Source organism: Notolepis coatsorum, assembly GCF_963971535.1.
Source record: "Notolepis coatsorum genome assembly, chromosome: 3".
NCBI classification, from domain to species: Eukaryota; Metazoa; Chordata; class Actinopteri; order Aulopiformes; family Paralepididae; genus Notolepis; species Notolepis coatsorum.
In genome coordinates, this window is record NC_140167.1 from 34,417,052 (window position 1) to 34,530,412 (window position 113,361).

Sequence of the window (113,361 nt, forward strand, 5' to 3'; positions counted from 1 at the left end):
CACACACACACACACACACACACACACACACACACACACACACACACACACACACACACACACACACACACACACACACACACACACACACACACACACACACACACACACACACACACACACACACACACACACACACACACACACACACACACACACACACACACACACACACACACACACACACACACACACACACACACACACACACACACACACACACACACACACACACACACACACACACACACACACACACACACACACACACACACACACACACACACACACACACACACACACACACACACACACACACACACACACACACACACACACACACAACTCACTGTCAGTTCAGTCTAACTACATGAGACTCCAGACTCAGATTGTAATAATATTCCTCAAAGTAGTTTTAGTTTGACAAGCAAACTAGTTTTTGAGAATAGTTCAGATTTAGTTGAACCTCTTCTCATTGTAAAGTAGCTAGTAGTTTGGTAAACTAGTTTCAGGTTCCCCAACACTATAGTTTATGAAGTCAATTGTGCTAATGATTCACTCCCAACAATTAGTTCTCGCAATCTTTAAAAAATAGAAATTTGTTTTGCACTGCGATGTCTATAACTAATAACATTCTGTGAACTTTGTGATTTTATCTGTAATATGCAACATGTAACATATTGATCTACAAATTAATTTGTAATGTCACAAACGTGTCTGGCTGTTTTTAGATTGATCCTAAGTAGCCTATTGTTTATTTAGGTCTGAAGGGGACAGAGGTAACAAAGAGGCAGCCAGAGGACAAAATTTAATTATTCACACCTAGAAACACGAGCCAAGCAAGGATGGATTAATTTACACAATGGAGCTATCGATGCGAGGACAACACTGTCGTACTCAAACAAGCTGAAGGTATTCAATGCAATGTATGTATATTTATTGTTTACCTTCACGAAAGTATGTGTACCTTGTGTTTTATGAATCTACTTGTCATTGCCAATTGTAGTACAGTGTGTACAGATTAGCAATGTTCAAGCTTACACTGTTGAGCCTGTTCAGGTGACACTAATGGTGTAATTTTTAAAGAATGTTTGATTGCAAACTTGATTTACTTGTTTGAAATTACATATAAATAATTTTTAATATAATGATTTTATATTTTGGAGGAAAATAAACAATGAAATAAAAAACAATATTTCACATCATACTTTAGTTGATAGTTCATATCTACAAGAGTGGATCACTAGGGAGTTGCAGAGTCATTCCTTTCCTTCCTCCACAGTGGGATTGAGAGTGAATTCTAGGTTCATTGGGCAGAAGACTCATTAATATTTTACCACATGTTGAGAAAGACGGGTAATGACTTGTTAAATGTTTGATGACCAAGAAACTGATATAGGTCATATAATTACCATAAAGCTAAAACTAATATATCATCCATTTTCTACTTTACACTCTATAACAAGTATGTGTACTCGTATGATCAAATAACTTAGTCTAAATTTGTGTCCAAAGAAAAGATTTATCAGAAATGTTAAGTTTGTAAATGTTACTTTTAATCTGATATGATATAAAGCCACATGCTAGATTTTCCACAATATTCTTGCATATTATATAGAAACATTTGTATAGCACATTGTTAAAAAATTGGTTTACAGTTTTACAGATAATAAAACAAACAACGCAACAGTAGTAGCCAACAAACGACATACCAGACCAAATGAACAAAACAATAATAAAAAAAGAAAAGTCATTATTATTGTATATGGTCACATTGATTTATATGGCTCTTTTCGCATTGATGTGTGTTGGTTCATGGTCTGTAATGTGAATCTCCTCAAATTGTATCAGTGAGAGTATTCCATGTCGGGTGTATATCGATTTCCTGCAGAGCCATTTGATACCCATCTCAGGGAGCCGTCTGGCCTGAAGTCAGTCAGGTGGCCCGTGGCTGGATACAGTCACACTGCGAGATCCTGTCTACTGTCACTGTTGGGACGGCAGAGGAGACACCATGACATTCATTGCCAAGACCTTCTATGACCTGAGAGCCACCACTCTGGAGGGGGACTCTGTGGATTTCAATGTGTTCCGGGGGCGGGTGGTCCTGATCGAGAACGTGGCCTCACTCTGAGGCACGACCACCCGGGACTACAGCGAGCTCAACCAGCTTCAGAGCAAATACCCCCATCGGCTGGTGGTCCTGGGTTTCCCCTGTAATCAGTTTGGCTACCAGGTTTGTAGATCATGTCTTTTGCAGTAGGCTACATGTCACTGACGATCACAGGTGCATGTATGTATGTAGCACCAGATTTATACTGAAGATTGTCTTGATGAATTGAAAATGGAGGACCCTTATGTAAACAAGACGCAAGTCTTTCTGGTCTTCATCCTCTTAGCAGTTGTTAGTATTGAGCTGTACTGTATTGTACCCATTCTGCAATCTGTTAATAAAGTTATCAATCAATCAATCAATTGTGTATTTATGTGTTTTGCAGGAGAACTGCAATAATGGAGAGATCCTGAACTCTTTGAAGTATGTGCGTCCAGGGGGTGGCTATCAGCCTGGCTTCACCGTCTTTGAGAAGTGTGAAGTGAATGGAACCAACACCCATCCAGTCTTTGCCTATCTGAAGGACAAGCTGCCCTACCCCGATGACGACCCAATTTCCCTCATTCAGGATCCCAAATTCCTGGTCTGGAGTCCCATCAGCAGGACGGACATCTCCTGGAACTTTGAGAAGTTCCTTGTCGGCCCAGAAGGAGAGCCCTTTAAAAGATACAGCAAGAAGTTCCCCACCATCGGCATAGAACCCGATGTTCAAAGACTCCTGAGACTAACCAAGGCTTATTCACCGCCCACCCAATGACTTCTCATTCATAATAATCTAGCTGGAATGCTGTTATCGAAACCTTGAGCCTCACTGAATGAGGGTGATATTCTGAAAAGCTATACGGGAGTATTATCTGATGCCTTGTAAGAGCTCAAGAGTAGTGGATAATGGTATTCAATAACCTACAGGCACGTGCACAGATGGGGCCCATGGGGGGGCCTGGTGGTTTTTTCCCCCAACCATTTCACTACCACTCTACAGACGGTTATTAACCGTCTTGTGTGGTAGTGAAAGGGTTAACCTTTTGTAGTGTGGTTGTGAAAGGGTTAACACTTTGACGTGTGGCAGTGAAATGGTTAACCTTCTGTATTGTCACAGTGAAAGGGTTAACCCTTTGGTAGTGTGGTAGTGAAAGGGTTCATTTAAATTCTATCAAATATAAATAGGGAAATCTATAGTAGTGTAAACTACTATGAGTCGGTCGCAGTCAACCAGCACCTCCTGCTAAACAGGTCTGACCCTTTAGGTCAGCTGGTTAGTGCGGCCACCTGTGGACTATTGGTCCCGGGTTCAAATCCACTTGGTTACAGTAGTATCCACAAAAAACACACCTTATCAAATTAAAACATAGTGAGTGGTTATGGATGACATCGGAGTGGGAATAGTGCATGTCAGGTGGAAACATAGTGAGTGGTTATGGATGACATCGGAGTGGGAATAGTGCATGTCAGGTGGGTGAGTGCCCTTTTTGTTTAGCTTGAACCCCCCCCCCCCCTCAAAATGTCTGTGCACAGCCCTGATAAACTTCAGCATTCAAAGAAACGTCAATATGTTGATGAAAAGAGTTGACGTGACCTAGTGGAGAATTTCAATGCAGTGTACATGCTATATTTTTGTATGCCAGATCTCCTTCCCAATAACTTGACAGCTCTGTACACTATACTGATGCAGTCTAGTCCCATGCTGGACTGGCCAGCAGATGGTGCTACTGATTTGCGTATTCATACCAACTAGTTGGATTCTTAATGCATTCATTCACATGACACAAAACATGTTCTCGTTGGAATAAAACTCTTCCGCTTCTATTGTGTCTCTCATTAATGTCTCTTTTATATATATATATATATATATATATATATATATATATATATATATATATATATATATTACACCATATTCTTTGAGACACTTATTATTATTTTTGCCTATGAGGAAAAAAGGAGTATGTTTGAAGTAGCTCTGTGTTGCCTTTATGGATACAAGTAGCACAGAATCTGGTGTTAAAAGGCATGATGTTAAAAGGCTTTATCTTGTGAAAACGTTCAGGTCATTCCCCTCCACAACCTGCATCCAACACCATTATCGTATTACCTAGACCTACCTGGTTACTACATACAAGACACTGAGCTGTCGACATTCTCAGCATGGTCTGCCTCTAGTCTAGACCAACAGTCCAACTTCTAAAAACAGCCCCATTATGTTGACACAATTTCCACATTTATTTTGTTACAGCAGTAATGCTTGGAAGTCAAATCCTGCTGCACGCATACATAGGAAAAATCGTTATATCACGTCCAAGTCCAGGGCAAGGCATTGTATCGAGTCCTGTTAAAGGGAGAACCGATTCACAGGTGGCATGGAGCATACCACATTATTACCATATGCTGTGTGTATGAATCTGTCTCTTTGTAGTTGCACCTACACACATCTGCATCTTGAGCTTACGGTTGCCCCCCCCCCACGATAATCATATTATGGGGAAGCTCTTGGTGATTTTCATGTGCCAATCTTCCCCGGCCCAAGCAAACCTGATTTGTCTTGATTTGTTTACAGCCTTGAGAGGCTACCTGGTTTTATCATCTGGTAGAACTGATTATGCCAATGTTGAAGTCAGAGGTTCTAGGTAGGATTGTTATTAACTGTCTAACTGCATATATAACTGTTTCCACTAGAGGGCGCTCTATGCGGAGCCACTCGGGACACCACCAGGTGGCGAGTATAAATAGTGATGTCTCCTCCTACTCGATCTCTCTCCCCCACCTACCTCTCACAGAGAAGGACTCATGTTATTCTCAGTCCTTGCCCCACAATGGTGGAATGAACTACCCACCCCAGTTAGGACAGCCGAAACACGTCCAATCTTTCGCCGTCGACTAAAGACGCACTTCTTCAACCATTATCTGAATTAAAAAAAGAAAAAAAGAAAAAAAAATCTAACCCTAACTAACCATACTGTCATGCACTTGTCCTAATAAACTAACCTACACTGTAGCACTCAACACTTTGATGAACATTGTTACTCAGCTGATAGAGTTGTGCCCTTCCTGATGGCTTGTCGTACAGAACTTGTAAGTCGCTTTGGATAAAAGCGTCAGCTAAATGACTAAATGTAAATGTAAATGTCATGTGTTACTGCTCGTACTATGTGAATAAATAAACCACGCCAGTTAAAGGCTGAAGATAGAAACCATGCCTCTTGACCGCATTATTGTCGCCCTATAGCCTGATTCTGTCAACAGGTTATGGGCCCAGATCACGGCGGGGGCGAAATAATAAGGGTAGCAAGTTTAGCTAAAGTATAGGCTAGGTTAGCACCGGGAGTACCGCATGGCTAGACGCTAGGCCAACAGGAGCTAAAACTACGCCCACCATCAAAGAGCAACATGAATGAATGAATGAATGAATGAATGAAAACTTTATTTAACAGATTGCAGAATGGGTACAATACAGTACGGCTCAATACATACAATTGTTAAGGGGATGCAGACCTAAGAAAGACGTTTGTCTTGTTTCCATCAGGGTCCCCCGATGGTATTCTAAGGCGAGATATGATTCAAAGAAGCTCCCCCTGATTGACTTGACATAATGTCCATACAAAACACATACAGGCATGGCCAACTCTCGAATACCCAAATTGAAGCTGCTATGTTACGTCAAGTGCCCCAAGCAGTGGGAGATATCCTTCAAGGGAACACAAACCCCCAAAGTATCTGACAGACTATGCCCGGAAAGGGAGTGACGAGGAGGACAGTACACCCACTACCGTTGATTACTGCTACAGGGTAGTTAGTGGGGTACCTCAGACCTTTAAAGAGGCCATAGTGTCCCCTGAATCAAGTAAATGGGAGAGAGCAATGGATGAGGAAAAATGAGGTTCCTAGAGGACAACCACACCTTCACTCTAACCAAGTTACCAGAGGGCAGACAGACAGTGGGAGGGAAATGGGTGTATTCAATCAAGGAGGGTATTGAAGGACACGACAAATACAAAGCGAGGTTTGTAGCTAAGGGTTACAGTCAGAGGGAGGGGATAGACTATGGTGAAACATTCTCCCCCACAGCCAATCTGACCAGTATAAGGGTAGTGATGCAGAAAGCAGCTGAGGACAATTCAAAGGAGTTATCTAGTATGCTAATACAAACCCTAAGTGGGAGTGTTGAAGTCAGAGGCTCTGTGTAGGATTGTTAGTAACTGTCTAACTGCATATATAACTGTTTCCACTAGAGGGCACTCTAGGCAGAGCCACTCAGGAACACCACCAGGTGGCGAGTATAAATATAGATGTCTCCTCCCACTCTTTCTCTTTCCCCCCAGCCTCTCAGTGAGAGGAGAACTATAGAACTGCTGCTCTGCCATGTGAATAAATAAACCATGCCAGTTAAAGGCTAAAGATAGAAACCATGCCTCTTGACCACATTATTGTCGCCCTATAGGCCTGAAACAGTCTGGGCGAAATTGGAACGAGATGCTTCATACATGTCTTATCGAAGATCACTTCCTACAGAACCCAGTAGACCCCTGTGTTTACTCGAGGGAGTCAAAGGAGTCAGGAAAAGTGATCATTGTCATTTGGGTGGATGATTTGATCATAGCAGCAGACAACACTAGAAGCCTATAGCACAGGTGAAAGAGATGCTCTCCACCAGATTCAAAATGAAAGACCTTGGGAGGTTAAAGCATTTTCTAGGTATGGACTTTGAACAGTCTGCCAATTGTGTAAAAATATCCCAGAAAAGATATGTGGAAAAGATCCTGAAAAGTTTTGACATGCAAGATCCGCAGGTGGTGGCTCCTCGAAGCCATCTGCCTCCACCATCGTCTTGGTATGGCTGCCACTCTCAGACATCTTGATTTAATGCCAGGATGTTCAATGTTCTATAATGTTCCGCTATGACTTCATCCAGAACGTTCCAGAATGTTGTGGCAGCGGTAATGTTCTAGCATCACTGTACCGCTATGACTTCATCCAGAACGTTCCAGAATGTTGTGGCAGCGGTAATGTTCTAGAATCACTGTAGTGCTGCTACTGAAGAGCCATCGGGGTGCATCAAGTTTCACTGTAACTCCCTCTACTGCAATGATGACGCAACACGTTCTTGATATTTACTGATTGGATTTATTTCCGTTCGAACAGAACATCTTTAATCCGAACCGTGAAACTGAAAACATACAGGAAATACAATAAATCACAGATCAAACCATAACAACATACATATTATCTCTACTTGTCTCGGAGTGGCGTAGCAAGCCTTTAGCTAGCGCCCGAGATACATGGCCGGCCTATACCTAAGACACCCCTTTAAGACCCCAAACGTACCTTGTTAGCTGCATGCAATACGAGAGGAAATTAGGGACTGGCTGGTGTCTGTAGCTCCATGTGCGTGTGGTCGCGAGGTGAAGGAAATAACCCTTTGTCTACTACCCTATATATAGAGAACAGCAAGCAGTTCTAGAAGGTTTGGCTATGACATCACTGTGACATCATCAGCGTTCCAGAACGGTCTAGCCTGTTCTAGCCGGTTCTACTATGACATCATACTTAAGCTTAACTTGAATTAACTGTGACAGGGAGGCAGTACAGTGTAGATCAAGGGAAACACCATGTGATCAAAAACTAGACTATCATTTCATCAGATCTGTCATCAGAAGAAAGGATGACACTGACTTATTGTCCAACGGACGACATGGTAGCAGACGCTATGACGAAACCTGCTTCCAAATTGAAATTGAAGAGATTTGCAGAGGTCATGTTTGGTATGTAGATATTGACTGCCATATTCTTTTGATGTTTTTGGATTATATTATTTCCTTTGTAAAATGTTTTTCGATGAAGTTACCCAGTATGCTAATACAAGCCTAAGTGGGAGTGTTGAAGTCAGAGGTAGGTAGGATTGTTATTAACGGTCTAACTGCATATATAACTGTTTCCACTAGAGGGCGCTCTAGGCGGCGAGTATAAATAGTGATGTCTCCTCCTACTCGATCTCTCTCCCCCACCTCTCACAGAGAAGGACTCATGTGTTACTGCTCGTACCATGTGCATAAATAAACCACGCCAGTTAAAGGCTGAAGATAGAAACCATGCCTCTTGACCACATTATTGTCGCCCTATAGCCTGATTCTGTCAACAGCCAACCTTACTATATGGATCTGTTACTTAGCCTACTTAGCCAAGTCAACATGGCACCCTATTTAATGCCTATGTTATGGTCTTCCATTTACGCCACACGATTCTACCAGACTACCAGAGTGGATGTTAAAATAGGCCTAACTTTTTTTTTTATGGGAAGGTACCCCATATAGTCAGAGGGAACAGGCCCTCCATTTGCTGGTTTGATGATTTGGAATTTAAAATGTAAACATTTCACAACAAATCATTTTGAATATAAATGTATCATATTTCCTTTTCACAAAAGAGACTGTTTCTAGGCCTACCTGTTACTACATACAAGACACTGAGCTGTCGACATTCTCAGCATGGTCTGCCTCTAGACCAACAGTCCAACTTCTAAAAACAGCCCCATTATATTGACACAATTTCCACATTTATTTTGTTACAGCAGTAATGCTTGGAAGTCAAATCCTGCTGCACGCATGTAGGAAAACCTGCCCCGTCTTTGAGCAATGAGAGTTGTTGGTGAACCCAACCGAATAGGAGAGTGGGTTCTGCATGTCAATCACAATCAACTCACAATGACAGGGCCACGGGCCACTGGTGAGCAATGTCCTGATGGCCTTTGTCTGCCCCAGGCAGGGACATTTGAGAACAATAACAGTAATAGGTTCGGCCACTTGACACTCATAAGGAGTAAGCCAAAACGTTGTACATTCTGCGAAATGAAACATGATTTTGGAACAGAATACTATGTGCCATATAACCTGTCAAAGAAATATTGAAACAGGCCGTTGGGTGGGGTCCTAGTGAGGAGGACACAGACTTTGTTACTTATGTGATCTCAATGAAATTGAAAGTGAAATCCATTTTGTTTTGTACTGTCCATATTATCATGATTTAAGCAAAATCCTCCTTATGCAGGATACATATATGCTAGCATGGTTGTTCGAACATAAAAGGTGTTTCATTGCTGACTTCATAGAAAAAGCTTGGGCTAAAAGAAAGAGGACATTGCGCCTCTGCCTGGATATTCTGTGATATTTACTATACATTTGTTTTATTTTTTCATTATTATTTGTGTGGGTGTTTACTGGTACTTGTCTTATATGGAGTAAGAGGATATGTAGGGTACAGTACCGGATTTAATCTATCATAATGTGTTTATTGTAAATCTACAGAATGGAGTTCTATGGTAGCCTACAGGAAGTTGAAAACGATATTGTGTAGATTGTCTTGTAATCCTGTGTGGGCTGGGCCACTTCACTTGTGTGTTGTGTGGCATGACACATAAATACAATAATTAATAAATTCATAAGGCTCAATTTCCTCAGTGGTTTTCCGGATTCTCTCGTTGCATGCCCAGTTTAAATGTGCATATCACGAGGTAGATTTGCCATATTGTGTCATGATGATCGGACACAATCTTAGATTCTCGTTTTGTTTGCGTTGGATCGCTTGTCTACGTTGTAGGTTTTTCAACACAGACTAGTACATACCAAGCATATAGAATCGACTGTGTCTGCATGCATTCCAGGGGCCTCTCTCTGCACTGCCGAGATGCTGGATACTATTGGCACTGCCCCCTCAAATAGCTTGCAGAAAAACACCACCACAGGTGAACACTGTTACCACAGTAACGTTTGCTTTCTTTCGTGACGCCTTCTTCTCGCGAGACTCCGGTGCAGAGGGGAGGGTGGCTGGAATCACGTTTTATATCCATGGCTGGGAATGATCTCATCCCTCCAGCGACTGCATAGCGCAGCGAGGCAAACCCGTAACTTTGTATCAAACTTCTAAGTTGCATCTCTGATGACGAAGTCGCCAGGGCAATCTTGATTCTAACCGGGCGAATACACCTCCCTCGACGAAAAGAAGAAGCGATGTGCGTGTGTGTTGTGGACTTAGGACTCTACGAGTTAAACAAAAGGGGGGAATCGCTGTGTATTGTGTGACATGCATCCAATGGTTGAGGGAGAAAGGAGAAAAACTGAAAAGGTGAGTCGGAAACATCATCATATGTGCTGCTGTATGCATGTGCGCTGTGTTTCGGATATACGAGGTGGCCAAACACAACATCTGCCCTCCGCTGTCTTTGATGGGGACGAAACAGAACATTGTGTGTTATTTCAATGCGCAATCGTTGCCAGTGCGTCTTAATTGGGAGGAAGAGTCGGTGTTGGTGAAATGGGTTTCAGGAAAACGTGACTCCAGCTGTCATTGTATTCATAATGTATCCAGTACAGTAGCCTACATCGTTATATCACGTCCAAGTCAAGGGCAATGCATTGTTCCGAGTCCTGTTAAAGGGAGAACCGACTCACAGGTGGCATGGAGCATACCACATTATTACCATAATGCTGTGTGTATGAATCTGTCTCTTTGTAGTTGCACCTACACACATCTGCATCAATCTGTCTCTTTGTAGTTGCACCTACACACATCTGCATTTTGAGCTTATGGTTGCCCCCCCCCCCACCGATAATCATATTATGAGGAAGCTCTTGGTGATTTTCATGTGCCAATCTTCCCCGGCCCAAGCAAACCTGATTTGTTTTTACAGCCTTGAGAGAGGCTACCTGGTTTTATCATCTGGCAGAACTGATTATTAGGCCAACCTTACTACATGGATCTGTTACTTAGCCTACTTAGCCAAGTCAACATGGCACCCTATTTGATGCGCCTATACATGTTATGGTCTGCCATTTACACCACACGATTCTACCAGACTACACTAACAGAGTTGATGTTAAAAATAGGCCTAACTTTTTTTTGTATATGGGAAGATACCCCATATAGTTAGAGGGAACAGGCCCTGGTTTGATGATTTGGAATTTAAAATGTAAACATTTGACAACAAATAATTTTTATTATAAATCATTATCATATTTCCTTTTCACAAAAGAGACCGCTTCGAATGACCCAGACTTAACACAGTTTAGTGGAACTTTACTTGATAACAGAGAAATATTTGGCAACGCAGGGGCCTGCGGTGGCAAAATCTGGATTTGCTTATAGAGACAATACTGTAAAAAGAAGCCTGGCTACTGTGGCAAGCTCTCATAGTTCCAACAGCTGTCATGAGGTATCCAGGAGCAGCATATCTGTTTTATAGCAACAGCGGCAAGTTACAGCCACCGCTGGATGCCGATAAGAACTTGGAATTCGGCACATTCCCCCCTACCTGTGCTGTTTCGTTGGGTCAAATAATTGAGGAGATTGAGGTTAGATACCTTGGCATGAATCGGGTGAAGAAGGGAAGCTTTGGAGATTAGCTTTGGGCAAGGATCAAGGATTCTTGGCATTCTGGACGCGGCTTATACTGACCGCAGGCATGACTGATCATATAGCAGCGCTGCCATTTTTATTATTCAGTATAATCTCAAGCTTTGCCCCCTTTTTTCAATGTCCATGTAGCTTGTTCTGAAGCATATCCATCACTTAAACTGGACCAGTTTGTGCCTTTTCCAATGGGATTTCCTCCATAATGTAGTGCAGAGACACACAGCAGCTTCACAGCCCTGCTGGGGAAAGCATTGCTAGCTCTATATTCTATTTTAATTTCCCACCATGGGCCCAACCAGTCAACTGCTGATTAAAAATACCACTCAAGGTTAAAGGGGCATGCCAACATTATGGAATGTTGAAATGCACTTAATACTGTCTTCTCTGGAGTCAGACAAGAAGATGGATAGGATACCAATTTCCTCTCTGTGCGTTCAGTAGAAAGCTATCCACCTGCAAGCTAGCCTAGCTTAGCACAAATTAATAGAAGTGGATATTGACCAACTAGCCTAGCTGTTGGCCAAAAACACCTCTCCCAGAGTTTTAAGCTAGGTTAGTGGTCCGTATCCGCTTCCATTAATTTGTGCTAAGCTAGGCTAGCCTATAGCCGGATAGCTTTCTACTGAATGCACAGAGAGGAAATTGGTATCTTATCTTTTTGTCTGACTCTATGAGAAATGTGCTAACCGTCTTATCCAATGTTGGCATGTTCCTTTTTAAGATCAGACATTACATTGTGTGTCATACAGCTAATTTCCTTCAACCATAGCACTACTAGTGATGACTTGGTGACAGGAGCAGGCTCCACAGGTGGATGTGTTTTCATGCGGCTGACCACCCTTTTCTCACCAGGATTCGCGAAGACATCCAGTCCTGTGGTACTTGTGTACCTTAGCCTGAGCATGATTCTACCTCTGAGGCTGAGGTTAGACTAGTGTATTCCTGGCGTTTTTTTATACGTTTTTGACGACGTTTGATGTCCTATCTACACAGAAACGCGTTTTTTGGCGTTTTTTTGTGGATACGGCTGAAACGCAAAATTGTGTTTGCGTTTGGAGATACGCAAAAAAACGAGTCGACAAACAGCGTGTAGTCAGCACGCTAGCCGTTGTTGCGAAAACGCCCATGCGCAGTAGATACCATCTGCGTGCCCTTCCGGTGACAGCAGAGTGTGTGTGTGTGTGTGTTTGGGACAGAGCTCCGTGTCCCAAATAGCTTCAGCTACCATGTACCATGAGAGTGAGAGGTTAGGGGGGGGGGGAGCCCACTCCTCAGCCGCAATCTGCTAGTGGTAGACAGGCTAGACTAGGCTTATTTCCCTAGTTACAAGGGTACATGGTGCTCCCTTTCCCCCTCTCTGCTCTCCTGGCTATAGAGCAGTTATTAAACCTCTCGCCCTGTAGTATTTGCTGTCTTCCCTCTTGATTCATAGTAGAGTCTTCCGTAGAGCGCCTACGCATTCACAGAGGGCAGCTTCCTGTTGCTAAGTTAAACTTGCTTTCTATTGTCTCCTGTGCATTGGCTGGGAGGGAATACCCTGAGCAGAGATGGGAGACGAAACAACAAGGGGAGCATTGTGCCACTTTATAATGTGCCTCTGTGTGGAATGTGTATGCTGCAATTATACTAAGTGGCCATCGTGAAATACTTAACTAACTATTTACTTTGTTGATGAATCGTGAGACATTCATTTAGTGCCCCAGTCTAGAGTGAAGTGCGCCATGCCTTATTAGTGTAATGATCCTTAACCCTTTCACTACCACACTACCAAAGGGTTAACTCTTCCACTGCGACAATACAGAAGGTTAACCCATTCACTGCCACACAGCAAAGGGTTAATCCTTTCACAACCACACTACAGAATGTTAACCCTTTCACTACCGTCTGTAGTGTGGTTAGTGAAAGGGTTAACCTTCTGTAGTGTGGTAGTGAAAGGGTTAAAGGGATGGTTCAGTTTTGGAACCCTAGCCCTACTTAGCCCACTTGCCAATGATGTTGTTGATTGGTAGAGTGAGTCCTTTCTCAGCACAACCCATGCTGACCTTCATACTGGACACCCAGAACTCAGCTTAGTTAGCCACAAACTAATGCAAAGTTAACCGGGGCAAGCTCCTGTCTGTACAAGCTGACTGAAACTAACTGAAACCTACTCCACACAGTTAGTTTCAGTCGTCTTGTACATTTCAGGTGCTTGTCCCATTGACTTTGCATTATACTTTGTGACTAACTACGCGGAGCTGCAGGTTTCCAGTATGAAGAACAGCATGGACTATGCTTAGAAAGGACTATTCCGATCGTCAACGTCATCGGTAAGTAGGGAATAGGGCTAGGGTTCCAAAATTGGGAACTATCCCTTTGATGTTTACATTCATCATTGCTTAGGATAATCCACTCGACTTCAGAACACGCTGAGAAAGTTGGAGATTCTCTCGACCCGTCTGGCGTAAACTTTTGACACCGGCGTTGACTTCTTGACCTCAGGTTTTTGGATATGTATCGTGTGCCCACCCTTGGAGCCTGTCTCCCTGCCCGCCTTCCCTCGTAGCTGGCGATGCCTGAGGGCAGACTAAACAGACCTTGAGACGTACCCACTGGATCGTCTGGTACACCGACATGTCTGGTGTCGACTAAAAGGCCAATTAGCTTGTGCAGTTTTCTTTTTCTTGTGTTATTGTGAAGGCTGAAGTGAATCGTTCATTCCCTAGGTTTTGACATGATTGGACGATAGTTTGGAAATTGGAATATGTACCACTACATGAAGAAGTGGAAGATAATGGATATAAAATGATGAGGGAAGCCACTGTATTATTTACATTTACATTTCGTCATTTAGCTGACGCTTTTATCCAAAGCGACTTACAAGTTCTGTACGACAAGTCATCAGGAAGGGTACAACTCTATCAGCTGAGTAACAATGCTCATCAAAGTGTTGAGTGCTACAGTGTAGGTTCGTTTATTAGGACAAGTGCATGACAGTAAGGTTAGTTAGGTTTTTTTTTCTCTTTTTTTTTTCATTATTTCAGATAATGGTTGAAGAAGTGCGTCTTTAGTCGAAGGCGAAAGATTGGACGGGATTCGGCTGTCCTAACTGGGGTGGGTAGTTCATTCCACCATTGTGGGGCAAGGACTGAGAATAGGCGGCTTCTCTTTGATGACCCTCCCGGAGCTTGGATAGGAGTAGGTCTGAGGCGGCCAGAAGATGCAGAGCGTAGGGGTCTTGAGGGTGTGTAGTTAGAGACCATTGACCGGAGGTAGGCGGGAGCGGTTCCCTTTGCCGCACGGTATGCTAGGTCGAGGGCCTTGAAGCGGATACGTGCAGCAATGGGGAGCCAGTGCAGGTCCCTAAGAAGTGGGGTGACATGGGCCGACTTCGGTAGGTTTGAGATCAGGCGGGCCGCTGCGTTTTGAACGAGTTGAAGAGGCTTGGTGGCGGTGGCCGGGAGGCCAGCTAGCAGTGCGTTGCAGTAGTCGAGGCGGGAGATGACTGTTGATTGGACGAGGAGTTGGGTGGCTTCTTTTGTCAGGAAGGGGCGGATCCTTCTGACGTTGCTCAGGAGGAATCTGCAGGTTCTGGTTGTTGCTGCGATGTGAGCAGAGAAGTTCAACTGGTCGTCGAGGACGACACCAAGGTTCTTGGCGGTCGGGGACGCGGTCACAGCTGCATTCTCGACTGTGATGGAAAGGTCGGTCAGGGGGGAGGATTTGGCCGGCAGGTGGAGCAATTCTGTTTAGCTTAGGTTCAGTTTGAGGTGGTTGGTCGTCATCCAGGCGGAGATGTTGGACAGACAGGCCGAGATCCGCTCAGAGACGTGGATATCTGAGGGAGGGAAGGAGAGGAAGAGTTGAGTATCATCGGCATAACAATGATACGAGAAGCCATGAGACGTGATAATGTTACCCAGTGATTTAGTGTAGAGAGAGAAGAGAAGGGGTCCTAGGGCTAGAGGAAAGAAATCACTACAGCGTAGTAGTATCACAACATTTTGCGTGGTGATATTGTATCGATACACGCCAAGTATTGTAAAAAAGATAAAACTGCTTTACAATCTCATTTTGCGGCAAAAAAAAATGATTGAAGTGAGATGACCAGATTGAAAACTGTTTAGAAAAAACATTATGTCCTTTGGGGACATAATTTATAGTTGAACAAAGGTAATATATATATATATATATATATATATATATATATATGGCATTGTATGTTATCGATTCGTGATACTCTCGTATTGTGATAAAATCGTATCGTGGGGCCTCTTTTTAACGGCTTGAAATAATGTCCTCTCCACTCTGGTGAGGAGGAAGGCTCGGCTAGTTATTTTTTTATTTTTTGTATCTACTTTTTCTCCCATTTTCTATTTTTCTCCCATCCCAATTTCGTATCGTCCAATTCTACCCTCCCCTGTCTCGAACGCTGTTAGGCCATGCCTCCCACAAGCCGGCTGCAATGTGGACGAAGCCTTACATCACGAGTCCCCAGCGTCGCCCGCATTGGTGGCGAGCGCCTTGCCCACTACACCACCTAGCCGCAAGGCTCGGCTAGTTTTCATATGACTGACAGGGGCCCGGGCTTTATTAGTCAGGTGACAGTCATTGACTTGGTGATGATATACTGTAGACTCTGGAGTGAGTGTGTGTCAGTGTGTGTCATCATTCTGTAGACTGTGAGGGTGTTGAAGTGGGGGGCGGCGGGGTTGATGAGTTTGACTGTGATATGAGGTGTGTGTGTGTGTGTGTGTGTGTGTGTGTGTGTGTGTGACTATGGGTCTGTCCGCTTCCTGCTAAACTGTAGGAATGCTCCGTCTTTGTCCACCTCGCCCGGGCCACCGTACACCAGCCAATGGAAGAGACCATGGGGCTCGGGAGCCACAATAGCAGTGATGTAATCTCTTTCAGCTCGCTGTCAGAGTAAATGCAGACAGACAAAGGAAATTGCTCCTCTCTGCTCTGTTCTCCACCCTCTCCCACCACCACCACCTTTCGGGGAATTTTGACCCAGCGAAAAAAAGTCCCCGGTAATTCTGACTGTACAATTTATCTATGTGGGCCTGCCTGTGTGCCTGCCTGTGTGCCTGCCTGATGCTTGTTTGTTTGTTTGACTGAGGCGGTTCTGTAGTGTCACGGGACCGGTGCAAAGTGTTCCGCTCATTCGGGATGGACTTTTGATCCGGCCCCTCACCTGACTCGACTGACGGGTGGGTCTCGGCCCCCTGCGGAGTGATCCCCGGTGCGCGAGCTCGCCAGTCTTGCCGCTAATGTCCGTGAATTGGAGTAACTTAACCTCCGCGGCGGATGAATGGGATGATGGCCTTGGCTCAACCCCCTCCTCAACCCCAGTCCACACAGTCACCCAGCGGCACACAGACAGACGCGCAGACAGACACCCAGCGGCACGCAGACAGACGGGGTGTAATTCCCCTCTGCCTGCTGCTCCCAGCCTCCCCTCAAGCCCAACTTGTGCTGAAAATGTGGAAACGCCAGAGAAGATGATGGAGGGGGGTAGAAAAACACACCTCTTTTGACAAACAACCACTTTAGATGAAATAAAAACAAAACGGTATGGGGGGGAAGAAAGCTTTCCGTGATGAAATCCGGGATCTTGACGACGATGATGATGATGATGATTTGTTGTTGCAGAGTATTTCTGCTGACAGTGGGGACATGCATGGTGTTGCCTCAACATGTCCCGTCAGTTGCTACACTAGTGTCTCACCGTTGGGGCCTACAAGCTCTCTCTCTCTCTCTCTCTCTCTCTCAGATTACAGGACTCTGCTCCCAATGAAATCAAAACACCAGTCGGGATAGAGGCCCGTGCCCCATGCAGAGTCTATGCGGGGCAGTAGTGGAAATACCCCTCCCCACCTCCTTCCACACAACCCACTGAGGTTTACTGTTGTCCCTCCCGTGGACAGAAATCTGAGAGGCAGGCAGGAATGCGCGAGGGCTTGGCCACGGCGAAGTGCAATACCGATCTCAATATGCAGACAGGTCTGTTCAGCTCGTCCTCATTCCTCTCCACACGATTACAACCGTTTATGTTGCTTTGGGTAGCAAAAATAAAAAAACGACATTCGGAGGCAACGAAGCACTGCATGATACATGCATGTACGTGTAACATGCTAAACAAGCGTGCCGAACATTCTCTGAAACGTCTTCTCGCACGCTCGTTCCCCCCCCCCCCCCCCTCCCCCGGCGCCTGCCGTTTTTGTTCCCTCACATTCCCAGTCGAGTCAGAAATCCCTCTACATTTCTGCTCCAAGATTCCACGTTCACATCCTCCGCTGGGGGACCTGGGAATCCATTCCCCCACCCTGCGAGTTCCTGCTTCTGCCGCTTTGGCCGAAGCTGGGAGGGTGGAAGGAGACTGCAGGGAACCAACTCCAGTTGTAATGCCAGTACCTTGGTCAAGGGCAATGGCAGGAAACTTATGCAAACACCGGGAGATCATGCAAACTCCACACAGAAAGGCCCCCCGCTGGGGTTCGAAAACCCAGGACCTTTTTTGCTGTGAGGCAACAGTACTGACCACCGTGCCTCTGTGCAAGGTGGACCGGCTTCATACAGAAACGTCCGCTATTTCACTCCCGCGAAAGATCTATGAAATTGAACTAATTTAACTGTCGGTGTTGTCATCACAGTCTCATTACAACGGCATAAGTAAAGCTCAATATTGAGTTTCGACAAAGAATGATCATTGGTTCCTCCGGTGGGAGAACGAGACGGTGGCGTTAACATGCATGACCGTAAGAGACTGGGACGTTTCCATCGCGTTCCAGGTGCACAGGGCAGATAGGGCCGACCGATAACAAACATGGCTGCTCTCTCCCCCAGCCTTTCCTCTCTCTCCCGGCCTGTTTCCTGTGTATTTCATTGATGTATTCCTGGATACCCTGGCTACGCCGTCGCTGTGGGAGACATGCATATCAACTGCCTAAAGCTGCCCAACGATTGGACATGCCTGAGAAATTAAGTTAGCAGTGCGCTCGCTCACTCGCCAACTGCCCGTGCAACGGGCAGGAGGTGCTATTGAAGCCTGTGTTCTGCCGAATGTCCTGTGAACTCGCATTGTTATAATAAAAACAAGACTTTTGTTCGGATCTCTTTTAAACGGCCTCTTTTATTACATTGCTCAATAGGTGTAATACATCTAAATCATTTAGATAGCTACTTTTGACGGCGGCAGAGCTACTGCTGAGTTCAGAATGGTCATGATTATAGCTCTGGGAGGGAGAGGGGGCCATGTGCTGGGATGTTGGCAGTGTTTATGGGGCGTTCTTCACTGTCTTGAATGCTAATTAGGAAGAGGTCATCGGGGGCCGGTTGCTTCTGGAGAGAAAACGCCAGCACCTGTGTGCCCTGGACCCTCACCCCTCGGCTCCCCGTGGGGCATGCATTGTAAACAACACGGAGAAATCTACCATGGTAATAATATCAGATTAGGAGTTTTCGCTTTTTCTGACATTTGTTGTCTGTGCGCGCACACATGCACTGTTCCTGTGCGTGTGTGTGTGGCTGAGTATGTGTTTTCTGTTCATGGAGAAGTGTGTGTGCCCCGTTGGCGTTATATACACACACATACACATGAATGAGATGCAAATGAAGGGATCACACAAAGCAGTTCAAACTCAGCATGTTTCCTCCTCTGTGACTTGTGGGGATGCAAAGCCTTGATTATTACCAGGCAGGGGGTGGGCCGGTGGGGGTGGGGGGTGTAATTGCCTTCCGCTTCACTCCGCATCTGTGAATCGAGGCTAAAACAGAAGGAGTTATTGGAACAACTGTCTGATGTTGTCTGCCTAATAAAGTGCATGTTTTAATATGCACAGCCCTTTGGTGTGTCTCCACTGCCACTGAGGTTTCTCTCTGTGTTTTAGATTTGGACCTTTCATGGGGAATAGGGGAATGGAAGGCATTCTACCCCCGGCCTCTGGTTTAAATGAGCTGCGGTTTGTATGGAAACGCTTTGCAACGATGATATGCCACAGTTGCAGAGCTTTCTGGAGTGCGTGCGTGTGTGAGCGTCGGTGTGTGTTTGTAACTCCGCAGTGCAGGCTGGCAGCAGTGCACCATGCAGGTTTTGGACATTGGCTTTCTGGCGGGGCTGGTGATTTAGCAGGGCCCCCCCCCTGTTATGCAACACTGGCTGAATTATTGCAGCCCAAACGACTCTGTATGAATTGATTAACTGTGTGGCCTGACTGTATATAATTGCAGTGGAAGCGCAGTAGGCTGTATACTGGACACGTGCCAGAATCAATGACCGGGAATGGTTTATAGGTTTACCTTCGCTACCCTGTCGTGGAGTTTGTTTCCGCATCTTAAGTCTTGTTCACTGCGTCCTCTGGATTAGATACGGCATGTTCTCACACCGCGGCTCCCATGTGATGAGAACTGAATTGTGGAGCCGTATGCAGCATACATATATATATATATATATATATATATATACTCAAAATGTGACCCAGTGCAAAATGTTGTAAGATGGTGATTGACGAGGTGCACCTATGCTTTCCGTGGGAGAGACAGAAGTCCCCCCTGCCTCCCTCCTGGGGGGAGAGACAGAGAGAAGTCCCCCCTGCCTCCCTCCTGGGGGAGTCGGCCTGGTCCTCTCCATGCTGCACAGCCAGCCGGGGCACATTCAGCCGGGCTCCTCCAGAATCCTCCAGGGTTTCCTCACCTGGATAATGGGTCCTTCCTGTGTTGACTCCCCCTTCATCACAGCCCCGGTCCTCTTGACAACTGGCACCCAGGTACCCAAGCGTTTCCCCCACAGTCAACACATGCAGCCCAGGGGCCTAATCACGTCAAGATGCTTAGCTGGCCCTTAAAAGCGTTTTAGAAAATCTTTCCTTTAAGGATTTTCTCCACTTAAACCCCCATCCTTCTCTTGATCCGCACATGTTTGAAGGGGTTAATTAAAGCAGCCATCTTTTCCCCGAGTACATCTTGTGTGGCAGGCGAGCAATTAGTGTCTCTGGGCAGCAAGAGCAGCTATTTGTTCAGCGTGGGGGGATATTAATGAAGCATTCACCTTGACACTGCCCTCGCAGGGGGGCGTGATCCTTACTACACTTCCTCACTCTGCCCTAAGGATTCCATTGATTCACACACACACACGCACACGCACACACACACACTTTCTCTTTCTCCCTCTCTTCCATTGATATTCATTCAGGAGGACAAGTTGTCCATTTGAAATATGTCCTGTTTGGGCCACATTAACTTGCATGGTTAATGCTGTACAATGCAGGGGTAGGAATGCACAACATGGTACTGTCCTCTGCGTGTTAGTGCTGGCCCCTTACCTATTACAGGAAGATGGATGTGAAACATTTCAAAAATCAAAGTGAAGCAACTCTCTGCGACATTCTCTGCATTCTTGGCACAATGAAGCACGTTAGCTCTAATGAAGAAGAATGGATTATATCCACCTAATCATTTCTGCCCAGTGACCCCAAACTAATGGTCCAATTCTACACAGTTCAGTGAAACTAATGGATCACATCAGCACTCGGGATCCACTAACACTTAATGTTCAGGACTCGGGATCCACTAATTAATGTTCAGGACTCGGGATGAGGCTGTATGTGTATGCAGGGCACGAAATTAACTTTTTGACTCACAGACCAGTGGCGGGTAGATGGGAAGAATCTACCCGCCAAGCATATTTCTTACCTGCCAACTTTTTTTTAATTAAAAAAATAATAATAATAATTTTATATTTTTTTTAATAAAATATATATATTATATAATCATACTTGTAGTTGTATTATCTGCGAGACATCGCCACAATCGCCACCTCGCTGTCTGCAAACAGCTCCACTGTCTGTGTGTATACTCGAATGGCCTCCAGCTCCAGCAAGGATTCTCCGGCGCTACAGCTGGACCCTAAACTCTACATTCAGCATGAAAGGATTCTCCTGCGCTGCAGCTGGACCCTATTCAGCAGCCCTCATGCGATGTAAGCCAGGGGCTCGAATACGCATGTTGTAGGACATTGATGTCAGGAGCTATCTGTAGCTACTGCTGGATGGCGTTGGGACAACGCCTCTGAACTATTTACTGGGACATTTCGTAGTGACTAGTGAGCTAACGTGGGCTAACATGAGCTACCTAGCCAACGGAGGTATTATGCACTGGACACTTGCTGGAGCAGTTGTTGATGTCGGGAGCTATCAGTAGCTAGCCGGCTGGATAACGTTACACAATGCCTCATGTATTAAACTAAAAGTGAATAGTTGACTGGGTCATTTTGTAACAGTAGCTAACATTAGCTCACGGAGGTCCCTCTGACTAGACTAACGTCACAGTGACTGTCCGAGGCAATAGCCTCTGTTTACATGCAGCATACAGAAACAGGTGCGGGAGGGGTAGGAGCAGCAGTGCGCGGTGCGCTGCATGTCTGTGCTGAGACAGCGAGTGAGAACTGCGCTAAGAATTGGATCATGATTTTCGGTTTTCACATGACTATTATTGCCCGCCACACGGCGGGCAGACCTCTCAGTGGGAGGCGCCAAACGTAAAAACTGCCCACCAATGGCGGGCGGCAGGCTTTAATTTAACATTTTGTGTGTATGTCACCGAATTTCCCCAAGGGGATTAATAAAGTACTCTCTATCTCTATATATTAATATTAAAGGACTCGGGATCCACTAATTCATGTTTATGACTCGGGATGAGGCTGTATGTGTATCAGTGTATGTCACCGAAATCTATCTATCTATCCACTAATTAATGTTCAGCACTCAGGATCCACTAATTAATGTTCAGGACTCGACTCGGGATCCACTAATTAATGTTCAGAACACGGGACTGATATTGGTGGGTAGAAAGTGGTGTTCAATACATCCCAAAGTGTATAATAAAAGAGTGGACGGTTTATCTGCAGCCCCTGTGTGTCGTCCCAGGTGGAGCAGTACTGTCCCCGAGCCGCCAGTGGCCCCCTTCCCCCGAGCCCGCAGGCAACAAGCCCTCCAGCTATATTGGGTGCTCTTCAACATCAGGGAGCTCATGGTAGCTTATCATATGTTTACTCAGTGGGTTCCTGACCCTTCCCCGTACCGGCTGCTCAAACTGTCACATCAGCTCGTCTCACCATCACGCCGCCTCGCCGCAAACCTGCCCCGACAGCCTGCCTCAAAACCAGGAGGAATAGAGCTGACATGTCACTCTCCTGAGCAACGGCATTCTTGTCTGGGACATTGTGTGTATATATATATATATATATTTTTTTTTTATTGCCAGATCCGTGATCCAAACGTTTCACCCAAAGCTCTGGCACCAGATTGAAATAAAAACTGAACGGGACGTGTGTTTTTTTTTATTCTCTAGTTGGATCGACTTTACCTCTTCATGCAAGAGGACTGAACACCGTTGTGTTTTGTGGCTCTAAAAAGGTTTTATTTATTTTCACTGTGGTACTGTTTACTTTGGTAATGTTGGTAAACAATAGAGTAAACAGGTTATTGCAATGGATTAAGAAAGTTCCATCTATATCAAACTCTTCTTCAACAATGTCTGTGAATGTGAACCCCCCCCCCGTACTTGTGGACAAAAATAAATCTCCGATTGGGCTTTTTAAACGATGACCTCATGGCAACACAGTGAGCCAGGAATCGGGATCGTGGTGGTGATTCAAAAGAATTCCACGAGTCCTGTGATGTTTGCCGGCACTATATTTGAGATAGACACGGGTGTTTAAAAGGAGGTGGGAAAAAGTCTGTCCCCTCCCCCCTCTCCGAGTCGATCTGTTATCTGATCTGAGCATTGTGTTATTCCATCTGTGTTTTGGCAACAGAGGCGGCGGTGTTTAAACACACAGGAGACCACAACATGACTGATGGCGTGTCCTCGGAGCGCTCTAGTTTCACTCGAGTTTCAGTCACGTCATGGACCGAGATTGCGTTCGACGGTGGCGTTGTTTTACAGTAGGACAGAGAAGAAGGATTTATAATTCTCTTTTTTCCCCGGGGCTGTGTGTGTGATCGCTGCTTGTACGATGGTACCGGTGTCGGTGGACGGGAGGATGCGAGAGGACGGGACAAAGGGAATGACTTCCAAAACCTCACACAGCTCTGCCATATTGACACCTCTGCGGGGAGAATCTGTCGGGTCACTGTCAAGTGACCTTGCTGCTAGTGCACACTTTGTCACTGAGGCCACACACACACACACACGCACGCACACACACACACACACACCGAGTCTCTCTCTGGTGGCTCAATATGCCCGCCCCCCTCCTCCCCATGGTTACAATTGACCTGATCTCAAACCTGCCCTCTTTTCTTGATCCTCCAATCGCAACAGTCTCTTCCCCTCTGAGGGAGTTGGAGTGATTGTAGGGTCGGTCGAGCAGCTTTTAGCCTTCTACCCTCCTCACGGCACCTACGGTGGACATGGAGCTACTGTACCGTTGAATACTGAATCTTGATGATGGCCATGTGGCGTGAAACCTGTACGTGTCGGGCATGGAACACAACACGCTGATTTTCAGAAATCTCATGTCCCCATGTTGTGTTTCCATTGCTGGTAGCTGTGGGCTATAGGGGCAAGTGGGCGTGTGGACCAAACAACCACTAATGGCCATGTGTGTGTGTTTGTTTGTGTGTGTGTGTAGGAGGAGTGGGGGGGGGGAGATTCCAGGCCCTGACACGCGGTATGGTGTGTGACCTAGCTGCCCCAGCCCCAGGCGGCAGGGCGTGTGTGTGTGTGTGTGTGTGTGTGTGTGTGTCTTGTCAGTGCGGTGAGCAGGCCATGCTAGTAGTGACGCTACCCACCAAATCAGCTCATCTCCAACTCTCAGCCGTACCAGAAATCGAAATACCTTGACTTAATTGATGCTTGACAATTGATATAGACCAGGGGTCGGGAACCTTTTTGACTGGGAGAGCCATAAAAGCCAAATATTTCTAAATATATTTCATTGAGAGCCATATAGTATTTTTAACGTATAATAAATTAAATATGTCTTACTTTTAATGCGACTTCTGGTGCTGCATGGTTTTGCTGATGGCCTTGTAATCTGGTTCATACGTGGTGAGGTTGAGCTTCATGCAGGCGTTGAGGCTTCCATCAGTTAAACGTTAGCGTAGGTTGGTCTTAATGTTCCTCATATGCGAGAATGACTGCCCACATGCATATGTAGAGCCAAACATGGTCAATACGGCAATACTCACGCTTCATTGTGTGGTATGTCACAGGAAGCTCGTTCCAAGTTTTAAGAATCAGCTGGTCTTCAGGTTGAAGATTTTTAATTTCTGTCCACTTGTGTTCCCTCGCCAGCTCTGCTCGCTATATCTTCAGCTACAGATACTATTAGCTGTATCTTCAAAACTAATTTCTGTTTACTTTAAAATGACACAGTATTATTAAGAAATATCACAAGTATTATTAAAAAAAAATCTTTTTTTTTAATTTCTTTTACTCAATTTCTGGGAGCCATATGCTGTCACCAGAAGAGCCATATATGGCTCGCGAGCCATAGGTTCCCGACCCCTGATATAGACCTACTCCTTTGCTTGAACCAGTGCGGTCCAAGGTTCCAACCTTCCCTTTTTCGCAAACTATTGCTAGCGTCACACTGACTCTATGTGGCAGCCATATTGAGAGCCCCGCAACTACATAAAACGTGCTAGCGGCGCCGCAAGGCTCCCCTCTGCTTTGCTGCTGTGATACGAGAGCGGGCCCGGTGTTTGGCCGGCCCCCAGCCCCCCAGCCCCATGGATGTGGAGAGGCTGAATTATAGGATGCAGAGACACAAAACTATTCCCTCTCACCCTCCTCCTCACGTCTACATGGTGTTAATTATACTGCTACTACGCTCTCTCATCTCCTCTATTTCTGTCCACCATTGATGGAGACTGCTTCACCCAGTCCACTGCACGAATGCACACACACACAAACACAGTAAGTAGAGCTGTCCCCGAAGCCTGTTTTTGGGATTCGAACTTCGCCAGGGTTTTTCGAATGGCCGTGTGCTCCTATTCCTAAATACATTTTCTGGTTCAGTACTGTCGAGTCTTGACTTTAGGCACATAGCGCACATTTACGCCTATAACGTAGCGCATATGCGCATATTTCTGCGGTTATTAAGAGTAGTAGTACGGTACCTACTTACTGGTCACGGGAGGCTTCAATAACGTTTGGTAATTCATTTTGTGAATCCATTTGTTGAAAGAACATCTTTGTTGGTCGACGGCTCCTGCTATCTTAACGTTAGCCAGCTAAACATGCATAGCTTAATTAACGTGCATAATATATATATATATATAACATACCTGTGTAACGTTAAGTAACTTGTGTTCTGCTGGGAAAGTTCAGCATCACTGCATACACTTGGTTTAATCCAAAGTCCATTAGGAAACGTTGTATTATGAAATAAGACGAGTGTGAGTCACTCAACTCTCTTTTATGCATGATTGATTCATTTCTAGTGTTGTCACGATACTTGAATTTCGAACTTCGATACGATACCTTGAAAAGTATCGATATTCTATACCATTTTCGATACCACAGGGAAAAAGGTTCAATCTTAAAATGTAAAAAAAAAGAAGAAGAAAAAAGATAAATACCGGTATATATTTTTAAAAGAAACTTTGCTTTTGTTGCTGGTTGATTCTCCTCAGCTTCTCTCTGGTACTATAAGAGAAGATAAATATAACACCTTTAAAACCCTTTGTTTATCTTTAGATCATACATATAAAAATAACTAAATGATATAATCTTAGAAATTAAGTAAAGTTAATAGTACTGCGTGTTAAGCATAACAGATTGATTGATTGCAAATTGTATTAACAGATTGCAGAATGGGTACACAATACAGTACAGCTCAATACACACAATTGTTAAGGGGATGCAGACCTGAGAAATGCTTTTGTCTTGTTTACATCAGGGTCCCCCATTTTCAATTCATCATAACATATGATTTTTTTCTTTTTTCTTTGATCAAATTAAATGTATTACCTTTTTTTCAACAAGTAAAACGTTGTCAACATGTTTTATCTAATAAAATAAAGTTCAGTCTGTTCATCTCACTTCAATAATTGTATTGCAGAACATGGTATTTTCTCAAGCAGACAGATGTAAACACTGTAATCTGTGTTGCATGTACCTGACAAACTGAACTGTTTGTATTACAGTCATATTCCAGTCATATTCCAACTTGAATGCACATGTGTGTGTGTGTGGACTACTGTACTATTACAGGTATTGAAATGAACAATGCAACTTCCTTATACAAAATTAATTTAATTTTTTTTATGAATAATTAAATATCGATATTGCGGGAAATTAGTATTGAAACCGTTTTAAATATTCAGAATCGGTATGTATCGAAAAATCGATATTTTTGACAACACTATTCATTTCCTGATAATGTATGACAGTGACCCCTCCTTATCTCGACTAGACTGTGTGTTGTTGTCTGTGTTCTCGCGTGTCTTTCGAATGATTGTAAACGCAACATAGTACTGTGATATTCTGATATATATATATCACATTCTGATATATTTTTAGTGTAAAATAAATTAAAAAGATTAAAGCGGAGGTTCGAACCCATTCATTAAGATTCGAATGACAACATAATGAACGAAGGTCCGAACGTTTGGGCTCAGCTCTCTAACACACAGACACACATATACATACACACACTCTGATTCACAGATGGATGCCAACCCTAAGCTGAGATGGGGATATTTGTTTGGTAACAAAATGGGTTCATTGGCTTCTTTCTCGCTTCAGATCTTTTGTAGAAAAGGATTGTTTACTTTTGGCAGGGGAGCATGGAGGAAGGTGACTGTCACTAGTATGTTTCTCTCTCTCTCTCTCTCTCTCTCTCTCTCTCTCTCTCTCTCTCTCTCTCTCTCTCTCTCAGCCACCAGCCCACATCGCCCCATTTAACACGGCCCGCTGCTCGGAAGTGTCTCTCATTGCACAGGGGCCAGAGAAAGCAGGGGGCCCCCGGTTGCGCAATCCACCAAGTCCAGACTTCAGTCGCAGCCAGGGGTTGTGTGAACATTCGGCGCATTGTTATTCCTGATGGAAAGGAGGCGGAAAATGTTTCAAAGTAACAGAAACAGCTCGACAGTCTTGATACTTAATACAAATTTTTTATTATCCCAGACCGGTGGGAGAGTTACGTCACGTGCCTCTGGTATAAAGAGAGAGAGAGACTTCCTGAGAGAAGAGAGTCAGTCAGACACTAATGAGCACACAACTGGAAAAGCCTGTGGCATTGCCACTCCGGATTCAAAGCTTCCTCTCTGTCATAATGTCATAAATTCCAAACATTAAATCATGATGGATCTATTTTCCTCTCCCACCTGACTCGTATTTACCTGGGAGGGAATGGCAGGCTGCAGTGGAGAGGTAGAGCTTGTTTGGCAGCTGTGTGTGTGTGTGTGTGTGTGTGTGTGTGTGTGTGTGTGTGTTTTCAGTGTGGAGGAGGATTTGGGACAGACTTGTCATATTTAATACCTCCAGATGCTACGGTGCGAGTTCGGTCGCCTCTCATCCTGTAGTGTGGATTGTTGAGGTGTCTTAAGAGTCTTTTCAGCCAACCCCCCCCAGCAGGACCACCTCCTCCTTGATTCGGCTGAGGCTCATCCCCACGCAGCCGGTTACAGTGACACAGGTGGTTGTTATGAAACGTAATGGAGTCGCACTGTGACAAAAGAGCTCCAAAGCAATGTCACCAGGAGAGGAAGTTCAGAATGGGAAACGACTGAGGGCGAGGCCAAGTTTTCTTAAATGAAGTCGGGTTGTTTTGCTGAAGTGAAGTCAGTGGGCTGACTCATGACACATTTAACATCAGTCAATCTTTGTTATGTTTCTTTGATAATAATGCACTTTATTTGTATAGTACCTTTCATACAAGAATTGCAGCCCAAGTGATGTGGACACAAAATAGACATAGGCATAAAATTGGCATAATTGTAGACGTTCATAAAATGAGCAGATAATAATTGATATTAAAACCTCCTGGACAATTTGTCCTTAAAATCTATAAAAATAAATATTGTAATAGATTTCTTATTGATTATGATAGACATTCAAATCTACAAAAGACTATTAGCAGGTTTCTGACAAAATAAAAGCAATGCATAAAGTGCAGACATAGAAATAGACACAATAAGAGCAGTGCCATATATGAATACCTTTTCCACTTGTTCTTTTTGGACTTACTGTGTCGTGATGAGAATTACATGTATAGTTTGTGTACGTGCCACTTTATGACGTGTATGTGTGTGTGTGTGCATGTGTCAGCAGCAGCATCACCGTTTTGTTTTTATAACCCAGTAAAAGGGGGCCACTTCAAGTCGGGCCAGGCCAGGACAGGAAGAAACTAGACGGAGGTAAAGTGCTAGTTTGAGAGGGAGAGACGGCAGGAGGTGAGTGCAGGCAGAGGGGAAAGTGCAGCCCGGGGCAGGGCAGGCCTCCACTCCCAGCCCCAGCCCCAGCTCTGCTGCTGCGGCCAGGCAGGCAGGCAGGCAGGCAGGCAGGCAGGCAGGGCAGGCCTCCACTCCCAGGCCCAGCTCTGCTGCTGCGGCCGGGCAAACAGGCAGCCACCTCATTCGAATGTTTCACATTCCTCTCCAGGCACTGGCGACCCGCTTCCTCTCTGCCCTTCTCTGTGCACCGAGCAGCGCCACAGGGCCTAAAAGTTGACGGGGGCCCAGAGTCTGAGTGAGGCTCGGTGAAGACAAGTCATCTATAACCTCCAGTGTCGAAATACGAGGCACTAAAAGTGTCTCACGCTCGTGGGCTTATGGGGCCGTAAAGTTGTGGAATTACTTAGCACAACACTGACGACGGGTTCTCATTGTGTGAATTAATGACGTGTACGCTTATTGCCATCGGTGGTCTGTTGTCTGCTTCGTTGGTTGATGATGGGGGGTGCTTTCGGCTGTTGGATCACAGTGACTGACTAGTAGGGGGGGTGGGGTTTGGAAAAGATTGAGATTATAAAAAAGAATAATATTCATTAAGAGGATCACCTGGAAATATGAGGCTCAATGATTTCTTATTTTGAGCCCTGCCTGATAACTCTTAGTGCCCATGTGCGAACACACCATTGTGGGTAGCTTAAAGATGTTAGGTTAGATTGTAAATTGTTGGCAACAATCTAACCTACAATTTGCAATGCATTGAATTTGTAGGTTAGATTGTTGCCAACAATTTTTATAATCGGTTAGTTGTTGCAGCCCGGTTGTCGGCTGGATCAAATGAAGCATGTCAACTCTAGCTGCTGGTGTATCTAGTTATCTTTGAAGGAATAACAACACAAGTAACATATTCCCTGACTATCCAAACCCACAGGGAAGCAACAGTTGGATTGGAGGATCAAGAAAAGTGGTTTGAGATTCAGAGCAATTTGGTTGGACGTATACACTGACACTTACTGTGTTTTTTCTTCTTGACTTGTTTAAAGAAGACTTGTCTCTGTTAAGCACTTTGAGTTGCACTCAGTGTATGAAAGGTGCTATATAAATGAAGATTATTATTATTATTATTAAATAGAAAATGTAAGTATTATTATTATTAACGTTATCATATGTATATATTTGTTCTGTCTTTTTATATATATTGCAGATTTTTATTGGACAAACGAGGGAGGAAAAGAGACGATATACATGCTTGTCCCATTGACATGTAGGTCTAAATGCCACCTGACTCCCAAATAAAGATATATATATATATAGTTAAGATGGAGAGATTCTTAACTCATTGGACGCCATCGCTTAAGTGCGCGAGAGGGCGCTAGAGCGCCACCGCTTTAATCAATGGGAGGATTGGGAGATTTGCGAGTGCTTAAAATATATTTTAAATTATGGCTATGGGTCTAATACACCCGTCGATTATCAGTGAGTTGCTTGCAGTCAACATGTACAAAACGAATTGTTGTAACATTTCCATTTTATACCGTTTTGAATACGAGTATAGTTTTGGTGATTTCTAGTAATTCCAGAGAAAGACGCGATAATAGCCCTTTAGTGGAATACACAAAACACATTGTCATTTTTCGGCTGATTATCGAATCTTCCTGAAATCAACGCTAGATCATCATTATTATCCTTCCTCGTGACGTGCATAGTGCATACATGAAATGGCCCTCGTAGTGTTCTTGCATATGTTAGCTGCTTCCCACACCCTACATTCTTCCCAACATTTAACATAACATTTAACACGTATTGGGCGGCTACGTGGCTCAGTGGGCAAGGCGCTCGCAACGAATGCTGGAGACTGGGCTCGAACAGGATGCCTGCGCAGTAGAATCAAGAAGCGACGGGGGCGGGGCCCCTCCAAAGCCCAGACCCTCGACGCTGAAAGATCGAGCCGCGCAGGTGAAAAGATGCAACGGCTGTTACCTCGAGTATCGGAGGGGACTCGTGCTATGTATGACTTAGTCCACATTGCAGCCGGCTTGTGGGAGGCAAGAAACAACGTTCGAAGACAGGGGAGGGTTGAATTGGACGATATGAAAATTGGGATGGGAGAAAAATAGAAAAAATGGGAGAAAAAGTGAGGGGGGAAACACCTGCTCCTCTTGGCATAAACCCCGTTGGTGTGCGACTCCGAGGGAGAGCCCCTCGTTAGGGGGGGGGGGGCCCTGCGCTAAGGGTGCGAGACGAGGCGTCTATCCGAAACCCTCCATCCCTTGGTCCAACGTTGGCTGCTAAAGTAAACCTACGCTAATAAAATTACCTTACCCCTCCCGGGCACTTAGTAAACATCGCCATGATCACAGAAACAAAAGGGTCCGATGGTTTCTTTCTCATTGTTTTTTAAGGATGTGTGTACTCGGTCAGGTGGCGTAGCGGAGATTGCCCTCGTCACCAATGCAAGAGGCTGCGGTCTCGACTCCCGGAGTCAGCATTGCTTGCGACTTGGGCTGATCATCATACTAACTCGTTTGGCGACGCCTACAGGTCAGGTCTGGGCGCTTGCTCAGCGGAGGCAGGACTTGTTGAAGGCAGCGTGGCCTCCCACGCGTTACACTTCACCAATGAGAGTCCTCGCTGCCAGGTGAAAAAAGAGTCACTGGCTGTCGCCGCACGTGTCGGAGGAAGCGTGCGGATGACTTCATGGTTCCCTTGTACCGACCAGTAGGAGAACATGCGCACAACAACCAGGTAGGGGAGGGGGGGAATTGGCACAACGACTACAAATTGGGACGGGGAGAAAACAGAAAAATCGGAGAAAGAGAGGATAAAAAAAAAGAAAAGAAAAGGATGCGTGTACTCGCTGTCGCTGAGCCTCTCTCTCGCTCTCAGTGCAGCTACGCGGCCCCTCTGTCTGCCTGCTGCTGGTGCTGTCGGCTCGTCCCGTCTCTCGCGTTCTGAACCAAGCTCCTGTGCCCCCGATTCCCTCCTCGTCTCCTTCCAGTACTTCTTTGAATCTTCATGTTGGAGTATGGAGTCTGGAAGCGGGTTCCTTTTATCTTCAGTGCTTTTTTAATGCATGCTTCTCTCTGCACCAGCTCTTTGGTTGTATATTCGTGTTCCGTGCTCTTCTTGTGACTTGTCGGCACCTTGTCAGCTTGCCACACTTCATTTAAGCTAGCGACCACGTTAGCTTCGATGTTGGACTCCTCTGTGGTCTAGTTTTTCGAGTTATTAAACGTTTTTCCCCTTTTTCGGTCCTTCCCTTTCCTTCTTCCACTCATCTACCTTTTGACTTAGATATATGTGTTCATTGAATTCTTAAAGTGGAAGAATTATATTTAGCCCGGGAGAGCGGTCTTCTATGCGTCTGTGCCCTCTAACGGCATACCGGAAGTCCCCCATGTGGGTTTTATATTAGTTTATTCTAAGGTGCTTTGGTTTTATTTCGTCTTTCTGTGAGGGATAGCTGTCCATTTCGTCTTTCTGTGAGGGACAGCTGTCGATCACTGGCCTCTGCAGTTAATTGCCATGCTGCATGACAGGTGTGTGATTGCCACCTGATTGGTGTCAGGCGTGCAGTACCTTTAAGTAGGCTTGGTTGACGGTGTTCGGTTGCTTGTCCATTTCATGTTTTTCCCTCAATAGTAGGAGTGTCCCAAGCTCATGCTTCTAGGGTTTTCTCTGTTATTGTTTTTCTTGTTGTTTTCAACTGCTAGGCAGTAACCCCTACAATAAATAAAACTAATAAATATAGTTACAATATCTAATCTAAATCCAATCTAATATATAATCTAAAAAAACGAAATGTTAAAATGCTAAATATATGCAATATATAATCTAATAATCCAATAATCTAAATCTAATCTAATATATAATCTAAAAATTTGAAAGCACTTGTGATATGCTTGACTTGACTGCACTTTTATGACTGTCGAGATTAGCCAAGCAGACTTGCACAATATCCAAGCTTTGTGACACGACAGTTAATGGCAATCTATAATTTGATCTGTAGAATTGCCTAGGTAACTGTGATGAATTGAGAATACAATTTTTAATCTGAATCATGACCCCAAGAATAGATATCAAATAGAAACCCAAAGGCTCCCAGCCTTACTACAGGGCTCTAGACTACCACTTACTGAAGCACCAGCACAACATTTAGTACCACCACTTAAATCAACATTTCATATTTGTGGTGTTCTGAGCCATTTTCAGAACAGATCTGCTCACCATCCATTTGCCAAAAAAAGCAATTCTTACTGAGATCTCCAGATGTCGAAAAGCTTTTGATACCAAATCAAAGCATGGCTCTTTCTATGGTGTTCTTCAAGGTCTTGGTGTCTTAATGGGATATTTTGCAGGGATTCTTGACCAAATCTGAGTAACAAATGGTACTATGAGTATGAACCCTTAAAATTGCTGCAACATTTTACGAGTCATATCGAGCATAGCAATAAATGTAATGATATAAAGCCTCTATACACTCAGAATTGTAATTGATTAACCTTTTATAAACTGAATGTTTATTGCATATAAATAGACATAAAATATTGACATACAGAGCTGCATCTCAAATTATTCTATAGGGTCCCATATTTCCAATGGTGTATGCAAGGGGCGTAGGTTTGATTTGGAAAGTGGTGGAGACGCAGGTCGGGGGGTTGGGTTCATTTTTGTACATAGCAATGGCATGAATTACCAGAGAAAAAAGTGGTTGAAAGCAAAGCTTCAATCATAAGATGTTTTATAGGAATTGTTGTATCCCTATGATGACCAATAGCCTATGTCCATGTCTATAGCATGAAGAAACAGAATATTGCGAGAATTCCCTGTGGAAAGGGAATTCATAGTCAGAAAAACCCAACAATAAACAAATTGATAACATGCATCATTATCCAGACTAGGGCTGTCTTAAATACTTCGAAGCTTCGTTCGATGGGCATTAGGGATGGGTACCTTTCACATTTGAACCGGTACCTGTGAATCGATACCGGTACCCAACGGTACCTTTTTTCTGTACTTTAGTCTCAAGAAATTTAATTTACCTACCTCAGTCGTAAAAAAAAAAAATCCAAACTTCAAATAACTACAATTTCGACAGTTTTCGGCTTGTCATTGCTCCGACTGCTTTGTTGTTGAATCAAGTCAAATCCTAGGTAAGCATATATCGTGCGTGTGAACGTTGACATGAAAAGAAAAAAGTAAAAAAAAAAAAAAAAAAGTAAAAAAAAAAATAATAAAAAAAGAAAAAAAAATCGGTTTCTCACTTGATTCGATACTCGGTAGTACCGACGTGTTTCGGTTCGGTACCTCAAAAGTACCGAATTCGGTACCCATCCCTAATGGGCATGGGATTCGAATATGAAAAAAAAAGATTTTTTTGTTTGTTTTTGTTTTACAATTTTTGTTGTTGTGCATAAACAACTCTGCCTCTCTTTGTTAACACTTCCGGCGCCAACAGCAGAGGGCGCTGATGGCCCTTCAGCACCAGTGCTTTATCCAATGTAGGATAGGACTTATTTGCGAGTGCTTAAAATATATCAAATATAATAGCAATATATCTAAATAACACGGTGATCGTCAGTGAGTTGCTTCCAGTCAACATGCACGAAACCGATAATTTTTTCATACATACATTTCCGTTTTATACCGTGATGAATATGAATATATTTCTAGAGCGTTCTGTCTCATCTCAATAAACTCCAGCAAATCGAGCTTCAATGTATTTCCTTAGAAATCGTGCCATTTGTCGCTTGATTTATGAATAGTTTTCAAATAAACGCTAGATTATCGATATTATGTGTCATCATGGGCGAACAGAAGCGGGGTCTGAGAAATCGCTTCTCCGTACTTTGGTCGGCGCGAACCTCACACACAGGGAGCGAAATTAACTTTTTATTAAAAAAAAAAAATGTATTTTATATAATTTTTTTTTTAATAAAATATATATATTATATAATCATACTTGTAGTTGTATTATCTGCAAAACATCGCCACCACGCAACAAGTCAAAATGCTCGCTATCTGCAAACAGCTCCACTGTCTGTGTGTATACTCGAGTAGCCTCCAGCTCCAGCAAGGATTCTCCGGCGCTGCAGCTGGACCTTAAACTCTACATTCAGCATGCAAGGATTTTCCGGCGCTGCAGCTGGGCCCTATTCAGCATGCCCTCATGCGAGAGCAGAGACAGAGCAGAAGAAGAGCGTGTCGCGGATGTCACGTTGGTAAACAAGCCAACGAGATGACGCGCCGTGAGAGACGGGGTTGCCAAACACTGCGACTGTCGTTTTTTTTTTTACATGACTATAAGGTACCCGTCACACGGCGGGCAGACCTCTCAGTGGCACATGCCAAATGTAAAAACTGCCCGCAAATGGCGGGTGGCGGGGTCCAATTTCGCTCCCTGCTCACACACACACACACACACACACGCTCCAATGGCGGTGAAAGGAACATCTGATTAACCCAAGATTGGTAACATAGATTCCTTACCTCACATCTGATGTAGTGCAAAAAGATTAATCCAATTCCTGATCGCCATTCCAAATATTGATCGCGTTTATTGATCCAACTGAACATTATATATCCAAAACACATAATCCACGCTGCTCAGAGTGTCCCCAGTCAATGTGTTATAACGATACTGCATGCCCGAGAAGGAAAACCTGGACCGGACTTCTTAGATTGATGCACAGCCCCAGCCAGAGGAATTCCAATGATGTGCAATACCATCCGGGAGACGTTAGGCGGCGGTATTTGCCCTTTGCGAGCTCAGACCCATTCCCAATGATAACGTCAGGCTGGATGGATGAAAAATGAATGGATATAGTGAATAAAAGAAATATCGATTAAAACCCGGGATTTCTCGGGTTTGGCGCCCAGAGCATGGCGAGTTAACCCGACTTATCTCGGGTTTGGCCTCCAAAGGGTTACTACAAGCAATGCTGTTTGTTATTTAAGATGAGGTCGGACTCGGCACTGACAGATTTGTGTTCATTGTGCTGCTTTTATAAAGCCTCAAATGACTGCTTACACTATTTCATGAAGGCAAAGTTTTTGTCTAAGATTTAAAAAGGTTTCAACTTTACAGCACTGACAAAGTTGAACAAAGTGCTGTACAAGTCCCACAACATAAAAAAAATATATATATATTTTTTTAATATCAAAACTTCGAATTAAAATCGAATCTCTGCCCCTAATCCAGACTAATATGAATATTATATGATCCCAGCTAATCAGATATATTGGAATCTCGGGATATAAATTTACCCCAGCAATTGTAAAAGGGACATATCATTTACATGCACAAACTCATAGATGGAATCTCACAAATTATTTATGTGAACCTGACTCGAATCAATGAGCTCAATGCCCCATGGCACTCCAATACAAACCTGTTGTGACACAGAGATACCAATATTCAAAGATGCATTTAATTTACCGTACTAAACAGACCAAGCCAATAAAATCACTAAATGGTAAATGGCTGCATTTAATATAGCGCTTTTATCCAAAGCGCTTTACAATTTGTTCCTCACATTTTACCCATTCACTCACACATTTTCACACACCGATGGCGGAGGCGACCATGCAAGGTGCGAACCTGCACATCGGGAGCAGTTAGGGGTTAAGTGTCTTGCTCAAGGACACTTCGACACGCTGCCCGGGAGAAGCGGGACTCGAACTGGGAACCTCCAGATTACCAGACGACTGCTCTACCTCCTCAGCCACTGTCGCCCCTAAATTATAGCCCTAACATGAATTATAGCCCTAGCTTTTCCCAGGCACCCCCACAAAGTCAAAGCAAACAAAAAGAATACCCTATGTGTCAATATATTATAGGCCCTACCTGTATTTTGCCTAAATGTACTATCCCACTTTCTCTTCAATATTTCACACACAAAGACATAAGTAGACCTAAAGCTAATGGCAATATATGGTATTATGTGATCGACTATGAACACAGGGGCTGAATGGACCGCTCTTCAATAGTTAACATTAGCCCATTACGCATCATGCATAACATAAAGTAGAGCACACAGACAAGCAAGTTTGCACCATCTCTAACTGAACTTCATACAAAACTGTAGGCTAGGCTAAGGGACATTTACTGGTTTTCAACACTAAAGGCCCCATGCAATCAAAATAGATGCTTGTTATTTCCTGGAAAACAGAAAAAAAAAATTGAGTCATCCAGCACACCCCCATATGCTAATTTAGAATCCAATGAAATGCAATTTACAGCTCATTGTAACTGAGCTAGCATTCTGCCTCTTTAACTAAATTGAACAATGTTCTAACCTATGTTGCAAACATTAGCTTGCTAGCTAATGGGTTGACTGCAACATTCAGCACTATTGGCTACAATAATGCCAATCAATATCCACGACAAGTCCCTCCCTAGCTTCCTGTTTTTGCTGGAAACACATACATATCTTTTTACAGCTGTCGTATATAGATGGCCATTATTTAACATTACAGTGACAGTTTTGCAGTTGGAACGCCCCTTGATGCAGCCTGTCCAGTTACTAATCCTCCTCAAAACGGAGACATTTCGCGCTGAAGACAGAGTCAATGCTGGCAGGAATTGTTGGGGAAACCTTGAGCAGAGTTCCTAGCTAAGTTAACGTCACCATGATATTTCATTTACATTTACATTTAGCTGATGCTTTTATACAAAGCGACATACATGTTCTGCACAACAAGTCAGCAGGAAGGGTAACGGAACAGAGTTTTTAGTTTTTTTGTTGCAAAGATACCATTTTCTCCATTTAGCAAGTCCAAAACAAAAACCAAAAGTCCTTGCTGAGGCACGGACAGGATGCCTGTCTGTTCTGTTTGACTCATCACAAGCTCCGCCTTTTCGCATGCTGCCACTCTCACAGCTGCATGTAAGGCAGGCGGCAGCAATAGGAACTATTTCTTATCCAGTGGGAACATGGAGGGAGTTAACCATTTGTGGAGCAGATGGATATGACATTTGATATAAATGCATAATGCAAAATATGAAATGAGTGGCGGGGGACAATTCTAAGGTCCTCAGAAAAGTGGGAGGGCCATATGCTCACCATCCCTACCATAGATTACGCGGGGTAGGGACATATCCCCACCGTCCCTAGAGACATACCCCTGCCATATATTACCCCTATGGGTGTATGTGACTTGTATGTGGCACTTACTGCAGACTTTGACCTTGACCTTGTACCTTGGGAAAGTAATTTAATGAGCTTTTGTTTCGAATCGTTTTAGCAAAACTGGAGAAATCTGTCCATGCAGATTTCATGCTTAATAGTGTTATTGTGCTTTCTGATTGAGTGATTCATGATTAAACATTGTGGTTGAATCTGCAAGATTGAATTTTGCGAGCCAACAGCAGAAAGATGGTTTATTAAACGGTTATGCATTTCACGTAATTTGCTGGACATCTATTGTGTTTCTGTGGCATGAATGAGATTTGTATATTTTATAGAGCTTTGAAGATGGTCAAATTTGCTGGGCTCCTTGGGTGCTGAGTAAGGCTTGATTAGCCTACTTACTCCTGGAAGCATTACATCAGTATAAAACGTCTTATCTAAAAAAGATAAAACCTCTACACTCTATATTCTCTGCATTTATTGCACTTTTTTTTTATAAATTTATTCTTTTTCCCCCTCCTTTTTCCTCCGATTTTCTCCCATCCCAATGTTAGTCGTTATGCCAATTCCCAATCCCCTTCCTGGTCGCTGCGCACTTACCCCCCACAGTCGGTCTGGGAGAGTGGAGGCTATCACGTGCTTCCTCCGACACACGTCTAGCTAATCAACCGCTTCTTTTCACCTGGCAGCGCGGACTCTCACTGAGAGCGTGTAACGTGTGGAAGGATCACACTACCGCCCTTAGATCCTATCCGCGCTTAGCAGGCGCCCCGACCGAACTGTAGGAGTCGCTGTTTACAACGACCCGGACCCACCCCGCCAGCTTCTCCCACCCTCTGATACAGCCAATTGTATTAGTGTGAACGGCCAGCCAAGCTGGTGACAACCCCGGAGCTGTGAGCTGGATTCTAACAGGCGAATCCAGCGTCTCCGGGGTTGGTGACGAACGCAATCTCCGTTACGCCACCTGACCGCCTCATTTATTGCACTTTTATACTTTTTTGTTCAGAGTTTTTGACTTGAGGACCTTTATTTTTAAAATGCTTGACTGGAAGTCCAATCGTTCTGCTGCTTGCTTTGCTTGACACTCCCACTGAGCCACCAGCCATTTCTATGGAGAGCTCTCTCTCACTCACTCACTCACTCACTCACTCACTCACTCACTCACTCACTCACTCACTCACTCACTCACTCACTCACTCACTCACTCACTTTCTCACACACACACACACACTATCTCTCCCTCCTTCCTGGTAATGAATGAGAAATGGACGTGATATACAATATGAAAAATACGGCGAGTCGCACTGGTGCTACCAGTTAGTTATAATCTTTAGTAGGACTGTCTCCTAACCATGGTCGCAAAATGCTACTATCAACACTGTCTTGACTACTAGTTCCATTTTGTTTTTGTTTTTGCTCTGGACAGGGAGACCACCTACTAAGCTGTTTGCAGTGCAATTAGCTCTTCGGTAGGAGATGGAGCGGCCCTCCAGGAGTATGACACAGGCTTTCATTGTCAAAACCCCCAGCCCACCCACACGTTACCATCACGCTGAAATGGCAGCGGGGAGGGATACCATTACTAACTTTAAACAAAGCGAAGGGGTTCAAGTGCTTGTGCTTCTCGTAGGGCTGGGCGATATGGCCTAAAAATAAAATCTCAGATTCTTTCACACATCCGATTTACGATTTTAATCGATTTATTTCTCTTAAACTAGAAACGCCAAGGAAATCATTCAAATAAGCTTTGTTTTTATTTGACACAAAAAACCAAGATGAATTTCCCTATTGGGATTGAAGTGCAAACCTAACTTTCACCAATCTTTACTTTTTGTAAAATAAAAGGTGACACATTTTTTTTATAAAAAATAAGATTTTCATTTTTTAAAATAGTCTTAAATCATTGATTCGAATTAATCGCCCAGCCCTAGCTTCTTGCCACCTCTCCCACGCAAATGCGAAACCCCATCGAGGACGGGAAGAAGAGGAGAGACTGAGGACACTGGTGTAAAGCGGTACACTGTGAATCTCGTCCGCCAGGCCTGTCTTGTTGTGTAGGGCTCTTGAGTGAGACGCACTGTGCCACTGGTTAGCAATGCTCACTGTTCACTGAACTGTGTTCCGCAGATAGTGAAGGGGGCGAGAGGGAATAGCAGAGCACCACCAGAGCACAGTGCTGATGATGAGATTGAGATATACACTGCCACTGCTTTTCATTCTTTATTTTTTATAACGTGCTCCTCCAACTATACACCGCGGTTGCATCGCATGTGTGGTCAGTTGAGCATGTCATCGCTCCAATTACTGTTTATTGTTGGCGGACTAGTTCATCCGAAAGCTAGCGTTCCCCCGGATCAAAGCTCATGGCGTCGGCGGGCGGTTTGCAAAACAAGATGGGCTATACTTATATAACGTTATGACAGATTTAGGCACTTAAAAACAAAACGGAATGGTTATTTCCCTTTTTTAGTTTGAACAAACAAACCCGTCTCTTCGTCAGTCACGGCCTCACGCTTGCCTCTCCGGATTTGTCTGAACACGTCTTTCTATCCCCTCCCCCCCCCTCTTACTCTGCCGCTCACCACTTCCTCCATTGATGAAATTGGTGAAATTCCAGAACCTTCCGCTCGCAGTTAGATGATGCGGGTATCGTTTGCCTGCCAGCAGGCATGTGTGTGTTTTTCTCTGGAGGTGTCAGGTTCTCAAGGTTTGCTCAAAGTTTGCTCAATCAAGACAGGTTTCTGCCTGGTTCCCAGACAGCTGCACATACACAGGAGGGAGTAGACTGGGAGAGAGGGGAGGGGGCGGGGGAGAGGCGATGGTTCCCTGTAAATACTTTGTCACTTCCTGTGAGCCGGCTGTGTCTGTGGGCAAGCGAGGGGGATCTCTCTACAGCAGTGGTGGTGCGGAGTCCTCTCTTCACCTCCCATTCCTCAGTCCCTCCCGCCATTACAGGGAAGGAAGTGGTGTAGGAGTCGGTGGATTTACTATATATTGCTGCGGAATCGCTCTCTCGCTCCCCAAGCTATAATTCTGTGTCCGACCGGGGCACGACCTCTTGCTGGCTGCGGGATAGATTGTGGTTTTGGATGAAGACTGGCTTTTGGGCTTTCAGTTGCTGCTTTAGCCCACGTCGGATACAAGGCTACCCAGAAATAACAGGTCGCTCATTCCCCTGTGTGTGTCACTCCTCCCTCGGATCTCATTTCGGGTTGCCACGGTTATGTCATGTTGTTTGGCAGGTGCTTGTCACATCTGAGATAGCTGGAGATTAGGACTGGTGAATCACCGGATTACAGGGCGACTTGCATGGCCCTGATATGATTCACATACGCACACACACACTGCGGGGCACAGATAATTTTCTGTCTTTTTGTTGTAAGCCCTCGCGTCAGCCCGGCCTATTACACGCTGCCTCGTCTTCGCCTCGCTCCAACTGGGCCATTCTTCTGACTCCTTTCATCCTCGCAGTCCTTTAACTCTCTTCCTCTTCATCTTCATTTTCATGTTCCATCTATTTCTGTCTCTCCCTCTCTCCTTCATCTCTCTCCCTCTACCTCCCTGTGTGTCTTCTCTCTGAGTCATTAGCCTTCCTTGGCAGGTCTTACATGCGTGGGGCCTAGTAGCGCGACGTTCGCCCCGGCCAAGCAATTATCAAAGGCTTCTCTGTGCCGGAGAGGGGGGGCCCCCGGCCCACCCCCGGGCCAGGACAGAGGGAACTTTGTGCCCATTGCCCAACAGCCCAGTCAGCCATCGCAGCGGGGAGAGACTAGGATACAGGGGGAGCCACTGGGAGCGATGGAGTGATGTGTCTTTAAAAGCCATTGGTGTCGGCCAAACAGCCCCTCGGCTCCACTCAAACCAGCAGTAATTACAAGCTTGTAGGCCGATCTCTCTGCTCCTTTGGTAACACTTGCCCAGGCTACTGGGAAAACGACAGCCCCTTTCTTGTGTGTGGAACCAGGCAGGGGTGTCTGACAACCTTCAGCGTGTTGCCCTCTCTCGCCGGGCCGGGGACTAGCCAAGTCGGCACAGTCCCTCGTACTTACTGCCTTCTGTTTGATGCCAAGAAACCCAGGATGTTGAGTACCACTACCACTAGTAACCCTGCTGTGCCTTTTTTAAGAGGGCAATTCAGGAATAATTTGTTCTCCTGTGGGTGGACTTGCCAGACTTTAGGACTGATCAGAATAATTCGAAGCTTCAATCACTGCCACGGTAACAATGTCATAATCGTTATACTAATGCTTAGATTTATTTTGGTTGTGATCTTGTTTTTTAACTCCTCCAAAAATTTGCCTACATCAGCATAAGAAATAGCATTTTATAGAAATGATAATCCAACACTCATTTTGAGAATCGGTTCTTCTCGGACAACACCACCATATGAACTTTAAGTAAAACCTGCTACCCTAGTCGTAGTCACCCTCCCCATTGAAACTTTTGTGTGAGAAGAATGAGACTTCGATGATGATTGCTACTCAATCTTTGAAGCTCGGGACAGCCCTACCAGACCTGCTCTGGTCTTGAGTCAGATTTTAGAACACTTGTTCAGAGGAGCCCAGGGTCAGATTAGTGGTAATCTTGCAAGCCAGACGGAATGGTGTGATGAATCAGAACTGCTGTGACTGTAATATCGGGAGTGTGTCTCATAATAAGGCCTCCTCTCTCTGACTCACACACCTAGGAGTCAGTGCCCTTATAGGGGCGTCTGTTACTCAAGCGTGACACAGAGCCTTGTGGCTAGACTTAACCCCTCCCTCACCCCTCCCACCACAACAACAACCTCCCCCTGTCCTCTGTCTGTGTCTGTAGTCAGTGCCTTGCTCATCTCTCCTCCTCGGGCCTTTAGTGGCCAAGGAGGTCACGGGTCCAATTACAGGAAGTTAACCTCGCTTAGTCAACAGGCGGGAGCTGCCTTAACATGTCCCACAGACCTGTGAAAATCTCTCTTTCTCCTCTCTCTCTCCTCTCTTGTCTATATCTCTTCTCTCTCTCTTCTTTCTCTCTCTCTTTCTCATCTCTCTCCTCTCTCTCTTTCTCCTCTCCTCTCCTCTCTTCTCTCTCTCTCTTCTCTATCTTTTCTCTCTCTCTTCTTTCTCTCTCTCTCCTCTCCTCTCTTCTCTCTTCTCTCTCTCTTCTGGGGGGGGGGGGGGGGGGGGCAGCTAATATTAAGATATGTCACTCAGACTATCCTCTTAATTTCCCTGTTTTCCTCCTTAGCGTTCCATATAGTGATGCACGATATATCGTCTGCTGATATAATATCGGCCGATATGGCAGTTTTTTTTTACACATCGGTATCGGTCTGATATCAAGATAGGGCCGATATAAACATTTTTATTCAAAACATAGACGTGTTTTTACTTAAACCCTCCCCCCCCCCCCCCCCCCCCCACACACACACACACACACACACCATCTCCCTCGCTTGCACACACCCCTCTAATCTGACAGCTCCATGAATCCGGTCCTCTCTCTCCTCTGTCTGTCAGCGGGGAGATTAAAGGGGACGGGGTTGTCTTTCTGCAGAGCCTGTGTGTTGTGGCCCTATTAATCTGTCCCTGTGGGCGCTCTGCGGCACGCGGCCCGTCGCTCAGGGGGGGACTCTGGACTGCAGACAGCAGACGTCACCGCTAAGGCTTTGCCCTCCACTCCTCTCCTTCTCAGGCCACCAGGGCTAACTAGGTGCCCGCTTAGTAGAATAGTATACACTCAGGATGGAACCCACGGCACAGGAGAAATATATGGTAGAACACGGAATACCACCCAGTTGAGAATCGATGTTTTCATAATAGAGTCTAGGACATGGATGTTTGTGAACACAAGCGACTCCATCTTAAAGTGTGAATCCGCAAGATCCTCCGCTTTGTTTACATTTACATTTAGTCATTTAGCTGACCCGCTTCACTGTGTCTAGGGGACATTTGACCCACGTCTCTGTGGTCCGTGCCTTAGTGTTGTTGTTGTTGTTGTTGTTGTTGTTGTTGTTGTTTGCCTGAGTGGTAACGTACTGCCTCCTCAGATGGAACATGCCTTTTCTCCCCTCCTCTGATGTTGGCAACTGTTTACATCCCTTTTGATTTGATTTTAATGCAGCTTGTAATTGCTTTTGGCACGAGATAAGGACTTCCTATAACACCCTCCAAATTTGTTTGTATAGCCTCCTTATGGTTGCAGGTAAATCAAATCACTATTCATGCCGATGTTTCTGTTTTCCCCTTCTGAGTTGTGGCTGTGTTAAGATGAGATCACATGGACCTTTATTCATCCCTGTGGGGAAAGTCGGGTGTCATAACGGGTACAAGTAGAATAATAGGAATAAAACATAACAATAAAATAGAAGAATACAAATAAGATAATAACAATAATAATAATCTACTTTATTTTCATACAAGGATTGCAGCCCAAAGTGCTTCACAGCAGTGATGTTGTGGACACAAAATAGACACAGGCATAACATGAGCATAAAATTGGCATAATTATAGACGGGCATAAAATTAGTATAGAAATAGACCGAATAAGAGCAGTGCAATAAAATAGCTATAATTTACATAAATTAGCATAAAACAGCGAGTAAAATAGTACAATAGTGCGGTGCAATAAAATGTTTCTCATCTACAGTACATCACAATCACAGTCTGGATGTAATGAGTCCAAGCAGCAGAGTGTATTAAAAGGCTACGGTGAAGAAAGATATAAGAAACATTTTAATGTGTTGTTGATGTAAAGTGGACGACGTTGGCGTGGAGACGGCGGCTGACGTGAGGCAGCACTGCAGGCCCATCACATCACTGACGGGGATGGTGAAAGACGAGCCGTAATATCCTCCAGTGTCTTCCTGCCAAATTGGCCCCATCTGCCAGGCAGAAGAGCATCACCCACTTCTCAGATGACACTCAAAGGGCCTCCTTTGTGATGTGCAGCTCGGGATCCAGGGTTTCTTTTATGTGCAACTCGGGATGTTTGATCCATCAAACTGCACCTCTGCCTTAGGGATGTGAAAATGTGTCTACTAACTAAACGACCGGCGGGTTCTCCATATTGACGGTAATAAAACTAGTAATTGGAAATCTTTTTATATAATATTTTAAAAAAAATATTATGGAGGTTGCTGTTACACCTCTTACTGCCATTTGCTCCCCTATAATAGGGAATGGAAAAGCCCTGTATCTTGTGCATTGAAGATGGCGCTGAGTCTCAGTCTAAACTGCCCCCTGGGACGGTATGCAACTAGGCTGTGGCTACATTGATCCATCAAAAGATTTGACTGAAAGTATTACTGCATGAACTTAATTTAATTGTGCGTTTGCAAAAACAACAGCTTTGCGGATGGTAACATATCTGTCGGCTCCAAAAGTTCACCCTCTCCAAAAATGTCTGTCCATCAAAATCGACGCAAATCTGGAGCAGACGGGACACAACATCAACCCTGTCCAACAACCGGAAACTCTTAAAAATCTACGTAGACAGACAGAGACGGAACAATGTAGCCGTGATCTCCACTCTGCGCAATTGTGGTAGTGAAAGGTCAGCGCAGACGCAATCTTTTGGAATGGCTGTAATAAGTGTGGAAAAGGCTGATATGGGAAAATATATCTGTGGAAAATAACCTTACATTAAGATACATTTTGTGGTGAATTAAGCCATGAGGTTTCTTTTAAACCGATAGGTCTACATCAGATACAGAATCAGAAATGCACACACAAAGAAACTACTTGTCAGTAGATGCCTCTGACGCGTCGACTAGCGAAAAACTGTCGTTCACATCCCTGCTCTGCCTTTTGATTCAACGTGACTGACTATCTGCATCGCACGGGAGATGACATCAAAGCAGCCCGTCACCAGCCCAGAGTCTGAGACGGGAGGAAACGTAGAACGCTGCCAGCGGAAGAGAGTGAGATTAATTTATTGATAAATCCAAACTTTGTGATCTCCCTCCCCCTCCCATAGGCCAGGTTATTATAAATCTCAAAAGGATTTATTAAATTACCAGCACAAATTCACGTTGACGATTTACATTGGAGAATTGAACTGATTAGCAAAAGGCGTAGCGTTTTGAAGGCAAAAAGTCACTCATCTTTGAATTTGTCTGAGCATTCATGTTTTCCCTAGATGCTTATGCTGACATTGGTTTGAAATGTAGGCCTCCTTATCTGAAATTAAACATGTTAGTGACTTCTCTCTGACTCAGAGAAAGCCATGAGGGAGAAAAAATTAAACTCCTATCCAAAGGCTGTGTTGTAGGCAGGTTTTGAGGAATCCAGATATCTCCTTTCACTTCCCACAGAAAGGAAATGCCGGCATGTCTGAGTGAACACATCCAGGATGTTCTGAAATTAGCTGATATCTGAATGCTAGGAGTCTGAAAAAATGGACATGTACCAAAAGCAAAGATGCCCTGCCATGTGTAGGAGACAAGACACATGGGTTGAATCTCATTTACCAAATGCGCTTAAGATAAAAACACACACACTCTATTTTTTCTGAGTCCTGAGCTAACCCCCGTTCCCCCCATCCCCCATATGCCTCACAGTGGTCCTCGCTACGAGGGAGTCTGGAGATGGGTGTAGCTTGCGTAGCTAGACTAGCTAAACTGAACTGAGAGCCATCAGGTTATTTGCTGTTGGTTCCTTTATTATATAAAAAAAAACCTACAGAAACAATTTCTTGGCAAAACCTACAGAAACTATTTCTTGGCAATGTATTGTTTAATGGAACCCTGTAAGTGCACCTGTTTCTGGGGTACCGACTTCTCTGGTGCTCACCCTATAAGTTATTGATTGCTTTAAGCAACTTGTATGTGGTCTGTTGTTGTCTCTCTCCACTCTCTAGCTGTAAACAATTAAGGCATCTTATGTCTTGCTTTTTACCATCATTTAGACATCAAGGACTCAAAACTGCAAGTTGCAAAGGAGAATAAGGGGGAGAGAGAGAGGCTGGCTGATTACTAAGGTAAAGTGCCAGACAGGCTAGACAGCACAGCAAAACCCACCCTAAAATAATTTTGGCGCTCTTTTCCACTAGTGGCACTGGTGCGTCCAACTTACTATGGGCCATCTAGTGCAGTGGTTCTCAACTGGTCTAGCCTCGGGACCCAACATTTTCCTTAGTCATTAAGTCGCGACCCAACATTTTTAACCACTATGATTTATGTAAAAAAAAGAAAATTGCAGTAATACGCAATCTTTCAAAATATGAAATAAACACAAAAAAGTGCAACAAAAGTGCAACTATTGCTAAAAACCCAATGAAATTAAATAATATATGCTTCTTAGCAGATTTCTTAGCTTAACATAACAGACCTAAGTTTGGGGGAACTAATGGGATAACTGGGGTTGCAACAAAAATGCAACTAGGGCTAAAAACCCAATGAAATTAAATAATATTATTACATGGCGTGTTCACATTCGCCGAAATGCTTGCTTGTGATTGGTCAATAGCGCGCGTCAGAGGTCAGTTATCAGACAATAATGACCGCTGTGGGACAATAATGACCGCTGTGCGCAGCTGTTCGCAATCAAGCCCACAATAATGACCGCTGTGCGCAGCTGTTCGCAATCAAGCCCACTGACATCAGTGCAAACTGCCGGCTGCCGGGGAAGCTGCTGGGGGGCGGAGCGACGAGCACTCAGCGGAGCCATAACCAGTGTTACTGTTGCGAGTCGATGTAAAATGAATTAGGTATATTGTTAGTAAGTTAGCCATGTAATAAGCGGGATAATGTATAGCTATACTCGATCATTGTCGCAAAATAATTGACCTTCACTGACGTTTAAAACACCTCGCCGAGGCGGCTCGGTATTTTAAACTCCGTGTCGGTCAATTATTTTGCGACAATGACCTCGTAGCTATACATTATCCCTTACATAATAATAATAATAATAATAATAATAATAATAATAATAATAATAATAATAATAATAACAAATAATTATGCTTCTTAGCAGACTTCTTAGCTTAACATAACGTTTGGGGGAACTAATGGGATAACTGGGGTTGCAACAAAAGTGCAACTGAGGGCTAAAAACACAATGAAATAAAATAATAATAATAATAAATAATATATCCTTCTTAGCAGACTTCTTAGCTTAACATGCAGGGAACTAATGGGATAACTGGGGATGTTGTTTGCTGGGGTGATGGTAGACAAAGGAACTCTGAGGTCATGCTCAATGTCCAATCTGTTCCTCTGCTCTGTCTTCAGCTAGACCAGAGCTGAGAAGCCACTTTCACAAAGATAGGTAGTGAGAAAAAAAAAAAAAAAAAAAAAACGTTTAACGTTTAACTTTTTTTTTTTTTTTTTTTTTTTTTTTTTTTACGCACACATCCGCGACCCACTCAAAATGGCTCCGCGACCCACTTTTGGGTCGCGACCCACCAGTTGAGAAACACTGATCTAGTGAATAATTGCAACAAGAACTGTACACAGCAAAGTGATTGAGCTATTCGCATGATCACACAGAGAACATTGGCAACACTGAATGCTAAATGCTACATCCAGGGCTTGGCTTGCATGATCACATTAATTACCAGAGCTTCACATACATTGTATTCTACAAATCATTCTATTCTACAGAAAGGGTCAAATATAAACTGACACAGAACGGGACTTTATATTTAAAAAGTTGGAGCGAGACACAGACTTACACTGTTAAAAGTAGAAAGGTGCAACGACCTACACTGTAAAAAGAAGGGAAACGGACACACTGTGAAAAGTCAGAAGCGTTTTCAGCAGTATACTCTAGACCAGGGGTCAGCAACCTTTACTATCAAAAGAGCCACTTTTCCCCCCTCCCACAAAATAAAATGCTCAGGGAGCCGCACAACCTATTTACTCTTAAAATGAAGATAACACAGTATATAACGTTTTATATATCCCCAAGCATACCCCACATTTAGCATAAAACGCCTGACAATTGCATACCCAAAGTAATTTGCGATTTATTATACTTTATACTTATAGCACACAGTTTGTTGCATTAATGGAATTATAAAGCAACAAAAAGATAAATTGTGACTTTTTATTGCTGTTTTTACCTGTTATAACAAAGGAAAACCTCAAACTCTTATGAAGAGGAGAAAAAATACTGGCTGTGTAGACCTATTTTTAAATAAAACACAGAAGAGGAGACAAAACACTGGTGTCTGTAGACCGACTTTGAAATAAAACCCTGAACTAGTCAGGTATATTTGAGTCCTTCCCTTATTTGTGGAACATTTATAAAATAAAAAATAGTCCACTTTGAAAAAAGACTACCATGTGTAGACCTACTTTGAAATAAAACACAGAAAAGGAGAAAAAACACTGGCATCTGTAGACCTACTTTGAAATAAAACCCTGAACTATGCAGCTCTATTAGGTCCTTCCCTTATTTGTGGAAAATCTATAAAATAAAAAGTAAATTTTTCGTTGTTCACAAATTTCACACCACATATCAGGCATACAGGTAAGCCTGCATCGTTAGTCGTGAAAGCAAATGAATCTGTCCACGCTGAATTAAACCCTCTATTTTCCTCAGACTTTCCTTTTTTTGGATTTATCCATAGTTAGTTTACTGGGGGGTCGGAAACTCAAGATTAGCCACTTGCAGACCACAGGGAGAGGCGCGGGGTGTGACGTACTGTATATTTTAGTTGATGAAATATTTTTGTTGACTAAATATCTTAGTTGATGACTTTTTTTTCATTTCAGCATGACATCGATCTCCAAAATAAGAGAAAAAAAAATAATAATAAAAAGAAAAAGGGAGCCGCAGCTGATTGGCTAAAGAGCCGCAGGTTGCCGACCCCTGCTCTAGACTAAACTTTCCACTAGTGGCACTGGTGCGTCCAACTTTCTCAGTAGGTAGCACCAACACAAGATTTGGTAACTTTTTTAATTTGCCGTGAAGTCGCTTATTCAGGACCTTAATTCAGAGCTTTAGACTAGTGCGAATGGGGGAGAAATCACATGGTGACACTGACACACCTGTAACCTGACAACATTGAGTCTAGTTTTTGGTTTGGTGTTCTGCAGGGGATTAGCAGTGCAGAGAATATAAGAGGGAGTAGGACGAGGCTGCAGCACTGTCAAGATGATCACATCTAGAGAGGAACATTTTGATTGCTTACCTCGCAACATGAAAGAGGGAGTTAATTAGACTGAACCCTGTGCTCTCCACCGTGGCTGAGGAGACTGAAGAAGGCACCGGGGAGACTGAAGAAGGCACCGGGGAGACTGAAGAAGGCACCGGGGAACTGATCACAGCCAATTAGGAGCCAGGTAGCCGAGTCTGTGCTTGTTGAACCGGGGTTCTCATTTCAGCGGCTTCATTATTGAAGACCTGCTGTGCGATGTTAGGTTCTTCTCTCTCTATTTCTACCGTTGTTCTTGTCAGGGGAAAGTTGTGTCACTAGAGCATTTCTGTTCGCCCTCTCTAACCTCCTCTGTGTTTGTTTTCGTCAGGGTTTTAATGGGACTGAAGAGAATGGAGAAGGAGTGGAGCAGCAGAGCGACAGCATGCAGGCTTGAGTGCTGCTGAGGAGGCCTGTCCTGCTGTCCCCTCTCTTACCAGTTGATCCAGAGAGTCGAGCTGCTCATGTAGTCGAGACCCCGGAGGCAGTCATGCCAACCTGCTGAGTGCCCCTTGCCTTTTGGCACTGGTGCCATGACCAGCCTGACGCGCCCGCCCATGGAGCGCGCCGTCGGGGGTTCGATCCCCGCCACCGACGAGTTCTACACCCGCCACCTCCGCATGGCCAATGGAGGGGTTGTGCCGACCCGCACAGACAATGCCGCACCCCCTGGGGGCCCAGGTGTGCCCAAAATGGGGGTTCAGGCACGGGTGGCCAACTGGCCCCCAAGGAAGGACCTTGGAGGGGCTCTGTGGCTCCCGACCATGGAGCCTGAGAGCTCCTTAGCACCTTTAGCAGGGCTAAAACTAGGCCACCTGATGAGCCCCCAGGACTCATCCATGCTGCGCAATATTCACAACACTTTGAAGAGCAAAACCCAGGCTCAGGCCAACAACTACAGCCCTGACAGCCGGTATCTGGCCCCTGGAGAGTACCGAGGCCCCGCACACCGGAACCCCCGCCAGTATCGCATCCGCCAGCGCAGCAACAGTGACATGACCATCAGCGAGATGGAAGGAAGCGGGGACAGTGGTGAGGATTGGGGCCCCTCGTCGGGGGCCAAGTGGTCCCCCATCCACCGTGAATACGGGAGCACCTCCTCCATTGACCAGCACGGGGCATCCGGAGAGAGCTTCTTTGAGATGGTGAAGGGCTACCACGGGGAGAAGGCTGACCAACGCAGCCCCGCTCCCGAGGGACTAGAGGGCCTGCTGAATGTGGGGACCAAGCAGGCCACCATCGATCTGCAGGAGGACAGCGCAGACAGCTCCTGTAAGGCCAAGGACCGAGATAAGCCCAAGAGACGCTCCAAATCCGAGACCGGAGGTGAATCCATATTCCGGAAACTGCGAAACGTCCGCGGGGAGTCTGACTCCCCCAGGGCGGGGTCTGACGCGGAGGACTGCCGGTCGGAGGAGGGGGGCGCCCCTCTCAAGCCCTGGGTGTGCCAGAAGGGTTTTGCCCACTACGATGTTCAGAGCATGCTGTTTGACCTCAACGAGGTCCTCCAGTCGCGGCAGACGGCGGGCAGGAGGAAGAACATGACCACGGGGGCGTCCGCCGCCGCCGCGGCCTCCGCCACCTCCACGCTCTCCTCCACCCACAGTCTGACCTACAGCTCCCCCGGTGGCAGCCAGGAGGAGCTGAACGCCAGGGACAGCCCCGGCCTGGATGCGGGGGAGGAGCAGAGCAACGAGATGCTGCTCAGCTGCCCCTGCTTTCGCAACGAGATCGGGGCCGACGGCTGCAGCAGGCGCAAGGTCGGGGGAGCCGGGGCCGGCCCCCCCAGGATGCTGATTGGTGGAGCCTGTAGTGGGGGCTCAGGGATTCAGGGTGGGGAGGGAGGCCTGTACGAGACCTCCGTTAGCCCCCACTGCACAAACGCCGGGGTGGCGGTGTTAGAGGGGCCAAAAGAGGGCCCCAGTACACTGGGTGAGAAGGGTAAGCACTACATCGTGGAGCATGTGGACCTGGGAGCCTACTACTACCGGAAGTTCTTCTACCTGAGAGGTGAGATGGGACTACATCACTCTAAACATCATACTACTGTATTTGTACATGATTTGCTTATCTGTAGGCCCGGGCTATTATGGTCAAAGATCGTACCTCTTCTCATAATAGCAATAGCTAATACATTGGATATTTCTTCAAGGTTAATTTTAGTTTCTGACTAAAGGAAGATAAAAAAAATCTAAACTTTCAGAATATGTCAAATGTGAGGAATATAATCATCACTACAAAGCAGCAAAGTTTTATTATTTGTACCAAAAATAGAATCATTCCATCATAGTTAGAGTGATTGATATTGATTTATTACCCAGTCCTACCTATATCAGAGTATAAATGTGAATTGTTTAAAAATGGCAAACTACTTTTTAACAGTGTCCTCTCCTCCTCCTCTCTTTCTCAGAACACTGGAACTACTTTGGGATGGACGAGGCGCTGGGCCCCGTGGCGGTGAGCCTGCGCAGGGAGAAGCTGGAGGAGGACAAGGACCATGGCCAGCAGTACAACTACCGCCTCATCTTCAGGACCAGCGAGGTTAGCCCAGGTCCCTGCCCACACCACGGGCCACAGACACCAGTTCAGCCCAGGTCCCTGCCCACACCACGGGCCACAGACACCAGTTCAGCCCAGGTCCCTGCCCACACCACGGGCCACAGACACCAGTTCAGCCCAGGTCCCTGCCCACACCACGGGCCACAGACACCAGTTCAGCCCAGGTCCCTGCCCACACCACGGGCCACAGACACCAGTTCAGCCCAGGTCCCTGCCCACACCACGGGCCACAGACACCAGTTCAGCCCAGGTCCCTGCCCACACCACGGGCCACAGACACCAGTTCAGCCCAGGTCCCTGCCCACACCACGGGCCACAGACACCAGTTCAGCCCAGGTCCCTGCCCACACCACGGGCCACAGACACCAGTTCAGCCCAGGTCCCTGCCCACACCACGGGCCACAGACACCAGTTCAGCCCAGGTCCCTGCCCACACCACGGGCCACAGACACCAGTTCAGCCCAGGTCCCTGCCCACACCACGGGCCACAGACACCAGTTCAGCCCAGGTCCCTGCCCACACCACGGGCCACAGACACCAGTTCAGCCCAGGTCCCTGCCCACACCACGGGCCACAGACACCAGTTCACATCACTGCGGGGTGGATTTTGCCCACAGTCTGAAAAGAAGCAGTGTGTGATTATTGTTGCCACCCACAAATCATGTGAAACCATGATTGTTTTTATTTTTTTTTTACGTCAAAGAGTTAAGAAAATAATTGTCTGCTATGAGAGCAGATGTGTTTCGAAATGTTGTTATTGTAATGTCTCAAATGGCCACTGGGGGACATGGAAGAATGACTTGCTTTTGTATCTTCCTGTCCCTGCTGGACCGTCGGGTTGTGTGTGTGTGTGTGTGTGTGTTTGCGTGCACGCGCGGAGCCAAGCGGTTGCCTCTCAGCCTGCCCCAGATTAGTAGGGATGCTATCGGGAGGTGGAACCAGTCTCCCATCCCTGTTCTTCATTATGCAAGCGCCCACCCCCGGGCCCTTTCAGTTGTCTCACTGCATCAGCAGTGTGTGAAGAAACGTTCAGGGAAACTGAACCCATCCTACCGCCTCAAAGGCCCATCAAGACCATGCAAACCTCAAACTAACTATGGAGAACTCAACTCCTCGCTTTCATTCGTATTGTCATATTATGTTGGACTTTTTTATTTTTTTTAAGGTTTTAAAGGATTTCACCCTTTTCATTCAGGGCGGGGGATAATGACAGGACCCATCGTGCATTCCCAGACAACCTGCCTGAGGGCTGTTTGTTGTATATGAATTTTCCACTTGGGTGAATGTCAAACAGGTGTGTGTGATTATTTGACTCTCGTGGTCACGGCTAATCCGTGAGACTGTTGGCTCCTCCTCCCCCGAAGACCTGGAGAACACAGTCCCATTGTCGCGACCCCGCCCTCTGCACGGGAGAAAGCCCCCCATTCCTTCCAGCTGCGTACGATAGGGCCAGTGGTTGAGTTCAGCTCCTGGAGTCCAGCACAATGCAGACACTGTATGTTACACAGCAGGCCTGGTCGAGTCTCTTCTATCTACACCCCCCCCCCCCCCTTTCCTCAGGTCCACTTTCTATTTACCCAGGGCCAAGGTTTGAATCATAACCGTCAGTTTCTTTTAGGACAGGAGATGGAATTACTCTGTGGAGGAAATTCTCCTATTTTCCCCGCTTGGTTTGGGTTGCCTGGGCACTGGCAGGCATGTTTCTCGCTATATCAACGTGTTCCATCTCCCAGAGGAGGTTCAAAGGACAGCAGGAGATTCCTGAGGCACATTCCTTCTCTCCTCACACGCCTTTTTTATTTTGTCTCCTCCTCCATCCCTCCCTCCCTCCCTCCCTCCCTTCCTCTCTCCCTCCCCTCAGCTGACTACTCTTCGGGGCTCCGTCCTGGAGGATGCGGTGCCCTCCACCTCCAAGCATGGCACCGCCCGCGGGCTGCCCACTAAGGAGGTGCTGGAGTATCTGCTGCCCGAGCTGGACGTGCCCTGTCTCCGGCTGGCCCTCAACACGCCCAAGGTCACAGAGCAGCTGATGAAGCTGGACGAGCAAGGGGTGAGAGAGAGGATGTGGCGTAAACGGAAGTCTTAAGAGCGCTCGAAGTGACGAGAGGATGGTTTTTGTCTTCTTACCTTGTGTTCCCGGTGGTATTGTCTCATCTTCTCCTCCTGAACGGGAAAACTGATGGAATGACGACCTTTAACACTCGGACCACTAAATAATATGCTTATTCCACGTTCATTCATTCAATCTTTATTTAATCTCGAAGCATCATCGAGACACATAATAAATACACAAAAAGAAAACAATGTAGAAACATAAAGTCAATCAATTAAACATATTCAAATAATGAAAAGCAACCGCAGACTGTGGTGAAGTGGTTTGCTATTAACGATTTCAACTGACCAATAGATACTAATGCATTGAGTTTTAAAACATTCCATGTTTCTGGGGCACAGAAGCTAAAAGCAGATTTTCCTAATTCAGTGCAAACTCTAGGAACCTTAAGTGTAAGCCAATCACCAGAGAGAGTATAACAAGGTCCTGGCCGTAATTGTAAGTCTACACACGCCCTGCATTTTACACGATGGACCCAGTGTATCGGTCCTGCCGGTTTTGTTACATCTTTTAGTCCTGCCTGTTTCATACCATGTCAAACCACGGAAGCCAAAACTTGTTCTGAACGGCACTTCCTGTGGCCTTCAAGTTCAATAATTCCCCCTAATTAATACCTACGTAACAGATGAATATCTGTGGTATTTTCCTATTTGATTAGTCAGGTATGCGAGAGTCAGAATATCTTCTTGCACAGCTGTGACTTGTCTGAACATGTTTCTGGCTTTTGGACTTTTTTGGCATTTATTATTATCTGATATCTGTGTGTGTGTGTGTGTGTCTGCATCCATCCCTAGTTGAGTTTCCAGGTCAAGGTGGGGGTGATGTACTGCCGGGCCGGTCAGAGCACTGAGGAGGAGATGTACAACAATGAGACGGCGGGACCGGCCCTGGAGGAGTTCCTCAATCTGCTGGGGGAGAAGGTCCGCCTCAAGGGCTTCACCAAGTACCGCGCCCAGCTGGATACCAAAAGTAATGGCTCCTCATACACACACACACACACACACGCACACGCGTTTACTCCAAAATTGGGGACAGTTGTGTTGATTCATTCCTTAAACTTAGCCTTCGCAATGTATGCCTAACCTTAACCTAACCCTAACCACATCTAATCCCAAAAGCAGCTTGTTTTTCCCTCATTGGGGACAGTGTTCTTAATCACCTATTGGAAACGCTATCCCCAACCAACTGATTTGTAGTCTAGATGTGTCCTCAATTTTGTCAGGAACACACTCCCTGTCACCCTTCCCTCATCTGTCTTGTGTCTGTCTTACACATGCTGACATGAATGACAGTGGCCGACATTCTTCAGTCACATAGCGGGGATGACGAACGAATGTCTTTTGGATTCCACACCTTTACTGCGTAGCCTGTGGCCACAGCCTGCAGCCTTGAGGCACATACACACACACAATGTGGCAGACCATGGACTCTAAACCATAAGGCACATGCATTTGTATTATATTGAAATGGGGGACCTTGATGTAAACAAGACAAACGTCTTTCTCAGGTCTGCATCCCCTTAACAATTGTGTGTATTGAGCCGTACTGTATTGTACCCATTCTGCAATCTGTTAAAATAAAGTTTTCATTAATTCATTCATGTTAGCACAATGGCACCCTTGCATACAGTATTACATGTCAGTATGGGGGTTCTTGACATGAAAACGTTTGAGAACCAATGCCTTAAGGCTCACGCAACACTCTCAACAAAGCACAGACTGTACTGGGTACAGTGCTATAAAATACCAGCGGTCGTCAGGAACGCTTCAGATGGGTGGTGGACGATTCTTGTCGGAAAGCACTTCTTCCTCCCAATCGTTTTGGTTTCCGTCTTCATAAATGGCCGATGCCTTAAAAAATGTAAAATAAAAAATAAACAGGTATTTCGAGACGAGGAAAATAAGATCCTACGTTTTCCGAAACTCATGGCTTGATGGATCGCATTGCCCACACGCAACCTGACCTGTTCTTGGCTGGCCGGCTGGCCGCAAATGGTGAACTCTGCTCAACTTGGGGCGGCTAGGGGAAAGAAGACGTGCGCTCCTGCATGCGGCGAGGTCCGTGCCACAGCTGCCAGGTTTGGTGGTACGGTTGCCATTGGGATTTGCAGCATTTAAAATAATAGAGGAGGTGGCATCGTGGTGTTAGGGCTGCTCGTTTGTGGCAAGAAATCGTTAAAAACTATAATTTTGATTGATATAGAAATCACGATTATTAAACACGATTACTCATTGATTTGAGAACATCATATGACGACGACTGAATCTGTCTTACTTTTCTTCTCGACCAAAGGCTGCCTTTCTGTCATCTTCTTCCAGTTATCAAAGACATTTAAAAAAAAAATAACTGGAGAAACGTAGCTCCTCCCTCTCAACACAAAATTACTGTTTGGGCCGAGCGCACTGCTGTGAAGGAAGAGTGCACTGCATTTACAACACAAGACAAAATGAGAGCAACACGGCACAATAATATCGATTTTTATCTTATTTTCATGATCGATGGAGGCCAAAATCATAATTGAAACACGATTAATCGTCCAGTGTTTTTGTTTTGTCCCCAGCTAGCCTGAGGTCAATTCAGTTAGATCCTAGAAAGAGCTTGACCGTACAGATCCGGTCCCTCCTGCCTGGCTTTCAGTTGGGGTTTCCCCTCTCGGTGTTTCCTCCTGTGCTCTTTAGTACTTTGTTCCCTCATCCTGTGTTTTGTTAAACATTCCCTCTCTCTCTCGCTCTCTCTCTCTCTGCTGCTGCTCTATCCTTATGACACTGAATCATATTTATCTTTCACTTTGATTCTCTCTCGTTTCTGTCTTGCTTTCTCCTTCACTCCTCGTGCATCTTTCTTTCTTTCTTTCACCCCCTCTCTCCCCTTCTCTGGTCTGCCTGCTCCGCCATCTCCTCAGTGCTTCTAATGAGAAGGGGAGAAAATTGCGGCCCATCCAATCACGGGTGTAATTACTTTAGGCTATTTTGGGCTGTTCTATTGTCTGTACAGCCCGACCCCTTGTACAAACCAATAGCAGATCAGATGATTGAACGCTGGACGGATGTTGGGATGTCATTTCAGGTTTAGTGCGTTACTGTCCGCCCACACGTGGAAACTTAAAAGAGCGAGCGGAGCCTTTTGGCACAAGCGGAAGCCTGCTGCGTTTTCATTACTTCCCATGTCCTGAGAATGAAGAATCTGAACCAGGAACGCACGATTCGCCAGATAGAAGGAGTCTTTAATTGTCATGCAGATTTACACACACACACGCACACACGCACACACGCACGCACGCACGCACGCACACACGCACACACTCACACACACACACACCTACACACCTACACACCTATACACACACACACACATACAGAAGAAGAAGAAGAACTCTTTAATTGTCATGCAGATTTACACACACACACACACACACACACACGCACACACACACACGCACACACACACGCACACACTCACACACACACACACACACACACACACACACACCTACACACCTATACACACACACACACATACAGAAGAAGAAGAAGAACTCTTTAATTGTCATGCAGATTAACACACACACACACACACACACCTACACACCTACACACCTACACACACACACATACAGAAGAAGAAGAACTCTTTAATTGTCATGCAGATTAACACACACACCCACACACGCACACATGTGAGATGGGCGACACACAGGAACACACACACACACACATGCACTGAGTGAGTCGCAGATGAAATGTCTCTCTGCACTTGACCCATCCTGTCATCCTTCCCCCTCAAGGGCAGCCGGGAGCAGACATGGGCTGTGGCGTGGGCCGCACCCGGGGACCCATCCAAGTGCTCCTGTCCGTCTTCGTCAGCCTGTTTTTCCATTGGGTTTATCTTATTGGGAGGGGAGACCCTTGTTGTGAGCACCGGGGGGAGAACACATGCAGACTGCACAACCAGGTCCCCGAGTGGTGTTAACCACCACACCACCGCGCCGTGGTACAGTGTTAACCACCACACCACCGCGCCGTGGTACAGTGTTAACCACCACACCACCGCGCCGTGGTACAGTGTTAACCACCACACCACCGCGCCGTGGTACAGTGTTAACCACCACACCACCGCGCCGTGGTACAGTGTTAACCACCACACCACCGCGCCGTGGTACAGTGTTAACCACCACACCACCGCGCCGTGGTACAGTGTTAACCACCACACCACACCACCGTGGTACAGTGTTAACCACCACACCACCGCGCCGTGGTACAGTGTTAACCACCACACCACCGCGCCCTGGTACAGTGATCGTACCGGAAGTTGTCTTGGTGACCATGACGTGACGACAACTTAGTTCCACAGTACATACACAAGTGATACAATGACAACAAGACCTTACTTCCAGTGAGCAACGAATGGCAGCTGTTGACTATACCTTTCACTCCCCACAGGGTGTAGACCGCTCCCCTCACAGTTCTCAACCTTTAGGCTGTGGATCCCCATTTTTAAGATACGTTTTTTGTTGTGAGATATATGATGTATAATTCCATAACTGTCTATACTGTAGTCGAGGAGATGACCGTGAAACACAATTCAAGAGTCTGGGGACCCCCTGAAACCTCCTCAAGGACCCCTGGGGGTCCTCAGACCCCATGTTGGGGGGGGGGGGGGGGGCGACAGTGGCTCGGGAGGTAGAGCAGTCGTCTGGTAATCCGGAGGTTCCCGGTTCGATTCCCGGGCAGTGTGTTGAAGTGTCCTTGAGCAAGACACTTAACCCCTAACTGCTCCTGATGAGCAGGTTGGCACCTTGCATGGTTGCCTCCGCCATCGGTGTGTGAATGAATGGGTAAAATGTGAGGAACAAATTGTAAAGTGCTTTGGATAAAAAGCGCTATATAAATGCAGCCATTTACCATGTTGATAACCACTGCCTTAAATGTTAGATGACTAAAATAATTTGTCATGTTCATTATAGACATTGGCGTTTTACATTTGTGTTTTCCCAGTCTGACACTGTTCCAGACTACACACACTATCGTGTGGTTGTTTGGGATGTTGTGGTGTGGGCATGGCTGGTTTAAAGGGGAACTCCACTATTTTGGGAAATTAGCTTATTTAACATCTTCCCTGGAGTTAGACAAGAAGATACATACCTTTTTTGTCTCTGTGCGTGCATTTTAGCTTTGGGAATAGACGCTCCGTTAGCATAGCTTAGCTTCATCACTGGAAGTGAGGCAGGACAGTAGCCTTACAGTGCCTTACAGTGTATTGCAAGGTCTGACATTGACCAAATTTGATATGCATGACCTTGGTGGGCTCTAGGTCAACTCCTGAAAAGGGGGTCAATGTCAGACCTTGCAATCAAAAGTTAGGGGGCGCACTGAAATTATGGCAAGGGTTATTAGCCCCCTAACTTTTGATTGCAAAGTCTGACATTGACCCCCTTTGCAGGAGTTGACCTAGAGCCCACCAAGGTCATGCATATCAAGTTTGGTCAATGTCAGACCTTGCAATACACTGTAAGGCACTGTAAGGCTACTGTCCTGCCTCACTTCCAGTGATGAAGCTAAGCTATGCTAACGGAGCGTCTATTCCCAAAGCTAAAATGCACGCACAGAGACAAAAAATGTATGTATCTTCTTGTCTAACTCCAGGGAAGATGTTAAATAAGCTAATTTCCCAAAATAGTGGAGTTATCCTTTAAGCAGTCACACCTGCCCTGGATCAAGCTAAATAGACCTGCGCACCTGTTGAAATCTGTCATCCCCACGAATACACATGAGAGAGAGCCTTTGTCATGACAACGTTCCATCTGCTCCTGGCTCGTAGCATCTTGCCACCTCTCTTCAATAAACTGTCTTCACCATCTTTCACCTGTGTCCCTGTGCCGGAGAGAGCCCTGTAAAAAGCAACTCCGGTGGCGTGTAGCAAGCAGTACTGCCTCAGATGTGATGATGAAATTGCATCCTGAGGTGTCACCCTTAAAGCACTGAGCAGAGAGAGAGTAATAGTAATACAATGGATCCTCACATTGTGTTGTTGTTGTTCCTCCCCCCCAGCGGATTCCACGGGCACCCATTCCCTGTACACGGCCTACAAGGACTATGAGCTCATGTTTCACGTGTCGACGCTGCTGCCCTACACGCCCAACAACAAACAACAGGTATGTACGTTACGGTCCCAGCCGGGGGCCCGACGACCGCTGGGGGAATACCGCACATTTAGCACAACAGGAAATGCAGCAAAAAATTATTAATCTGGATGACATCATTGGTTTTGGCTGTGTGAGCCGAAGATAGCGCTATCTGATGAGTTTGTGAAGAGCTTTGTGTCCTGCTGCTACTAGAGTTGTAGCTTTTCCTTTCTTTAGGGATGACGCACCGATAGCCCCAATCCCATCCATTGATTTTACTCAACAGTATAGACCTTTAGTACGAAAATTATCGAGATTTAATACATCTTTTTACGTGTAAAAAAAAAATTAAGTCTGATCACGCTCTTGGTATCGAGTTTCCGCGTTGGATATATTCTCCCAATAGCCTGTTTTGGTATGGGCCTGGTATCCTGTATCAACGCGGGTCCCTAGTGGGTCTCTGTCCCTAGCATCCTGGTCTCTGTCCTTAGCTAGCGGGTATCTGTCCCTAGTGCGTGAATATTTTAGGCAACCAACTTGTGTTCAGCGTTTCTCTGATTGGCCACTACGCCCATGTGACCGCGGCAGCGTGAGAGAGCTGCAGTGCGGAAATAGGCTGCATTCTATTGCCATTCTCTGCGACAAACTCTAACCTTAACCAACTCCGAAACAGCGCCTAAACTTAACCCTTCTAACCTTAACCAACTCCGAAACAATGCCTAACCTTAACCCTAACCTTAACCAACTCCGAAACAATGCCTAAACTTAACCATAACCTTAACCAACTCCGAAATAATATTGCCATGCTCTAAGACAAACTCTAACCTTAACCAACTCCGAAACCGCGCCTAAACTTAACCCTTCTAACCTTAACCAACTCTGAAACAATGCCTAACCTTAACCCTAACCTTAACCAACTCCGAAACAATGCCTAACCTTAACCCTAACCTTAACCAACTCCGAAACAATGCCTAAACTTAACCGGCGAAAGAATGCACGTTAAAAAAAATAAAAATAGAAAGAAATTGAAGGGAATCGAACTTGTCACCAACGCACCGCAGGATCCACAGCAAGGCGGCGAACCAGTTGAGCTAGTCGTCGATGTTAAAAGAGGGGGAATTACGGCTGCATAATGCTGCCGCGGCAGAGCTCCGCTCTACCGCTCCGCTCTGCCGCTGCCGCGGGGGCGTGGCTAGACGCAAGTTGGTTGCCTAAAATATTCACGCCTCCCTAGTGGGTCTCTGTCCATAGCCGGTCTCTGTCCCTAGCTAGCAGGTCTCTGTCCCTAGCTAGCAGGTCTCTGTCCCTAGCTAGCAGGTCTCTGTCCCTAGCTAGCAGGTCTCTGTCACTAGCTAGCAGGTCTCTGTCACTAGCTAGCAGGTCTCTGTCCCTAGCTAGCAGGTCTCTGTCACTAGCTAGCGGGTCTCTGTCACTAGCTAGCAGGTCTCTGTCCCTAGCTAGCAGGTCTCTGTCACTAGCTAGCAGGTCTCTGTCACTAGCTAGCAGGTCTCTATCACTAGCTAGCAGGTCTCTGTCACTAGCTAGCAGGTCTCTGTCACTAGCTAGCGGGTCTCTGTCACTAGCTAGCAGGTCTCTGTCACTAGCTAGCGGGTCTCTGTCACTAGCTAGCAGGTCTCTGTCCCTAGCTAGCAGGTCTCTGTCACTAGCTAGCAGGTCTCTGTCACTAGCTAGCAGGTCTCTGTCACTAGCTAGCAGGTCTCTGTCCCTAGCTAGCAGGTCTCTGTCACTAGCTAGCGGGTCTCTGTCACTAGCTAGCAGGTCTCTGTCACTAGCTAGCGGGTCTCTGTCACTAGCTAGCAGGTCTCTGTCCCTAGCTAGCAGGTCTCTGTCACTAGCTAGCAGGTCTCTGTCCCTAGTTAGCAGGTCTCTGTCCCTAGCTAGCAGGTCTCTATCACTAGTTAGCGGGTCTCTGTCACTAGCTAGCAGGTCTCTGTCACTAGCTAGCGGGTCTCTGTCACTAGCTAGCAGGTCTCTGTCCCTAGCTAGCAGGTCTCTGTCACTAGCTAGCAGGTCTCTGTCACTAGCTAGCAGGTCTCTGTCACTAGCTAGCAGGTCTCTGTCACTAGCTAGCAGGTCTCTGTCACTAGCTAGCAGGTCTCTGTCACTAGCTAGCAGGTCTCTATCACTAGTTAGCGGGTCTCTGTCACTAGCTAGCGGGTCTCTGTCACTAGCTAGCAGGTCTCTGTCCCTAGCTAGCGGGTCTCTGTCCCTAGTTAGCGGGTCTCTGTCCCTAGCTAGCGGGTCTCTGTCACTAGCTAGCAGGTCTCTGTCACTAGCTAGCAGGTCTCTGTCACTAGCTAGCAGGTCTCTATCACTAGTTAGCGGGTCTCTGTCACTAGCTAGCGGGTCTCTGTCACTAGCTAGCAGGTCTCTGTCCCTAGCTAGCAGGTCTCTGTCACTAGCTAGCGGGTCTCTGTCACTAGCTAGCGGGTCTCTGTCACTAGCTAGCGAGTCTCTGTCCCTAGGACTACAGGCCGGTGGCTCTAACCTCTCATATAATGAAGACCATGGAGAGGTTAGTCCTGGAGCAACTCCACCCGGTGATCAAACCCCACCTAGACCCACTCCAGTTCGCCTACCAGCCCGACTGGGGGTAGAGGATGCTGTCATCTACCTGCTGAACCGAGCCTACACTCACCTAGACAAGCCGGGGAGCACTGTGCGAGTCATGTTCTTTGACTTCTCCAGTGCTTTTGATACCATAAGGCCTGGGCTGCTGGGTGAGAAGTTGGAGGAGATGCAGGTAGAGGCCCCCCTGGTGTCCTGGGTTGTTGACTATCTGACGGGCAGACCACAGTACGTGCGCCTACGGAGCTGTGTGTCAGACAGACTGGTCAGCAACACCGGGGCCCCGCAGGGGACAGTCCTCTCTCCCTTCCTCTTCACCGTCTACACCAACGACTTCCACTATCGGTCAGAGTCCTGCCACCTTCAGACGTTTTCTGATGACTCTGCGATAGTGGGATGTATAAAGGACGGTGACGAGAGGGAATACCGGGAACTGGTAGTGGACTTCGTCACATGGTGCGATTAAAAACCACCTGCAGCTAAATGTGGCGAAGACCAGGGAGGAGGAGTGCACCTGTGACCCCCGTTTCCATCAGGGGAGTCAATGTGGACATGGTTGAGGAGTACAAATACCTTGGTGTGCACATCGACAACAAACTGAACGGGTCAAAACACGCAGAGGCACTGTACAAGAAGGGCCAGAGCCGACTCTACTTCCTCAGAAGGCTGAGATCATTCAATGTCTGTACAAGAATGTTGAGGATGTTCTATGAGTCGGTGGTGGCGGGCGCCTTCTTGTACGCTGTGACCTGCTGGGGCAGCGGACTGAGAGCAGGGGACACAAACAGGCTGGATAAGCTGGTCAGGAAGGCCAGTAGCGTGGTTGGGGTGGAGCTGGACTCCCTAGCGAGGGTGGCGGAGAGGAGGAGCCTTGCTAAGCTCCAGGCCATCAGGGAAAACCCCTCCCACCCACTATACACAGACTTGGCTGACAGGAGGAGCACGTTCAGTGCTAGGCTCACACTACCTAAATGCACCACTGAACGGCACAGGAAGTCCTTCATTCCAACAGCCATCAGACTATACAATGCATCACTGTGCCTCACTGCATCACTGAGCACAGAGTGACAGTTACCATCTTCCTGGACTCTTACTTTTGAAACAGCACTGTGCAATATTACACCTACTGTAGACCTCAGTATATTTTTACTGTATTTATTTACTGTATATTTTATTCCATTTCTATTCTATTTTATTCTACTCTTATCTTAGGCAATTTGATTTGTTCTGTTATTCTTATTCGTGACCTGTTCTGTCTAAATGTTTAATGTTGAGCAATTTGCAGTGTCAAATTTCCCTCGGGATAATAAAAGTATTTCTATTCTATTCTATTCTATATACCAATGCCTGTGTTGTTTCCCGCCGGTTCAGCTGCTGAGGAAGCGGCACATCGGGAACGACATCGTGACCGTGGTGTTCCAGGAGCCCGGCGCCCACCCCTTCACCCCGAAGGCTGTCCGCTCGCACTTCCAGCATGTCTTCATCATCGTCCGCGTGCACGACCCCTGCTCCGACAACACCTGCTACAGGTGAGACGCTCTGACCTGGAGATAACGGCTGTTCGTTTACAGGCGAATTAGGAAGCAGAGGACATCAGTGGTAGGGGTTGGGGGGGATCGTTACAGCATAGTATTTTTGGATGAAAATCTTTCTGCTTGACGATCTTATTTTGCTGCAATAAAAATGATTGAAGTGAGATGAACAGATGTTGACAAAGTTTTCCTTTGGGGACATAATTTGCAGTTGGAAAAAAGGTAATAAATTGCAACGTACTGTATCATTTCATATGGTGGGGCCTCTGGTGATTCCCACCCCTAATCAGTGGTTATGGTGGACCACTGGGAGCAACACGGAGGCACAGTTGGGTAACCAAACAGAATAGAGGCCTCTTTTGAAGAGACCCGGTGCCGTCATTGTGGGGAAGCCTGTGATCCAACCCGAGGGTCGTTGCGGCTAAAGTTCGCCCACCAGCCAGCATTACTCATGAGCAGAATCTCTACAGACGACAGACTCATTATACCGCCTTTGCGTTTTGAGTTGAGAATCTGGTTCGCTTCTTATCTGAGGCCACAATGTGACCCTTTTTACTGCTGTCTGAAGGCTCCCTTTCTCTACTGTGCTGCCAGCTGCCTTGTTTTAATGCAGGTAGCTAGCATTAAGACAAAAGCATTGACTGGAAGGCATGGGTCACAGTGCGATTTTTTTTAAAGCCGGTTGCATGACCACTGTCCCAGTCTGTGTGTGAGTTGTGTGGGTGGGTATATACATTTGTTTGATTACAGTGCACTAGCAGAGATCAGCCCTGAAGCTGCTGTGCAAGTGGTGGGCATTCTGCTCCTCTTTCTTCACCCGCTCACTCTCGGCACACACACACACACACACGAGCGCACACGATTACACAAGTATGCACAATCGCTATGGTCAGCTTTCTTTCTTTCTTTTTGTCTCATTATGCACACATTCTTGCACACTCTCACTCCTCCTTTCTGTCTCTTCTACTCAGACAGACACACACACACACACATACTATAATTCACACAAAAGCCCACTCCTCACACTCACAACAAGCCCCCCCCCCCCCCCCCCCCCCCCCACTCGCCTGACACTTTGCCTCAGGGCAATGAGAGCCACAGTGGTCTGAAGGAGTTAGCACTGCTCGCATCAAGGATTCCCTTCACCAGGACATGCCAGGGAGAGGGAGAGGGAGAGAGAGAGAAGGAGAGAGAGAGAGAGAGAGAGAGAGATTGTGGATCGAGCGGAGTACCCTCAGAGCTCTCCTCGTCCATGTTGGGAGCGGACAGGTCATCGCAGCACAGCCCTCTGTCTCGGCTCACACCCTTAACAAAGTTGGGACTAATTTATTTTGAGCCCTCCTGCCCTCATCTTAATCTCCTCCTCTCTCTCTCCAGCACCCCCCCCCCCCTCCTCCTCCTCTCTCTCTCCACTGCCCCTGGACACCCTCTTCAGCCGGACTTCTCGTTTTGTTTTCGTTATCGGGAAGGGGGTATGTTTTGATTTGGAGCCAGCGAAGGAGGGACGGAGGAGGAAGACGGGGAGCAAAGGGTGGGAGGGAGGGAGAGAGAGAGAGAGAGAGAGGGGGAGAGAGAGGGGGAGAAATGCCGGTTTTCCTGGTTTTGTCTTGTGGATGAAATGGAGAGGAGTGGGACGCGGGAGCCGTGAGGACACAAGGAGCCACCCCACCCTCTCTCTCACTCTCCCCGGCCGAGGAGGGAGGACTCCACTCAGAGCCTGCGGATCTAGCGGACGTATACTGAATCAACGGAACCCGCCGTCGCTGCCAGGAAGAGTCGCTCCGTTCTCCCGGATGCCGTTTCGTCAACGAGGGAGAAAAGTCGGGGATCTGGGAAGAGCGAACCGGAAAGTCGGGGATCTGGGAAGAGCGAACCGGAAGGGCATCGAATCGGCAACAAGGTTCTGCTAACTTATAATTTGAAGGGTTTTTTAATCACGTGGTTGAATCGTGACGACGAGCTCCTCGTCAACGCGGCGTTACGCCACTCGTCTCTGAGGAGTCAGGATATTGAGCTTGATATTTGAAAGGCACAGAGCCTCGGTGGTGAGCTAAAGAAAGGGGTTCGGAGTTCAGAGGCTGGTGATAAATGGCCAAAATATCCATATTTTTCTGACTTAACTGTATGACGGTGTCGTCTTTTTTTTTATCTTGTAATACAATTGTCATGGTCCTATTCATTCAAAACGGTCTCTTTTCTTCTCTTTTACTGTTACAAATCTTTTTTTGTGTTGACTTAAAAAGATATATTATCTACGTCACGGTATATATTTCTTTACAATGTGTATATATAGTATAGCACATACAATGTGGACAACAGTATAGTAAAGATACTATTCATACTTTTGCATGGATCCATGACAGTATATTCATTATTCCTTCTAGTCCTGAGCTGTGTTGTTTTGTGTGTGTGCACTGTGTGTGTGTGTGTGTGTGTACTGTGTTTGTGTGTACTGTGTGTGTGCAAAACATCTGTAATGTGTGAAGACCTTTGTGCCGATGCATTTTCCGCGCAGTTGGCACCAAGCCTCAGGGGTTTCTGATGATGACTGACACACGCACGCACACACACACACATGCACGCACACACACATGCGCACGCACACACACACACACATACACACACACACACGCCTGCATGGCAATTGACCTATCTCAAACCCCACCCCCTATCCGAGGGAAGCAACAGTTGTGATTGGAGGATCAAGAAAAGAGGTGTGGTTTGAGTTAGGTCAATTACACACAATGACAGATATTATTGCCGTTTGTTTATCCAGTGATGCGTGAGACTGGGTGTTTCCTATGCTGCCATGTTTCCTTACTGTCACTCATCCCTTCTCTAACCGGTGCTGTCAACTGGTATAGCTTTTCATTTACAGTACAGTAATCCAAGTTATTAATAGTTTCTTGTTGTCTGCTGTGGAGAGCCGGGTGGGCTTTTGGATAATACCCTGGAGTCAAACGGGAATCTCGGGGGAGTAAGTGGTCATGGGCCAGCCGGGTGATAATCTGCTGCTATCAACCACTGTGGAAAACTCTGGGGGGGTCAGCCATACAGAGTGAGTAACTATTAGAGCTTTGTTTGGGGAAAGGAAGCTGTTCAAAGTTAGCTGGGGAGGCACCTCTCGCTGTCCTCTGACTCCTCTGCCATGTGATCAACGTGGTGGTATGATAAATAAATAAAAGTGGGTGAATTATGAATTCCAGTCAGGCAAGCGACCACCAATATATATATATTTTTTTTAAATATTATTATTTGTATTCCCGAGGATCCAAGGGAGAGCAGTGCCAAATCTGGTGCCATTTAACAACAAACTTTTAAGTTTCCCGCGTTCTGCATGGGCACGCAAGGGAACGAGGCGTGCTTTGAACGCAACGCTGCAAGCAGCAACTTGCCCGGGGCCCGTGTGCTCCGAGCGCCCATGTGCTCCTGAACGGCACCAGTCTATTTAATGGACCGGTTTGGCGTGCCCGTGTGCCCCCAGGACTCCATGTTCCACACTCACGTGGTGCCGCTCCTATAGGCGACCGAACGTCAGCGACTATATAATGCGTTCAGAGCTTGCATCGCTATACAACTAGGTTAGGAGTTATTCACACAAAGAGACTGGGTATATTATTGACGTGCCTGGCACATGCATGGTGTCATCCTGTAACGTTACATCACTCAATTACTCTACTCCCATGCCATCAATCGCGGTTGCTAACCCTGTCGCTCCGGGACGACGGGCATGAAGACTGTGAGCATTACCCTCCTGTTTACTAAAGAATGCAGCTCCGGGACGAGCATTGTTGAGGTTGAATAGGAGAGTGGGAGGAGGTAACAGAAGGAGAGCCCTGCCCTCTGCATGTATCGATACCCTCCTTTTATGTCCACAAGTGAGACGGGTCAGAGATGACAATACCTGAGGGACGACGACGCACAGAGAGACCTTTCACTAGTGTCCTGCCCATATGTTGTTCTGCCCTCGGGCCATGTCCCGTCAAGAAGCCTCTGTCATTAGTAAAGCGTGTTGATGCAACGTTTGTTTTTAGTATGAATTGAGTATAGATTTCTATATGTCACTCAACCCCTCTCTCCCACTTCTCCTCCTCTCTCTCTCTCTCTCTCTCTCTCTCTAGCGTGGCAGTCACGCGATCCCAGGACGTGCCCTCGTTCGGCCCCCCCATTCCCAAAGGCGTCACCTTCCCCAAGTCCACCGTCTTCAGGGACTTCCTGTTGGCCAAGGTCATTAACGCCGAGAACGCCGCCCACAAGTCGGAGAAGTTCGGCGCCATGGCGACGCGCACGCGACAGGAGTACCTGCGCGACCTGGCGGAGCGCCACGTGACCAGCACGCCCGTGGAGCCCACGGGGAAGTTCCCCTTCATCTCGCTCGCCCACAAGCGGCGGGAGCGCCTGCGGCCCTACAGCGGGGCGGAGCTCCGCAGCCTGGGCGCCGTGACCTGGCAGGTGCACGCCGAGGACCAGGTGGCGGGCGCCGAGCGCGAGTGCCTGCTGGCCGTCTCCAACGACTTCCTCATCCTGTTGGACCAGGAGGCCAAGGTGGTGGTGTTCAACTGCGCCACGCGCGACGTGATAGGCTGGTCGTCGGGGAGCCCCGCCTCCATGAAGATCTACTACGAGCGCGGGGAGAGCGTGTCGCTGCGCTCCATCAACAACAACACGGAGGACTTCACCGAGGTGGTGACGAGGCTGGAGGTCAGTGGGGCGATGCTCCTCTCTCTTAGGATGTCCTGACTCCTCATTGACATGCACCATCTGTTGTATCACAGGTCACCCTAACGCCACCTTCCGTCAATACGTTTCAGAATCAAATCCGGTGTAATGTAACCTACAGATTCCAATAGTCCATTTAACAATAATAATCCTATATTCTAATCATAATCATTTACAGTCATTTAGGTGTAATGACGAATTACGATTTACTTTTGTCACATTTAATTGTCACATTTACTGGTCACATTTAGAAATGAATGCCTTTTGAGATTATTTTACTGAAACATGAAATCAGATATGCTATACACCAACGGAAGCAATGTGAAAGTATGTTTATGTCGCTGACTGTGTCTTGTCTGTCTGTCTTGTGCTTATGTCTTGTTGTGCATCAGGGCTCAAAACGCACGTTTTTCACCACTGTTCTAGACAAATATTTGTATCGTCCCAAAATATACTTGTATTAAAAAAGTGTTTACAACATCTAGACTCTGATATAGACATTATCTATGATCATATTTGGATACTCGATAAAGATTCTTAAGAAAGATTGAAATTAAATTGAAATTGAGTTGACACATTAGGCAATGAATTAGGCCTAATGAAAAAATAAGGAGAGCGTATAACCGATGCCTTGCAAAATGGAAAAGTTTAAATATCCAAATAATCCTACAGTAAGTTAGTTAGACTGTGTGCTTGTCGACCAAATTCCAATACAGCTTTGAGCCAGCTGTGTTTGTTGACGGACCCAGTTAGTTACAAGATAAATAGACAATCTTAAGTGATCAAACGCAATGCAAATTATAATGTTGCTTGTGCAAGGTCTCTCATTCACTCACTCACTCACTCACTCACTCACTCACTCACTCACTCACTCACTCACTCACTCACTCACTCACTCACTCACTCACTCACACACGCTGTCTTCTAGCAATCGGAACGCAGATGATTCCCTCTTTGATAGAGCAGAAATTCAGACCTGCAAATCTAATGTTATATATATAAACTAGTGTATCTATCTTAATGGATCAAAGCACAAACAAAGACACACACACGCACGCACACACAAGTGCAGCAACGTTATAATATTACTATTGTTAGAAGCCCTTATACATCATTAACGTTAGTTCCCTGTTGGGAATGCTATTGCTAGCTCTCAGAATCCCGTTAACGCTAACATCCAGTAAGCCCACTTAAAAGGACACTTGACCAAACAAACAATGCTGATTTGTTTTGCACATATTCACACTGAACCAAAACTCTAAACAGTTTGCACACATTCATTTAGTTATTAGTTATTTAGAGTACATGGGTTTGAATATGGCCACCAGTGATGTCATCAGGGACATTGAATCCTTGTGTTGTGTTGATTACATCTGAATCAAATGATAAGGTGGCAGTCTCTATAAAACAAGGTATTGCTATTTTTTCATCTGCATCATTTTATCGAGCTGTAATTAACACAAGGATTCAATGTCCCAGATGACATCACTGGTGGCCACATTCAAACTAATTTACTCTCAATAACTCAACTAATTGAGTTGTGTGCAAAACTTTCATTTCTAAAGTTCTAAACTGTAGTTTCTGGATGTGTGTGAGATTATCTACAAAATAAATCGGCATTGTTTTTGTTGACGTTCCACTTTAGCCCATTAGCAAATGCAACCCTTATGACAAACGTTGGCTATCTTATAAATAGCAAATCAATGTATGGCTCTTGGACGTCGGGACGCCATCAATGTTGAGCCCTGGTGCATAACTGTGTCTTGTCTGCTAATGCCTATGTCTTGTTGTGCATAACTATGTCTTGTCTGCTAATGCCTGTCTTGTTGTGCATAACGGTGTTGTCTGCTAATGCTTATGTATTGTTGTGCATAACTGTGTCTTGTCTGCTAATGCTTATGTGTATTAATTGCCTACTTGCCTTACTGTGTTAACTGTTTGGCTTACTCTATATTATTGTTTTAAAATAATTTGAATTACAATTATTTAGACTGATATTGCGATTGCAATATGATTCACGATATTAGAGGGAATAAAAATGTTTGACATTAATTCAATTTTTCATTGAAAAACATATATTCAAACGATCATGTTGTGATTTTTGAGAGGATCTGTGCCAAACAAAGATGTTCTCTATAGTCTGTAGGCCAGGACATCTCTGCAATACTTCACTTAGAATGTTATTTTGACACACATTTCACCTTTAATAAATATTGCACCTCCTGCAATTTGGATATTGTAGTAGGCCATATTGAGATCAAATTCTTCTAATTGTGGGCGGTCGGATTGGCGTAGCGGAGATTGCGCTTGTCACCAATGCAAGAGGCTGCGGTCTCGACTCCCATTGCCTGCGGCTTGGGCCGGTCGTCATACTAACTCGTTTGGCTGAGTTAGCGGGAGGGAAGTCGAGGGTGGTAATCTGGCGTTGTGGACAGCGACGCCTACAGGTCAGGTCTGGTCGCCTGCTCAGCGAAAGGCAGGAAATGGTGAAGGCAGCGTGACCTCCCACGCGTTACGCTTCACCAATGAGAGTCCTCGCTGCCAGGTGAAAAAGAGAGCCACTGGCTGTCTCCACATGTGTCGGAGGAAGCATGTGGTAGACTTCAGGGTTCCCTTGTACCGACCAGTAGGAGGAACATGCGCACAACAACCAGGTAGGGGAGGGGGGGAATTGGCATAACGAAAAAAAATTGGGGATGGGGAGAAAAATTGAAAATCAGGCGGAGAAAAAGAGGATTAAAATATTTTTTTAATAAAAAAATCTTCTAATTGTTCAACTGGTCTTGAGGGCTTCAGTTGCCGAGGGATACACGCGGTTTGTAGGCCTTCAGCCTGCCTTAATTGGTTGAGTTGCCGAGGGATACAAGAGGTTTGTAGGCCTTCAACCTGCTTGGATTGGGTGAGTTGTCAAGGGATACAAGAGGTGTGTAGGCCTTCAACCTGCCTTGATTGGATGTGTTGTAGGGATACAAGAGGTTTGTAGGCCTTCAACCTGCCTGGATAGGTTGAATTGTAGGGATACAGGAGATTTGTAGGCCTTCATCCTGCCTGGATTGGTTGAGTTGTAGGGATACATTTGTGCCACAGTTTGAGCATGGCCACATTGGAGATTCTTCAAAACTTAAAGGTGGGAAAATACAGGTGTGTGTTTTGAATATAGAGAACTGTAGTTGCACACTATGGAGAAGATCAGTATATGAAAATACATCTTCATTTGTCTACCAAATCACATCAGTCATTGACAGGGAAATTTACCAACACACTGGTGGTACTAGTGACATCATGATGACATTACCAATCCTTCCTCTCTTTCTCTCTCTCTCTCTCTCGCTCTTGCTCTCTTGCTCTCTCTCTCTCACTCTCTCTAATGCACACACATGATACATAGCCTTCACTCATACCCCCCTTGTCTCAGTCTTTCATTCACATAGCCTTCAGTCCACATAACCATCTCACATCAGATCTATATCTCGTAGTCTGTATGTCAAGGTACCACTTAGTTTTGTCTACTCTGCTGTAGAAATACAGCTTTGTTAGCTCACCATTCCACAGAGATCTAGGGGCCCATTGCTGTAACCTAGGTCTCTCCATGTTGCAACATGTCATTCTGTCAGTAAAGTCTATCCTTAATCAAAGCCTCTGTTGTCTGCCTCAGTGAATTATCTGGTCAAACGATTCCCCGTCAGTAATTCCAGAGTAGTGGAGAGCAGGGTGGCCGGTGGTGACCAATTACATAATGCTGATATGTTTTTTTTGTTTCTCTGTCTGGCTAAGTAGATCTGCACTCTCTACGGTGCACTTGTTTATTCTTCACTGGCATAGCCTGCTCATATAATCTACCAAGTGACTAACGTTAGAGGTGACAACAAGGTGATAGTAATAATAATAATAATAATAATAATAATAATAATAATAATAATAATAATAATAATAATAATAATAATAATAATAATAATAATAAATTGTATTTGTATTGCACTTTTCGTTCACTAGGATCCCAAGTGCTACAGGGTTAAAACGGTTAAAAGAATTCAATAATTATTAATAAAAATACAGAGTAAAAATAGAACATAGTTATAAACATAGTATAAATAGAAAATGTATCCACTACTATCTCTCATTAAACACTGTGAATCCACTACTATCTCTCATTAAACACTGTGAATCCACCACTATCTCTCATTAAACACTGTGAATCCACCACTATCTCTCATTAAACACTGTGCCATGTTCAAATCAAATTAATTTGTAAAGCCAGCAATCACAAGTTAATGTCCCCATGGGCCGGACAAGTCTTCTTTAAACAAGTCAAGAAGAAACATCACAATAAATCAAGAACAAAAAACCCACCATGAAATCCAAAATAAATGTTAAATAAATAAATGCAACACTCCCAGACATACCCCAGTGAAGGTAAGGAAAAACCGAGCAATAGGAAAAAAGCACCACGATAGCACCAAGTTAGCTTGGTGTAGTATTGAAGCGCAGAACAATAAAAACACACACACAGAGGGAGAGAGAAAATCAAGCACACGAGTGCAAGATGTGTCTGTAGACATTTGGAATCGACCGATGCAGATTATTTCTAAATCAATCGGTCTATCACTATTCCAGAGTCACAACATTATTGAGTTTTGTCACAGAGTTGACCGCTGCCCATCTTTGCTTGTACAGATGTTCTCATCATTCTCACTCACCAAGTTCCAGCAGCATGCAAGTCTTGAGTTTGACTATAATAACACTATGGTGTGCGAGGACAGTATGTGGTTGTGGAGGGGCAAATTCTAAAGCTCCTTTTTCCTATTTAATGCACTTGCGATGTACATGAATCGCCCGCGCTGCGTGTTTCACAGTTCTACCCTTGAATACATAATTTATTGTTGTGCATTAGCAGAAATACATAAATAAATAGCTTGTCAAAGGTTTGGTTTCATGGTCCATGTTGAGTACTGGAGTAATCCGTCTTGATTGTCATGGATGTTTTGCTACTCTCATGCTTTCTGTTGGAGGTTTTTCGAGAGCCGTTATGTCCATTGTGTGTCTGCAGCATTAGTTAGTATGAGGTCATTCTGTTGATCCGATGATGGGCAACACGAGGGCGTAGCCTCTAATTATACCGTCGATCCAAACCACAGCTGCTGTGTTGTAACTCTGTGATTATAAACCATGCTAGACATAATGCATAGCAATTTGGTGACATGATATCATTACTCTGGTTACACAGTGGTCACGATAAGGCACCGCTTTTCATGGGGTTATGGTGGGGGTTATTTTGATCGTTCTCCTGACAATGCAATTTCAATTGTAGACCGTAAACAAGGAATTACCATAGCCTGCCACCGATACTGGCACCTGCTCTTGTGCAACGGGAATGTGAGTGTACGCCGCTGTCTTTACCGACACCCTGGCATGAGTCACAGCCGTAGCTTGATATCCAGGCCCCCCCCCCCCTCCTGCGGTTGGCTCCAGGACTGTGTTAACCACCAGGTAGATTCCCTGCCAGCTTCACACAGGTAGAGTAGGGGCTGGGCAGGGTGTGGGCCCGGTGCCGCCGGTGGTCTGGGAGTATGATGCCCACACACTGAAATTGAAGGGTGGTAATGATGGATTTATGTTATGGTGCCTTCAGTTCAGCAGGTTTCTACAGGGGGCTGAGATTTAAAAGATGTTTTTTTTTTTTTTTGGGGTAGAACACAGTAGAAATGTACCTGCAAAAGAGGGGGATGTGATGATTTGTGATGTTATTATTCCTTTGCACCACTAGGTGTCAGTATGGTAGGTTCAAGAACAAGTAAGAACGACCATCTTGGATTACCTGCATGAATAACATGTAACCTGATCTGCTGGAGTAAATAAATGTACTAGTGTTCATGATCAAGGACTCAACTCATCATTGAACCACCGAACAAAACAGTGACAACAAGGTGATAGTAGTGGATTTTATCTCTCATTAAACACTGTGAATGAATCCACTACTATCTCTCATTAAACATTTATGTTATGGTGCCTTCAGTTCAGCAGGTTTCTACAGGGGTTACAGAGATTTAAAAAGACGTTTATTTTTTGGTAGAACACCGTAGAAATGTACCTGCAAAATAGTGGGTTTTAATATTGCCTGTATCGAGTGTATGTGTCGTATACTAATAAATGTCCGCCTCCCTTCTCTGATCTTCCACTTTCAACTCCTCCTCTCTCTCTGTCTCATTCCCTTCACCTCTCCTCTCCATCGTCTCTCCTCCCGCCCCGCCTTTCCACCCGGCCTGTCCGTCCTCCAGCTGCTGACCAAGGGCAGCCAGACCACGGAGATGACCCTCCGCCGCAACGCCCTGGGCCAGCTGGGATTCCACGTGAACTTTGAGGGCATCGTGGCCGAGGTGGAGCCCTACGGTTACGCCTGGCAGGCGGGGCTCCGGCAGGGCAGCAGGCTGGTGGAGATCTGCAAGGTGTCCGTGGCCTCGCTGTCCCACGAGCAGATGATCGACCTGCTCAGGACCTCGGTCACCGTCAAGGTGGTCATCATTCCTCCACATGAGGACTCCACTCCACGCAGGTACAGTAGAGTAGGCACTGTGGCATTTCCTCTCGATGTCTTTTGTTAACGCCTCCCTCCCCCCTGTACCCTCCTTTCCTCGCCCCTCACCTGGTCATCCCTCCCCCCTGTACCCTCCTTTCCTCGCCCCTCACCTGGTCATCCCTCCCCCCTGTACCCTCCTTTCCTCGCCCCTCACCTGGTCATCCCTCCCCCTGTACCCTCCTTTCCTCGCTCCTCACCTGGTCATCCCTCCCCCCGTACCCTCCTTTCCTCGCTCCTCACCTGGTCATCCCTCCCCCTGTACCCTCATTTCCTCGCCCCTCACCTGGTCATCCCTCCCCCTGTACCCTCCTTTCCTCGCCCCTCACCTGGTCATCCCTCCCCCCTGTACCCTCCTTTCCTCGCCCCTCACCTGGTCATCCCTCCCCCACCCCCTTTCCTCCCAGGTAGCTTAAAAGACAATCCCATAGAATGAGGGGGGCGCTTGACCCATTCTCCTGGCCAGAGAAAGTCAAGTCCTATACTGAACTCCTGACCTTAATTGTATTTGATTAGCCATGTTTAACAATACAATCAAGAAGGGCGGCTAGGTGGTGTAGTGGTCTAAGGCACTCGCCACCAGTGTGGAGACGCTAGGATTCGCGTGTTCGAATCCAGCTCTCCACATTGTTTTTCAGTTTGGCTGGTCGTCCGCAGTAATACACATTGGCCGTATTACGGGGAGGGAAAAACTGAAGGGTGGGGATCGAACGTTGTGAACAAGCGACTCCTACAAGTCGGTTGGTGCGCCTGCGCAGTAGAATCAGGAAGTGTCGGGGGCAGCGTGAGCCTCCCACGCGTTACTCCTCGACACTGAGAGGTCGAGCTGCGCAGGTGAAAAGATGCGACTGCTGTTACCTCAAGTACCGGAGGGGACTTGTGCTATGTATGACTTAGTCCTCACTGCAGCCGGCTTGTGGGAGGCAAGAAACAGCGTTCGTGACAGGGGAGGGTTGAATTGGATGATACGAAATTGGGATGGGAGAAAAATATAGAAAAATGGGAGAAAAAGTGGATAAAAAAAAAACAATACAATCAAGAAGATTTGACCACACGCACATGGTCATTTCCCCCTGTCAATATCATCCCGTTTGATTTGATTCCATCGTTCTTATCGAGCGAGGAGTTCAATGAATGAACGTGGACTTGGCTTTAGGCCCCGCGGATCTTTCCGCCGAAGTTAACTAGACGGCGTACGGATCAATGAGACAACTCCCAGTGGTGTGGACTCACCGCGTCCGCCTCTCCCCCTCCTCACAGAGGCTGCTCGGAGATCTACCACATGCCCCTGGTGGACTACAAGAACCACAAGGAGGGCATGCCCTATGAGTTCAAGTTCCCGTTCCGCAGCAGCGGCAGCAGTAACAACAACACCAAGTGGCCCCGCACCTCCTCCAGCCCGCAGACGCGCGGCGGCATGGGAGGAACTCTAATCAAGGCCCCGGCTTCAGACTTCTCGGAGCGGGCCTCCGCCGCCATCCCCCGCAGTGTGTCCAGCGACGGGAGGCCCATCAACCATAAAAGGTGCGGATGGACCAATTTTTTTTTATGCAAGGATCTATGAATATGCAAATTGGCAACAAGGTGATATTTGATATTTACCAGGAATTCCGAGCAGTTAGCTTCTATTCTTTTAAGACATGTCGGTACCTACTCTGCTGTGTATGAATCTAAAGCTGTCGCCTTACTACACACTGGACCATGATAGGTGTGACCTATTAGTGACATTACACGTGCAACTCAGGTTTCAGGGAAGGTGCTCTGGGGCCAAGTTCTGCACAAATAACAACCTGTATCAAAGCCATTCCGCCATAAGAAAGACATGATCTTTAAGTTTTACCCGGTACCGACCACTTATCCAGTCCATTAACAGAATCATCATTAGCTTGGGATCCTTGGGACAAAAATGATTGAGATATAAATAATCCATATTTCACTTTCTTCATGAGAAATTACGTGCATGTGCCAAGCATGCTGGGAATGTAATTGATCTGATACCAAGAGCCAATTTGTAACTTGTCAGAAAACCACAAGTTACAAATTCGCTCTTGGCATCAGGTTGTAGTATCTCCGATTCGGATACTTCTTGGCATCGTATCCAAGAAGGTAAAAGACACCTCGCATTCAGAGTCAGACCCATCATTGTGCTCACACACGGATTAGAACTCAATAGTTGGGTGGTGCGTTCTAATGCGGTCTTTCTTGAATCATGTACATTTTAAAATGTATGTCTTGATGGGAAGCTTACTGTCTTACTATTCCCACACAGGTATTCCCCTGGGAACGACAACTACGCCCTGGCCTGCTCCATCGTGATGGGCCGCTCTCCACACAACCGCAGCTCCCCCACCAACATGTCCTACACGGACACCGGCACTGTGGGCCCCACCCACTGGAGACAGAAGTCCATGCCCGACGGGTCAGTTCACCTGTCGGATCATTTCGGGCCAACGCCCCCGGCTGAAGACTGGTTTGAATAGAACGCGCGGTTGGTTGATTACCGTATACCGACGCGGAAACTAGGGATGTCCTGATTGGATTGGATTGGATACGTAATTTTGGAGCCGATCGCGGCATATTTTAATTGACCAGTGTTTATCGGTATCGGGTTTAAGCCCGATCAAATTCGGATCCTTTTTTTGGTTAATATTTTTTTATAAATGAAACCATTAACTCATTCAGCGCCAGCTATTATCCTCATCCTGTAGTCACTGGGCCATGCTAAAAGATAGGCATTTTCACTGTGTGTCACAATGTTTGCAGAGCTATCTATATTCTATATTATAGCTATGGAGATTTTGATTTTATTTTATTTTATTAGGGATCCCCATTAGCTGGTGCGATAGCAACCAGCTAGTCTTCCTGGGGTCCACACACAAAAAAACATACAAAAATAATCACTATTGCAAAAACAAAATTATTAAGTCAGTACACACAATGCATAATGAAACTACTGTAACAATTAAGATAGCTAAAATTACATTAGTGTAAAACAAAAACAAAAAATTACTTTACAGTGTTAAAAACAATTTAAAAACAATTTAAGATTCTTTTTAAAAGTGAATCTACTGTAAATGCAGCAGAGGTTCCGAGGCAGGCCATTCCAAAGAGTTAATGCTCTAAAATAAAAGATCTCTCCAAAGCGCTGGTTCTAGGACCTGGCAATTCAAGCTGCCCACTACTGGAACCTCTAGTGTAATGCTCGTGCATATGGAGACAATACTATGGCTCATTTGACAGTCACTACCTCTCATCCAACATGTAAAAAAGAGTAAATTTTTTCATGTATACGTTCGTGTGTTATCCCGTGGTGAATATTGTATAGTTTCGGAGTGATCCGGGCTAATTCCTGGAAGCTGCGTTATGGAGCGCTGTGTGAATTTTGTTATAGTCGTTCGCGTTGCTCTCTGGACACATTACTATTTCCAAATCAAAGGTATATAATAGGTATTAGGTTTCATCATGAATGCATCAAAGGCGGGGGTAATTTTTTGATGCTCTGATCGTCAGCAACGGCATATGTTTTGAACACTACATACGTTGATCGTTGCGATCTTTGTGAAATCATTGTTGGATCAAAGTAGGATTGATGTGATATAGTCCTTACCTTTACTAGGAGGTATCCCAAAATGAATATTCCAATTGCCTGATTGCGATTTCCAGTATTGATGTCCATCGAAATGGGACAAACTATGCATGAAGTGTGCTGGACGCTTTCCAAAGGGCTCGAATGAAGCCTTTCACTTGCCCGGGTACCATTTCTTCACCCGGACCATATATAATGTAACACACAGTGTGAAATAAGGTGTCAAAGGGTAGGCGATACTGCCACCTAGCAGGATTCGGCTGGCATTGCAATCTCAAGGTCTCAGAATGAGTTCCAATGGTAACACTGAGGTCCGTGAGAGTGTATAGGATATTAAAATCGAAAGAAAGAAAAAACTATCTAAAAACGTAATATTACGTTTTTGGCGCTCAACGGTTGGCGAGCAAACACGTAATATTACGTTTTTAGATAGTTTTTTCTATCTAAAAACGTAATATTACGTTTTTGGCGCTCAGCGGTTGGCGAGCAAACACGTAATATTACGTGATTGACGTTGAAAGTGTTAAGGGAAAGCTGTGATGTAGGCAAAGCGGAACTATTCAAGCATATCTTACTGTACCTACAGTGCAATGGTTATTATCTGCTATATTATCTAGGAAAATACAAATATCGGATCAGGACTCCTGATCGGGATTGGGGGCAGAAAAACGTAATGGGGACATCCCTAATGCAAAGCCATCCTGCTGAAGACGGTACTCATTACACAGTACACTAACCACCTTCTCCATCTCTCCAGGTTTAACAACAACAACCGCCACTCTCCGGTATCGTGCGAGCGCCAGGTGCCAGGGGACGGGCCCAACGGCCCCAAACCTGCCCCTAGCATCGCATGGACCAGATCTGTGGACGGAGGAGACATGGGGAGCAGGTCTGGGGACAGAGGCAGCGCAGGTGAGAAGTTACTAGATCGACTCTCAGCTGGTCTAAGATCCTATAGCGCTGATCGCCGTCCATTTGGTCGCAGTGAGACCATTCATAAGTGAGACTTAATTTACCCGTCTGTCCTTGCTTTCTGCAGACCCTCTGGTACCCAAGACAGCGGGGCCCCGCCTCCAGGAGCAGCCTGGTCACATTTCTCCCAACAAGAGCACTAAGGTGAGGAAGAATGAACACAGTAGTTGTGTTCCTGGTGTTTCCTGGCAGGCTGGATGATGCTGGATGATGCTGGAAGACATGCTGGTTAAAGAGGTCATCTAGCAGCAGAAGGGTTGCTATTTCAGTCCCTGCTACTGGCAGTGCTCAGTGTCAGTGCTGCTCCTGAGCAAGAACATCTAACCTTATGAATAGGTGAACCACACTGTAAACACTGGTGTTAAACTGTTCAATAATAGCTAAGATGCAGTGCAACGGACAATTGCTTACAATTAGTGCTGTCAGGCGATTAAAAAAATGTATCTAATTAATTACAGGATTTGTAATTAATTAATCTAATTAATCTCATTTTAATCGCATTTTTATGCCTGATATTCTATATTCTATAATCATATTTCAAATTGGCAGAATTCAGTACTGTATCTACAAAACCTTCTGTTTAATCATCTTCCATCTATTAATTTGCTTAGATTTTTCAGGTCTGGTCAATTTGAGCATAGTGTTATTCACAGTCAAAGATAAAAAAATAAAAAGTAATTGATATTCTCATTTGGTTCATTACAATTTACTCAAGCCTAGTAACAGACACAGTATTTCTGACACTGGGAATACATTCCCTGAGATCCATAGATGTCCCTAGAATCAGATACCAAGAACATGCAAATGGACCATATAAAAAAAAAAAGTCTGTAAATGTGTATTCTACATTCTTATGGAATGAATGAGCTAAAACATTTTCTTTTATTAAAATAAATATATATATATATATTTTTTTTCTTTTTTTCTTTTTTGTAATTACATTTTTGCTGTGTAATTAATTAATCTAATTAACACGATAAACTGACAGCCCCATGTCATCAAAATGTAAACCATACAGTATAGACCTACTTCAAGCACAACTTGTTGCTCGGCCCTTCAAATAATAAAACGCATATCAAGGGCTGCTTATAATGTGAGAAGGACATGAAATACAATACTGTCAAAACCCTATCTTTATCAGAAACGAGTAATCATGTTTCTCTTGACAGGTGGATGCGCCGTATTCATCCAGCCAATCGAGCAGCAACACGCTCTCCAGCAATGCCTCCAGCTCCGCTCACAGCGACGAGAAGTGGTACGAGGTGGGCTCTCGGTCCGGGATGCGGCCCGACTCGGAGCTCAACGGCTACCTTCAGGGGACGTCCACAGACAGCGGCATCGACTCCACGTCGTTCACCGCGACCCAGAGCAGCACGGCCTCCTCCACCGGGGCTTTCAGGGGCATAGACAAGACCCTGTCCTGGCAGGACGAGCCAGCAGGTGGCCGAAGGGCCACTGACGCCTCCCCTCCGGTCCCAGACTCCCTGGCCCCTCTCGGAAGCGACGAGACCTCCTCCACCAAGAGCCCCTCGGCCTTCCCCCTGCCCCCCGAAGGTGGCTCCTACGGCCTCAGCGACGCCACCTCCCACTCCAGGTGTGCTGCAGTGTTCTCAGAGGGTTCTCAGGGTTCTCAGAGGGTTCTAAGCGTGTTCTCAGAGGGTTCTCTTAGAGTCAGCTATTCAGGCAGCCGAGGCATTTGCCTTTGCGCATCAATGTTTCATTAAACAGACAGTGATGCATTGTAGTCCAGATATATCCTTAATTGTCCCAGATGGAAAAGTCCAGCTCTGTGGGTTTGGCCTTTAGAGCAGGAGAGAGGCACAAGGGGTGGGGGGGGGTGTGTGTGTGTGTGTGTGTGTGTGTGTGTGTGTGTGTGTGTGTGTGTGTGTGTGTGTGGAAAAGTTTATTAACAGATTGCAGAATGGGTACAGTACAGCTCAATACATACAATTGTTAAGGGGATGCAGACCAGAGAAAGACTTTCGTCTTGTTTACATCAGGGTCCCCCATTTTCAATTCATCATTGTGTGTGTGTGTCAGCATTTCGGAGAGAAAGGGAGCTCTTGAAGCGGGGAGGAATGTAGAAGCTCTGCAATGTTCTCCCTCCTAAATCCCACTTCCTTCGAATCAACTGAAGCTTTCCTCTCCCTCTCTTCCCCACTCAGCCAGAAATAACTTCTGCACCACCAGAGCTGTACACTAGCGGCATTGTTTTGTAGTGTAGACACACACACACACCCCGTACCGTTTGAAAGGTAGTGAGCTTTCATGTGGAACCTTGGAAAAAATATAGTTTGAAAAGAGTTGGAATTGAAAGGTCCAAGGACGTCGCCTCCTATTTTCTATTTTTTATTTATGAATTTGGAAGTTGGAACTCGTCTTTATCTCTGAAGATAAACTGGAAGATGCAAGGAATGGAAGCTCTAGCTAGTGATGTTTGAGAAAGTTTTATAGTGGGTGTATATCTGTGTCTGTCTGAGTGCTTACAGAGGTTGTAAGGGACATTATGCAGCTTGATAATGGGTTTTATATATCAAATTTAAATCTTGGATGAGATTTTATCTAGTATTAAAAGCACACTAATGAAATGTGTATACGTTTAGGTTCTCTAATGAAGTTACAAGCTTCACTACATACAAGCTACAAGCCTTCAGTGTTTTCATGATTACCCAAAACTAACAGCACCTTTCTCTCCCCCATGCACCTTTCCTGTCCTCTCTCTCTCTCTCTCTCTCTCTCTCTCTCTCTTTCTCTCTCTCTCTCTCTCTCTCTCTCTCTCACTCACTCTGTGTGTGTTTGTGTGTCTTTTTCTCTCTCTCCATCTCTCTTTCACTCTGTGTGTCTGTCTCTCTCTCTCTGTTTGTGTGTGTCTCTCTCTCTCTCTCTCTCTCTCTCTCTCTCTCTCTAATAAAGTTGTTTGGATCTCTCTCTCTCTTCAGCACCCTGAGTTCGGGCCACTCCAATAGCTCCATGGGACAGGGCTGCGCCCCCAGCTCGCCCCAGGAGGAGCCGGCTGCCGTGGCCACGTCCCCCACCTCCCAGAGCTCCCTCTCCCCCGGCCCCAAGAGCTTCTACCCCCGCCAGGGAGCCACCTCCAAGTACCTGATTGGCTGGAGGAAGCCCGGCGGCACCGTCAACTCTGTCGACTTTGGCAACACCCGCAAGTGAGTGCTCTCTGGGAGGGAGGAGCAGATTGTAGATGCTTCCTAAACAGCCTCTGCCGTTGTTTAAACAGGGTATCTCACTGCGTGGGATATTGTGAAAGGATTTTCATTCTGTGTGAAGAATGCATCCCACTGTTAGGGGTGTTGGAAAGCAGTGACTGCTCAGAGCATTTTATCTTGGGCAATGCTGCCACCCTGTGGTGTAGCCATGTATTTCAGGTCCTGCTTTTTTTTTATGCTCGTGCATCGTTTCACAGCATAATATCACGGTGCCTATCTAGGTGTGTGAAAGTATGGGACATGGATTTAATAATTTCTTAAGAACTTAATATGTTTTGGAATCTCACAAAACGTCTGTGTAAGAAAAAAAAACGTTGTTCCGTACCAGTACACAAATGACTACATTCTCATATTTATTAGTGCTGTCAGGTGATTAAAAAAATTAATCTAATTAATTACAGGATTTGTAATTAATTAATCTAATTAATCGCATTTTAATCGCATAACCATTTTATGCCTGATATTCTATATTCTATAATCATATTTCAAATTGCATGTGTCCGGATGGCAGAATTCAGTACTGTATCTACAGTACAAACCTTCTGTTTAATCATCTTCCATCTATTAATTTGTTTAGATTTTTCAGGTCTGGTCAATTTGAGCATAGTGTTATTCACAGTCAAAGATAAAAAAAAATGTATTGATATTCTCATTTGGTTCATTACAATTTACTCAAAATAAGATTTTCATTCAATCAATCACCGTGCAGATTGATTGATTGAATGAAAATGTTATTAACAGATTGCAGAATGGGTACAATACAGTACGGCTCAATACACACAATTGTTAAGTGGATGCAGACCAGAGAAAGACTTTACATCAGGGTCCCCCATTTTCAATTCATAATGAATTGTAAGTAAGGGTGCAACTTGCACCGTGCAATCCATTCTTTGTGGATCTAGCCCACAGTATTTCTGACACTGGGAATACATTCCCTGAGATTCATAGATTCATAGACTATATTAAAAAAAAGTCTGTAAATGTGTATTTTTTTTTTTTATTTTTTTTTATTTTTCCTCCATTTTCCTCCGATTTTCTCCCATCCCAATGTTAGTCATATGCCAATTCCCAGTCCCTTCCTGGTCGCTGCGCACTTACCCCCCACAGTCAGATCATCTGGGAGAGTGGAGGCTACCACGTGCTTCCTCCGACACACGTCCAGCCAATCACAGCTTCTTTTCACCTGGCAGCGCGGACTCTCATCGAGAGGGCGTAGCGTGTGGGAGGACCACACTATCCCCCTCAAGTCCTATCCGCGCTTAGCAGGCGCCCCGACCGAACTGTAGGAGTCGCTGTTTACAACGACCCGGACCCACCCCGCCAGCTTCTCCCACCCTCCAATACAGCCAATTGTATTGGTGCAGACGGCCAGCCAAGCTGGTGACAACCCCGGAGCTGTGAGCTGGATTCGAACAGGCGAATCCAGCTCACAGCTCCGGGGTTGGTGACGAACGCAATCTCCGCTCGGCCACCTAACCGCCTGTAAATGTGTATTCTACATTCTTATGGAATGAATGAGATACAAAAAAAATTATAAAAAAAAAAAAAAAAAAATTGTTTTGTAATTAATTTTGAGTTAATTTTCATAACGCGATAATTTGCTGTGTAATTAATTAACGCGATAAACTGACAGCCCTAATATTTATATGTTGTGAATAACCCTCAGCTGTAGCTTGATATGACCTTGTCTACTGTGATATTACCCTGGTAGCTGACGTCATATTCAACATCCACCACAAGAACATTGATGTGTGTGTGTGTGAGTGAGTGCGTACTATCATCACAGACAAAGGATAATGATTGAGTCCATATGTACGGCAGTGTCCTTGCCGGTCTTAACCCTTTCACTGTGTCGTGTGGCCACGACAGAAGGTTAACCTTATGTCGTGTGGCAGTGAAAGGGTTAACCGGCTGTCGTGTGGCAGTGAAAGGGTTAACCTTATGTGTATTGTCGCAGTGAAAGGGTTAACCCCTTTGGTAGCGGCAGTGAAAGGGTTAACGGCGTGTTACCTCTGTTCCCAGACGCCATCAGAGCGACGGTCTGCTGGGCGGCCAGCCTCAGCTCAGAGCCAACCTGCGAGGCGCACAGTCCCCCCATCGCCAAGCTCCCAAGTCCAGCCTGGAAGAGGACCTGAAGAAACTCATCACCCTGGACAGCCCTCCACCCACTGCCCACGAACACAAGGTACAGAGTCAATGTTGATCTCTGTTGCATAGATTGCAAGTGATATAATCAATGTGATGTGGAGTTTCATTCATATTCACACGAGTTTCATTCTAAAAACGGGACTTGGAAAATTCACAGCTAATAAGATAAGATAAGATATTGAATCTGTCGCTGAACGTGCCCCTCATCTTGGCTAGCTCCTCATAGAGGGGGTGGGAGGGGTTCTCCGGGATAGCGGCCAGCTTCCTTCTCACCCTCCTCTCTGCCCCTCCCTCCCTCCCGCTAGCCGTCGTTCCCGGCCCCGCCTCCCTGCCGCCGCTCACTCCAGCGCACCCTGTCGGACGAGAGCATCTACAGCGGCCAGCGGGAGCCATCCTACTGCAGCGGGCAGCGTGATGCGCCGGGCGACCTGCTCTTCAACTGCTCCACCGTGCCACGCTCGCCCACCGCCCGCCACGCGGTCACCCGGCGAGCCTCGCACAAGTCCCTGGGTGAGTCTTTTTTTTTTTTTTTTTTTATTTGTTTTTTTGCGTTTATCGCTTTTCTGGTCAAGTATGAACGACAGAAACAGGTTGAAACGGGATGTAGAGCAGGGGAAGACATTCTGAGAAATGACGGCGGGTCCGGGAATCGAACTCGTGTCCCCCAGATCCGTGACGAGCACGGTTTTCCCCGACGCAGAAATAGCGCCGAGATATGCGGTGAGCTACTGGAGCTCCCTTCCCCTGGGTGAGTCTTAGAAGCGTAGAGGAAAGTGCAGCTCGTTAGCCATGTTTAAACGCCCCGTGAAATGTCTCATCTGTTTATCACTAAGTGTCAAAAATGCACACACAAAATATTTTATTCACTATACATGTCCAGTGCATGAACACTATAAATGTCCAGTGCATGAACTACACCCTCCAATGCGCGGGTACTTTAGGATGTCAATTGTAAATCAAGTCCGGTTTGCTGATCCAGAAATACATCAGTACTACATCAGTATCAGTATCAGTGCCGTGAAGCTTGTGGTGCCGTGAGCCGTTTTCCGTGGATGTATAATGATTTTCCCCACTGGTCATGTTTCTTGGTTTGTGATGGAGGTAATTGGGCTCGTAAGGCCTTGAACTCAGTGTAATAATTGGATTCCTCATTGGCCTTCCAATATGCCCCGGTCCAGTGCAGTTATCAATGATGGTGTCAGAGTTGGATGTTCTAGACTAGAGGTTAGATTTCCTTTGGTTCGCACTAAAAACACATGCTCTCTCCTTGCACTGTATGAAGTGCTTTGGATACAGAAACCTCCACTGAACGGTGCAGAACGTACATAACAATATAATGATATAGAGCGAGATCTATACAGCTATCTTCCCAGAACAGACCTGGATGTGGGTGGAGTAGTGATGGGACAATACGAGTAACTCATGATACGATAATGTGACTATATTTGGCCCTCGATAACTAAGTACACAAAATCTGTGATAATTGATATATTGCAAGAAATTTCATCTGTGTAACTGAAGAAAAGAAAATACCCATAAAAAGGCAAAACGCAGGAATTATGTATTTATTGAATAAATACATAATTCCTGCGTTTTGCCTTTTTATTTTATTCACAGAATTGACATGAAAGCTATCAGATTCTTTAATGTGCATCACAAACTGACCAATTGTACATGAAACAATGTTCAACAAATTGCATAGTGCCTCTTTAACACACACTGGCCACAACTTGATTATTAACTATTAATTATGTCCCCAACGGAAAACTGTTACCATCTGCAATAATATTTTTTTATATATGATCTGTTTTAACGTTTTCAGTCTGTTCACCTCATTCCAATCGTTTCTCTTGCAGTAAAATACAAACCTTTTTAAATTAAATATATATATATTTGTTTATATCGATACTTTGCATCACTGTATCAATATAATATGTCACTGTATCAATATAATATGTCACTGTATCAATATACTGCAATATGTCACTGTATCAATATAATATGTCACTGTATCAATATAATATGTCACTGTATCAATATACTGTAATATGTCACTATCAATATACTGTAATGTCACTATCAATATAATATGTCACTATATCAATATAATATGTCACTATCAATATACTTTAATATGGCACTGTATCAATATACTTTAATATGGCACTGTATCAATATAATATATCACTATCAACTTACTTTAATATGGCACTGTATCAATATAATATGTCACTGTATCAATATAATATGGCACTGTATCAATATAATATAGGCACACAACATATAGTATTGACCCCACCCCTAGTGTGGAGTGCGTCTCACCCGGTGCTCTCTCCTCCCCAGGCGACCTGACGGCCCCAGACAGCTCCATGCTCCATGACAGGAGGAGGCAGCCGCTGCAGGAGCCTGTCCTCATGCCGCTGCCTGACGGTGGGCCTGACGGCCCGCTGGACTGGGCTCACCTGGTGGACGCGGCCAAGGCCTTCGAAGGTAAGCACCAGGGTCAAGTAACCTGTTCTAATAGGACTGTTTTATGAAGGTAAGCACCAGGGTCAAGTAACCTGTTCTAATAGGACTGTTTTATGATGGTAAGCACCAGGGTCAAGTAACCTGTTCTAATAGGACTGTTTTATGATGGTAAGCACCAGGGTCAAGTAACCTGTTCTAATAGGACTGTTTTATGATGGTAAGCACCAGGGTCAAGTAACCTGTTCTAATAGGACTGTTTTATGACTTAACATTGTTCCCCATAGTTGGCAATTTGATTCAAATCTGGGTTTAAAGCATTTATTTTTTGCATCTGTAATTATTACTGTATTTCAGGGGCATTTTATTAAGTTGTTTTTGAAGGGATATTTTTGTCCCAAGCCCTGTTAATTTCCTACCTGATAGGCACTATACCCAAAGTACAAGTCAAAAGTGTATCATCCTTTGGACCCATGCGTCTAAATCAACCCTAAAATGTTTTATAAATGTAATCTTCACTTATCAGCTCTTAGAATTTAAGATTTTAAGGGAGGAATAACTGCCGCTCTTCTTCAGTGAGAGTTTAAAGGGCACACCCTCCTGGTTCCACCCTGCTGTCATCTGTTTTACCACCAGCAGAGCGCGCTGTTATTCTTTCACTTAGGACCACCTGATCTGTTATGGACTTCAGAGCTAAACTGTCCTACAAACCAATCGACCACAGCGGCGAGGGCCCCAGCCTCCCTCTAGGGCTCCTCCCACCAATGGGAAAACGGTGGGGGGAGGGGGGTGTATTGTATCTCAGTAAATGTATAAATGATAAGCAAGACATATTTTTAATTGTCATCATTAATACTATGTAAAATGTTAACTAAGTCTAACTAAACTAAGTCTAAACGAACTAAGTCTAACTAAACTAGGATTGGATTTAAACACCATGGCATGGAAAGGGGACCAGGTGGTGAAGAGGGAGGGGCGGGGGGCGGGGGCGGGCGCCGGCCCCCAAGTCACTTCTCTCATAGGCCCTTGAACAACAACGCCTCTGAATAAACGTCTTCTTTCTGTGCGTCTTCTTCAGAGCAGAGACTGGTCCTGCTAGCCGCTCAAGAGGAGAGCTCCAGAACTGAGACGACACCCCCATCAGCATCACCACCACCACCACCCCCAGCAGCAGCAGCAGCCACACCCAGCCACCAGCAGGCTGAGCCTCAGACGGCCCCCACGCCCAGACACCTCTCCCCCGAGTAAGTCACCTAGACTCACCGCTCCATCACGGCTTGTTCTGTTTGAGAGGAGACCTTTATTGCCCCCCGAGGGAGGGGGGGGGGGTGGTTGTTGACGGCGCCGTGTGGTGATGAATAGGGAAAGAAATGGAACACGGTAGATAAGAAAACAAAAGGAGATGAAAAGGATAATGAGACCTAAGGGCACACAATTATAGATTTGTACAACAGATATATATGCGTATGACTGATCTAAACTTCAAGACTACAGGTGATGGCAACTGAGATTAACATGAGAATCATGCGAGAGAGCAGACGCTGTGTAGTGAACGGATAGTGTGCATACAATACAGAGCAGGCTACTACTATTCCCCATAGTAGTATGGATACATATTAAAGCGTATCATGTACCCAAAGTAAAGAGGATGTCAACAGGTCAGCAAACCCATGTGCTAAATATAAGGAAATGGTTCCTTGGCCCATATAGAAGGGATGAGCCGCTGGCCTCATCATATAGAGGATGTGATAAGATAAGATGATCCTTTTATTAATCCCCTAGGGGAAATGCAGGTGTCAAAGCAGCATTGGGGGGGGGCCCTCTATATGATGAGGCCAGCGGCTCATACAGAGCGAGACGTTGTTCATGATGAAGAGGAGCTTGGCCTTCATCTGTTTCTCTTTTTTTTTAATCCACTTTTTCTCCTTATTTTTCTCCCATCCCAATTTCGTGATTCCAATTCTCCCCTTCCCTGTCTTGAACGTTGCTAGACTATGCCTCCCACTGGTCGGCTGTAGTGAGGATGGAAGCCTTGCATCACGTGTCCCCTCCGGTACACGAGGAGGCAGCCTGTCGCATCTTTTCACCAGACAGCGCGGACTCTCAGTGGCGAGGAGTAACACTTGGGAAGGCTCACGCTGCCCCCAATACTTCCTGTTTCTGCCGTACAGGCGTCACCCGACCGACCTGTAGGAGTCGCTGTCCACAACGTCCAATCCCCACCCACCGGTTTTCCCACCCTCTTAACACTGCCAATTGTGTTAGTATGACGACCGGCCAAGCCGGTAGCAACGCCGAGAGCCGGGCTCGATACCAGCATCTCCTGCGTTAGTGGCGAGTGCCTTGCCCACTGCGCCACTCAGCCGCCTCATCTGTCCCTCTTGTTACAGCAGCCAGAGCGTCCAGGTCGTCCCCAGTGAGTGGGCGAGCCTCTCTGAGCGTCCAGGCCGTCCCCAGTGAGTGGGCGAGCCTCTCTGAGCGTCCAGGCCGTCCCCAGTGAGTGGGCGAGCCTCTCTGAGCGTCCAGGCCGTCCCCAGTGAGTGGGCGAGCCTCTCTGAGCGTCCAGGCCGTCCCCAGTGAGCGGGCGAGCCTCTCTGAGCGTCCAGGCCGTCCCCAGTGAGTGGGCGAGCCTCTCTGAGCGTCCAGGCCGTCCCCAGTGAGTGGGCGAGCCTCTCTGAGCGTCCAGGTCGTCCCCAGTGAGTGGGCGAGCCTCTCTGAGCGTCCAGGCCGTCCCCAGTGAGTGGGCGAGCCTCTCTGAGCATCCAGGCCGTCCCCAGTGAGTGGGCGAGCCTCTCTGAGTGGGCGAGCCTCTCTGAGCGTCCAGGCCGTCCCCAGTGAGTGGGCGAGCCTCTCTGAGCGTCCAGGCCGTCCCCAGTGAGTGGGCGAGCCTCTCTGAGTGGGCGAGCCTCTCTGAGCGTCCAGGCCGTCCCCAGTGAGTGGGCGAGCCTCTCTGAGCATCCAGGCCGTCCCCAGTGAGTGGGCGAGCCTCTCTGAGCGTCCAGGCCGTCCCCAGTGAGTGGGCGAGCCTCTCTGAGCATCCAGGCCGTCCCCAGTGAGTGGGCGAGCCTCTCTGAGTGGGCGAGCCTCTCTGAGCGTCCAGGCCGTCCCCAGTGAGTGGGCGAGCCTCTCTGAGCGTCCAGGCCGTCCCCAGTGAGTGGGCGAGCCTCTCTGAGCGTCCAGGCCGTCCCCAGTGAGTGGGCGAGCCTCTCTGAGCGTCCAGGCCGTCCGCAGTGAGTGGGCGAGCCGCTCTGAAATCAGTTTGTTAAAGCTGTCGGCCCTCCTTTCTTTACCGTCTCCTCTCCGGTACGCGACAGCTCTGTTTTGATTGCTTTGATAGTGAGTGATACTGGTGTACATGTTGGACCAATGAGAGCCTTAAATAGGGTGGCAGCGTCGTGATAATTTCTCCGATACTAAATGATGATGCCGTGAGAGTAGCGCGCCATGAATCAAATGAAAGTGACTTCATTTTCAAGCGTGTTCAGGCCTAGAGGGATTTTAAATCTCTCTCTAATGGAGAGAAATCATCTGTCATTCTTTTGTCCAGTGATCACAAATTGATGATATCAAGTATTTTATCTTCCCTTCAGTTCCCTTTATTCTATTGGATCCCTGTTAGCTTCCAGATAATAATCGCAAGTCTTCCTGAGGTCCACATGTAAATTTAATTCAATTGGACTATCTTTCCTTCAGTAAAGGGTGGGGGGAGGGGGGTCGGAAGGCTACTCTGTTCTAAGCAGCGTTGGTTCTCATGTCCGATCACACACCGTCTCTGTCTGCTGGTAGTGACGGTGGTGTCTGTTCCCCACAGTGAGACGCCAGCCTGTCTGATGGGGAAGGTGAGCCAGCTGGAGTCGATGGTCCAACTGCTCCAGGATGACCTGAAGAAGGTGAGACTTCTTGTGTGGTCACTGGAGTCAGAAGAGTGGGAGACGATCCTTTTTTAGACGTGTGTTGTTACCATGTGGGATATTTTTACACTTGATGTTGTGGCTTCAAGTTGGAGGAACCCTGGGGCACACACTTAGTCTGTGAAAAGGTCACTGTGTGTGTGTTCTCTCAGCTCTTCTCTCTGCACTTTCTGTATTGCTGTAATGATGCCCCCTGCCATTACTGTTATGTTTTCATGCAGTGATGTGCAATTATTTATTATTATTATTTTATTTTTATTTTAAAGATGCAAAGCACCTCACAGATCAATTTCACTAACTCATTCACACATTAAGCCCTAGTCATATTTTCAGAAAATGTGCCTAAAAATGCATACCTACTGTAAGTAAATGGAAGATTGCTCCACTTCTACAAGGTCCATTTGCATTCTAGGGACATCTATTGATCTCAGGGAATGTATTCCCAGTGTCAGAAATATTGTCTGTTACTAGGCTTGAGTAAATTGTAATGAACCAAAGGAGAATATAAATAAAAAAATGTCATCTTTGACAGTGAATAACACCATGCTAACATTGACCAGACGTAAACAATTAAGCAAATGAATAAAGGGGAGATGATTTACATGTTTTTTTTGTAGATGCAGTACTGAATTTTGCCATCCGGACACATGCAATTTCAAATATGAATATATTATATAATATAGAATATCAGGCCTATAAATTACCTTATTATGGACAAGTCACACATCTATGCATCTGGCCAAATCTTCTCTTTCCAATGGCAGAGTTTAATCTGGATTTAGTACCACCAGGCGCCCCTGACAGGGCTGCAAAAACCGTGAATGAAAGCTACTGTAAGTACAGTTACTTTTTTATAATGTAAACTGCTCCGACATTTTTCATCAGATTGCAACGCCTTTTTTTGCATTCTATTTTATGGCAAAAACGTCCAGGTTTGTTCCACCCGTGAGATATGATCCCGGAAATAAAGGTAGAAAAAAAATGCTTCACGCTGAAATTCAGATGATTGACAGGGGCCCTGGGTCTCTTCTCTCAAAATACTACACTCAAGTCGGGTTGTGCCATGGCGCCATGTCCTCGCATCAATATGTGCCTTTTTCTGACTCGATGCGCGCTGAGATTTCTATAAACTCATATTTCACTAATAACACTAAAAATCATTGGTAAACAAACGTAGTGCTGAAGATATACACTTTGACAGGGTTAGGGTCATTACTCTTGGCTACATTTGAAAAAGAAACGCAACATTAATTAATACGTTCTGTATTGATCGATTTATGGCGTGATATCAATCTCGTACCGGACCGCTCGGGTTTAAGGGGTTCATTCATTCAGCCAGTCACTTTAGCCACTCTGCCCCTAGTGGAGGCTCACAGGCATAGCACTTTGCGTGAGACCAGTTCAATCCAGTGCGAGAGAGAGAGTGCTTGGCATCCGTGACGCCGCGTGTCCTCGTTAAATGATGGCGTACGGCACCTCAAATGCCCCCGACTTGATAACATTGACCTTTTTCTTCATCTTGCCCCCCATCCTCCAGGAGAAAGATGCCAAGGTGTGTCTCCAGGTCCAGATCCAGGGACTGCGGGACGACAACGAGCGTCTGCAGGAGGAGTCCTACAGCGCCTCCGCCAAGCTCAAGAAGTTCACCGAGTGGGTGTTCAACACCATCGACATGAACTGAATCACACAAACACATAGCTTGCCAAATGCCACACACACACACATTATGCACATGTACACACCAACCACTGCACACCATTGGAGACATGCAAACGACCCACACTTGACGTAAATCTCATCTGGTGCTTAACGCTGTTACACATGATGACACGGGGATGTGATCAGCCCCCGATACGACCCGTTTTTTCCTCACGGACACACAATAAAGACATCAAGTTCTCATAAACCGATGCCACCGCGGATGCTAACTAACTTGCCATCCTTCTCCGACGTCGTAGATCGTCGACGCAATCGCCGGGTTCACGTGAGGCGTTTATTATTGGGAAAGAAAAGAAACGACTAAGGAGGGATGAAGAGGAAAGAGAGGAGAGTTGACAGGTTTGATCAGCATGCTTGTCCCTTCCCTAGGGTGTGCTGGACGACGTACTAATCCTCTGTGTTCATTCCTGTGGATTGTAGGCGTACCTGCATGCGAGAGGAAGAGAGAGATGTGGAACTTCCCTCTTTGGGATTCGTGGAGGGATGTCCTTTTTTTTTATATATATATATATATATATATATATATATATATATATATATATATATTTTTTTTTGGTCCTGTGACTCGGTTTCTTCTCATCCGTGCTCATCTGCAAGCGATCCAACAGATTTTGGGGTTATGGATTGTACAAGAGCCTAAACACAGCCTCAAATGTGTTGATCGCCTCCCAACATGTGACAGGGTTATACCGAGCACGGCTCCAAGAGTGCTCTCGTAGAATCCCGGGTTCGTTCTGAGGACGAGGTAGACGGCGGGCTGTGTGGAGGTTTACCATTGTTCATGGTAACATACGGCGCCCAATCCAACGGAGGAGCCAATGGGAGAACAAGTCATTGGGAATTATGGGAAATGTTGCCCAATACCAAGAAAATGCTGTGTTTTTTTTTTTTATTTAATTTAATTTTCAACAGTGTGAATAGGTAGAATCAGACAGGCTCTTAGCCCACGAGAGATTCATGGACCATACTGTTAGTGGTGTGGGGTCACGCTTCCTCCAAACAGGATTTTTCCGAGCGTATGATTTTTGCAAGTGTCCCTCCATAAGGACAGATTCACTAGTTACAAACGGATGGAAGCTTTCCTGTAGAAACACAAAAAAACAATATGGGTGCCATAGCGATGACGAGTGTGACTGATCGCCATCAGCTGTTCAGATTTGTTTTGTATATATATATACGGTTTAAACTGTATTTTGTTACCTTGCTCCCAGGACGCTCTGCATAAGGGCAGTTTTGACGAGTACAAATATCAACCCATTATATTCACCTATGTTACCTATGATGGGTTGGCTGTGTAGATAACGGTGCGGGCAAAAGAGATGATTTAAAGGAAAGAGCATTTACTGTAACTGGAAAGCGCTGGCTTCTAACTGAAAATATTGATTTATATTATTGTATATTAATATTATTGCGGCTTCAGCCTTTGCCGGCTGCGATGAAGTGATTTGACACAGTGCCATCTAGAGTTTGACAACATGTAAGGTTATACATGGAATTGATCCCTCCCTCGATCCATACGCATGCTCGATGGCCACATCGCCGTTGTCGGACCCTCCATGCTCTCCGTAGTTTAAAGAAACGGTACTGTACAGCGCGTGACCCACGTTTATTAAAGATATTGTGTCAATCCTGAGACGCCTGCTACAGAGAGAGTGGTCTGTAGTACGTCTGCCTGTAAGCCCAACCTGGTTTTGGTCTTGTTTAGAAGGTAAGACCTGGCAATTACGAGACAAAGACCCCTATTTAACCCTCGATCATGTTCCCTTTTATACCCTAATATTGTACAACCTTGTATATAAGAGAGAACGTTGACGCTCATCGAAATTTGCACCTTCATTCCAGTTTTTTTGTTTTGAAAGATCATTTCTGCTTTACTAGATAGGAGGTGATGGAGAGTGTCAGGGATGAGGGGGTGGGGGTGACGCAGAGGTCGCGTGCCAGACTTGAACTCACAGCAACGCAAGTGCGCGGCACACGCCACCCCTACCCCCGCCCACGGCTCCGCTGAGCGACGGAGTGCCGCTCCCCTCGCACCTTCATTCTTGTCATGTGTGACAGCATGTGATAACTGTTTCTTTTTTTGAGCTGTGACGTGTAAAAATGTTTATATCTATTAAAGATATTTTGTTGAATCGGTTGGTCTTTTGTCTTATATATGTGTTGTTGTTTTCTCTAGCTATGGAGTGGTGTATTTTTATTTACAGGTGGAGTCTGTGTTTGTGTAGTAGTGTGTTGCGTGGTGTGACGTGGTTGTTCGGTGTGACGTGGTTGTTCGGTGTGACGTGGTTGTTCGGTGTGACGTGGTTGTTGGTGTGACGTGGTTGTTCGGTGTGATGTGGTTGTTGGTGTGACGTGGTTGATCGGTGTGACGTGGTTGTTCGGTGTGACGTGGTTGTTCGGTGTGACGTGGTTGTTCGGTGTGACGTGGTTGTTGGTGTAACGTGGTTGTTGGTGTAACGTGGTTCAGTGTGACGTGGTTGTTCGGTGTGACGTGGTTGTTCGGTGTGACGTGGTTGTTGGTGTGACTTAATACACATGCAGTATATGATGCTGCTTTAAGTTTTATTTGGCCACATACTATTAGATTAGAAAAGAAGTTTGGCATCAAACCAGAGTGCAAATGTAGCAGTAAAGTGCAACAGCAAAATACAATGTACAGGTGATTCAACTGATTAGTGTAGTGCTAATCAGATGTGTGTATGTACAGTGATACAGGTGTAAAGACAGTATGGTAGTAGAGTAGTAATACTGGCCAGCAGCAAATCTAGTAGATTAGGATATGTACGGATATAGATATAGTATCTACAGATATGTAAAAGGACGATGGGCAGGTACTGTAAACAGACGGGTGTGAACAGATGTATGCAGTGAGAATGTATAAAACTGAGTATTGAACAATCCCTTTTTTGTACGAGAGCCTCTTTTGTGTTTTTGACCTTGGACTGTATTATGACACTCTAATTGCCCATCGGACTATATTTGCCTTATTCAATAAATATATTTTATTGATTGAAATTGTGTTTGTGTGGACAATTGAATTTGTTTGTTTTTGACCCGTGACGAGTCTGAACACCACCAGGCTCGTCACAATATATATGGTGTATACAGCATTTGTACATGCTATGGTATAGACCTATGGGTTATATGCATATAATACTGTGTATAATATATATATGTGCCGTAAATATAGAATATAAATGCAAATATAAATATGCGGTATATACAGCACTGTTGTACATGCTATCATTATGGGTAGACTATAGAATGAGGTGGGTTAAGATTATTATGATTACAGTTGTAGACAGTGCAAGCAGTAGGTAGGTATAGACTTCAGAGTCGTACAGTATGGGTAATCTCAGCGGGAGCAAAGCAGTACTACACAGATTCTAAAGTAGCATGTCCAGTTATTTTGCCACAAACAAGCAGGAGGAGAATGTATGAGTGGAAGCCACTTGTGGTGATTTCCCCCCACCATAGTGAAGTGTAGAAGGACAGAAGCCAGGAGGTGGTTAACGTAGTGTAGTGATTAACAAGAGAGCTGCTGATTATCCACATTGGTTACACAATACCTCTGACGGAGGCTAAGATGAACAAGTGATTATAGACCCACCGGAAACGGTGTCGAATAGGCCAAGATGACGACATGGCCAGTTATGGACACAAATGTTGTATTCAGTGTTGTAGTCGAGTCACTGAATCTTGACTCTCAAGTCCCCAGTGTTTGAGTCAGAGTCCAAGTCTGAGTCACCAAAGAAGAGTCCGAGTCGAGTCCCCATTACCCGAGTCCAAGTCATCAAGGTAGAGTCCACTCCACTCAGTGAGCAGTCAAAGAGCTGACATACAAATAAAAAAAAAAGGTCTACATTAAACATAAATTACACAGCGGTCACCATTTCAAAGGGAGTTTATTTACTTTGTGACACAATAGCCAAACAAATGCACTAGCCAGGCATATTGATGGCTAGTGCATTTGTTTGGCTATTGTGTCACAAATGATTAGGGCCTATTACTAAATAAATAACTTATCAATTAACAAGTCCGAGTCTGCACCTTCCGAGTCTGAATGCAGTCAATGCTCAAGTCCGAGTCATAAGTGCTCAAGTCCAAGTCAAGTCACGAGTCCTGAAAATCAGTCCATGACTCGGACTCGAGTACTACAACACTGGTTGTATTTATCATACAATTCTAAGTAAGAAAGAACCTGCACACTGACGAAATCCATAGAGTAAAATGAGCAAAAATAGCTAATTTATTTACATGGTGGAAAAGGTGCACACATTTTTCACCATGTAAACATCTATTTTGCATGTGAGGAGCCTCCATAGGTTTAGTCAGTGTGCAGCCTTTTTCTTACATTGGATTGTTATTGGCCTCATGCACCTGGTCTACTCTTTGGTAAAGCCTTGAGTCAAGAGCTCACACTTTTCTGCATTGTTGACTTGCCATAAAATGAAATCCAGCAGAAGTATAATTACATTCATGATGCAAGCCCTGGTTTAGACATGTATCACTTTGTGTTCACATTAGAGGAGATACTGCCTCTTCACACTGAGACAGGTACAGTAGGTAGTATGTCGGGTTGAAAGAAGCATGGATTTGTTCTGTATTGACCTTCCTATTGGAAGATACATGATGTCTCTGTTTAGTAAGAAACCGACTGAGGTAGATTTGATCAATATTGATGACTACGATTGAACTGGCTGTTTGAAAAACAGACATTGAGGCTTGTAAATTATTTATAGAAAGCATGGTGTGTGCTCATGTATTTATGTTCAGTTGAGATTCTGACGTCTGACCAGCAATGCCAGAGGCCATTTTCATGTAATGGAAGATGATGTACTATGTCTTATTATTAATTTGTTGTGAAGGTGTCCTATAATCCCATGTGGGATGGGCCACTAGGTGGCATGACACTTAAATAAAAACATTTATTCATACTAATTTCTTATTCTTTCATATAATTCCATCTCTAGGGGCAGATTATTTGGTGGCCATCATCCATGTCTTCTGGCCCGGTTGAGGGATATGACCTCCCGCCCAAATCCCCCCCCTCCTAGTTCACCCAAGCAAGGAGCCTGTGATGTCGGCCAGCTGTTCCGATGTTAACAACTGATATTCAGGCAGAGTACTGCTGCTGTGGCTGCAGACTACTCAATAATTCAGCGCTAATGCAGATTATGGCAGCGCTGGTCCCCTTAAAGAAGATTAGAGAACTCCCTGCCGGTCGGTCTTTCACCTTGTTAATGATGTATGGGCCTCCTTAATGCCAGACCAAGCTGGTGGTACCAGGGATGTTATGTTGATTTTTTTTTACACCGCAGGTCACAGTCAGAGTGTGTGTGAGTGTGCACACGTGTTATGTGTGTGGTGTAGTATTTGCAGCTGTGAGGGGGATGGGCGGATATATCAACTTGACTGTGGTAAATATATTGTACGATATCCTGTATGGTTTGTTGTGATATCCCTGCTTTGGTGGGGGTGGGGGGGCTGATTTGAGGGTGGGATAATCGTATAATATGCGACCCTGTTCTTTCTCAAATGGTGTGGAAATGTGCAATGTAAGCATTGTGGACCGACCATCGTATTTTGTAGTTTAATAGGCCTGCCAATCACTCAGATGGGTAACTTCCCTGGGATAAAGCATTTTCCTGAGAGCAGCAGTTTTTTTTAGTGGCGTTTAGATTTTTTATATTAATCTGTTTTTCTTTTCGATGGAATAAAAAAAATGCTTTTCACGAATTGTACTTTTAATAATTGGAATGCTCACGTTCCAATACGTATGTATTAAAAAAGATTTTTTTTAAAAGAGCCAGGTTCAAGGTTCTATCTTCTCTCTATAGGGACAATATGCTGGAATGTTCAATACCTTCAGTGACTTCAAAAGGAATGTGGACCGGGAAGCGAAGGGCATACATTGTAGAGGAGAACACTGAGAGAGATATGAGAACACACACACACACACACATACACATGTACACACATACACTGAGTAAAAGGCACAAAAGCAATCAAGATTGTGTTTTCATTTATCATTACTGGTGCTTTGAAAATAAGCGTGTGTGTGTTGCATGCATTCACAGATTGGCCATGCAGTGTATTTCTGGAGTGTATTCCTTGGGGGACTTGGGTTTATCTCATATATCAGGAAGAGAAAAAGGTTCATTCGTTTAAGCTTGAATGGTCCTGGAGTTTTCTTAAAGAGAGAGAGAGAGAAGGAAAAGAGAAAGGGGGAGGATAGTGGGATGACAACAGAGAGAGGTAATTGAGAGCACATTTTCAACCTCACTAAGGGACAGTGTTAAGTTTGGCAGCTATTTTGTTTTAGTCTTAGTGTGTGTCAAGTGCTCCTTTTTCGTTTTCATCATATTTAGTAATTTTCATTTATTTTTCGTTTAGTCAGTTTTAGTCAACTAAATGTCTGGGCATTTTAGTCTTAGTCAGTTTTTGTCTCAATTTTGTCTTTTTTGTTTTCGTCTAGATTTAGTCGACGAAAACGGATGACATTTCTGTCTATTTTTGGTCAATGGAAAAAAAACTTGTCAGAAATAGTCAACATGGAACATATTCTGATTTAAATTGCATATTTATTTTTTAACCTAGGGGAATCTGAGTCGGCGGCACAAGTAATACACAGGAAGGGTGCACTCACTGTCGATCTGTGAATGGAGAAATAACTTAATAAGACAGTCACATTATCTCTTGCCTTGCTCACCTGGCAGCGATTTATTTACATTTACATTTACATTTAGTCATTTAGCTGACGCTTTTATCCAAAGCGACTTACAAGTTCTGTGCGACAAGACAGCAAGAAGGGTATAACTCTATCAGCTGAGTAACAATGTTCATCAAAGTGTTGCGTGTTACAGTGTAGGTTAGTTTATTAGGACAAGTGCATGACAGTAAGGTTAGTCGGGGTTAGATTTTTTTTTTTTTTTTTTTTTTTTTTTTTTTATCATTTCAGATAATGGTTGAAGAAGTGAGTCTTTAGTCGACGGCGAAAGATTGGACGGGATTCGGCTGTCCTAACTGGGATGGGTAGTTCATTCCACCATTGTGGGGCAAGGACTGAGAATAGGCGGCTTCTCTTTGATGACCCTCCGGGAGCTTGGATAGGAGTAGATCTGAGGCGGCCAGAAGATGCAGAGCGTAGGGGTCTTGAGGGTGTGTAGTTAGAGACCATTGACCGGAGGTAGGCGGGAGCGGTTCCCTTTGCCGCACGGTATGCTAGGTCGAGGGCCTTGAAGCGGATACGTGCAGCAATGGGGAGCCAGTGCAGGTCCCTAAGAAGTGGGGTGACATGGGCCGACTTCGGTAGGTTTGAGATCAGGCGGGCCGCTGCATTTTGAATGAGTTGAAGAGGCTTGGTGGCAGTGGCCGGGAGGCCAGCTAGCAGTGCGTTGCAGTAGTCGAGGCGGGAGATGACTGTTGATTGGACAAGGAGTTGGGTGGCTTCTTTTGTCAGGAAGGGGCGTATCCTTCTGACGTTGCTCAGGAGGAATCTGCAGGTTCTGGTTGTCGCTGCGATGTGAGCAGAGAAGTTCAACTGGTCGTCGAGGACAACACCAAGGTTCTTGGCGGTCGGCGATGCGGTCACAGCTGCATTCTCGACTGTGATGGAGAGGTCGGTCAGGGGGGAGGATTTGGCCGGCAGGTGGAGCAATTCTGTTTTGCTTAGGTTCAGTTTGAGGTGGTTGGTCGTCATCCAGGCGGAGATGTCGGACAGACAGGCCGAGATCCGCTCAGAGACGTGGATATCTGAGGGAGGGAAGGAGAGGAAGAGTTGAGTATCATCGGCATAACAATGATATGAGAAGCCATGAGACGTGATAATGTTACCCAGTGATTTAGTGTAGAGGGAGAAGAGAAGGGGTCCTAGGACCGAGCCCTGGGGGACACCCGTCCGGAGGGGGCGGGTGGCCGACAGAGTCCCTCTCCATGACACTTGGTAGGAGCGGTCATTGAGGTATGATGTCAGCCATGTCAGCGCAGATCCAGCCACTCCCATTCCTGCGAGGGCCGCGAGGAGGATCTGATGGTTGACTGTGTCGAAGGCTGCAGATAGATCTAGGAGAATCAGGACAGAAGAGAGGCCTTTCGCTTTTGCTAAGTGAAGTGCCTCTGTGACCGCAATGAGGGCCGTTTCTGTGGAGTGGCCAGTCCGGAATGATAAATATTAAATAACACTCAGTAACAGCAGCCAGTGCAGTGTAACCAGGGCCGCCTCAGGGGGTGTGCGAGCAGTGCGGTCGCACAGGGCCTTTGCGAGGCCCCCCTTCCCGCGAGGCCCTTTTTCATCACAGACCTAAAATCTAGTTTTGCTTATATGCTTATATATTTCACATTAGACACGTTTGTAGAATGTGTCTGACTTCCTGCCTCTGCGGCTCTGCAGACTGCAGTTTTCCGGTTTCTGCGGATTTGCTGCTCTACAGATTTTAGGATAGTGTTTCCGGCCCGTCCGCCGACCGCCGTAATACCAAATAGAAGAAGAAGACACACGAGGTAGATAATTCAGCGCTATTCAGAGGAGCGAGGCGAGTGGATGTCTTTTCAAAAGAAGGAGAAGAGAACTTGTGAGCAGATAAATCTGTTAGGCAGCAATACGCCGAAAGGTGTCCAGTCTGCCGGAAAGTACTCGAAGAAGAAGAAGAAGAAATTACACCGTGGGCCAAGAAAGTCTCCTTCCAACTTTACCATTGGCGCCGCGTTGATACTGCGTTATGGTGAGTCAACCTATGATTATATTCCCGCCGTGGACCTGACCTATCTCTCTTTCTCTCTCTCTGGAGCCAAACTGGTCGACTAGCTAATATAGTACTACTAGTAGCTAACGGTGTGTGCCTGGTGAGAGCACCTGGCTGTATGTAGCCGCATAGCTTGCAGAACGCAGAAGCAAGCTATGCGGCTACATACAGCCAGGTGCCTGATTGAGCTAACTGTTAGCCAGTTAGCTGTTTAGCGTCAGCTGGGAATGTTCGTTTGATGCTATCTGTTACGACCCCTGTGAGTCTAAGGGTAAAGGGCTGTAACATAACAGTTGGTTGACAGAAAAGATGGACCAGGTTTGTAAACAACAATGATATTTATTGAATAGAGGCAAAGGAAGCACATGTAGCTCAGGGGTGAGCCCAGGCCAAAACAACAAACAAACACCACTATACTCCAAATAAACACAATCTAATCTATGGTAAAAGAGATTACATTACCTAAACTACTCTTACCTAACCAAAACAGGAGAAAACAATGTCCAAAGGAAATGGCAGCTCACCCCATCTGTGCTTCCTGAGAAAGAGAGAAAAACACATTAATTATACAGAAACAAAAGCAGAATATATACAAAAACAGACTATGGCTAACAATGCTCTCTCTGTGGCCATACACACACAAGGAAATTACTACTAAGCACCAAAGGCCAATAAACGGAATGCAATACTGTCAAAGTTACAGGTTTACCAAAATCACAACAAGCCTAGCCTCATGCCAGAGAGAGAGAAAGACTGAAGTGAGAAGCCATGTTTTAACAGGTGTGGGGTGATCCATGATTGGGGGGTGTGGATTGAGTGTTGGAGTCTGGAAGGCCATCCACCAATCGGTGCTGTTTAGCAATAATGGAAGGATTGGCCTGGCAGGGACCAATGGTAAAGGGAACAATGGCTGGAGGGAGGGAACAAAATGGAGAACACACACATGGAGACACACACTGGGGAATATATACATTGGGATGTAACACCCCCATACATAAGACAAAAAACATGCCTACATAAACTACCAACTAAACATGTTTTTTTTTTCTTTAACAACGAGATAACATCCCCGAGATAACATGCACTCCAAAACAAAGAGCTATGAAAAAACTAGCAGCAACATAAAACGAGTCCACAGCAACATAGACCGAGTAGACAGCAAAAATAGATCAAGTCGACAGCACGAGAGATTTAACTCCGAGATAGAGCATCCGCCAACACATTCTCAGACCCCTTCTTATGCTTTATGCTGAGGTTATAATTTTGCACTATGAGCGCCCAACGCAAGAGGCGCTGATTGTGGTTGTACATCCGCGACAGAAAAACCAATGGGTTGTGGTCGGTGTATACTACCACTGGTAATACGCTCGAACCGACATACACCTCAAAATGTTGCAACGCATACAACATAGCCAAAGTCTCCTTTTCAATAGTGGAATAGTTTAGTTGATGTTTGTTAAATTTCCGGGAGAAATAACAAACCGGGTGACTGACACCATCATGATCTTCCTGTAATAACACCCCTCCAGCTCCCACCCCGCTGGCATCCACCTCCAGCTGGAATGGCAGGGAGAAATCTGGAGCAGAGAGAACAGGGGAACTGCATAAGAGAGCTTTAACACCATCAAATGCATTTTGACAATCAGCTGTCCAAATGAATGGCTTGGACGGGCTACACAGGCTAGTGAGAGAAGTGACGACAGAAGAAAAGTTTTGGCAAAAACCACGGTAATACCCAGCCATCCCAAGGAATCTACGCAATTCCCGCCTAGTAGTAGGCACTGGAAAAGTTGTGATTGCAGATATTTTTGCATCCACCGGACGCACTTGGCCTTGTCCTACCTGCTTACCAAGATAGGTAACCGTAGCCTTGCCGAACTCACACTTGGCAAGGTTAAGGGTCAGGGAGGCTCCAGCTAAGCGGTCAAAGACAGTTTGCAAGGTCGTCATGTGGTCACGCCAGTTGGTCGAATAGACAACCAGGTCATCGAGATAGGCATTACAATTACACCAGCCAGGACTAGGGTCACCAGTCGCTGGAAAGTGGCCGGGGCATTACGCATTCCAAAAGGCATTACAGTATATTGTTAAAAAATGTCAGGAGTAACAAACGCCGAGATTTCCGAGGCACGGGGGGTCAAAGGGACCTGCCAGTAACCCTTTAACAAATCTAGTTTGCTAACATAGGTGGCAGATCCAAGGTTGTCAATACAATCTTCCATGCGGGGCAGTGGGAAGGAATCAGGCACGGTGACAGCATTTACCTTTCGGAAATCAGTACAAAATCTAGGAGTTCCATCCGATTTGGGAGCTAACAAGCAAGGTGAACTCCAGGGACTGCAACTTGGCTTGGCTAAACCATGTTTTAACAAATAGTCAACCTCCTGTTGCATCATGGCCCTCTTGGTGATGTTAACACGGTATGCATGTTGCTTGATAGGCACAGCATTGTTAACTTTAATATCATGGGCCAATACAGAAGTACAGGAGGGAACATCACCAAACAAAGCCATGTAGGCCTGAATCAAATTTGTGATGTCCTCTCGCTGCTCCTCAGGTAAGTGTGCTAAGTGAGTGGGCAGGTTCAATAACATCTCAGTGTTGGACAATCTAGCACCCTGATGGGCTGCATTGCGCAACTCTAAGCCATCTACATCCTCACCACTAACGTCAGGAGAGTCCGGAACTATTGGAGTTGAGGCAACAGCAGAGACGGCCAGTCCGGCTGTCTGGTCTGAGGTCTTCACCTGCACACTATCTCTGGAAAAATATGGTTTAAGCATATTGATGTGGCAAACACGAGAGTGACGTTTACGATCAGGGGTGCGAACCACATAGTCTGTATCACTTATCTTCTTGTCTATTGCATACGGTCCGGAAAAACGAGCGGAAAGAGCAGAACCAAGGATAGGTAACAGGACTAGAACCTTATCACCTGGCTGGAAAGATCGAGAAACAGCTTTCTCGTCATAGTGCCGTTTCATAGTTCTCTGGGAAGAAGAGAGCGCTTCTTTTGCGAGAGAGCACGCCTGATGCAGTCGCTCTCGAAACTGGCTAACAAAATCTAGCACATTAGTGGGTGTGCTGGCACCCTTTGACATGAACCGTTCTTTAAGAACTTTCAGAGGCCCTCTAACAGTGTGCCCAAAAACGAGCTCAGCAGGACTGAAACCAAGAGACTCCTGTATGGTCTCTCGCGCAGCAAATAGAACAAGGGGGACACCCTCATCCCAATTTTTCTCTGTGTCTAAGCAATATTTACGCAGCATGGACTTTAAGGTCTGATGCCAACGTTCTAGAGCCCCCTGAGTTTCAGGGTGGTAGGCACTGGACACTATATGTCGGATACCCAGGGACTGTAACACTTGCTCAAATAACCTAGACAGGAAGTTGGTGCCTTGGTCCGTTTGTACTACCTTAGGCAGTCCAAACGTGGAGAAGAACTTCGTCAAAGCCTTAATTATTACAGGCGCTGTAATTCTGCGAAGAGGGATAGCCTCAGGGAAACGGGTGGCGGTACACATTATTGTCAACAAAAACTGATTGCCGGCTTTGGTCCTTGGCAACGGACCAACACAGTCAACTATGACATGTTCAAATGGTTCACCGACCGCTGGTATAGGACAGAGGGGAGCAGGTGGAATTACCTGGTTTGGCTTTCCGGTGATCTGACAAGTACTACAGGTACGACAGTATTGTGCTACATCGGACTTCAAACCGGGCCAAAAGAAATGTTGAAGTATTCTGTTGTATGTTTTAGTGACTCCCAAGTGTCCAGACCAAGGGTGGTCATGGGCCAAGAACAGTACATGCTGACGATAAACTGCAGGGACAACAATCTGATAAACAGTGCTCCAGTCTGGTACCTGATCTGGTAGCCCTATCTCCGATTGTGCATGCTCTGCCAGTCTAGTACCATGGGACCTCCATGTACGCATCAAAACTCCTTCATCCACAAAATAAAAATGCAACTCTCTCCTCTGTTCTGTTTCAAGAGAAGAGAAACATTTTGCAAGAGAAGGGTCAGCCTTCTGGGCAGTAATTAGCATTTCACGAGTAACGGGCAACTTCAAAGCGTCGGAACTAGTTACAGTTGTCTGTGGGGGTACCTTACTATGAGTCGGTGGTTTGTCAGCGGTATCAGAAGTTGGAGCCAGCAACTCCTCCCTGACAAAGGCTGAAGCAAAAACAGAGTCAGACAAATTAATTTCATCACCTCTCTTTTTCAATTGAGCCCGAGTGACAACACTTGCAGAAAAAACTTCAGGGAAGTTCTGTGACAAGTCATCAGGCAGAGAATCTGTGTCTGGGTGATCCAACACTTCCAGCACAGCGTTTACCTGTCCTCCAGCTAAATCATTTCCCATGATAAAGGAAATGCCTTTAACTGGCAAGGAAGGTCTCACCCCTATTTTAAAGAAACCAGTGACCAAATCAGATTGTACATGAATACAGTGTAACGGGGCTGGCACGAAACCCATCTCAATACCTTGAACTAGGACACTAGAACCACAGGAAGATTTCTCAGACAGAGGTAGTACATCAGAGAGGATAAAGGATTGTGAGGCTCCAGTATCTCGTAAGATCTGAACTGTACACTGATCTTTTGGATCCCCTTTCAAGGAAACTAAACCCTTGGAAGTAAATGGCCTGAAACAAGGATCGAGAACATCCTGATCATTGTGCATCTGTTGATCGGAATCAGGTGCCATTTTAATCAGACCAACCCCTTTGGGTTGTCTAAAGTTCTGAGAGGACGGTTGCTGCTTACGTTTCAAGGTTAAACAGTCAGAAATAACATGACCAGATTTATGACAGTAGTAACATGTCCGCTCCTCTTTTGAGCGTGGAGGTGACATTTTTGGTCGGGGGTGTGTGAATTCTGAATGGTTGGGGACAGAAGGTCTCTGAGAGAAATCATGGGGGAGAAACGAGTCACGCCTATCTACAAACACAGTTTTATGGGTTAGCGCAAACTCATCAGCTAATACAGCAGCTTGCTGCAGAGTGGACACTTTCTGCTCACTCAGGTAAATTACAATACGCTCTGGCAAACGATTCTTAAACTCTTCTAATAGAATGAGTTCTCTGAGAGAGTTAAGATCTGAGGCCTTGCTTGCTGCACACCATTTATCAAACTACAAAGGTCTGGTTGACAGCTCTCTTGTGACTGCGAAACCTCTGCCTATAAGCTTCGGGCACAAGCTCATATGCACGAAGGATGGCAGCCTTCACAGTATCATACAATAGACTATCTTCTAGGGAAAGTGTTGAACAAACCTCTTGGGCTTTACCAGTCAATTTGCATTGAAGCAACAAAGGCCAGACCTCTCTTCGCCAGCGCAATGAAGCAGCAATACGCTCAAACACATTAAAATAAGTATCAACTTCTGTCTCGCGGAACGGAGGCACCAAAGCAATGTGTTTACTTATATCAAAAGTGTGTGATGAATAAGCTGTGGAGGAGGACATACCCGGGCCTTGTGGAGGAGTCGGTGTAGCAGAGTTGGATCCACTCCTTTGGTCTCCCAGCTCCAACTCCCGCAGTCTGAGCTCTTTTTCCACCTCAAGCTCCAACCTACGGATGTTAATAGCCCTTTCATTTTCCGCCTCAAGCTCCATTTTACGAAGCCGATACTCCGCCTCACGTGCTTGTGCCTTCTCCTGAGCCTCCATCTGGAGACGGGCTATTCTAACCTTGACCTGGGCCCCTTCTCGAGACCCAGTTGACACAGGAGAGGTCAAGTGAAAATGTGGCAATGTGACGTTCACACCTGCCTTTTCAGCACCATGGGCTTGCTCCTCAGAAGGCGGTGCTTCTGTAAGTTCACCAGGAGGACTTGCATGTTCATCAGAGACCGCAGGTAAAACAAGCGTCCCCTGCTCCAACAGCTTATCTACCACAAGACACCTGATATCCTTAGTGGCAATCTCCACTAAGTCTGCCTTGCGGCAGCTATCTAGCGCTTCCCAAGTAGGATTGCTCAAGAATTTCCCCAGATCAAAAGTACTAACTGCCATTATTTTTTTCTTACACAAATGCCATTTTTACACAAATTAATTAATAACTATACAAGTGTAAACAAACACAGTTCACCAAATCCATCAACCAACAATTGAACACGGGTTACAAGATCCCGGATGAGCCCCCATTTATGTTACGACCCCTGTGAGTCTAAGGGTAAAGGGCTGTAACAACAGTTGGTTGACAGAAAAGATGGACCAGGTTTGTAAACAACAATGATATTTATTGAATAGAGGCAAAGGAAGCACATGTAGCTCAGGGGTGAGCCCAGGCCAAAACAACAAACAAACACCACTATACTCCAAATAAACACAATCTAATCTATGGTAAAAGAGATTACATTACCTAAACTACTCTTACCTAACCAAAACAGGAGAAAACAATGTCCAAAGGAAATGGCAGCTCACCCCATCTGTGCTTCCTGAGAAAGAGAGAAAAACACATTAATTATACAGAAACAAAAGCAGAATATATACAAAAACAGACTATGGCTAACAATGCTCTCTCTGTGGCCATACACACACAAGGAAATTACTACTAAGCACCAAAGGCCAATAAACGGAATGCAATACTGTCAAAGTTACAGGTTTACCAAAATCACAACAAGCCTAGCCTCATGCCAGAGAGAGAGAAAGACTGAAGTGAGAAGCCATGTTTTAACAGGTGTGGGGTGATCCATGATTGGGGGGTGTGGATTGAGTGTTGGAGTCTGGAAGGCCATCCACCAATCGGTGCTGTTTAGCAATAATGGAAGGATTGGCCTGGCAGGGACCAATGGTAAAGGGAACAATGGCTGGAGGGAGGGAACAAAATGGAGAACACACACATGGAGACACACACTGGGGAATATATACATTGGGATGTAACACTATCAGTTAGCCTTGAGAATAGCAGGCCCTGGCACTCTGACTACGACATCATCTTTGACAGAAGATGTAGTCGGGCCTGCACCATGACAAGGCTCTGGCCATAGCTTATTTGTCCCGACAGCGAGAGGCCTTTCGTCAACGTGGAGACCTGTGTTGCGGCCTTTCGCCCTGCGTTCCTCGTGCAGGTAAGATTAATGAAAATGTCATGACATTACCCCACTCTTCCTTCCTTCCCCTCCCGAATGTTTTGTTAATAACGATGTTTTTTTCCAGGCAAAACATATGCTACTTCACAACATTTGGAGATACGACATGTGCTGTGTGTGAATGGTCGTTTGTGTAGCTTGGGTAGCGTTGGGCCGTTGGCCAAAGCTGTGTGTGGCCTGGTGTCACAGTACCTGGCTAGCCTATTTAGCTGATGTCGGCCATTGGCTCCTTGCTGCTTTGGTTTCTCTGGTATAGACCCTCTTCTTGTTGGATTTAAGTGTTGATCTTTGTCTTTTTGGATCTCTCATACATGCTCTAGTCTCTCTCTAACACACACACACATGACAAACACACATGTTCTCTCTCTCTCTCTCTCTCTCTTTCTAACACACACAGTCTGCCTATGGCGGCCTTTCTCGATGGCTAGGCTGTGCTCAAGGATCTTCAGTCACAGTGCTCAGGTATTCTGCCACTGTGTACTCTCTGTTTAGGGCCAAATAGCATTTCAATTTCTTTCCAATGTGTCTCTCTCTCTCTCTCTCTCTCTCTCTCTCTCTCTCTCTCTCTACTCTCTCTCTCTCTCTCTCTCTCTCTCTCTCTCTTGGATTTAAGTGTTGATCTTTGTCCTTTTGAATCTCTCATACATGCTCTAGTCTCTCTCTAACACACACACACACATGACAAACACACATGTTCTCTCTCTCTCTCTCTCTCTTTCTAACACACACAGGCGGCCTTTCTCGATGGCTAGGCTGTGCTCAAGGATCTTCAGTCACAGTGCTCAGGTATTCTGCCACTGTGTACTCTCTGTTTAGGGCCAAATAGCATTTCAATTTCTTTCCAATGTGTCTCTCTCTCTCTCTCTCTCTCTCTGTACACTGTATATTGACTGTAGAACGGGAGCTCTCTCTCGCTCTCTCTTTTGCTATATGTTGACTGTATCATGCCCCGCCTCGGGCAGCGCTATTATTTAAGAATATGTTGACTGTATAAATCTGATTGCAATCTGCTTGCATAAACATATAAAATGATAAATCACATTTTGAGGTTGGTGTGTAAAGTGCCAATATTATCATCTTACAGCGAAGATGAGAACACAACACAATATTATCATCTTACAGCGAAGATGAGAACACAACACAATATTATCATCTTGCGGCAAAGATGAGAACACAACACAATATTATCATCTTACAGCGAAGATGAGAACACAACACAATATTATCGTCTTGCGGCGAAGATGAGAACACAACACAATATTATCATCTTACAGCGAAGATGAGAACACAACACAATATTATCATCTTGCGGCGAAGATGAGAACACAATATTATCATCTTACAGCGAAGATGAGAACACAACACAATATTATCATCTTACAGCGAAGATGAGAACACAACACAATATTATCATCTTACAGCGAAGATGAGAACACAACACAATATTATCATCTTACAGCAAAGATAAGAACACAATATTATCATCTTACAGCGTGTGTGTGTGTGTTTTAAATTTAAAAAAAGAATCACTCACCCCATCCTATTTGTAGAGGAATGACATCCTTCTCTCTTTCATGTTGGCAAAACAGTCGATAACTCTGTTTTAAAACACTCCTTGCTGTGTGTTGCTATCTGGCTGCATGTTAGCCTAGCTTAGCACAATGAATGGAAGCAGACATGACCGGTTAGCCTTCGGGAGAGGTGTTAGTTGGACAATGCCTAGGCTAACCGGTCATGTCCGCTTCCATTCATTGTGCTAAGCTAGTAACATGCAGCCAGATAGCTTTCTACTGAACACACAGAGAGGAAACTGGTATCTATCTTTTTGTCTCTCTGGAGAAGACGGTAAGCTAATTTCCCAAAATGTTGGCGTGTTCCTGTAAGTGGTTTTAACGAACACCTATATACAGTAACATTTAAAAAAAAATCTGATTTGAATAAAAGTGAATCTAATATTGATCGTAAACCGGTTTCCAGTAATAGTGTAGCCTTGGTACGTGAATCTAATAGGATTCAGGTGGATTCTGATTCTAATATGCTTTATATAGACATGCTGCTGTTACGCCTTAGATGCTATATATCACTCTGCTCCTAGATGTATTACTGGTTATACCTATATATCACTCTGCTCCTAGATGTATTACTGGTGATACCTATATATCACTCTGCTCTTAGATGTATTACTGGTGATAATATATATATCACTCTGCTCTTAGATGTATTACTGCTGGCGATACCTATATATCACTCTGCTCTTAGATGTATTACTGGTAGGGTGACCAGATGCAAAAAGTCCAAAAGCAGGACAACATTAAGATTTTGGTGGGACAAAGTGGGACAGATAGATAATGTAAATTTTTTTATTAGAATAACTCGTCTTCACCAAATAGATATAGGTTAAATCAAAATAAATACAAATTAAATACAGAATTATATCTCTCCACATTCATCTTGGCACTGGCAGCCGGCTTGTTACCACCTAACATCTGTTTTAAATATTCAAACTTTATCACTTGACAGGAATGTCTTGTGTTCGATATTTTTGTAAGAGGGACATCCTCTCAATATGTGGGACGCGGTCTCAAATGGTGGGACAGTACAACCAAAAGGGGGACACCTGGTCACCCTAATTACTGGTGATACCTATATATCACTCTGCTCCTAGATGTATTACTGCTGGTGATACCTACAGTATATATCACTCTGCTCTTAGATGTATTACTGGTGATATCTACAGTGCATATACCACTCTGCTCCTATATGTATTACTGGTTATACGTATAGTACCATCACTGTATTCTCTATGACAAAGTTTGCCGTCACCCTCTCTGAGACGAGATCAACACTGGTATATATTTATTTCCAAAGCGCTCCTAAACAAATGACCAATTTACATTACTTCACTATTAGACCTCAATGTAAGAGCTTATCAAACCGGCTCTCAGGACTGGATTACACTACATGTTCCTCAGGTCTATTCCGAACTTTCAAAGTCTGCTTCTAGATTTTGTGCTCCGGACTTGTGGAATAACCTACAACGCCATTTGAATATTGACTCCCAGATAACATCTAAAATATTAAATATTTTAGAAATATACGTTTAAATCCTAATGTTTTCCGATGTAATTGTTTTAACTAGAAAT

At 45.5% G+C, this 113,361-nt stretch overlaps 2 protein-coding genes across 5 annotated transcripts; both read left to right on the plus strand.

Annotated features, from left to right (window-relative positions):
• Positions 1-1,753: 1,753 nt before the first annotated feature.
• Positions 1,754-3,848, plus strand: gpx2 (glutathione peroxidase 2). The gene is made up of 3 exons (XM_084310154.1): positions 1,754-2,236; positions 2,499-3,509; positions 3,566-3,848. Exons 1-2 carry the CDS (start codon positions 2,015-2,017, stop codon positions 2,868-2,870), a joined length of 594 nt encoding a protein of 197 aa, XP_084166280.1. The 5' UTR covers positions 1,754-2,014; the 3' UTR covers positions 2,871-3,509; positions 3,566-3,848.
• Positions 3,849-10,007: 6,159 nt separating this feature from the next.
• Positions 10,008-94,851, plus strand: LOC311225481 (signal-induced proliferation-associated 1-like protein 1). 4 transcript variants are annotated; one of them, XM_084310770.1, is made up of 22 exons: positions 10,008-10,225; positions 50,476-52,154; positions 52,555-52,685; positions 54,565-54,753; positions 55,611-55,785; positions 60,864-60,967; positions 64,898-65,055; positions 69,180-69,759; positions 76,053-76,327; positions 77,609-77,872; positions 78,618-78,767; positions 80,692-80,846; positions 80,974-81,050; positions 82,076-82,500; positions 83,846-84,070; positions 86,153-86,315; positions 86,584-86,788; positions 88,622-88,768; positions 89,823-89,988; positions 92,556-92,634; positions 94,193-94,305; positions 94,614-94,851. In XM_084310770.1, the coding sequence occupies exons 2-22, from the start codon at positions 50,678-50,680 to the stop codon at positions 94,708-94,710; spliced, it is 5,355 nt and encodes a 1,784-aa protein (XP_084166896.1). In that variant the 5' UTR covers positions 10,008-10,225; positions 50,476-50,677; the 3' UTR covers positions 94,711-94,851. The 4 variants fall into 4 exon arrangements, with proteins under 4 accessions (XP_084166896.1, XP_084166898.1, XP_084166899.1 ...); XM_084310771.1 differs by lacking the exon at positions 10,008-10,225 and adding an exon at positions 50,219-50,292; XM_084310772.1 differs by having other exon boundaries at positions 94,193-94,851.
• The last annotated feature ends 18,510 nt before the right edge of the window (positions 94,852-113,361 follow it).

What these genes read in the sequence shown, in the direction of transcription:
- LOC311225481 (XM_084310770.1), top strand. Translation starts at nt 50,678, where the DNA reads ATGACCAGCCTGACGCGCCCGCCCATGGAGCGCGCCGTCGGGGGTTCG. An exon ending in GAAGTTCTTCTACCTGAGAG is followed by an intron (nt 52,155 to 52,554) that starts GTGAGATGGGAC and finishes TCTCTTTCTCAG; the next exon opens with AACACTGGAACTACTTTGGG. An exon ending in TGGGGACAGAGGCAGCGCAG is followed by an intron (nt 80,847 to 80,973) that starts GTGAGAAGTTAC and finishes TGCTTTCTGCAG; the next exon opens with ACCCTCTGGTACCCAAGACA.